Here is a 144,179-nt window from a genome sequence, read left to right on the forward strand (position 1 = left end):
ACCGGCTCAACGGGGGAGCACTCGCCTGGGCACCCCCAGTGCAGTGGTGGAAGGGGAATCGGCCTTTCCTTTCCTTTGATATCTTTCTCAACATTTCTGCTGCCCGATCGCAATGCGATCAGGCAGAAGAAATGCCACTAGACACCATGGAAATTGTTTCTTTTTTTTGTAATTGAATTAGGGGAGTGGCCCCTTGGGCAAGGGCCGCTCCCCAGGGAGGCAATTTATTTTTAGGACATTTCTGCCCCCCTTGGAGCAGATTGGCCTATTTTTATTAGACACCAGGGATTTTTTTTTTTAATTTATATATATTCATTTGAAGAGCGGCCCCTTGGGCAAGGGCCTCTCCCCAGGGCGTCAAAATATTTTTAGGCCTAGAAACCCCTAGACAGGCGAGATATATATATTTTTTTGTTTACTTTTTTTATATATGGGGAGCGACCCCTTAGGCAAGGGTCCCTTACCTGGGGGGCAAATTATATTTAGGCCGCAGATCAACCTATTAAACCACTAGACACCAGGGATTTTTTTTTTTTGCGTCAATTTCATGCAAGAGTAGCGACCACTTAGGCAAGGGTCGTTCCTCTGGGGGGCAAATTCATTTTAGGCCAAATTCTTATTAGACCGATCTGCCCCCAATGGGGGCAGAAGCCACCTAGGCACCAGGGATTGGTGTGTGTGTATGTGTGTGTTTTGTTTGGGGGGGCAGACCCTTGGGTAAGGGTCGCTCCCCATGGGGGCACATTACTGTTGCCCATATCTGCCCATTGGGGGCAGATCGGCCTATTTTTGGAAGGCCCATCTGCTCCCAAGGGGCGGGACAGAAAGCCCACCAGAGACCAGGGAAGATTTTTTTTTCAAAATAAGAAGGCGGGGTATGGCCATACCCCCACCCCAAATAAATGGGGCCAAAGTTGTTCTGTCCACTAGTGGGCAGATGGGGCAATTACCCCGGATCCACACTCCGGGGGGGGCAGAAAGTCTACTAGATGCCAGGGAATATTTAAAAAAAAAAAAAGGGTGGTGGTGGCTACCAACCAGTATGGGCATGGTTATGCCCACCCCAACTGAAGGGGGTAACGTCTTTCAGTTCTCCCCAGCACACTGAAACATCTTATCCCATGGCAAGCAAGAGGACATTTGATTATTTTGGGTTTTGGTTTCACATTTGGGCCATGAGAGCTTGGCTAACTCTCAACATCATCCCACTTGGAATGGTGAGGGCTGCACTTTTTGAACTTTGGGACGCTGCCATGTAGAAAAATCCACAAGACCTAGACACATTTGAAAACTAAACATCTGGGTGAGTCCAGGGTGGTGTGCTTCACATGCACCCCACACCATTTTCTTACCCACAATACCCTGCAAACCTCCAACTTTGCTGGAAATCACACATGTTTTCCACATTTTTGTGATGGAACCTTCCGGAATCTGCAGGAATCCACAAAATTCCTACCACCCAGCACTGTCTCATCTATACTGATAAAAAATTATGCCCCACTTGTCAGCCTAAAAATGATTTTTTTTCAAGCTGCCCTTTTGGACCCGCTTTGGTTCCCCCCTCAATTTCGACACACAGAAATGTGGGAAAAATGTGATTGTTTAGCTAAATTTGAGGTTTGCTGACGATTCTGAATAAGAAAACACTGCGGGATCTACGCAAGCCATACCTCCCTGGACTCCCTCGGGTGTCTAGTTTTCAGAAATGTCTGGGTTTGGTAGGCTTCCCTAGATGACTGCTGAGCACAGGACCCCCCACCCCAAAAACTTGTAGTTTTGTATTTGATAATTTTTATGTGTCCAGATAGTGTTTTGGGGCATTTCCTTTTGCGGGCACTAAGCCTACCCACACAAGTGAGGTACCATTTTTATCAGGAGACTTGGGGTAATGCTGGGTGGAAGGAAATTTGTGGTACCTCTCAGATTTCAGAACTTTCTGTCACCAAATGTTAGGAAAAAGTGGGTTTTTTTGGCCAAAGTTAGAGGTTTACAAAGGATTCTGGGTAACAGAGCCTGGTGAGAACCCCACATGTCATCCCATCCTGGATTCCCCTAGGTGTATAGTTTTCAAAAATGCACAGGTTTGGTAGGTTTCCCTTGGTGCCAGCTGAGCTAGAGGCCAAAATCTACAAAATCTACAAAACACGTCAGATTTCGATGTAAAAATATGATGTGTCCATGTTGCATTTCCTGTTGCGAGCATTAGGCCTACCCACGCAAGTGAGGTACCATTATTATTGGAAGACTTGGGGAACACAGAATAGCAAAAGAAGTGTTATTGCCCCTTGTCTTTCTCTAAATTTTTTCCTTCCAAATGTAAGACAGTGTATAAAAAAGACGTCTATTTGAGAAATGCCCTGTAATTCACATGCTAGTATGGGCACCCGGAATTCAGAGATGTGCAAATAACCACTGCTTCTCAACACCTTATCTTGTGCCCCTTTTTCAAATACAAAGGTTTTCTTGATACCTATTTTTCACTCTTTATATTTGAGCAAATGAATTGCTGTATACCCGGTATAGAATGAAAACCCATTGCAAGGTGCAGCTCATTTATTGGCTCTGGGTACCTAGGTTTCTTGATGAACCTACAAGCCCTATATATCCCCAAAACCAGAAGAGTCCAGCAGATGTAACGGTATATTGCTTTAAAAAATATGACATTGCAGGAAAGAGTTGCAGAGTAAAACGTGGAGAAAAATGGCAGTTTTTTTACCTCAATTTCAATATTTTTGTATTTCAGCTGTTATTTTCTGTAGGAAAACCTTGTAGGATCTACACAAATTACCCCTTGCTGAATTCAGAATTTTGTCTACTTTTCAGAAATGTTTAGCTGTCTGGGATCCAGCATTGGTTTTATGCCCATTTCTGTCACTAACTGGAAGGAGGCTGAAAGCACAAAAAATAGTAAAAATGGGCTATGTGACAGTAAAATGTCGAAATTGTGTTGAAAAATGGGGTTTTCTGATTCAAGTCTGCCTGTTCCTGAAAGTTGGGAAGATGGTTATTTTAGCACCACAAACCCTTTGTTGATGACATTTTCAGGGGAAAAACCACAAGCCTTCTTCTGCAGCCCTTTTTTCCCATTTTTATTTTTAAATGAAATTTTCGCTGTATTTTGGCTAATTTCTTGGTCTCCTTCAGGGAAACCCACAAACTCTGGGTACCTCTAGAATTCCTAGACTTTTTGGGAAAAAAGGACACAAATTTGGCATGGGTAGCTTATGTGGACAAAGAGTTATGAGGGCCTAAGCATGAACTGCCCCAGATAGCCAAAAAAAGGGCCTGACACTTGAGGGGGAAAAGGCCTGGCAGCAAAGGGGTTAACACATCACAGCAAGTTTGTTTTAATTACCATCCTCATGTGTCAATTTGAATGTGTGAATCAAGTGTAGAGCAACTGACATTAATGCACAGTTTAGTCCATTCATGTAAGCTCTAACAATTTCCCCCCTCTGATCAGTATGCCATCACTACAACCCCAAACTATTTACAATACAGTACGCATAATGTTCTGTTTCTTCGGTCTCGAATCTTCCAGCATATTAAATTAGTTATATTCCCATTTTCCGGCATCATTCTACTGCAAATCATTATACTTACTTTTGGACACCATCATCTCCTTTGCACCTGCTGTAAGAAAGTCCTCCTTTTTGCCCTGGTCATCCTCAAACATTTTGGACAGATACTGGGGTTTACCTGCTCTGAACGAGCACTGGGTACTGCTAACCAGTCCCAGGGCCAGTGTTCTGTGTAAACTGAATTATGAAAATTAGGCTAATTACAAATGGCTCTATCAACCTACCTATAAGTCCCTAGTATATGGTAGGGCATGTAGGTTTAGGCACCGTAGCATAGGGGGTGCACTCATAGGTGTCATTTTAAAGGCACACCTGCCTGGCTCGCTGTATGTAAGTTAAAGTTAACCTCAAATTCGACTTTGGAATTAAAAGTACTTCCAAAGTTCTAGGCTACCTTACCTTTGCTTATAAGTCACCCTAAGGTGTCGCCTAGGTGCCCCCAGGGTTGGGTTCAATATAACTATAAGCAGGGACTTTATAAAAGAAAAGATGTTTTATAAGCCCTGGAGAGGGAAAAATAGCTACATTTGTTTTTCCACATTGTAGTGAATGGGCTCCACAGGCTAACATGGAGATACTTTATTTTAAAATATTAAAGTCTTATTTCCATAGGAAGGAGCTAAATCTGGCATGTTTAGTATCAAATTAAAAGTTATGACAAATTTAACAACATGCCACTGTTGAATTTACTATAACATATTCCTAGAAAGAGTTTTACAACTCTTTCTAAAAGTTACCAGTTTCGGCTCTGTAGTGCCCTTCTCTGTTGGGTCAGCCTCTGGTAGCCTTAGCCAGGCTGCCTTGATGAGGTGTGAAGTGGTCTGGGATGGCACAAAGGAAAGCATCTGGTGGGAGGAGATCTGCCTCAGCAGGTGGAAGAACAGGATGGGGGATTTTTGGAGAATGTTGCTCCATGGGTTTGATTTTTGCTACACTTCCCAGGAAGTGGTCACTCAAGAGGGTGGTGGCCTGCAAGTGATTGGACAGACGCCCCCCTGCTTTCCACCCCCAGGAGCAAGTGTAAAACTGACAGAGCTGCACCCCACTTCAGATCCCTACAAGAAACAAGACAAGAAGAAAAGGACTGCCCTGCTGGACCTCTGACCTTGACCTGGACACTGCACTCTGAAGGACTGCACCAACTGCACACTTAGGCTTCACCACTAAAAGGACTTTGCCTGTCTTCTATTACTTCAATAAGGGACTCCCTGTTTCCTACAGGTAGAAAATAGCTGGCCAGAGTCCCCTGCATCAAGTGTTGAAGACGCTGAACAGCTGACCAGTGACCAGTAGTCATTTTCGGATTTGAGCCAGGTGCATTCTCGGAGATGGAGCCCTAATCCTAAAGGAGCAGCTCAGAGCTTCTGGAACCTTGGGGTGATCTGTAGACTCCTAAAGGACCTTCAAAAACCTTCTGGAAGAAGATCCAGAAGTTTGGAGAAGTTTGGAGCAACTTTGGAAAAAAGCTCCATGAATGGACCGACCTGACGTCGTGAGTCATGCTGGCTTTCGTCAACCTTCGACCCAGCCTGACTTGCAGGTTCATCCCGCTGAAAAGCTCTGGATCCCCAGACTTCCAGGATGTCACTGGGGGGTCGTGGAAAGGCAATCTGACGACGTCAACACGAAATCGGTTTGCTGTGGAGGGTTGTCTGATGTCGGAAAGAAAAAGCAGCAAAAAAGTTTCTATGTGTGAACGCAAAAAGTTGACCGAGGCTTCCCACACAGCGAATCCAAGGAGGGCTCCAGGGAAGTCAGCCTCAATTTCAAGATGGTTCCGGATGAACATTTCCATCACCAAAACTCATCTAAGTATGAACGTAGAATCCTTGACCGAGATCTCCTGCGACCCGTATCCGAAAAGGGCTCCAGGGAGGTTGGTTCGACTTGTGACTTCATCCCAATCCAGATTATCTTCAAGAAAAAGACCAAAGGCCATATTTACAAGAAAGTCCACATCACTAGTGATGCACCACTTTTCTTGCAACTCCTTTACATCCCCTAATGCCACCATTTACAATACGGCGCACCATGGTGAATGTTAGGGGCAATAACATTATATATTTTTTTATGATATTGTAACGCTATACTGGATTATCTTAAACAAAATGACGCTAATCCAGTATAGTGTTAAGAGGCCCATTGAAATCAATGGGAGTCTCATTTTAATGCCTGCTTCAAGCAAACGTTCAACATGTTGCCAGAAATGGCTCAATGGAATCTTGTAAATTCCATTGTGCCATTTTTAGCGACCCTCTAATGAGGGAACGCCCTTTTTGCATACATTATGCATATATTGTGCGTTTGTGTCCCTTAGCAGGGGGGGGACAGACACAGTGGGAGAGGACACAGGGGACACATGCGTGGTTGTTGTGGAGCCGTCTGCCAGAGAGGTGTGCGTTCTGCTTGGTGTGGTGATGCTGATAGTGGATTTAGATGTAGTTCATGCAGGTTTGAGTGTGGATGTGACTGGGAGGGAGGTGGAGGAGGAGGAGGAGGGGGAGACGTTGGAGGCAATGGATGTTGCTGTGTCTGCAACTCTATGGTGTTTGTGTGAGTGCCTGTAGGATGAAGTGTGGTGCTTGTGTTTGCCTGTGCCACTCTTGGCTGTTGCCTTGTGTGCATGCTCATCTGTATGTGTGCCTGGGATGGGTTGGGATTAGGGGAGAGAGACTGGGAAGTAGTAGTTGGAGGGGGGAAGGTAGAAACAGGGACAACGGCTGCCATCAGAGAGGACGCCAGAGCCTGAATCAATCTCTGTTGGGCTGTCAACCCACCGTGAATGCCCTCCATGAATGCATTGCATTGCTACATCTGTGATGCCAGCCACAGGATGGCATTCGAAATGGTTGACTGCCCTACAGAGATGGATCTCAGGAGGTCAATGGCCTACTCACTCAGGTCAGCAGGGCTCACTGGGGCAGGGCCTGAGGTGCCTGGGGGAAGGAGATGCCCACCCTCCTGGGTGAGCGGGTACAGGCAACTCACTGAGGGGCTACTGGGAGGGCGGTGCTGGTACGGGGTGGTGGCTGTACCTGCAGCTGGGCTGGTCACAGAGGTGTCCGCCACCACCAGGGAGCTCCCATCGAATGAGGTATCAGAGTCTGTGTTGTCCACTCGTCTCTGCCATGGTGCTCCCCTCTCCCTCCGTCCCACTGGTTCCCTCGGTGTGGGTGGACTCTGCCTCTAGGGTCATGAGGAATGCAGCCCCCTCTGTCGCCGGTGCCCCTGCTCCTCCACCAGATGATGCTGATGTGCACAAGGACAGAATGACAAAACAAGAAAGGGAGGGAGAGAGACAAAGGATACACTGGGTCAGTGACTGCACTAACACCACCGTTGGCATACACAGCACCCTCACACACAGGGAACAGGCGTACGTAATATGCATTGCACTACCAGTGATATGGCTAATCACCAAGGCATGATGAGGAGCCGCCAACTGCAGCACACCTGGGACCCACGATGCACTGCCTGGAAGTGACTACTAACAAGCTAGGTCATCTGTATTTGCACCGCAGCCATTACCCTTCAGAGGACCTACGCTGCAATGTCTGGCCTTGTCTCAGGGGCACCCACTAACACACAACCACCACCCGGATACCACCCACCAGTCAAAAATTGTTATGATACCCACTGTACTCACCCATGTGGCTGCTGTGATTCCCTCAATCGCCCATCCAGCTCTGAATACGGCACCGCCAGTATGCGGCCCATCGGGGGCTCAGGGTCCGATGGGTACCCCTTCTACATTGGGAAGCCATCCCCAGCTCGGCCTCCGCGGTCTTCTGTGCCCAGCGTCTCAGGTCCACCCACCGTTTCTGACAGTGGGTGCTCTGTCTGCCATAGACCCCCAGGGTCCGCACCTCCTTGGCGATGGCATGCCATATTCCCTTCTTTTGATGGGCACTGACCTGCAGAGGCAATAAAGACAGGAGAACAGCATTAAACTAACAGCCCAGGCTGTCACACACATGGCCCACCATACCCGTTTCCATCAACATTGGCACATACATTGCCTAGTGCACGACATGTACACCACCAACAGATAATCCCCCCTTACACAATGTCATCACACACATCTCCATGCATCCATGCCACATGCATTGTGCCCACAGTGTACTCACCTGTTGGTCTGAAGGCCCAAACACCAGTCCGCACTGGGGTAGGATCCCATCCACCAGTTGTTCCAACTCCTCCAAAGTAAAGGCTGGGGCCCTTTCCCCAGTCACACAGACACAGCTCACAGCAGCACATGCAGTGTAGGTCTTCTCCAGTTGAAGGTCAGGAAACAAGTGAGGAATGATTTAGAAAATGGCGGTCACGTCAGCATACATCCCCATTGGCCACTGTACTCCATAGGGCCCAATATTATCCAATGAGGAATTGCACGGCGGTTCACAACAGCCTACCGACACGACGCCCAACGTCGGCGGAATTACCTCACTTCCACCTGTCCCTCCAGACAGGACTGGCAGTCGCCATTTCAGGGTGGGGTGACCATACCTATCGATAATTGCCGCGTTACTGGATAAATAGGCACATACTTTGAAATTTACACTGTCCCAATACTTAATTGCACATTGTGGACTGCTGTTGTGATTTAGTTGTTCAAATTGTGACGGCCTACACACTCTTGTGTCCCTTAGATACCTGCCGCTGCGGATGAATAGGAGATGGAGACATACCCCCGTGTATAGACCCCTGGTGGACCTAGCTACACTGGAGGACAGGCACATTATACTCACCTATAGACTGGACAGGGCCACAATCACAGAGCTGTTTGCCCAGTTGGAGCCTGACCTGATATCAGCTATCTGTCATCCGACTGGGATCCCCCTCTTGTGCAAGTTCTATTAGTGCTCCATTTCCTGGCAACTGGTTCTTTCCAAGTGACAGTGGGCTTGGCAGCAGGAATGTCACAGACAATGTTCTCAATCGTGCTGGCAAGAGTCTTGTCTGCCCTGGTGAAACACACGTGCAGCTACATTGCTTTCCCCCAGGTGGAAGATTTGGCCACAGTGAAGGCTGGATTCTATGCAATGGGACATATCCCCAATATTATTGGTGCGATTAATGGTACACATATTGTGTTTGTCCCCCCGCCAGAATGAACAGTTGTACAAGAATCACAAACATTTCCACTCCATGAATGTGCAGATTGTGTGCCTGGCGGACCAGTACATCTCCCGTGTCAATGCTAAACATCCTGAGTCGGTGCATGACGCCTTCGTCCTGAGGAATAACAGCATCCCAAATGTGATGGGCCAACCACAGAGGCACAGGGTGTGGCTTATAGGTGAGCCCTGGTCCCAACCTGGTGTATGTTATTGTATGCCTCTGATGTTTACCTAATAGGATAGTGTGTGGCTAAATACTGTTCCTCAATGCCTGCAGGTGACTCTGGCTAACCAAACCCCTGTGAGGAATGCCAGGACAAGGGCTGAAGAACATTATAATGAGGCACACGGGAAACCAGAAGGATGATTGACAGGAGCTTTGGCCTCCTGAAGGCCAGGTTCAGGTGCCTCTCTCTGACAGGTCGATCCCTGTGCTACTCACCCGACAAGGTCTGCCAGATAGTAGTGGCATGCTGCATGTTGCACAACCTGGCCCTCGTAGTGGACCCTAAGGACAGTGAGGATGAGGAGGCTGAGGATGAGGATGTGGACAATAGAACATCAGTTATCCGTCATTACTTCCAATGACACACAGGTGAGACAGTGCAACTTCACATTTCTGTGGCTATTGGCGTATTCTGTGTGGCAGTGGCATGCTGGCACTACTCATTTGTTACCGCTACTTACTGTCACCTATGGATTATCATTTTACAGATGTTGGTGATCTGACAACAATGTCCTGATGTGATCACTACAGCCAGCTACAGGTCGTTCTTTCTATGCTCTCACTATGTACAGTTCATTTGCAATGGATATAGCTGTTTCAATCAATACAAATTTTCAATACATGAAATACTAGTAGTCAAGTTTTTTCCAAGGGTGCTTATTGTAGTGCTAAGAAATAGAGGGGAAGTGCAATGGAATGGGGTGATGATGGAGAAAAGTCCAGGGTAATGTTGCAGTCTGTTTGTAGCACAAGTGCAGTGTCTAAGGGGCCATTGGAAGGCCAGCAATGGCAGTTCAAGGTGGACAAGGTGACTGAGTGGAACATAAGGGAGACCATCAGGAGAGTCTCATTTCCTGGCAATGGTCTTGGGAAGTGTCTCTGGCTTCTGTCTTGGTCGCAGGGAACGTTTGTGGGGTGGTTCATCTTATGCAGGGGGAGGGGTGCTGGTGGCCTGTGGGTCCTGTGGCGGGGCCTCCTGCCAACTAGTGGCAGTGGAAGTGGAGGGCTGGTCAATGGAATGGCTAGTGGTAGGGGCCCCCTGGTGTGCTGTTTCCTCCCTCATGATGTTGGCCATGTCTGCCAGCACCCCTGTAATGGAGATAAGGGTGTTGTTAATGGCCTGCAATTCCTCCCAGATCCCTTGATACTGTCCCTCCTGCAGCTGCCTATTCTCCTGCACGCTGTCAAGGATCTGGCCCATTGTGTCCTGGGAATGTTGGTAGGCTCCCAGGATCTCAGAGAGTACCTCCTAGAGAGTCGGTTCCCTGGTCCTGTCCTCCCCCTGCCGCACAACAGTCCTCCCAGTTTCTCTGTTGGCCTGTGCCTCTGTCCCCTGAATGGTGTGCCCACTGCCATTTCCCCCAGGTCCTTGAATGTCTTGGGTGTGAGGTGTGGTCCCAGTACAGGTGGGCACACTGCTGATTGACGTCTTCTGGGGAACGAGGTTTGGGTACGTGGGGTTGGTGCTGTGGTGTTGGATCCTGAATTGGGAGGCTCTGTGGTGGTCTGTGAGTGGGCTTGGGTGACCGGCTGCCCAGTGGTCCCTGATGGGCCAGGTAAGTCATCCAGATCCAGAAGTCCAGAGTTACTGTCATCACTGGGGGCCTCCTCTGTTGGGGGACTGGATAGTGGTGGCACCTCCTCTCCACTGACATTGGCTGGGGTACCTGTTGGGATGTAAGTGATGTGTTATGCTTTAAGTGTATGACATATGTACTTCCCTGGCTTCCCCTCTATCGTTGGTGTTGCCCTGCCAGCTTTTGCTTGTGCATGGTGATGTATTGTGTGATTGTTAGTTTCCCTATGCTGTGCATGCTTTAGTGATGGGTGAACTTGCAGGGGTCTGAGGGGTGTCCATGCATTGGTTTGGCATGCAGGGCTTGGCATTGGGGTTAGTGTAATATGTAGGTGCAGAGTGTGGGATGGAGTGGAGTGATGGGGTGAGGGTGAGGGTGTGAGATGGCGTGCGGGTATTGGGGGGTGATAGAAAGTAAATATTGACTTACCGGTGTCGAGTCACTCAGGATACAATATTGCCACTACCTGCTCCTCCCATGCTGTGAGCTATGGGGGAGGAGGTGGGGGTCCACCACCAGTTCTCTGTATGGCGAGCTGGTGCCTTGCTGCTATGGAACGTACCTTCCCTCGTAGGCTGTTCCACCTCTTCCAGATGTCGTCCCTTGTTCTTGGGTGCTGTCCCACGGCGTTCACCCTGTCCACGATTCTCATCCATAGCTTCATCTTCCTTGCAATGGATATCTGCTGTACCTATGCTCCAAAAAGCTGTGGCTCTACCCTGACAATTTCCTCCACCATGACCCTTAACTCCTCCTCAGTGAGTGCCTTTGTGGTGCCATTGGTGTTGTGTGATGTGTGTTGGTGAGGGTGTGTTGAGTAATGTGGTGGGGTGTGTGATGTGAGGTGCATGAGGGGTGTATGGGTATAAGTAGTGTGTGTGTCTAGTTGTCTCTGTGCTGTTCTTCTCAGCCTCCTGGTGCCAATTGTTGTTCGTAAGGGGTTGTGGGTAATGTGGGTGGGTGTTTTATAGTGGTGTGGGTATGTGGGTATGGTGTGTGCATGGGTGTCAGGTGTGTGTATTTAGTATTGGCCAATGTAGTGTTGTTTTGTATGTGGGTGTCTCTTCTGTGCACAGCGGTGTGTACCGCCAATGGTTTTTCCGCCGTTGAATGCCCACTGTGGTGATTTGTGGGTCATAATGTGATGGGTGTTGTTTTGTTGGCGTAACGGAATGGGTTTTGGGACCTCCACTGTAACACTGACCTTTGGTCTGGCAGATTTGTGTATGTGGCAGTATTCTGTCAGATTGGTGTGTGTGTGTGTCATAATATGGTGGACGGATATCCTACTGCCAATGTCATAAGGAGGGCCTTAATCTTTAAAAATTCATATCTCCGGTTCCCTTTATTGAATTTTTGTTGTTTTCGTATTATTTTAAAGATAAACATATACTCTATTCTTATAAATTGGCATTGGAGTTTTATTGTGTTTTAGGTTCTACTTATTTACTGTTTTGTGACTTTTAAATGCTTTGCACACTTGTCTCCTAAATAAAGCATACTGCTTGTTGCCAAGCTACCAAGGGTTTGAGCTGAGATTAAGTTATGGGGACCTTGACCGGACCTAGTGGGGATTTGTGGCCTATTGCTAAGATTAGGTACATACCTGCCCTTACCAATAATCCACTTTCCAACACTTACAATTTAACCACGTTTTTTAAATGACTAGTTCAGAGAATTTGAACAAAAGGAATGGAACTATTACCCTAATTATACCTATGATTACAGGGGTTAATAATATACACTGCATGCCTACTCCCCCAAACCATTCATCAACTTTCCTAAAATCTTTTTCAACTCACCAAACCAGGAACTTACTGATTCCCACTCATCATACTCTTTCAAAGTTTTGACTTCACAAACTTTTTTAGTAATATTACTGAGATATGCATTAATAAGCTTACAGTTATCAGGAATGACGGTTCAGCACTCTCTCACCTCTGCAAACTCCACCCTCCTTCACAAGAATGACATGTAGTGCAAGGAGGTTCTTTATAATTATTGTCTATATTCCAAGTAATTCATCATACATGCAACAGCAGTATTAGAAGCAAGGTGATCTACAAGCCTAGATAATATTCTAATATTCACATAATTTGTAGCCATAGCAATAGATGGAATTATAGCATGTCATTCATCTAACACAACGTGCCCAAATTCATGTTTCGCTCTCTTTAAACCAACAGCATCATTCATCTCATTTATATGGTAACTATGGGTGAATACCAAAGCATTATAGCAGCTATCCACTCATTTATGAGGTAGATTAAAATAAGCAGTCTTATTCACACATGAAATTCCTCTAAATATTGGTGTTCCCCCAGTTAGAAATTCTCAGTTAACAACATAACTCCATTCACACTAACTCTCCACAACAAATTCCACTAATCTAGTTTTTTGTGACTTGTGACACACTAAACATAATTCACCCTTTCTATTATTCTCCATTCTCAAACTTGGATACAAATTTGAATTTCTAAGTTCCGCCTCAGCCTTAAGTTGTCCATTGTTTCACTCACATCTTTCGAACCGTTTAAAGTCTTCACTCTCCTGTCATAATATTCCTTAACAAACACTTGCTTACTTTCACTTAAACTACATTTGTGCCCGTTTTTTAACAAAAACAAAATCAATCTTTTTTCTTATTTAAAGTTGAGAAATATTAATTGAGTTTATATAGATTAAGGTAAAGATCAAACTTCAATTTCAGAACTCATGAGGATTTTAGCAAAACTTCAAGGTGACTTTTCTTCATCTGGTTTGTTTTCAAAGATGAATTGACAACATTTTGTTAAGTTCAAGATTTTAACATCTGTTTCTTCTTAAGACCAGAGGGCGTCCTTCAAGCAGCTTGAGGAGAGCTTTCTGAGCAGTCTGATTTTTCTTTTCTTACCATAATGAAGATCAGCACGCAGGGCACACTGACTCATTACAGTAAAAGTGAAAGTAAAATGAGCATATGGGCGCATCTTACTTTCACTGAATGAGAGAAGTATTGTTGGAAAGGAGAGAATTTCCCATTTCCAAAGGTACCCTTGCCTAAGTGGATCCCTGCTTCGGGATCACAACAGGAGAGCAATCCCCAAGCAGAAACCCACCCACTAGCCAACAGGGAGGGGAGAGCAGCCTCTTGCACAAGGACTTGTGCTCCCCTTGGCTATTATTATATAAACAAGTCTTTCTGCCCTCTGAGGGCCAGATGTGGTCACATACCCCTCATCAGCCTACTAGACACCAGGAATCATTTATTGCATTGAATTATAGTAGTGTAGCTGCCCATCATGGGCATGGAAATGACCCCACCCCAAATATATGTGGACCTAGTTTCTCTGCCCCCCTAAGGTAATTACCCCTGAACTACCCCCAGCGGGGACCAAATGCCCACTAGACACTAGGGATTTTTTGTAAGGAAGAGAGGTGGGGCTGTCTACCATGTACATGGCCATGCCCCAACCCAAATAAATGGGGACACAGTCTTGCCCCCCATGGGGCCAGAATGCCCAATAGATGCCAGGGGATTTTTTTTTAAACAGGAGAGGTAGAGGCTGCCAGCCATGAGCATGAAAATGGCCCCTACCCAAATAACTGAGGACACATAGTCCTTCTTCCCTTTCCGGGGGAAAAGATATGGGTGATTACTTCTGATCTGCCCTGGGGAAGAAAGCCCCCTAGATGGCAGGGAATATATATATATTTTTTTTTTAATGAGGGGTGGGGGCTGCCCACCATGGGCTTGACCATATTCCTTCCCCAAATAAATGAGGACACAGTCTTTCTGTTCCACCTGGGGGCAGATGGGGTAATTACCCCTGATCTGCCTCACAGAGGGTACAGAAAGCCACTAGAGCCAGGGACTTATTTTTTAAAAGAAAGAGGAGTGGGAGTTGCCCACCATGGGCATGGCCATGCCCCCACCCCAAATAATTGGGGACAGAGTCTCTTTGCCTCCAGGGGGCAGATTGGGGTAAGTATCCCCAATCTACCTCACTAGAGGGCAGAAAGCCCACTAGATGCCAGAGTTTTATTTACATATAGGAGTTGGGTTTGCCCATAATGGGCATGCCCCCCATGTAAATGGGGCAACAGTCTTTGAACAGATGGGGTAATTAGCCCCTAGCTTCCCCACCCCAGGAGACGAAAGACCACTGTATGGCAGCAATGTATATTTTTAATAACAGAATGTGGAGTGTCCTTCCCATCTTAACATGAGGCCCCACACTCACCCCTAAAACCTCAATAGACTTTCAGCTCCACTGCAGACTAAAGCATCCCATTCCAATGGCAAGCAAGAGGACATTTGATTTTTTGGGATGTTGATTTTACATATGGGCCAGGAGGGTTTGGCTAACTCCCAGTATATTCCCACTTGCAATGGTGAATGGTGGCACTTTTTGGGCTTGGGTAGGCTGCCACCTGGAAAAACCTACCAGATTTAGACAGTTCTGAAAACAAACTAGACTTCTGGGGGATACCAGGGTGGTGTGCTTCACACGCACCTTACACCATTTTCTTACCAACAGTACCCTACAAATCTCAAACATTGACTAAAACACACATTATCCTCACATTTAATTCTTCAGAGAGCCACAAATTTCCTACTATTAAGCATTCCCCCAAGTCTTCCAATAAAAATGGGTGACACAAAAGGGCTTAAAGTGCTACATGGAGTGATCAACAATAGGGGTAGCTGTGGGATTTTGGGGCCATGCTCGGCCGGCATCTATAGAAACCTGCAAACCACAGACATTTTTAAAAAGTGGACAACCAGGGGATTCCAGGGTGATGTGCCCTGTATGAATCCCATGAGGTTTTCTACCCACAATGTCCTGCAAACCTCAAATGTGCCTTAAATCATGCATTTTCTTATTTTTCTGTGATGGAAATTTCCAGAATCTGTAGGAATCCACTAAATTCCTACAACACAGCATTGCTTCACTTGTGCTGATAAAAACACGGTGCCACTTGTGTGGTGGGCCTAGGGCCAGTGACAGGAACAGATCAAACTGAAGTCAATAGGAGGCCCCAAGCAGGTGCTCACATTGACCTTGGTTTGATATGTTCCTGACGTATGCATTAGGCCCAGCCACACAAGTTAGGCAGCGTTGTTATTGACACAAGTGGGATAATCGTGGGTGGTAGGAATTTTGTGGATTTCTACAGATTTCGGAAGTTTCCATCAGAGAGATGCACAGAAAATGTGTGATTCCAGCCAGAGTTTGAAGTTTGTAGGGCATTGTGGGTGAAAAAAACCTCAAACAATTCACACAAGTCACCCCATCGTGGATTCCCCTGGGTGCCTAGGGTTTAAAATTGTGCAGGTTTGCTAAGTTTTCCTAGGTGCTGGCTGAGCTAGGGGCCAAAATCCACAGCTAACTATTTTGCAAGAAACAGGCCAGGTTTGAGGTGAAAAATGTGATGTATCCATATTGTGTTTTGGGCTGTTTTCTGTTACAGGCACTAGGCCTACCCACACAAGTGAAGTACTATTTTTATCGGAAGACTAAGGGAAATGATAGGTGGAAGGAACTTTGGGGGTCATTCCGACCCTGGCGGTCTTGGACCGCCAGGGCAAGAATGATGGAAGCACCGCCAACAGGCTGGCGGTGCTTCATTCCCTATTCTGACCGCGGCGGTAAAGCCGCGGTCGCACCGCCGGGGCCGGCGGTTTCCCGCCGATTTTCCCCTGGCAGTGATAATCCGCCAGTGCGACGCTGCAAGCAGCGCTGCCCTGGGGATTATGACCCCCTTACCGCCAGCCTGTTTCTGGCGGTTTACACCGCCAGCCTGTTTCTGGCGGTTTACACCGCCAGGAAGAGGCTGGCGGTAAGGGGTGTCCTGGGGCCCCTGGGGGCCCCTGCACTGCCCATGCCACTGGCATGGGCAGTGCAGGGGCCCACTAACAGGGTCCCGGCCTGCTTTTCACTGTCTGCATGGCAGACAGTGAAAAGCGCGACAGGTGCAACTGCACCCGTCGCACGGCCGCAACACCGCCGGCTCTACTAGGAGCTGGCTCCTGTGTTGCGGCCTCATTCCCGCTGGGCCGGAGGGCGCAAACTTGGTTAGCGCCCGCCGGCCCAGCGGGAATGTTGGAATGGGGGCTGCGTTAGTGCGGCCGCCTGGCGGGCGGCAGTAGCCGCCCGCCAAGGTTGGAATCACCCCCTTTGTGGCCCCCTGCAGATTACAGAGCTTTCCATCACACAAATATGATGATTTTTTTTTTTATAAAGGTTTGAGGTTTGCAAGGGATTCTGGGTACAACAACCTGGAGATAGCCATGCAAGTCAACCCATTCTGGATTTCCCCAGGTGTCTAGTTTGAAATAATATACAGGTTGGTTGTATTTCACTAGGTGCCGAATGAGTGAGAAACCAAAGTCACAGCTACCTACTTTGCAAAAAATGGGCCAGTTTTGAGAAGTAAAATGTGATATACCTATGCTGTTTTTTTTGTCCGTTTCCTACCGTGGGCACTAGGCATACCTGCACAAGTTTGATACCATTTTTATCGCAAGACTTAGGTGAATTCTGGGTTGAAGGAAGTTTGTGTCTCCTGCAGATTCCAGAACTTTACATCACAGAAATGTAAGAAAAATGTGTTTTTTTAGTCACAGTTTGGTTTGCAAGTGATTTGGGGTTAAACAACCTGGTGCATGCCACACAAGTCACCCCATCCCGGATTCATCATCTGAATCAACTTCGTCTGCACAGTCATCAACATTTGCTTAATGTTTTGTTTGCTTTTCATCAAAACAGTCACTGCAATACTTGGCATACTTTAATATCTCATTAATGCTCTTAGTCTGCCAACACACTACACTCTGCTGAATATGATAATTAAACTCAGACCACAAACATAAAACAAAGGCAGATACTAATCCACTAAGGTTTTTTCTTTCTGGTTGTTTGACTCCACTGTACTTGCTGTAGGCCTGCATGGGTCTCTCATAATAAGAATGTACTGACTCCTTAGACTCTTGTGTGGCTCCGATGTTTGCCCAGGTCACCTCTTTCTCTGGCACCTTCATTTTCAAATGCTCTCTTTTTGTCTTTCATTCTGCCCACAAATTCTTGGGAACAACCACTTCAAACAACATATTCAAATCAATCCAGAGTACTTTGGAAATTTTCAATATTCTGTGAACCTCCTTATATTGTTTATCAAGTTGCTTTCTCAGTTTCAGGAAATTTGTTGTAAAAGCTTAGAGATCACCCTTAGTCCCAGGAACACACACATAGGCCTTCATCATGACATTGGCGGTGGGTGATAAAGTGGCGGAAATACCGCCAACAAGCCAGCAGTAATTACTGCCAAATTATGACCTGGCGGTGAGAACTCCCATAGACAGCCAATGTACCACACCATCCACCAGGGCATTAACACCACGCACACCGGCGGTCGCCATCAACAGCCAGGCGGGAGACAAAGTACCACCCACCATATCGCGACACAGTACACCATCACGATTTCCAGGGCGGAACCACTGCCATCAAAAGCCTGGCGGAAACAGAACGCAGAAGATGAAAGACTCACCTACAGACACAGAGAAGACCAACGCCGCCATGGAACTGGAACTGCAAGTCTTCCTGATGCTCTTCCACGCCATTCTCTACCTGGAACAGCAACGCCAACGAAGACGATGATGGTGAGTACAGCTGCCTAGCACACAAGGGAGGAAGGGATGAAAAGGAGAGTGACACACACACGCACAACACACATCAGCCACACACACACCATACACACAACCAGCTGCAGATGAAAAACAATAGCACACGACACACCGCAGAATAATGGAAGGACAACAAGAAGGCAGTAATGAGAATGTATTGAATGGGAAGAGCCACCAAATTAACCAATTGGATAAAAAAGGGATATGTACAAATGTCCACAAAGGGCCAATGGCCAGTCCAAAGTACAAAGGGCCCACATGGCCACAGGGCACAGTCCAAGGCCCAACTTGTCTCCTGAAATTACAGAACTCTGCAGGGGCATCATTTTGCAAGTGTGCAGGCACCTCACGGGAATAGGGGTTCGGGGGCACCTCAGCCGAAGTTGGGAACTTGCCCACTGGTTCTGGAGGGGGCTCTGTTAGACTTTTCATCCTTGTTGTGGTCTCCCTTAAAATTTTTCCTCTGTTTCCCAGGTTCTTGTTGTGTGCCCGGACTCTTTTTTTGCTGTTTTTGTTACTGTGGGCACTTTACCACGTAAGCAGTGCTTAAGAGCAAGTGTTCCTTTACAAAATGTGTATGTAATTGGCCTATCCATGACTGGCATATTTGATTTACTAGAAGTCCCTAGTAAAGTGCCCTAGAGGTGCCCAGGGCCTGTAAATCAAATGGTACTAATGGGCCTGCAGCATTGGTTGTGCCACCCACATAAGTAGCTCTGTAATCAAGTCTTCCCTTTTCTTACATGTAAGGCACCCCTAAGGTAGGCCCTAAGTAGCCCCAAGGGCAGGGTGCAGTGTATGGTTAAGGTAGGACATATAGTAACGTGTTTTATATGTCCTGACAGTGAAATATTGCTAAATTCATTTTTCACTGTTGCAAGGCCTGTCCCTGTCATAGGTTAACATGGGGGCTACCTTTAAATATGATTAAAGTGTAGATTGCCTTTGGGAGCGGATAGACATGTGGAGTTTGGGGTCTCTGAGCTCACAATTTGAAAACACATCTTTTAGTAAAGTTGATTTTAAGATTGTGTGTTTGGAAATGCCACTTTTAGAAAGTAAGCATTTCTTGCTTAAACCATTTCTGTAACTCTGCCTGTTTGTGGATTCCCTCTCTGGGTCAGTTTGACAGTTGGGCTGGTTGCACCTCACACTAGACAGTGACAAAAAGGGAGCTGGGGTGTAGTCTGCATTGCCTGAAGAGCCATCTGTGCTAGGACGGAGGGGAGGAGTGGTCACTCACGCCTGAAAGGACTGTGCCTGCCCTCACACTATGCAGTCTCCAACCCCCTGGTGAGTGTCTGGGGCCTGGCCTGGGCAAGGCAGGATTTCACAATCAAGAGAGACTTTGCTTTGAAGTAGGCCTACTTCAAAGAAGAAAATGGGTATAAGAAGGGCACCCAAAACCACACACTTTAGAACACTTCTGGAAACCAAGAAGAACCTCTGCCTAGAGAAGAGCTGAAGAGCGGAGGAAGAAGAGGTGCCCTGCCTGTGACTGTGCTTTGTGGAGCAATCCTGCAGTTGCTGCTTCTGACTGTGCTAGAGGACAAAGACTGGACTTTGTGTTGCCTTCCTGCTTGTGAAGATCTTCAAGGGCTTGATTTCAAGCTTGCCTCTTGTTATTTGAAGTCACAGGGACAGCAAAGACTTCTCTCTGCCAGCATTGGAGTCTCTGGAGAGACTCCTACCCTGCCAATAGGTGCCCATCCAGTTCCTGGGGCCCTGAAAGGAGAAGCTGGCAGCCCACGATCGAAAAATCCACACACAGAATGCCTTGCAGGGAAAAGTTGACGTGACTCCGATCTGCAGCTGAAAATTCAACGAGCCGCCAGCTTCGCGGCAGAAAATCAACACTCCCCTGCAACATGACACGAAGATCGATGCCCGGGGCTGGAGTAATGAAGCAGAGCATCGCTGCCAGAGGCTGGTGAGATCGCAACCCGCGCTGTGTGGTTTTAAGACAATCATGTGGCTAGATTTCTGACACAAACACCGCTGGGCGTATAAAAACGACACAAGGCCTGCCCTGACCCGAGAGTGCTGACCGGATCGATGCATCGCTCTCCTGAGGAGAGAAGAAAGACGCACGCTAACCCGACTAAAGGAGGAACAACGCAAGGTCTCGCTCGTTAATGAAATCGATGCATCGCAAGCCCTTTTTGACGCACACTTGCCATGCGGGGTTATTTTTGATGCACCCGAGGTACATTTTCATGCCAACAGCGTTAGTGTGTGTTTAAAATTACATGAAGACTCTTTTTGCATTTTTAGTGATAACTTGACTTGTGTCTTGTGGATTTTTGTAGTTTTGGTCTTGTTTTGTTTAGATAAATATTTTCTATTTTTCTAAACCAGTGTTGTATCATTTTGTAGTGTTTTTGTTAAGTTACTATAGGTGTTGGTACAAATAATTTACACATAGCACTCTGAAGTTAAGCCTGCTGCTCGTGCCAAGCTACCAAGGGGTTGAGCGGAGGTTAGCTGAGGGTGAATCTCTTTTACCCTGACTAGAGTGAGGGTCCTTGCTCGGACAGGGGGTAACCTGACAGCCAACCAAAGACCCCATTTCTAACATTGGTGATCAGCGGTTGGGATTAGACTTGTATTTGTACTTGACACTCAGTGATTAAGTGTGCACTACTGTTTGAGTTCAGACCACTACGTGACTACATATTACTTGTCTTGTGATTTTTGCTTTTCTCTTTGAGACATCTTTTTGTTCTACTTCTTGCTGATCCCTGGATTGACTTTTTTTTAAAACTTCATTTGGGAACTTGTTTTTCTGCCTTTGGAACTTTGCATTTTTTTAAATCTTCAACATGTCTCAATCTGGAGATGCATCAGCTGGAGTTGCCTTTGAAATAGAGAAAGTGGAGAGCTACACAGTAGCTCATTTGAAACAATTCTGCAAGGATTTTACCTGTTCCATTAAGAGCTCATCCGAAAAGTAGGAGCTGCAAATGCACTGAGGGCCTGGATGACAGCCAAACAAGCTGAGGGACACACATGTTCATCAGGAAGGGGAGGAAGAGGTGCAAGTCACTCACAATGATGTAGTGGGTGGGCCTGATCTGTCTAGGGAGAGAGTCTCTAAGGCGGGTAGCAGTGTGTCCTCCCCGGGTCTGACACCTGAAGAGTTGCAGGACAGACAGGCAGAAGAGAGTACCAATTGGAGCTGAAGAAGCCCAGTCTAGAGATGGAAGAGAGAAGGATGGCCATTGAGGAAAGGAAGATACCGCTGGCTCATGAGCTTAGCTTGAAGGAGTTAGATCATAGGAACCAGGCCAGTAGAGATGGTGGCAGCAACAGTATAGTGCAGCCTGAAAGAAGGGTACACATCCCAAAATACCTAGTGAAGGATTACAAGAGGGAGGATAACATAAACTTGTGGTTCAAGGGGTATGAGTCTGCTCTCACATGAATCTGGTCCCTGAAGCTCATTTGGGGGCGGGTCTGTGGAAGTACTTTGAGGTAGAGGGGAGGGATACACTGACAGCCTTAGGAGATGCTCAGAATCTCACCTACACTATCATGAAGGATGCCCTCCTCACAAGATATGGTCTCACCCCTGAGCAGTGTAAGGATAAGTTTAGGTCCTACAAGAAGAAGGAATCCCAAACATGGTTGGAATGTGTTAATTCTTATTGCAGGTCACTGGATGGTTGGGTGAAGGGCAGTAAGGTAACTACGAATGAGGGGCTTTACAATCTGATTGCTTGGGAGCACTTGTACACTTTATGTTTTCTAGAGCTGCGCCAGCACCTGATTGACAGCAAGCTGACTGATCCCAGGAAGCTTGAGCAGGAAGCGGACCGCTGGGAGAGCACCAGGGTCCAGAAGAGGTATGAGGGAGATCACGCCAAGGGTGTGCAGGGTCCCTCGCACAATGCCCCTGCTTGAAGACCCAGGGATCTTACGGAGCCATCCGCTCCACTCGAGGTCGGAAGAAGAGGGAAAACCAGGAAGTCAGCAGTCCCGATCGGGGATGAAGAAAGCAGACTCCGGGAAGCAGAACGTGGCTACCCGCCACGCTTCAGGAGAAGCGTGGCAGTGTCAGGTACGTGGACGTGGCCTGAGCAGGGTTAGGGAGGACGAGAGGGGGACTTTGTTTTCTTAAATTAAGGGCTAGAAGGCACGTAATACTTAGGAGTAGCACACAAGGGACTGGAGGGCACGACTTATGGAGGGTAAAGGCACGAGGGAGGGTGCGTGGGATTGAAGGAAAGTAAATAATAGCAGCACACCAAGAACCACATTTTTGTGAATAAAAAGAGATAACGAGGTGCAAGTACTACAGGGACAGTACAGCCAAGAACAATACGAGAAAACCCAAAGATAAGGAACAGGAGAACAATCCAGCGAAGCCACCCCAGAACAGAAAAGGGAAGGAAAGCAGTAGTTTTCAGAGACAGAGAGACAGAGAGAGGGGACAAGAGTGAGTCCAAAGACCAGGAAGCAACAACAAGCAGAAAAGGGAAAGACAGAGGCAGGAACAGAAAACAAAAACCACGAACACTTACCAAGACTATTCTTCTTCTTCTTCCCATATGTGCTTCCCGAGAGACTTAAAGGAATAAAGAGAGAAGAGGAAGAGACCATGAACACTTGCTAGGAGTAGAGATTCGGAGAGTGGAAACAAGACAAGACAACCATCCACCACAATTGACAGCTATCTAAAAAAATCAATAAAATACCACTTACCTGTATATCCGACGATCCCTGCGTGATTACTAGCGCCAATCCTGCAACACCCTCTCAGAAGAAAGGGGGGGGTAAGGGTAAACAGGGGGAGTTCTCTAAAGAGCCCCAAACTGATTCCCAGGGTGAGGATTCCCAACCCCCCAGTGAGAAGAAGCCATGGTTCTCAAAGGGAAGCCAATGGCAGGTGGTCCCCTCTGTAAGGGATATGAATGTGACCAGGTGGGTCATGTGAGGGGAGACCCCAAATGCCCCAAAAGTACACCAGCACCCACTGGTGCGCCGTCCCAGGGTTTGGCCAGTATAGCACTTGGGGAGGAGTTGGTTCCAGGGGTGGGAGCCAGCTGAGATGACCCTTGTCTCACTGGAGGACAGTGAGATGGTCCAGAGAACCCTTGTGCCTGAGAATAATAAGAAGTACAGGCAGTAGGTGACCATCAATGGACAGAGGGTGTAGGCTCTGAGAGACACAGGAGCCAGTGTGATTACAGTGAGGAGTCAGCTGGTGTCTGAAGAGCAGATTGATCCCCGGGTACTTCACCAAGTAGTTGCAGTGGACAACTCAGAGCGCCTGTGCAGAGTGGCGCAGGTTCCCTTTGAATGGGGGGTCTCAGGTTCCTTGAAGGTAGCTGTGAGTCCAACCATGCCTGTAGATTGTTTGCTAGGCAATGACCTTGGAAGGAGTTGGAACACAGGTCTCACTTGGAGATGTTGGGTCTGCCTGGGTAGGTATGCGTATCCACCCGGTCAATGGCAGCCCGTCAGAGTGGTCAAGAGCCCCTGGAGCCTGAAATAGTGGATTAGGGTACTGCCAAGAAGAGGAAGGGCAGGGGGCATAGGAAACCGGCCCCAGAAGTTCCCACGGTCCGGGAGGAGGCAGAGCCTGAGGGTGACGCCCCAGAGCCTACAGTGGAACATGTGGCTGAACTGGGGGTGGTCCCTGAGCTGTCGCAGTGGCAGCAAGAAGGGGGACCCACCAGGGAGGCATTCTGTGAAGCATAGAAAACTTGCCCTACTCTAGAGGGACTGCGGCATCAGGCTGCCACCCAGGCGGCTGGCGAGGAGCCCAGTACTCACTTCATCTATTAGGAGGTTGGCGTCCTGTATAATGAGCCTAAGGTTCCTGAGCCTGGATCAGGTCATATTCTGGTGGTACCCTAGTTCTTCAGGGCCTTCCTACTGGGGTTGGCTCATGATGCCTTTGGCAGGACATCTGGGGCAGGACAAGACCTATAGGAGGCTTGTCTCCCGCTTCTATTGGCCCCAGATGAGCAAGCATTCTGCTGCACACTGTAGGTCTTGCCCAACTTGCCAGGCAAGTGGCAAGAATGGGGGGAAATGTAAGGCTCCGATCCAACCTTTACCTGTGGTTGGTACTCCCTTTGAGAGGGTATTGATTGATTTGATTGACATTGTGGGGCTTCTGGAACCAAGACAGCCTTGGGCAACAGGTTCATCCTGGTCTTGGTGGACCATGCCACCCGGTACCCAGAAGCCATTTCTCTGAGGTCAGTCACTTTCCCTGAGGTAGGTCGTGCACTGATGGGGGTTTTTACCCATATGGGGATCCCCAAGGAAGTGGTATCTGCTAGGGGTACCAACTTCATATCTACTTATATGAAGTCTCTGTGAAAAGTGTATGGGGTGACCTACAAGTTCACCACACCTTACCACCCACACTGTAATGGTCTGGTTGAGAGATTTAACCGCACCTTGAAAAGCATGATTACGGGCCTGTCAGAGCGCTTGACGCTGAAGTGGGATGTCCTCTTGCCATGCCTTCTGTTCGCTTACAAGGAGGCGCCTCAAAAGGGTCTTGGGTTTAGTCCCTTTGAGCTCATCTATGGCCACCCTGTGAGGAGACCTTTGAGTCTGGTGAAGGAAGCTTTGGAAAAAGCTCTGAGCAAACCCCCCCAGGATGTGTTTAGCTACATGCTGGCTTTGAGAAACCTGACTGCCCGCTTCAGGAGTCTCGCACAGGTGAACCTAGAAGCAAGCCAGGAGGATATTAAACGGTGGTATGACCAGAATGCCACTCTGGTCGAGTTTCAATCTGGTCAGAAAGAGTGGGTGATGGCGCCAGTGGAGCCTAGGGCACTCCAGGATAAGTGGACTGGGCCATTTGAGGTAGTGGAGCGTAAGAGTGAAGTCACCACCTGGTGGACTTGCAGTCTCCAAGGAACCCTTTAAGGGTCCTGCATGTCAACCGCCTCAAGCAGCACTTTGAGTGGATTGAACTGTCCATACTCCTTGCAACAGCTGATGGGGTGGAGGAGAGTGAGCCTCTTCCTAACCTCCTGTCTACAGAAGAAAAAGATGGTTTTATGGAGGGAGTGATCCTCTCCCCCTCCCTGACTGAGGAGCAGCAGGGTGACTGTTGCCATGTATTGGGACAGTTTGCCTCACTGTTTTCCCTGATCCCAGGAGTCACACACTTATGCACACATGATGTGGACACTGGGGACAGTACACCCATTAAACAAAAAGGTTTACAAGGTGACTGACAGGGTCAGGGATTGCATTAAGGATGAAGTATCCAAAATGTTAACCCCAGGGGTTATTGAGCACTGCAGCAGTCCTTGGGCCAGCCCAGTGGTACTGGTCCCAAAGGCTGCTGCACCTGGTGCCACTCCAGAACTCAGGCACTGTGTGGACTACCGGGGACTCAATGCGGTCAGCAAGCCTCACACACACCCCATCCCCCGAGCTGATGAGCTCATTGACCGATTGCGAGCTACTAAGTACCTCAGTACATTTGACTTAACATCTGGGTACTGGCAGATTGCCTTAACTGAGGGGGCCAAGGAGAGGTCAGCATTCTCTACCCCAAATGGACACTTTCAATTTAAAGTCATGCCATTTGGGATGAAGAATGCCCCGGCCACCTTTCAGAGGTTGGTCAACCATGTGTTGGCTGGGCTGGATGAGTTCAGTGCCGCCTACCTGGATGACATTGCGGTGTTTAGTTCCACATGGGAGGAACATCTGCAATACCTCCGGAGAGTGTTAGAGGCCCTGCAGAATGCAGGTCTCACTATTAAGGCAAGCAAGTGCCAAATAGGGCAGGGTTCTGTGGTGTACTTGGGACAACGGGTAGGGAATGGCCATAGTGGCACCCCTACAGCCAAACATTTACACCATTCTGGCTTGGGAGCCCCTCATGACCCAGACTGAAGTGAGAGCCTTCTGAGGTCTCACATGATACTACAGGAGGTTTGTCAAGGGGTATGGTACCATTGTTACCCCCTTGACTAAGTTGACTTCTAAGAAGCAACCCAGGAAAGTGATCTGGACAGAGGCTTGCCAGAACGCTTTTGATACCCTGAAGGCTGCCATGTGCACAGCACATGTGCTGAAGGAACCTGACTACTCTAAGGAGTTTGTTGTGCAAACAGATGCCTCAGAGCATGTCATTGGAAAAGTACTCTCACAGCGTAATGAAGATGGCCTAGTTCAACACATACCCCTCATTAGCAGGAGTTTACTCCCCATGGAACGCAGGTGGAGTGCCATAGAACGTAAAGCGTTTGCTGTGGTCTGGGTGCTGAACAAGCTAAGACCCTACTTGTTTAGGACTCACTTCTGAGTTCAGACAGACCACAGGACCCGCAGATGGTTAATGCAGATGAGGGGTGAGAATCTAAAACTGTTGAGGTGGTCCATTTCCCTACAGGCGATGGACTTTATGGTGGAACACCGTCCTGGTACAGAACACGTCAATGCTGATGGTCTGTCCAGGTTCTTCTGCCTTAACGATGAGAACTCCCATGAGGTTGGGTAGTTGCTCCCCACTTTCAGATGGGGGGGACACGTGTTAGACTTTTCATCTTTGGTGTTTTCTCCCTTAACGTTTTGCCTCTGTTTCCCAGGATGTTGATGTGTGCTGGACTGTTTTTGCTGTTTTTGTTACTCTGGGCTCTTTACCACAGCTAACCAGTGCTAAAGTGCAAGTGCTCCTTTACAAAATGTGTATGTAATTGGCTTATCCATGATTGACATATTTGATTTACTAGTTAGTCCCTAGTAAAGTGCCCTAGAGGTGCCCAGGGCCTGTAAATCAAATGCTACTAGTGGGCCTGCAGCACTGGTTGTGCCACCCACATAATTATCTCTGTAATCATGTCTCAGGCCTGCCACTGCAGTGTATGTGTGTGCAGTGTTAACTGTAAATTCGACTTGGCAAGTGTGCCCACATTCCAGGCCTAAACCTTCCCTTTTCTTATATGTAAGGCACCCCTAAGGTAAGCCCTAGGTAGCCCCAAGGGCAGGGTACATTTTATGGTTAAGGTAGGACATATAGGCCCTCATTCTGACCTTGGCGGTCGGCGGAGAGGCGGCGGTCGGACCGCGAACAGACCAGCGGTATTAAAAATGGCATTCTGACCGCGGCGGTCACCGCCGCGACCGACCGCCACTTCCCCACTCCGACAGCCACGGCGGTCATGACCGACGGGCTGGAGTCTGCGCACTCCGGTCCGGCGGTCGACCCAAGACCGCCAACGGTATCATGACCCTGCTTACCGCCGCGGTTTCTGGCGGTCGGGAACCGCCATGCGAACCATGGCGGTAGGCACTATCGGGGCCAGGGAATTCCTTCCCTGGCACTGATAGGGGTCTCCCCCACCCCCCACTGCCCCCCGAGTCCTCCCCCCACACCCTCCACCCCCCTGCCACCCCCCAGAGGTGGTACGAACCCCCTCCCCACCCCCACCCCGACATGCACATACACGCACCCCGACATGCACACACCCCCAACATGCACATATACACACCCCCTACACACACACATACACAACGGGGACACATACCCGCACACATACATGCCGACATGCGCACCCGCCGAACTACACACATTGCCCATAGGCACAGCAGCACTCCCCGCCCGCATGCACGCACTCACACACCCCCTCTACACACTCACACGCACACCCCCATGCACGCACACATCACACAACACCCCCCCACCCCCTCCCCTCACGGACGATCAACTTACCTTGTGCGTTGGTCCTCCGGGAGGCGACGGGAGCCATAGGGACGTGACCGCCAACAGAAGACCGCCAACAGAAGACCGCCACACAGAAATGTGGGTCGTAATTCTGGGGGCGGTGTTCTGCTGGCGTGGCGGTGGAGGTTGACCAGTCTCCACTTTCCCGCCGACCGCCAGTGTGGCTGCTGGCGGTATTCCGGCGGAACGCTCCCAGCGGTCGGAATACGCGCAGCGGCATACCGCCGCGGTCGGCGGTCTTTACCGCGGCGGTAACTCAGCGGTCTTGCGAAAAGACCGCCAAGGTCAGAATGAGGGCCATAGTAACGTGTTTTATATGTCCTAACAGGGAAATATTGCTAAGTTCGTTTTTCATTCTTGCAAGGCCTATCCCTCTCATAGGTTAACATGGGGGCTACCTTTAACTATGATTAAAGTGTAGATTCCGTCTGGGAGCGGATAGACATGTGGGGTTTGGGGTTTCTGAGCTCACAATTTGAAAATACATCTTTTAGTAAAGTTGATTTTAAGATTGTGTGTTTGAAAATGGCACTTTTAGAAAGTAAGCATTTTCTTGCTTAAACCATTTCTGTGACTCTGCCTGTTTGTGGATTCCCTCTCTGGGTCAGTTTGACAGTTGGGCTGGTTGCACCTCACACTAGACAGTGACACAAAGGGAGCTGGGGTGTAGTCTGCATTTCCTGATGAGCCATCTGTGCTAGGAGGGAGGGGAGGACTGGTCACTCACGCCTGAAAGGGTTGTGCATGCCTTCACTCAATGCAGTCTCCAACCCCCTGGTGGGTGTCTGGGGCCTGGCCTGGGCAAGGCAGGATTTCACAATCAAGAAAGACTTTGCTTTGAAGTAGGCCTACTTCAAAGGAGAAAATGGGTATAAGAAGGGCACCCAAAACCCCAGACTTTAGAACACTTCTGGAAACCAAGAGGAACCTCTGCCTGGAGAAGAGCTGAAGAGCTGAGGAAGAAGAGCTGCCCTGCCTGTGACTGTGCTTTGCAGTTGCTGCTTCTGCCTGTGCTAGAGGACAAAGACTGGACCTAATGTTGCCTTCCTTCTTGTGAAGATCTCCAAGGGCTTGATTTAGAGCTTGCTGCCTGTTATTTGAAGTCTCAGGGACAGCAAAGACTTCCCTCTACCAGGACCTGGAGTCTCTGGAGAGACTCCTACCCTGCCAAGTGGTGCCCATCCAGTTCCTGGGGCCCTGAAAGGAGAAGCTGGCAGCCCAAGAGTGAGAAATCCACGCACAGAACGCCGTGCGGGGAAAAGATCGCCGCAACTCCGATCTGTGGCTGAAAAATCGACACGCCGCCAAGTTTTGCGGCTGAAAATCGACGCTCGTCTGCAACCTGACCCGAAGATCGATACCCGTGGCTGGAGAAACGATGCACAGCATCGCTGCCGGAGGCTGGTGAGATCGCAACCCGCGTTGCGTGGTTTTCGGTTCATCGTGCAGCTGGATTTCCGACGCAAACACTGCTGGCCATGTAAAAACTATGCAAGGCCTGCCCGGACCCGAGAGTGCTGACGGGATCAACGCATCGCTCTCCTGCAGAGAGAAGAAATGACGTACGCTGACCCGACTAAAGGAGAATGACTCAAGGTCTCGCTCGTGAGCGAAATCAGTGCATCGCAAACCCTTTTTAATGCACATTCGCCCGTGCAGGTTTATTTTTGATGCACCCAAGGTACATTTTCATGCTAACAGCATTAGTGTGTGTTTAAAATTACATGAAGACTCTATTTGCATTTTTAGTGATAACTTGACTTGTGTATTGAGGATTTTTGTCGTTTTGGTCTTGTTTTCTTTAGCTAAATATTTTCTATTTCTCTAAACCTGTGTTGTGTAATTTTGTAGTGTTATCATGAAGTTACTGTGTGTGTTGGTACAAATACTTTACACCTAGCACTCTGAAGTTAAGCCTGCTGCTCGTGCCAAGCTAACAAGGGGGTGAGCAGGGGTTAGCTGAGGGTGATTCTCTTTTACCCTGACTAGAGTGAGGGTCCTTGCTTGGACAGGGGGTAACCTGACTGCCAACAAAAGACCCCATTTCTAACTGGCTCCATGCCCATTTCTCTGTTCTGGGGAGTGCAAGGTCACAGTCTCTCAGGTGGGTGACTTTCCCACTGCTTCTGGAGAGGGCTCCTTGTACAGCAGTTCCAGGAGGGTGGCCGATATGTCCTCTGCTAGAGGTGAGGGCTGCACTGTCTCATCTGGAGGCGAGGGCCGCACTGTGTTGGCAAGCGAAGGTGCCGCCAGGGCAGCCTCTGCTGGAAGTGAGGGCTGCATTGTTGCAGCATGTGAAGGTGCAGCCTCTGCAGGAGGAGTGGGCTGCAATGTCTCATCTGGAGGCAAGGGCTCCTTACCACTGGTGGTGTCATCCTGCCAGCCTCTGCTGGAGTCGAGGGCTTCTTCCCCTTCACAGCAGAAGTCGAGGGCTTCTTCTCCTTCATGGCAGGAGGTGCGGCCTCCTTCCCCTTCCTGGCAGGAGTGGAGGGATTCTTCCCCTTCATGGAAGGAGTCGAGGGCATCTTCCCCTTCATGGCAAGAGGTGTGGCCTCCTTCCCCTTCATGGAAGGAGTCAAGGGCTTCCTCCCCTTCATGGCAGTGGGTGTTGGATCCTTACCCTTTCTGGCTGGTGGAGTGGGATCCATCACTGTCTTGCCTCCACAATTAGGAGGTGCCTCCACTGTCCACATGAACTGTTTGGCTGAGGTGCTGGGCTGGGTCATTGGGACCCTGCTATTACAGGAAGGATGGGGGAGGGGGAGGGAAGAGATCAAGTTGGGCAAGGGAAAGCTTTTTAGGGACGGTGGGGTGGGAAGAGGGAGGAAGGATGGGAGTTGAGATTGAGTGAGTGGTTGTTGGAGGAGTATGTCTGGAGTGGACTTGGGTGCAGGTGCATGGGGAGTGTGCTGATTTGAGGTTGATGGCTGTTGGGTGCTTGTGTTTGTGACCTTTGGGGGGGCAGATAGGGTTGGAGAGGACACAGGGGACGCGTGCATAGATGTTGTGGAGGTGTCCGATAGTGAGGTGTGTGTGCTGCTTGGTGTGGTGATGCTGGTGGTGGATGTTGAAGCAGTGCATGCAGGTGTGAGTGTGGACGTGACTGTGAGGGAGGTGGAGGAGGAGGAGGAGGGGGAGACAGTGGTGGCAGTGGATGTGGTTGTGTCTGCAACTGGCAGGTATTTGCGTGAGTGCTTGTGGGCTGAAGTGTGGTGCCTGTGTTTGACTGTGCCACTCTTGTGTGCTGTCTTGTGTGCATGCTCATCTGTATGTGTCCATGGGATGGGTGGAGGTTGAGGAGACTGGGACTGGAAAGTGGTAGTTGGAGGAGGGACAGTATGAACAGGGACAATGGCTGCCATCAGAGAGGAGGCCAGAGCCTGAATCGATCACTGTTGGGCCACCAATCCACCGTGGATGCCCTCCAGGAATGCATTCCATTGCTGCTTCTCGGATGCCAGCCCCTGGATGGCATTCACAATGGTTGACTGCCCTACAGAGATATATCTCAGGAGGTCAATAGCCTCCTCACTCAGGGCAGCAGGGCTCACTGGGGCAGAGCCTGAGGTGCCTGGGGCGAAGGAGATGCCCACCCTTCACTGAGGGGCTAATGGGAGGGCAGTGCTGGTACAGGGGGTGGCGGCTGTACCTACAGCTGGGGTGGTCACAGAGGTATCCGCCACCACCAGGGAGCTTCCATTGGAGGAGGTATCTGAGTCTGTGTTGTCACCTCCTGTCTCCGCCATGGTGCTACCCTCGCCCTCCTTCCCACTGGTTCCCTTGGCGTCAGTGGATTCTGCCTCCTGGGTCCTGTGGGATGCAGCTCCCTCTGTCGCCGGTGCCTCTGCTCCTCCGCCAGATAATGGTAATGCACACATGGACAGGATGACAGAAGACAAAAGGGGGAGAGAGAGAAAGGGAGCACTAGGCTAATTACTGCTCCAACACCACAGAAGGCTCACACAGTATTGTCACACACAGGGATCAGGATTTACCACTATGCATTGCACTGTCAAACAATTGGCTAGATGCCACAGCAAGATGAGGGCCAACCACCACCAACTGCACCCCTCCTGGGACCAACTAAGCCCTGTCGACATGGAATGCAACCTAGCTAGTTTACCTTCTTTTCCCTTTCAACCATTACCCTGGAGCTGGATCACGCTGCCATTTCTGGCCTGGCATTGAGGGGCACCCACTAACTGACACCCACCACCTGGATCCAATGCCACCTACAAATTATTGTTGTAACGGCCAATGTACTCACCCCCTGGTGGCTGCAGTGATGCCCTCAAGCGCCCATCCAGCTCTGGGTAGGCCACCCCCAGTATGCAGGCCATCAGGGGGGTCAGGTTCCGACGGTCACCCATTCACTTTTGGGAGGCCATCCCCAACTGGGCCTCCCTGGTCTTCCGTGCCCAGCACCTCAGGTCCTCCCACCGTTTCCAACAGTGGGTGCTCGGCCTGCCATAGACCCTCCAGGGTCCGCACGTCCTTGACAATGGCACGTCATAATTCCTTCTTTTGATGGGTACTGACCTGTAGAGGCGATACAGACAGGAGGACACCATTACATTAGTTTCTTTCTATCAGCACAAGAAGTCCTTCATCCACAGGCTGGGATTCGGGTTGGGCTGTAAATTGTACCGGGTATGCCCACCTCGGAGTTCAGACCCACTCGAAGGCCTCAGGTTTGGGGAGCTGGCCCTCTCTGAATCCTGGTCATGTCCGACTCTGTCACTTCTTGAACCTTCACGCGGCAAGCAGAGTGAAAAGGCACCCTCCATCTCCAGCACTGTGCCTTCCTCGTCTGCGCCTCCCGCATCAGCAAGATCCTCACCAGCCACCACCTTCCTGAACCACAAGAAGTTCTGCGTCACCCGCTATCACCCTCTCATGGCGGTCACCACGGTCCCTTCCACTTTCTCCACTCTCCAGATGTCTAGTTTGAAGGGGGTACGGAATTTCCAGCCGGGATGGCGATCCTTCAGGATGACTGTCTCCCCACCTGCAAATTGGGATGTTTTGCCCTACACCTGTCGCTGGCTTTCGCATTGGACAGTGTTCTCTTTTCCTGTGTCTTTGTCACATCAAGATCCACTGCCTGCCAACAGCATTCACTTCCTTTGCATCTCAACTTACTGTCACCTATGGCTTCTCATTTTCCAGATGTTGGTGATATGACAACAATGTTCTGTTATGATCACTACAGACAGTTACAGTTCATTATTTGTGTACAGTGTTTAGATCATTTGCACTCGATGTGACTGTTCCCACAAATGCACATTTTCGAATCACAAAACAGTGTCACTCAAATTGTTTTCAAGGGTGTTTTTATTTTAGTGCAAATACGTGACTGAAAAGTGCAATGGAATGGGGTGATGGTGGAGGAAAGTCCATGGTATTGTTCCAGTCTGTTTGTAGCACAGGTCCAGTGCCCAAGGGGCCATTGGAAGGGGAACAAAGGCAGTTTAAAGTGAACAAGGTGACAGGGTGGGACACAAGGGGGACAATCAAGAGAGTCTCATTTCCTGGCAGTGGTCTTGGTCTTGGCAAGTGTCTCTGGCTTCTGTCTGGTTCGCAGGGAATGTTTGTGGGGTGGTTCAACTTCTAAATGGTGCAGGTGGCTTCTGGGTCCTGTGGCCTGGACTCCTGTCCACTAGCTTCAACGGATGTGGTGGACTGGTCAATAGACTGGCTAGTGGAAGGTGCCTGCAGCTGTGCAGTCCATTCCCTCATGATGTTGGCCATGTCTGCCAGCACCCCTGCTATGGAGATCATCAAATCAAATCAAATCAAATCATTAACATTTATAAAGCGCGCTACTCACCCCTGCGGGTCTCAAGGCGCTAGTGGAAAAAGGAGGGGTTATCGCTGCTCGAACAGCCAGGTCTTTAGGAGTCTCCGGAAAGCGGAGTGGTCCTGGGTGGTCCTGAGGCTGGTGGGGAGGGAGTTCCAGGTCTTGGCCGCCAGGAAGGAGAAAGATCTCCCACCCGCCGTGGAGCGGCGGATGCGAAGGACAGCAGCGAGTGCGAGGCCAGAGGAGCGGAGGAGGCGGGTGGGGACGTAGAAGCTGAGGCGTCTGTTGAGGTATTCCGGTCCCTTGTCGTGGAGGGCTTTGTGTGCGTGGGTGAGAAGTCGGAAGGTGATCCTTTTGCTGACTGGGAGCCAGTGCAGGTGTCTCAGGTGTGCGGAGATGTGGCTGCTGCAGGGTATGTCGAGGATGAGGCGGGCCGAGGCGTTTTGAATGCGTTGCAGGCGATTTTGGAGTTTGGCTGTGGTCCCGGCGTAGTGGGTGATGCCGCAGTCCAGGCGGCTCGTGACGAGGGCGTGGGTCACTGTTTTTCTGGTGTCAGCGGGGATCCAGCGGAAGATCTTGCGGAGCATGCGGAGGGTGAGGAAGCAGGTGGAGGACACGGCGTTGACTTGCTTGGTCATGGTGAGAAGAGGGTCCAAGATGAAGCCGAGGTTGCGGGCGTGGTCTGTGGGGGTCGGTGCGGTACCGAGGGCTGTGGGCCACCAGGAGTCGTTCCAGGCGGACGGGGTGTTGCCGAGGATGAGGACTTCCGTTTTTTCAGAGTTCAGCTTTAGGCGGCTGAGCCTCATCCAATCTGCGACGTCCTTCAGACCCTCTTGTAGGTTGGTCTTGGCGCTGGCGGGGTCCTTGGTGAGGGAGAGTATAAGTTGGGTGTCATCGGCGTAGGAGGTGATGATGATGTCGTGCTTGCGTACGATGTTGGCGAGGGGGCTCATGTAGACATTGAAGAGTGTCGGGCTGAGTGATGAGCCTTGGGGTACGCCGCAGATGATCTCGGTGGGTTCTGAGCGAAACGGAGGGAGGTAAACTCTTTGGGAACGGTTTGAGAGGAAGGAGGCGATCCAGTCCAGGGCCTGGCCTTGGATTCCGGTGGAGCGGAGGCGGGTGATTAGGGTGCGGTGACAGACTGTGTCAAAGGCAGCCGAGAGGTCGAGCAGAATGAGGGCGACTGTTTCACCGTTGTCCATCAGGGTTCTGATGTCGTCAGTGACTGAGATGAGGGCGGTTTCAGTGCTGTGGTTGGTTCGGAATCCGGTTTGTGAGGGGTCGAGCAGGTTGTTGTCTTCCAGGAAGGTGGTCAGCTGTTTGTTGACGGTCTTCTCTATTACTTTGGCTGGGAAAGGCAGAAGAGAGATGGGGCGGAGGTTTTTCAGGTCGCTCGGGTCAGCCGTAGGTTTCTTTAGTAGGGCGTTGACTTCGGCGTGTTTCCAGCATTCGGGGAAGGTAGCAGAAGAAAAAGAAGAGTTGATGACGGTCTGGAGGTGCGGGGCGATGATGTCGTCGGCTTTGTTAAAGATGAAGTGCGGGCAGGGGTCCGAAGGGGCGCCGGAGTGGATAGAGTTCATGATGGATTTGGTTTCTTCCGTGTTGATCATTGTGGTGTTGAGGGCCTACAAGTCTTCCCTGATCTCCTGATGGTGTTCCTCCTGCAGCTGCTTGTTCTCCTGCATGTTGGTCAGGATCTGGCCAATCGTGTCCTGGGATTGTTGGTAGGCAACCAGGACATTAGTGAGTGCCTCCTGGAGAGTCAGTTCCCTGTGCCCCTGTCCCCTGAATGGTGTGTCCACTGCCACTGACCCCAGGTCCCTGATTGTCTTGGGTTTGAGGTGTGGACTGGGGTTTCTGTACAGGTGGGCACACTGCTGATTGACATGTCCTGGGGTAAGAGGTGTGGGAACGCTGGGTGATTGCTGTGGTGTTGGTAACTGATGGGGGAGGCTCTGTGGTGAACTGTGTGTGAGCTGGGGTGACCAACTGACTAGTGGTCCCTTATGGGCCAGGTTGTTGATCCAGATGCTGAAGTCCAGAGTTACTGTCATCACTGGGAGCATCTTCTGTTGGGGGACTGGATAGTCATGGCACCTCATCTCCACTGAGATTGGCCGGGGCACCTGTGGGGATGTAAGTGATGTATTATGCTTCATGCCTGTGACATATTGTACATCCATATCTTCCCCTCTATTGTTGCTGTTGTGCTGCCACCCTTGAATGTGTGTGATGGTGTATTGTGTGTTTGTTAGTTCTCCATGCTGTGCATGCTTTGGTGATGGGTGTCCATGCAGGGCTGGGAGGGTTGTCCATTCATTGCTATCGCATGCTTGGCTTGGCACTGGGGTTAGTCATATGTGTAGGTGCAGTGTGTGGGATAGAGTGGAGTGATGGGAGTGAGGGTGATGGTGTGAGATGGCATGCAGGTATGGGGGGTGATAAATGGTAAATGTTGACTTATCAGTGTCCAGCCCCCATGGCTACTCCAGCGAGTCCCTCAGGATCCAGTAATGCCAAGACTTGCTCCTCCCATGCTGTGAGCTGTGGGGGAGAGGTGGGGGTCCACAGCCAGTCCTTTGCAAGGCGAGCTGGTGCCTTGCTGCCACGGAACATACCTTCCCCCATAGGTCGTTCCCCTCTTCCTGATGTTGTCCCTGGTTCTTGGATGCTGTCCCACGGCGTTCACCCTGTCCACAATTCTCCACCATAGCTCCATCTTCCTTGCAATGGATATCTGCTGTACCTGTGCTCCGAACAGCTGTGGCTCTACCATGACTATTTCCTCCACCATGACCCACAACTCCTCATCTGTGAAACAGGGGTGCCTTCGTGGGCCATGGGTGTTTTGTGGTATGTGTAAGCGTGTGGGAAGTGTGATTGGGTATGCGTGACGGAGTGTGTGAGGGATGTATGGGTGTGTGTGTAGTTGTCGCAGTGGTCTTGATGTCTGTCTGGTGGCAATGATTTGTATTTGTAAAGGGTTGTGGGTAATGTGTGTGTGAGTTTTATAGTGGTGTGAGCGGGTGGGTGTGGTGTGCCTCTGGGTGTCAGGTGTGTGTTGTTTGAATTGGCCAATGCTGTGTAGTTTAGTATTTGGGTGTCCATTCTGAGTGTGGTGGTGTGTACCTCCAATGGTTTACTGCTGTTGAAGGTCCGCTGTGGTGATTCATGGGTCGTGATTTGGTGGGTGTTGTTTTGTTGGCGTAACGGTATGGCTTTTGGTACTGACAGTTTACCACTGACCTTTGGGCTGGCGGATTTTTGTATGTGGCTGTATTCTGTCGGTTTGGTATGTGTGTGTCATGATATGCTGAATGGATATTTGCCACTGCGGCGGTATGTTGGCGGCCATCAGCGTGGCGGCAAGCGGGATTTACCGCCAATGTCATAATGAGGGCCATAATTCCCTTCATGCATTTCTTGTAAAAATGACTCTGTCACTGTTTTGGTTCAGGTTCGCCCTTGACTGCATTTGCTTTCTTTTCTGTGTCAATATTCTTCTTTTAAGAATTAACTTTTGTTTTCCACCTGCTCCTGTACTTTCTCACGGTTCTTCAGTCCTTTATATTCCCAACTAAATATTTGGTATGGTCTCACAGAATCAGTAGACCCATATTTGCTATTTCTACTTCCCTCAATTCCATCTTGTAATTCTTTCATAGACTACTAATTGTGTGTTTCGCCCTGAAACAGGGATATTGTTTTGCTAATTTTGTGTATATATACCCCAAGCTCTTCTGCTAAATCCTCAAGATTGTCATGAGCCTCAATTACACACCTTGCTGCTACTTGATAAATATTTTAATTCATCTGTATTATATACTATTATCATATTCATATCAGTTCTTCCCTGAAGAATTTCTTCAAATGCAGGGGCATATTTGCAAAGAATTGGCATAGGGCAGTGCTGCAAGTCTTTTTGCTGCTCTGCCCTACTCCAATTCGAAAGGACAGGAATGCACCATATTTATGATATATTGTGCATTCCTGTCATTTCTGCCAGCACGGCTCACAATTTGCTGCCTAGCGCCAATGCAGGCATCCTTGCACCATGGTACCATGGTGTCTGCACTGTTGGCAGGATTCTGTTTGTGCAGGAAGGGACACCTTCCAGCACAAAAACAATCCATGGAGGTTTTTTCTCTTTCTGTGTGTGCTGCAGAATGCAGTACCGTACATAGAAAGGGGAGAAAAAGAAGAGAAATAAAGATATTTCTTTTCGTTATGGCTTCCCTAGGGAGGCATACAGTTTGACGCATTCCCAGATTTACAGATCTTTGTAAACCTGGGAATGCGTCAAAACCCATGGATATTGTGTAGGAAAACCTACCACAACACCCATGGAACCCCCCTTGACGCAGCATAAGGCAACACAGTGACTTGTGCTGCTTTTCCTTAGACCATATCTACGAGGCCATGAAAAGACAGGCAAAGCGGCTTTGCATAACCTCATAGATATGGGTCTGCACTCTGCTCTGCTGGAGAGTCCAAAAAAAAGATGCACAAGAGGCACAAGGGGCTTGTAAATAAGCCCCTCAATTTTGAAATTGGCAATATTAACTTCTCTCCTTTTAGAAGGTGTAGTAACCACTTCTTTGACCACAGTAACTACTGTGTGCACAGCATCTGTACCTCCTCCAGTGCCAAGTAAAGCTGGCAAAGCATTCTCAGGTGGGCTTGTAAATAACCCACTCAATTTTGAAATTGGCAATATTAACTTCTCTCCTTTCAGAATGTGTAGTAACCACTTCTTTGACCATAGTAACTACTGTGTGCACAGCATCTGTACATCCTCTAGTGCCAGGTAAAGCTGGCAAAAACTCTCAGGTGGAGCAAGTGTTGTTATTCCTTGTGCACACGTACCCAGTTCACCACCCAAACTCATATCAGGCTGTCATTGTGTCTTTGCAACATCTATGTTAGGATGAAGAATAGAATCTAGCAGTTCAATTAGGAACCCATTCCCCTCATCCAAATTCACTTCCTCATTTCATATTTGATATTCGGATTTAGATTCATCAATATATATATTTTTTTATTTTTTTTGTCTGACCAATTAATTAGTGCACAGAATTCTCTCACACCCTGCATTGTTTTCTCTCTCCATGTCTGTAGTCCTCCATTTAATGCTAGACAATCTTTAAACTCCTTCATTTGTTTCTTTTTTTCTGTGGTCACCAATCACATTCATTTAAGATTTCAAACTGTGTAGTTCTCAGTTGTGGCTTTCTCTCACACATTGTATGTCTCCCCAAATTACGCTTTCTACTATGAAAGGTACCTTTCAAAGGAAATTGCACATCCTTGTTACCAGAAATATCCTCATGTCTTTTAACCACATGTATGTATAATACCCACCATCCACCATCATTTTGAATTTAGGAAAACCATAATGAGGAATGTTCTCACCCTCCATAACAGATACACCCAGATCTTTAGGCTTTCTCAAAACAGCACCCATTGTTTTCACTCAAACTAAATCCAAAATCTTACAAAATAAACAAACAAACTATCAAAAATCTCAGTGCTGCTATGGAAAAGGTCAACCAATCACAGTATGGCTATAACAGCAACCATCTAATGAAGAGGGTAGCTTGTGATAACGTCTCACCAATCTTAGCATGGCTCCCAGCATCAGTCAGTCAATTGTATTGCAATTCCTTCATGAACTGTAAATCAACACAAATACCTTTCACCGCTAACACACTCATCAAATAAACACATAAAATCTTGTCTGCCCAATCTAAGCAGAGAAAGGAAATCAATGGTCAATGAAACAATCACACACAATTTCTAAATAAAGAACATAATTTTAGCTCAGCATTTGCAAATCACTAAGGAAGATTCCTGTCCAGTGGTAATCCACATCCACTGCTGAGCAGTGCATTTATTCAGGTGCACAAAACAGAAAATTTGACCAATCCAGATGAGACCCACAAACCTTGAAGGAACGTTTTTTTTTTAATTCAAGAGAAATCCCTAACCAGTGTGAAAGCAGCACTTGGCAGGATATGCCTATCTACATTGGTGCTACACTGTATGCATTGGTTGGCTCTTCTGAAGGAATTTCTATCCCCCAAGCCGAAAATTAAATATCCTCAGCTTCTGGAGAAGTCCAGGCCCTTTGTTTTTCTGATTTGTGTTCCTTTGGACGGTGCTCAGTCAATAAGGCATGATCTCTGATTCACTGGAAACAATTATGAACAAACTGAATGAACAAAATCATCCTTGATCTATTCTCTCAGACTTCTGTGAAAGAGAGTTTCAATAGTTCTTTCAACCCACGTGGTCTTTCCAACCAACTTGCGATAGCGGGTTATGAATGACAAGACATTTTCATCTCCTTTCAGAATATGACAGAGTCTCATCAGCAAAAATTTTGAGATCTAGTCTGTCAAACATTTGGTTGAATTTATTCATGAAGATTCCATAGCTTTATGGACAAGTGTCTTCTGCAGTGACCAAAGAGGTCGCCCCGGTTAATGCTGGTTTTACAAGAACTGTGCTGGACAGAATGCGAGGAAGAATTTCATGGAATCCAAGAATCCCTTCAATTTATGCAGATCCCCAGAATAGCATGGAGTGGCCGGAGAAATTATTAGAACATCAGAAGCCCTGGAGGTTAAGGCTTGTCTTAGTGCTAGATTCTGCTCATGGAACTGTTGTAGCTCCTATGTCTGTCGGTGGATGTTGTGAACCAAGGCCTGAGCCTGACCCATTGGGACATTCTGGGCTAAAGCTTGGGCATGATCCATTGGAGTTGTTGATGCTCTGGCATGTGCCAGGTCCATGTCTTCCAGATTGGAGTGAAAATTTGGGTGTCGCAACCTATCATTATCACTGGACTTATGTCTTACGAGGGGTCTCAGGGTGCATGTAGTTCTAGAGGGTTCGGTCTGCCAGAGATATAGTCAACTCCTTGCAGTTGCCACATTGCAGCCAACACTTGATAGCACCTAATCAGGAAAGTACCCTCAGAAAGAGTCGCAAGGAGGAAAAAGCCAGGGGGCAAAAAACCTCTGAGGTGGCTCATGGCTGGAATAATGAACTTGATGAGTGGAAGGATGAGGGGACTTGTAGATGGCAAGGTCGAGTCTGCAGATCTGAGGAGTTTTGAAGAAATGCAGGATCACCTGGAAAAAACAAGGAAAACCGATGATGCAGGAAGAAAGGAAGAAAGGAAGAAAAACTGATTAACTTGGAATAAATTAGGGAAGCCATGAGAGAGGAAAGATGATGACTGACCTGCTCGAAGCGTTGCAACGCAATAAGCAGGAGGATTCCTCTTCCTTATTTAGTAAAACAAGCAGGTACTCACCTCACAAAAAATCGGCAATATATTGGATAGGGACGATTCCTATAGACATAAATAGAAGGCTGGACATCTTGGATTAGTCTTTATGCCATCCCAAAAATCCTCCCTAGAGGATTCTGGGAAGAAGAAAAAGAAGAGGAACAGAGGTGGCGAAGGTGCCTTATTGCAGGAATCCCACAGGGAGAAGAATGAAGGAACCAGGAAAAGCTCCAATGGGCTGGATGCCATAAGATAAGTATCAAGAAATGCAGCAGTTCTCCAGCTGCGTGGTCCAAAAGGCTGATGTTAACGCAGGAGCTGACTCTGTGCAGGACATCACTAGTGGTGCAACACTCTGCCTCATTTGTCTAATTCAATTAAACCTTTTTTTACCAAATGTTAGTGTGCTCAGGTGCCACGACGGGCATCTCCACATGCCTTTTGCCCTCTTTACCCCCTCTCTGTAAGTAGCCTCTTTGCGCCTAGATGACAGCTCCCCCAAGTGTCACTGTAAGCGAGCTTTCCTTCAGTTCCAGTACCACATGTAACCTCTTTCAGTATCACCACACCAAATTGTTAATTTTGGGGGTCACCGTGTGGTGCATGAATGAAATATTAGGGTGCAGGCCAAAAAAGTTTCAACATCACGATCGATCCTTCTAATCCTCGAAGAACCCCTTTAGCAGTGTCAATTGCATCACCCATTTTCAGTGTCTATTTGGGGGAAGAACAATAAACTTGTTGCGCTTCTCAAAGAGTTCTCTTCTTTCAGTACCTCATACTACTGCTTTGAAATTGACCATCTCAAGAAACATTTTTACATGCACCGTAGACGGCAATAAAATCATGGGGAACCCTGCCAATCCCAAGAACCCTACCACATGTCCCTTGTCACCCTTTTTGATTCAGAACTACAATTGGTCCGTGTGATGCCCTCTTGTGGCGGTCAATAAAAGCAGCCTGAAGCCAGTCAACCAAACCTCACCCTTGTGCCCCTATTTTTTTGAAGTACAATAAAAATCTAAGGGGTACATCCTAAAATAAACCCACATGCTGCAACATTCTGTGCCTCTTATCACCCCCTCAACATGCCCTTCCCCCAGCATCCCTTCTAATACCACTCTCCCAAATTTGAATGTCTCCCTCCTCAAACTGGGTGAAGGGGGTACCAGTTACAAATGTTCCCCACCATAAATGTCATCCCAACTGTGTTCATGGGGCTATTACTTCATTGCCGCGCTCTGCAGTAGCCCCAGGCACAGTTCGTAGATGTGCACTTGGCTCACCTACTGTCCCTACTCCCCCTTCCTCAGTTGCTCAGTCCCCTAGACTCCACCACAGATGCCTGGCTCTTCTCATTGTCTCTTTGTGGCTTCTCTCTGTGACTCAACTAAGTCTAGCTCTCAACCCCTTCTCCTCCTTTGGATCCCCGATCCTCCTACACCCACTTGTCCCTGTCTTCTCTCTATAAAACAAGTCAGCCACACTCACTCTGCACCTTTCTCCCCTGCTATCTTCTAATTCCGTGGTTCTGCCTTGCTGCTGTGCCTCCACCCAACAAGCATCAACGGACATTATTTGCATAGGACAGCCCTTTCCTCAATTCCATTGTTATGCTGCAGTTGGTTGGCTTGTAGTTTTACAGGAGAGCAGCGGCTTAAGTATAATGGTAGGGAGAGGTTTTAAATATGCTTGTTGATGTACTTCTTGTTCATGTTAAGTTTGCTGGGTCTATAGGGTACAGGACTCCTATGGAAGAATGTATGAGTAATAAGGAATGATTGATTTGTATTTTTGGCAAGGTGTGACATTTGGAAGGGAAACAGCAGGGTGATAAGGCCAAAGTATAGAAGCTTCCTAAATGATTAACTGAGCGTTCTTTAAATGCATATGTGAGAGATGAACAGCAGCTTGGAGGTACTGAGGTGCAAGGAAAAGAACAGAGGAACTTTTCCTCCAAAATAAAAAGAACTTGCCCATCTCACACTTTCAAGTGTGAGGTGATGCTTTTCAGGTTGAAGGATTTGTCATGTTTGGTGTACCAATGAGCAAATGTAGGGCCTCATTTACAAGAATCTGACGCATCGGCTCCAACGCGTCAGATTTCTTGTGCTGCCCTGCGCCCACCTAACAATACCATGGATGTGCTGTTTTTACAATACAGAGCTCCATGGTGCATGTTTTCACAGATGGGTCAGAAATTCTGTGGTGCTAAAGTCATGCATTGCTGGATAGCGTCACAAAATTACGCTGCTCCAGCAAAGCAAAAAAGGGCTCTAATGTCAAAAAGCCATGCGTCAGTTTAATTCCTGCTCTGAGCAGTCGTTAAAATTCTGATGCAGTGAAGTCACAGAACAAGACAGTGAAATGTAGTAAATTTCACTGCACCAGCTCTGCTTTGCTTTTAATGTGGTTATGCCTACCTTGCGTACATTATACCTGGTGCAGGTATAATGTGGCGCAAGGCTTTATAAACTAGCACAATGGTCCCATTGCACCAGTTTGTAAATGTTGCACACTGTAGGGGACTGCTTAGTGTCACCCCTGCATCAAAAACAAATAACACAACGGTGGTTCAAAAGGCTTGTAAATAAGCCCCTTAGTGTGGCTTATTGTCACCTATCAGTAGCATATCCTTTATAGGAATACCCATAGACCAGAAACGTCAGGCACTCCTTCGATGGGGATGAGGCCACAAACAAATTTGGAAATTTTGCTCTAGTCATCAGCGGGACAGATAGACCCTGGAATAAAAATAGAGAAGAGGCCAGGCAACAGCAAAGATTGTCACTGTGATTCAGCTACTACCAGCCTGGATTTTTTGCTCTCACCCTCTGGTAAAAGTTGCTCCATACCTATGTGACATTGACACCTTTTCAAACTTCTTATACCTTTTTGGACCTGTCCCTTGTGGCAGGTTCATCCCCTGGCTTTTTGCCTAATTCCTCCTATTGTTTCTGACCTCTCGCTGTTGGCTCTAGGACTTTGAGCACTTTATCACTGCTGACCAGTGCTAAAGTGTAGGTGCTCTCCCATCTAAAGTTGGTATGATTGGCTTATACCTAATTGGCATATTTAATTTACCTTTAGTGGTATCTCTATACCCAGGGCCTGTAAATTGAATGCTACTAATGGGCCTGCAGCGCTGCTTGTACCACCCACTGAAGTAGCCTTTCAAACCTGTCTCAGGCTTGCTAGCACAGGGCCTGTGTGCGCATTTTTCTGCCACAGGGACCTGGCATCTAAATTTACTTGCCAGGCCCAGAACTCCCCTTTTACTACATGTAAGTCACCCCTAAGGTAGGCCCTAGCTAGCCCTATGGGCAGGGTGCCATGTATGTAGAAGGCAGGACATGTGCCAGGTTGTGTGGCCTGTTCTGGTAGTGACAAACAGCCTAACTTGGTGTCTCACCGATGTGAGTGCTGCCTTCTCACAGGATTGCATTAGAAATGCACTGCCTTATGTGTAAGGGGTATTGTCTGATTTATGAGGGGTAGCTTAGGCATGTTTGGTATGGTTGTAATGGTGATAATAAATGCTGCTTACTGGTGTAGGTGTATTTTTATTACTATTACAGAAATGCCACTTCTAGAAAGTGCACATTTCTCTGTGCTTATGACTCTGGTGTTTTGCAGCTTGACTCCAATCCACGTCTGGGCAGAGTGACAGTTGGGGCTTTGTGCATACTTTCCAGACAGCCTGTACACATGGAGGGTGGAGGTGTCACAGAGGTGCATCTGCATACTTAATAGTCTTCCTGGGCTGAGAGAAGGGAGAGGCGGGGCACACCTACATTTGTAAAGGCTGTGCCCTGGCCGCACAAAATAGGGTTGTAAAGCACTGTAAAGACTAAGGATAAGTACACAGGAGTTTTCCCCACAATTTGGAGACTCTTGGAGACATTTTGGAACTGGACACAAAAGGCTGGAACGACTCACCAGGAACCACCATGGACTGCTGCTGCTGTGCTGACCTGTGACCTGCTTGGTCACTGTAAGGACTTGCCACCTGCTTGCATCCTCTTTGTGCTGGTCTGTTGCTGGGCCCCTTCACCTGTGGACCTGCTTCTTAAATCCTGCACTCCAGGGGAAGGGTGCTTTGGCCCCTGAACCTTGCAACCTTGTGAGGCCTGAGGAGTGCTTCACGTCTTGACAGAACGAGCGCTTGGGGAAGCGTTTCATCTTGTATTTTCTTAGCGCTTTAAGCGCTTCTCCTTTGGTTCGCTAGCGCTTTAAAAATCGCTCTACAGCTGTGCTGAGGCTTCACCACCGCGACCCGGGGTCACAAGTCACCGCCGCAGCCCAGGTGTCTTAAATAGAGGAAGCGCGATTGCTGCGCACTCCCCAGGGCCCCAGGGGGCACAACGAAAAGGAAACCGGAGCATGGTGCCCCCCTCCTTTCTGATCCATTTGTTGACCTTAGCCCCCTTTGTGAGGGATGGTGGAGGCCCAGGGGCCCCCAGTGATCGTGGGCCCCAGGAGGGGCCTGTCCTTAAAGCAGAGGGGGGGTGTGGCGCCCCCCTTCTTTCTAAAATCAATTGCTGACCTTGGCCCCCTCTGGTGAAGGCCGGTGGAGGCCCGGGGGCCCCTAGCCTTCGCAGGCCCCAGGAGAGGTCTGTTAGTAATGCAGAGGGGGTGCGTGCCACCCCCCTCTAACCCAGAACCCTCAGGAGGCCCCCACGTTGCGCACAGGAGCACCGGGGGCCCCTTCTTCCTTCTTTTGGCACTGGAGGTCCCTTCATCTCAAACCAGGTACTACTAAAAGACAATGGGCCTAATTACAACTTTGGCGGAGGGGGTTAATCCGTCCCAAATGTGACAGATATCCCACCCACCGTATTATGAGTTCCATAGGATATAATGGACTTGTAATACGGCGGGCGGGATATCCGTCACATGTGGGACGGATTAACCCCCTCTGCCAAAGTTGTAATCAGGTCCAATATGTACAATATAAGTTCTTCTTAGAGACTTTTATTGATTTATATGTTGCCTACCTGTTTGATTATGTTTTTCATAGGTGTGTGAAAATGTTCCTTTTATGGGCATAACATGCTAATATGTTTTCTGACTTGCCATACATTTTAAAATGTTCCTAATATGGGCGTTTATGATATTCTTATGACAAGTGCTTTTGTGTAATAACATGTTTCCAGACTACTGCTTATGTTGTAGAATACTGAGTAACCTGTGTGTTATATGAGACTACTGCTAGTTTGCAGAATAACTAATGTGTAACGTTCTGACAACTGCTAAGGTAGCAGGATATTACTGATATGTGATATTTAGTCTAATAATTCCGTTGTGTACAATACAGTATATTCTCATATAACTTGGTGTTGTGTTTCCTTTGTGGTGGGGATAGTGTGTCACGTGTGTTGTGTGTGTTGTGCAAATGCTTTACACATTGCCTCTGGGATAGGCCTGACTGCTCGTGCCAAGCTACCAAGGGGGTGAGCAGGGGTTATCTTGGACGTGTAACTCCCTAGTCCTGACTAGAGTGGGTGGGTTCTGCCTGCCATAGGTGCATACCCTAGCCAACCAGAAACCCCATTTCTAACATATCCTATTTCTCTGTCCTTTCAAGTGATCCACCCTAGTGCTCCATCTTTTGTTCTGCACCAACCCTTGTTCAATTCTCTCAGTGACCACAGACACCCTTCTCTCTGCATTCAATTCCTATCTTCTCAGTAACTCTGGTGCTTCTGCCTCTCGTCAGTCTCCACTACTCATTTTTAGTCACATACAATGCTGTAGAAGCCCACTCAGCACACCCAGACTACCCTTCTTAAATGGGAACATCCATTATTTTCCTCACAGTAACCCTTGACATTCTCTCTGTGGGTCATATAGCTAGTCCTGTGGAGCAGAAATTGCTTGGCCAAAGCCCAAATTTTCTACATATTCTGACAATCCATGTTCTGCTGTCTAATTAAAGACAATGACTAATCTCTTTCATATTTATCAAATGTTAGGGTTCTCAGGTGCTGTGGTGGTCATCTGCATGCTTTTCACCCTCTTTATCCTATCATAATGTCAGCAGCTCCGCTGTGTTCAGATGCCCACTTCCCCAAGTGTCACCATGAACAGACTTCATTCTCTTTCTGTACCTCAGAAACCCTTCTTTAGTGTCACCACTGTAATTATCAGCTTAGAATGCCCCCTTGTTGAGAGTCATTAAAAAATGAGGGTACTGCTCATGAAATGGGTGCAACTCACCTGATTCTTATGATCCTCATGGTAACCCTATGAGCAGTATTAATTTCATCACCATTTATTGGATGTCCCCTTGAGATGGCAATAAACAAAGTATTGGGGTACGCTTCTCAAAGCACCCCATTCATTTAGTACAGCATACAACTGCTTCCAATTCAACTTTCCAAGAGACTTTTCTTTAATGCCCACAGGGGGCAATACATGCATGGGGAGCCGTGCGTCCCCATGAAAACCCCTACATGCTGCTTATTGTCCCTTTCAATACCAGAACAGCAGTTGACCTGTGTGGTGCCACCTTGTGGTGGGCAATAAAAAAAAACAGGAGCCAGTCAATTAAACTCTCCCTCTTGACAAAGGCAATTTTGGGTTACCTCATTGTGAGGTTAAAACTGTAAACTGTAAACTTCGCACTTGTATAGCGCACTACTCACCCGTTAGGGTCTCAAGGTGCTGTACGCATACCTCTGTGGAACCCCTCCTGGCTTTTCCCTGCGAGGAATCCACTCTTGGACAGCCCCAGGGTGAAGCCAGGCATCCAAGCGCTGTGAGGGAAGTTGTGGAGATTAAGCAAGCTATTGCCCAGAGTTACAGAGTGGGACCCATTAATTAGATTAGGCACCAAGGCAAGAATTATCTGGTCCAAGGGAATTGAGCCCAAGACCCCTGAGGTGGGAATTGAACCCTGGTCAGATCTCTGCATCAGGGTCAGACGCTCTAACCATTGTGCCACACTTCTCCACCAGGTTATATGGTACACTCCCCCAATGAACAACCCACATATGGCATTATTCTCTGCCTCCTTTCACCCCTTTTAAAACATGCTTCTCAAACACCTATTCTCACCAGGAGCCAGTCAGTTAAACTCTCCCTCTTGACCCTGCCAATTTTGGGGTACCTCATTGTGAGGTTCTATGGTACACGACCCCCACCAAAAGAACAACCCACATGTGGCATCATTCTGTGCCTCCTTTTACCCCTTTTAATATGTGTCTCCCACACATCTCTTCTATTTCTTCTCCCCAAACCGGGGAGTGGAAAGTGCACCAAAAAAACATTAGGGTTCCCTGCAATAAGTGCTGTCCTATTGGTATGCTAGGGGCCACTGCTTCATTGCCACCATCTACCCTCTGCAGGAGCCCAAGGTACAACTTATCAAACTGCACTAGGCTCCTCCCTCTGCCACCCCACATGTGCTCAGTCCCCCCAACATCTTCTCCACCTACCTCATCTCTGTGCGGCAAGCTATCTTTGCTCTCCCACTCAGCACTCCCCGGCTCTTCCTATCCTGCCTCCTCTCTTCTCCTCTAAGAGCCAGGCCACCTTTGATCACCCTCTACACCCCCACCCTTCGGAGCTGCTTCCTCTCTGTCACTTGACCCTTCCAGCTTTCCTTGGCTCCTTCTACACTGCCTCTTCTGTACCCCAGCTCTGCCTTCTCTGTGCTACCTGACCCAGCCTACCAAACTTGCTCCCCCGAAACTCCCTCTACACCTGTGCCCTCAGCTATCTTTTTGGTCTCTAGTGCTGTCTTCCCACTACACCTCTACCTATATTTGTTCTCTTTGCCAGACAACACTCCCCTTCACTTACCAAGCAATCTGCACTTATCATTCATCAGCCAAGTCTAGCTCTGACTTCACTAACCTGGAAGAGTTAGAAGAAACTTCTTTGTTTCCGCCATCACCTTTGCACCAACTCCGTGACTCGAAACCTGAAAGTCAGGAAATAACACACTACACCACACTGACTTCCATGTCAGTAGTGTGTCAAAACTTCCCTATATCATGGCTATCCTTTTTCATGGGCAATGCAAACCATGGGTACCATCATTAAGGCCTCTTTGTCACTGTTAGGGTCTCTTGCACAGCACTACAACAGCCAGGAGCTATATCCCTGGGGCAAGGGCTTGTGCAAATAATGCCACCATTCCCTCTAATGTAAGAATTTGAATACCACAATTGGCCACAAAGTGTCAGAGCTTTGGATTCAAAATTTCTAGCAATTTAATATGTATTTGAAAAAACAGGAGAAATTTGCTTCATTCTTATTTTGCAGTACTGCTCCAAACCTACTTTTGTTTCCACTCTTGAACTCTCTCCGGGGGGAGTCTAAGACACAACCACAGGACCACGCTGGCCTCCATGTCAGTAGTGTGCTGTAGCTTCCCTATATCACTGCCACCCTCATTAGGCCTCAGAAGAATTATAATTCCACTTTGGGAGTTGGCAGGATTTGGTAACTCTACACTCCATGTGTAAGGTGGAGTGTCTGCCAAATTCTGCCAATTGTTGTGTGGTGGAATTATTCTCCCATTGGCACCATAGTATGTTCACCTGTACAATGTGAGGCTCTGTAATATGCACTTGCAAGCATGAGTGAGATCTGTCGGCTTCTGGCTCAATATCTTTTCCCACAGACCCTTTCGGGTCATTTTGTGATGCCAGTGATTGTGAGTGGCCATGGCTGCTTCTCAAGTAGATTTTCTACTTGAGAAGCAGCTAAGTCAATTTGAAGTACCTTTTTGAGTCCATATTCTACTCAAATTGATGGTTCAGGTTGTTTTTTAGTGCAAAAAGCATTTTTCATTTTTCAACAGGAAGGAAGTGCCACAGAGACTCCAACTTCCTTTCCAGTCCTAGAGGCTCCTCCCAGTGCTTTGTCTATTCCCTGGTCACTTTCCATTTGGATTTTGAGGTGAAAGGGTCACTCAGTTTGTCTGCAATTCCTAATGCATATATACTATTGAATTTTAATGACTTTGTTTTTGTGACATCGCAAGTAAGTAAAACAACTTTTGGATGAGGGTGTTGTTTGATAGAGGGCATGCACCAATATATTTGTACTTTTTTAAGTTTTCAAATGTGATTATGGCCTAGAGTTGCAGTAGGGGCCTAGTATTTTTTGCATTTCATATTTTAGTTTTTTATAAGGGAAAAAGTTGCACAGTTGAGTACATTTTCTTGATGTTTGTTAAACTTGCACTATTCATTCATTTTACCCAGTTGCCTAGTTTTCCCACAGGCCATCCAGCCAGTAATATTCATTGAGTTTATGAAATAATTGTTTTTGTGGTATATTTTGTTTTCAAACATCTATGATTTAAGCCAGGGATGGCACTGGATTAAATACAAAATGTGTTTTTGTATTTCATATTATTTCCTGCTAAAAGTATATTATTTTGGTGGGGTGATTTATGTTGATGCCTTGGGAGGATGTGTGTTGTTGAGCAATTTTCATAGCTGACTTTATTTTCATTTTTTGCTTTGCTAAATGAATTAACTGTAGGGTTTTCTTCATTGTTGGCCATGCCTCCTTTGTCTGCCCAGTGAATGTGTGCGTGTTTGACTTAGACCACCATTTTGTCATTGTTGTCCAGGCCATGTGGCCGGCAGCGTTTTGTGTAGTCAGTATACATAGGCCTGCATGTGTTCTTTGTTGCCCAGGCCTCCTTGCTTGTCGTTGTTTGACTATGTGTCCGGTGGCCATTTTGTGTAGTCAGCCAGTGTGCTTTTGCTATAGGCCTGCATGTGTTCTTTGTTGTCTATGCCTCCTTGCTTGTTGGTGTTTGAACATATGTCCAACGGTCATTTTGTGTAGCCAGGTAGTGTGTTCATCCTTTTTTCTAGTTTTCAAAGCTATTTAATAGTAACATTGATTGATGAAGGCTTTGTCGCATTTGGAGCCTCTCTTACTAACCTTGATGAACTGGGACAAATCTGGCTTCGGTTCTTGAAGGTCCTGGTCTGTCCAAGGTTAGGGCAAACCTTTCTGGTAGCCACGGTGCTGCTGACAATGTGACACCAAAGCAGACTGTGCCCTTCAGAAGGAGACCCAAAGAGGAAAGGGAAAAACCTCTTACAGAAGGTGTAACTCCAGAATGAAAAGAGGCGAAAGGAAGGCCAATAAGCAGACCGGCAGATGGGCAACAGAGGCAACAGACTTCAAGAACCCCGGAGGTAGAAACAGGAACAAAATAGCACCCAACTGGAGGATACACCACCAACAGGAGCAAGTACACAACAGCAGGAGCTGGAAGTGCTGCAACGAAGGAAGGAAAGAATTCAGCCCCTTATATACCTACAAGCAGGATGTGATACAACGGGAAAAGGGATACCCCCATCTTGGGTAAGGAAACAACAATGAAAAAGATATAGAGAGACACCATTTTGGATTGGTACCAACAAAACCATCCCTAAGCATGCTCGGAACAGGGCAGAGGAGGATGGGAGGAAGAAGAGCAAGAACATGGCCCCCTGATGCAGGAATCAAGAATTACATGGAAAGCTGCAGTTCCAAAACTGTAACCACAACTGCATTTATACATTTTTAATAACCTTAAGCAACTGCAGAGATCTGCGGTGTGCCCAAGAAAGAAAATAAATTGGTGTTGCAGAAAGTATCCATGACGTCGAAACAGTCACAGCAGTCTGCCACATTGGATTGTGGAGTGCCTGAAGGGTGAAGGAAGCCACTGCGGAATCTGCTTCCATCCGGTGCAGTGATGATGGTTGCGCTGTGGGTTGACCCATGTCCCACATTGTAACAGTTTGTCCCTCTCCCAAGGCCCCGGGCTTATCAGGAAAAAGCAGCAGACAAGAATGGGAGTACAATCAGAAACATCATCTTCCCAGGATCTATCACTGGGAGGGTACTCTTTCCAATGAATGAGGAACTGTAGACAGTTCCTGAAGAACCGAAAGTCATATATTTCCTTTACTTCATATTCAGGAACCCTGTTAACCAAACCCAGGGGAGGATGAGAAAAACCCATTCTAAAGGGGTCAGGGACAAATGGTTTCAATTGGGAAGTATGAAATACAGGATGCACTTTCCAGGAACGTGGCAATTGTAAATGAAAAGACACTGTATTTTCTACTTGAATTACCTTGAAAAGACCATAAACGCATGGTTTGAATTTGTTCATAGACAAACAATGTGGCAAAAACTTTGAGGAAAGCCAAACCTTATCATTCACCTGATGTATAGGAGACAATCACAGACAGACATTGGCAGCAGTATTTTCTTTTTGACTTCCTGCAAATTGGAAGGTATCTTTTGTCTAATAGCTCGGAGACGTTGGATAAAGGGAATTACAGCTGGAACAGAGAATAAGTCCTATAAAATAGAAGGCCCTGGGTTGGTAACTATAGAGACAGAAAAAGGAGGCAGCTTTCGATGCACTTTGAACTGCATTGTTGTAAGGAAACTCTGCTACTGGTAAATAGGTAGACCAATCGTTTTGGGTTGAGTTACAAAAACAACGGAGGCATTGCTCCAATCCTTGGCTTAAGTGTTCGGTCTGGCCTTTGGTCTGAGGATGAAATCCAGATGATAAGGCTACCTCTATGTTAGAGATTTGCAAAAAATGTTTCCTGAACCGAGATACATACTGGGGATCTCGATCAGATATAATTATCTGTGGGAGACCATGGAGGTGAAAGATTTCCTGGAAAAATATATCCCCTAACTTTTTAGCAGTGGGTAACTTTTTTAAGGCCATGAAATGAGAGATTTTTGGAAAAAGAGTCTACTGTTACCGCAATGACTCAATTTCCAGAAGAGGGAGGCAAAGAACTCAGGAAATCGGTAGACACCATATGCCATGGTGCCAGTGGAATAGGCAAAGGCTGGAGCAACCCTACGCGTTTACCATGAGAAGTCTTGGCCTGAGCACAAACTGTATACTAGGTCACATAAATATCAGTATCATCTTTGACCGCTGGCCACCAGAAAGAATGAAATATCAATTCTAAGGTAGCCTTGAGACCACGGTGACCGGGAATAGGAGAGTTATGACACATTTGTAAGGCTTCCAACTGAACCTTCCTGGTAGGAAAGAATAATGCCTTCCCATGATAATAATGTCTTTCATGTTTACGAAGCTGACAATTCAAGTTTTCACATTCTAGTCTGGTATGAAAGCATACTCTGACAGGATACTGTCAAAAATTATTGTACCATGCCAATTATTCCTTGTGGTTCTGTGATGTATTGTGGAGGAAGAATAGAACTCTCCCGATAATGACGAGACAGGGCGTCGGCCAGATTGTTCTGAGACCCGGTATGTAAGTAGTAGTAAAGTGATATTGGCTGAAAAAGTAGGCCCACTGGGCCCGGCAGCTGTTCTGACACTGAATGCTAAAGGGGCACTGTATATTCCAGTGGTCTCCAAGAGAATCGAAAAACAACTTTGAGATAATCATATGTATTATTACGGTCAAGCAATGAAACGTCTGATCCACGTTTTTAAATTGAGTGCATTTATTGTTCCCATCCACAGTGGTAATTTCAGAGAGTACAAGAAGAGACAGCCGACACATGTTTCGCCCCCTTGTGGTGTGTTCACAGTTTTGGAAGCTGTGTAATGAGGTGAGATGCTTGATACAGAAAGTCGGGTGGTGTATATTAGCATACGCATTGGAGCTTTGATATCCAGAGTGGGAGAATGACTATCTGCACTAAGAAATTAATCTGCTTTGAAGAACAATGCAAATGCCTTGAAAAAGCCCCAGGTGAACACACCACAAGGGGGCGAAACACGTGTCGGCTGTCTCAACAGATCTGATGATGATGTGCTGATGATGAATATCACACCATTCTCCAACTCCCCATTTCTATCCATTCATCAAACCCCTAACCCTCTTTCTCCAGGCTATGTGATATATTGAGGTGTGATTTACGAATTTTACACCATAAATGGATTACACACTTGGTGGGGCGGATGTAGTGAAAGCAATGCCAGCTCACAGCAGGATCAAGTTCTTACCTGAATAATAGTCCACACCAGCTCCACGTACACCCCCTAGTCACCCCCTAGGCATGAAAGGGATAACACATCATCATAGTTCGGAGTAAAGGCAATGTCTTTTCCAGTGTTCCATGATAGGTAGTAGTACTAGGATGTACTATCTGGCCTTTTTCACAAAGCTAAAGTTGCACTTTTGCTGTAAGTTCAATCAGTTTAACTGAACAACCAGAAGTGTACCATTACAAGTAGTAACCTTATGAGTAGTAATTAACCAGTCATAGTAATTCCTTTTAAAGTGATAGGGATTACTTTCTACTTACAAAGTTACTACTCATAAAGTCTCTGATAGGAAAGTTAGAAGTTGTAAATTCCCACTGAAAAAGTTAGTAAACTAACATCAAGTGTAACTTTATCTTTGTGAATCAGGCCCTCCCCGTGTTACTTACAAAATCTATGCAACATGGAATAACCAAACCTTCTCTTCTGAGTCTTGACTCAAGGATTTTGCACTTTTAGTTTTATTCATTTTTATAACTTAGAACCTGGATTGCTTGGAAGCTACTATTGCTGGTTTTTGTAATGAGGGTTTTTTGTCATGGTGGTCTGGTCTCAGTCTTTCATAACCAACGAACTATCTGTTTTCTTTGAGCCTAGTTGCCTGTGATGAATAATCTTTCTGAATAATCTGACAGTTGGAGTCCATCTTATTTGGAATTGGTGGGAGTTGGGACTCACTTTTGAGCAGCCCTGCAATACGTTTGGGAAGATTGTGAGTGATACCACTGCTTAATCTATACAGGGAAGAACATGAAGAACTAGATAATAAATTAATATTGAAGTTGTCCTTTGGAAGGAGAGATAATAATATTACGTCTTTATGTATGTTGGCAGTCCACTTACTGGGCAAATAGCTACAGACAGCAGGGCAAAAACAGTTTCTACACTAACTACTATACTATACTGTATAATTGACTGGTGGCTGACTACTGTAAAACCTCACCAAGTGAAACAGAATTAAATTAATGGCTGTTCTATTCTCGGACTTTGCCACTCTGTTAGTGGGGTATAATTAATTACTGGACTGCAGGAAGAGATAATTAGCATATTGAAAAATACATACATGGCAAGAGACTTCAGGTAGGGAAATATTAGGGAGAAAAGTTGATTTATAATATCTGACAATTTCAGAGGGCAGCTCCGTTTAGCGCTCTTATGTCAACAGTACACTATACAATGCTATACTACACAAACTAGCAATGGAAAGACAGATAATGATGACCAAGACAAATATAATGCCTGTTTATTTGTAGTAAGACCCACCCTCTCCACCCACAACAGGTCCACCCCCTGCACCTCAAGCAAATAAAGTCCCAACACTTAAAAGTTCAATGTCCAAAAGCCTTTAACGGAATTTCTGTCCTTCCCACCCTCTCCACCCATTATATATCCTGCCATCAAAACAAATAAATCAATAAAAAAGGGCCTTGGGGGCCCCATTTCCCTGGTCAAGTTCTCCTGCCCATGCCGTAGCAACACCATTTAGCGCCTCAGCTGGGCTGTCTCACGAATGGGGTATGCCAGCTCTTGTAGGAGGGGGTTGGAGAGGCATGGTGGTGAGTCTGAGGAGGGGAGTCTGGCAGTGTTACTGCCAGTTGTGGACCCCAGCTACAGTGGCAGTGATGTGGCCGAGCTGGAGGTGGTCCTGCCTGGTGCCCAAAAGGAACTTTAGGCCTGTGTCTCCTCCTCTTCTTCCTCAGGGCCACGAGCCAGCAATACATCACAGCCACTGGTTCCAACTTCAGCTGCTGCAGCTAGGTGGCTATCTCCTGCTGAGTTGGGGCCAGGGCTGGTTGCTGCTCTGCCCCAGCTCCAACATCAGGAGTAGCTATATTAAGAAAGTAAGAAAAACAAAATAAAAAATAGAAAAACACATACTGTCATGCTCAGCTCACACACTTATTCATATTGTCTATAGAGGCACAGTACAGTAGCAGAGCATTGCTTTTCCCCTTGTGCCATTAGAATTTAATTTAGATGTGATGATTCATGATATTGAGTAGTACTAGTAACACAGCCTGGGCCACGTTTTTCCCACCACTGCATCACATCATAGCTAGGCAATCAATCATAGCACTGACTACAAGGAATAATTGAGCCAGAACACCAACACAATCAAAACATGATTTTTGAAAAGGATTTATTAGTGAAACTGAACACACACTTTATGTGTGCTAATAATGAATTATCTGTCGTTAATGAACAAAGCATATATAGATATCATTATATCTCATGTGCTGCACAATTAATACCTGACTACGCAACATTAACGGAGCCATGGGGGGTGTCTGCTTACTTTCCTTACTGCTTACTTAATACATGTCACATTCCTGCCCTCCTGTTTTGATGCAGCATAGCAAGTTGCCTTTATGACCTGCATGACATTTTGATAACCCTGGGCCCTGGCCACTGGTGCACTCACCAATGTATTGATAAACCCTTGTGTATTATTATATCATGGCCACTCTCACTTTGGAGCAAAGACAGTGGATGCAACTGCAAGTACTCTCTGATGCTAAATGTGCATTTATTTATATACGTGAACAAGGAAAATGTCCTTGGCTTTGCACCAAAAAATTATATATTTAGTAACTGTAACTCATGTCCAAAGGTAACTATAACTTGCGCCTTCACCATGCACAGCTAATTACTCCACATATTATGTCTTGTCATTTAAGAGGTCTTGTATAGCATCTTTGATATCACTTCAACGTTTGCAATAAAATTATTGATAAGAAAACTGTGAATGGCAAGGGCGCATGTTATAGTTACCTTAGGACGCGAGCTATGATTACATGAAAGAACTTTATCTATAACTGCTAAATTTCTATGGTTTTGTATGAGTAAATTCAGAGCCTAACAATATCGTCCCTGTTATCTTCGTTTTTTTCAGTGACTATACATATATGTGTATATATTTATACATACATATAAATAGAAATTCACCTCTTATAGATAGAGATATTCCAAGTAACTATAACTCGTGTCCCAAGGGTAACTATAACTCGAGCACCAGCCATGCACAGTCTTATCGTCAAAAAGTTTACTTCAAATATCACATTGATACTATCAATGACATCATGAGTGCCATAATTTGTGGGGTAATTAGCAGTGCATGGTGCGAGTTATAGTTACCTTAGGGCACGAGTTATAATTATTTAGGATAGCTCTACCTGTAACAGGTGAATTTCTATGGTTTGGTATGTTTAAAATGTGAGCCTAGCTATAACAGCACTGTAACCTTTGCATTTTTAAGTGAATTTCTACGTTTTTTAATTCTATTTCCTAACTATAACGTCCCTGTAACCTTTGTTTTTTTCTGTGAATTTCTAGCTGTGCACTGCAGCAGTTGGCTGCAGGACCTGGCTAGGCCCTGCAAACAAACCCCTATAACAGCCCGACACTGTGCTGCGCACGTCCTTCAGCCACACACAGCAGGAGTTGGCTGCAGAGCCTGGCCTGTTTGACAGCTCTCCCTTACTGAGAGCAGAGTGGTTGCTGTGACTTGCCAGCAGCTGTCAAAGCTGCCACCAAGCCACAGCAAACAGCTATGTTTTTGGGGTGGGCACCCCAGGACATAGCAGGAGCCGGCCCTGAGGGGTCAAGGTCACCGGGGCCATCAGTGGCTCCACAAGGGGGGCCTAATGCCCCTTCCAACAAGCAAGGGCATGGGGAGGTGGTGGTCCCCGAAGCAATAGGCATCTGAAACAGACCCCCTTTCATTCTTTTTATTATATCCCTGGGATAGTGGTGTGCCCCCTGCACTCTATTTAAATAGAGCCCCAGGCATGTGGTGGTCTTCAGGGATGCGGGACGACTGCATGCCCCCCCTGCACACTATTTAGCAATAGTCCTGGGAGGTGTCATCCCCAGGGCTGCAGGGGGTTGGGTATCCCCGTATCCATTTTGATTATAGCCCCAGGGAGGTGGCAGTCCCTGGGGCTGCGGGGGGCTGTGTTACCCCCTATATTGCATTGCGTTTAAGCCTCACGGAGGGGGTGGTCCACAGTGCTATAGGGGGGTCGGGCACACCCCTACATCCATGACATGTTAATCCCCAGGGAGATGGAGGTCTCCGGGACAGCGGAGGGGCCGGTTGGCACTTGGCACACATCATTTTGTTGCCTCTGGGAGGTGGCAGTCCTTGGGGTAGCGGGGGGATCTGGGCGCCCCCGCATTGAAATATGAATGCCCCCAGGATAAACAAGCGTGGCAGCCCGCGCTTGTGTTTTTAAAAATTTTTCACTGGATCCGTGGATCCGCCCCGAATCTTTGCGAAAATTAAAACAAAAATGTTTTTAGCTCTCGGGGAGGGGAGGAGGGTCCTTTGGGACCTTAGCACCAGAGCTAACGGGTCAGGGTGACTCTACCCTGCCCCCTATTGGGTTTTTTACACTTTTTTCTGGGACTGAAGCTGAGTCCTTGATGAAGTTTGACAGCCAGTCAGATCTCAGCAGAAGATCAGTAGAGGTCTTGAATCCTCCTCGTCCCTATAGATACACATTTGGATTTTCTATCATACTTCAAAAACTTCTGAATGGATTTACACCAAATACCAAAAAATCTCTTTCTGGACCAAGAGCTACATTTCTGCCAAATTTAGTGTAATTCTGTCCATTTCTGTTGCTATCGCTGTTAAAAATCTTAATAGGAATTAACCTTGGAAACACTCCTTTTTTGACACCCCCTTTTACTTTGCCCCCACTTAATGGATCACCACAAAACTTCCCAGAGAGCAGCTGACGTGACTGCTGAATTTTTTGCAAAGATTTCACGAAGATTTGTCAAGGAGCGCCAAAGATATAGCCAAGTAAAAAAACTGCTTTTTCTATACAAAATAGGTCATAACTATAACTACCTAGTGGTGACCGCCACTAGATAATATATCATATTATCAACATTATATATAAATAAAATGCACACTTGATTTAATACACGCATGTAATTTACATTTTATAATAAATTAACACAGTGACATTACATATAAATATAGTGATCATATTTACACATACTTGTATTATTTGTGAATGATAAATATGCACACTATTATTAACCAGGGTAAAATATATTTATTTTTTATAAATAGAAAAACATAATATACATAAGTAGTCAATGTGTTTAATATATGCATATATATATATATATATATATATATATCTACAAAAAAATCAACAAATAATGCCCGGAATGCAGAAGCCTCGGCACAGCGGTCCTGGTCGGGCTCCGAGACGCCCAAAATCTTGACAACAACAATCCTCTCAATCCAAGGATGACCAGGACACCTCCGTAGTGTAGATATTGCGATTTAATTCAGAAACTTAGTAACTCCAATGCGTTTTGGCTGTAGCCTTGGTCACGGATGGAGTGTGTGTGTATCATACAGATTTAAAAAGCCAGTGAAATAAAAAACAGACAAACATACATCTCCATAGAATGTTAACTCAATAGCGGCGGCCATCTTAGAGTGTTTAAATCATAGTAGCTGGGCACAGGATTTCTAATAATACCATTGTACAGGGTGCTATATTCAATTAACACTTCGCCTTTCTGGTGGTTCATGTCAAACATTTAAATGGTATCAATGCCATTTACAAAAAATATAATACAAATTGAATTATTAAATTATCAACCATCAAAGCTATAATAGTAATTGAATACCTCTTCTGAAAGCCCCAGTAGGCATAATCCATGATTCAATGTTTGAATTACACAACACAACTAAGTACAATATATAAAACCCTGCAAGAGTTCTCTATGACTTAAACCCTATGTCCAATCAACTGCCTACATATTTTACCTCAATAGAGATTGTTCCTCAGCCGCTAATGTCGTTACATGCAATAACCCAAAAGAAAAAGAAAAAAACGCCCACACTCACAAAAAACATGAAAAAGGAACAAAAAATCCTTTCTCTCTACAGCTCACATTGCGATAATCCATTTAATTATCCCAAATGTATACTCATCTCCTCACTTGAGTTCAACCCTACAGGATCTAGTGTCTCAAAGTCTGTTATGTATTTTGATTCCAAAATTCTTAAAATTTGTTCCCTGTTTTCGCCTCAATTGTTCAATTACCCCAGGTCAATCACTACAAACCTTAGTAAATTCTCATTACCAAAATGCACATTGTGGAAATGTCTGGCTACTGGATAGCTCCTATCATGATTTTTAACTGCTCGTCTGTGTTCAAGCACCGTCTTTTTAGCGCAGTGAATCGTACTCCCTATGTATATCTTATCACAGGGGCATATTAGGCGGTAAACGCAATACACTGTATTGCAGTTAAAATTGCCTTTGATGGTAAACTCTTCCTGTCTGCCTGGTATTTTCAACTTCCTACAATTACTGCTGTTCTTGCAGGCTTTACACTTCATACAGCAGTGGAATCCAAGTTCTACCACACTCTTCATACTCTTCTCGTGTGTTATATAATTATGGCAGAGGTCGTCCTTAAGTGATCTACTCCTTCTGAACGTTACTTGTGGTCTTTCACTGATGCATTTGCACAAAACTGGCCTGTCTGCAATATATGCCAACTACTATTCAAGATGCTATGCACATTGAATGATTGGTCACTGTAGGTTGTAACAAATCTGATTGTTTCTTTCCCTTCTTCCTGATCCTTGTTCGCCTTATATAGTAGATCATCCCTGCTCATTTTCTCCACCTTTTCTTTGGCTTGTCTGATGGTTTCAAAGCTAGAACCTCTTTCTTTGAATCTTTTACACATAACCTCCCATTCCCAGTGGTAATCTAACAAATTGCTGCAGATTCTTCGCGCTCTTAACAGTTCCCTGTATGGAATACTCTGTATTAAACTTACAGGATGTGCACTGCGAGCATAGAGCAAGCTATTACCAGCCGTTCCCTTCCTATGTAACTTAGAAATCAAATATTATTGTTTACTGTCACTACAACATCCAGGAACTCAATACTCTTAGTACTATGATGTTCGGAAAACCTTAAATTAAATGCATTGGTGTTCAAATTTTGGACATATTCCATAGCCGACCCCTCATCACCTTTCCAAATTAAAAATATATCATCAATAAACCAACACCATAGAATCACATTGTCCTCAAATTCTTTTATTGTTTCAGATAATTTCTCCTCCCACCAGAACAGATTCGCATAACTAGGAGCAAAGCACGCACCCATGGCAGTCCCCTGTAGTTGTCTATATACTTGATTGTCAAAGATAAACATATTATTTTTCAAACAAAAATGTATCATATCACACAACATCTCCATATGGAATAATAGCGAAATTGACCTTGATCTCAAATAGTGCCTAATCGCTCTTAATCCCAAATCATGATCAATGCTGGTGTACAGGCTAGTAACATCCAAATTTAATAGTAAAAAGTCCTCTTCCCACAGAATTCCCTCAATGATTTAAAAAAAATGTGTAGTATCCTTCACATATGAGGGGACTGTTTCAACAAAGGGACTTAAAAAATAATCAATATATTTTGATGTGTTCTCATGAAGGGAGTTCATAGATGAAACAATATATATATAAGTTATGCAAATTAACTACTTGTATTATATTTTTATATTTTTTGTATTTATATATTTTATATATATGTGTTTGTTTGTATGTACGTATATATACATTAACATATTAACCATCTTGTAAACCTACCTTATCTGTGATCATGTTGCTTGAAAAAAAAAATTGCATTTTTAGAACACAAAAATATTTTCTTACTGGGCCCCACAACCTTGATGTGCAGCAGGCCAGGCAGGTATTGCTCCCCGTCAGTGATGTCTGCCCAGCCCTGTGTCAGCTGCTGCTGAGTGCAAGTGATCTGAGTGCAGTGGGACAGTCACCCTGATCTCACCCACAGAATACCTCATGCTCCCGGGCTGCACCCCAGCACGTCTATGTCGCCCACATGAGCTGCAAATGATGTTCATTTTGCCTGCTTCTGCCATCAGGTAGAGTAGGACTTGATTCAGTAGGGGAAGTAAAAGCAGGAAGAGGACAGGGAAAGTGAGACAATAACAAAATAAGTACCAAAAATTTGGGATTGGGAATAGGGAAGGATAGGTAGGATTGGATTGAGTTGGATAGAGGAAAAAGGCAGGCATCAAGGAGACAGGAACAGAAGGAGGCAAAACAAAGTGGCCATGCCCTTGCGCACCACGATTTGTCATTTGTGCTGATTTTTCAATGTGGAATGTAATATTGGCCTAAAATTGCAGCAAGAATGGCCAGCCAGGCATTTTTTCACCTGAATTCTGCAGAATCTCGCAGAGTTTTTTTGTAACTCCAATGAACTTAGAGGAGTAAAAGTCTGCAAGTTTTGCCACGGCCTAATCTTCATTCATCGGCAATGGACCCAATAGGCAATGACACGAAAGCTGGTATGTTGCTGTTAGTCTCTCTTGCATATCAGTAGCCTAATCATGTTTTGTATTTCTGAGGAAAGAGCTTCTGTATTTAGTATCGAAGGACTCTCTAGGGCAAGGGATCAAGTCCCATCAGTGATGACAAAGTCTTATTTTAAAGCCATAATCTATAGCAATTGTTTGTTTGTTTTTAATTTAGTGAAATGATTTTGATTTGGAAAAATATAGCAGGAATTAAAGCCATTTTCATTTTTGCACTAGAGGCTCAAACCTCCAAATGCTGCCCTGTCGGAAAGCAGTAACATACCCACTGGACCATGTTGGCTTCCTCATCAGCAGGTTTTCATATCTTCCCTAATATCCTCTTTTATGAACAATGGAAGCCATGGACACTGACGCGTTTATGTTAGTGATAGTGTCTCTTTAAGAGCATTATAGCACCAGGTCAGAGGCAAGATCAAGTGGAATTGGTGCCACAGGCCCCCTTTTTAGAAAGGGTCCAAATCCCACCATCAATATCAAAGGTCACGCTTTAGATTCACAATCTCTAGCAATTTCTCCTTTGGCAAATGTAGTAATTATTTATTTGAAAAAACAGTTGTAATTTGCTCCATTCCTATTTTGCACTAGTGGCCCAAACCTACAATTGCGTTCTCTCTTGATCCCCCTCCAGTGCAGGGTCTGAGACATAACCACTGGACCAAACTGACATCCATGTCAATAGTGACTTATAACGTCCCTATATCACCGCCATCCTAATTCAAGGACAATGGAACCCATGGGCAATGACACTGAACCGGTAAGTTGCTGATAGTCTCATTTGCACAAAAGTAACATAACCAGGAGCAATAGCTCAGAGGCAAGGACTTCTGATTTTGTCACAGGTTCCGCTAAGGAAAGGTTTCAAGTTTGCGTGCTGGTAAGGTAATAAATTACCATCAAAATATATAGAAATTTTGTTTTTTAAAAGGTGACATTTTTTTTCTTTGGAAAAATTACGAAGGAATTTGAGCCATTCTCATTTTTGCACAAGCGGCCCAAACCTCTAAATACTGCCCATCTTGAGCAACCTCCGGATGGAAGTCAGGAGTTTACCCACTGGACTACACTGGTTTCCATGTAGGTAGTCTTACAAAACTATTTCATGGCCAATGGAAAACAAGGAACAAGGAGCTATTCCTTAGTGGCATTGTGCATTTGAAGTCACATGTCTGCTTACTGCAAGGGTTCGAATACCATCAGTAGTATAATAAGTTGTAAGGTCATCTTTTAGTGACAGAATCTATAGCAATTTTTCAAATTTGCTCATATAGGTATAATAGGATACCATATCTCTCTGCCATTTTAAAGATTCCTTCCAAGTGCTGCACGTGTGGTACTGCACTAGACCATTTTCAACCATCTAAGTGACCACAGAGACCCTTGTTTCTGCCTTCCATTTCCATCCTCTCAGTAACTCTGGTGTGTTTGTCTTTCTCCAGTCTCCAGTGGCATTTTGGATGTCCATTGATCAATGTTAGTCACTTACCACTCTGTAGAAGCCCCCTCAGAACACCCTTCTTCAATGGTCACATACATGATCTTCCTAACAGTAACCCCTAACTTTATCTCTGTGGATCATATAGCTAATCTAGTGGAACAGAAATCACTTGGTCAACACCCAAGCCCTCTACAGATGATGACAATCCACATTCTGCTGACTATTTGCATGCCATGATTAATCTCTAGGCACCACCGGTTATTTGCCACAAGTACCATCTCCCTGCCTCACTTGTCAACTCCCTCGCCCTTTGTGTTTAGCAAATGGTGTGGCTCCTAGGTGTAAAGGCAGTCATCTCTGCATGCTTTTCACCCTCCACATTTTCTCCCTCTGTGAGTAGTCCCTCTGTTCCCAGATGACCACAATCTCAAGTGTCACTCTGAACGAGCCTTACTTCTCTTTCTGCATCTCATATAGCCCCTTTCAGTAACACCACACCAATTTTTCTTTTTGGGTGCACCCTTGTATTTTGTCAAAAAAAAATGAGGGTACCACTAGACAAATGGATCCCACACATCCAGTTTGTCTAATCCTCATATTAATCCTGAGAGAAGCATCAATTGCATTGCCCTCTTTTTGGTGTCCCAATTGGGGATGGGCAATAAACAAACTATGGGCGAACACTTCTCAAAGCAGGCCCTTCCTTTAATACTGCATAAAATTGTTTCCAATTCAACCATCCCAATGGACTCTTTTACATGCTCTGTGGCTGGCGATAAAGTCACGGGGAGGCCTGCCCCTACATAAAAACCACCACATGGTGCTTATTCCCCCTTTCAATATGGGAACCACAGTTTGACTGTGTGGTGCCTCCTTGTGGTGGGCAATAAATATAGCTGTAGCCAGTTAAACTCTCTTTCTTGACACTGCCCATTTTGGGGTAACCCATTGTGAAGTTATGTGGAAATCACCCCCCCAAAAAGAACAAGGAACTACTCACATGTTACATCATTCTGTGCCTCCAGTCACCCTTTTAATGCACACCTTCCCAGACACCCCTTCTATTACTGCTTCCCCAAACTGGAGGAGGATCACCTAAAAATGTTTGGATTCCCACCCAATAAGTACCATTGCATTGGTGTGCAGGTGGCACCGTTTCACTGTCCCCAATTACTCTCTACAGTAGCCCTAGGCACAACTTCTCAAGCTGTACTAGGCTCCTTCCACTTCCCCGCCACAGTTACTTAGTCCCCCCTGACACCTTCTTAAACTACTTCCTCTCTGTGACCCAACCCACCTTGCTGTCCGTCAACATCCCCACCCTTTGGCTCTGTCTCCTCTCTGTCACTTCACCCTCCAACACTGCCTCCTCTCCCCTCTGGTCCTGCCCCTCTGTGACCTAAACCACCTTGGCTCTCCCTCTACAACCCACCCTTCTGCCCTCTCTGTCACTCCACCCTCCTAGCTCCTTCTACACTGCCCTCTCCACCCCTGTCCCTTCTTCTCTGTTAGCCAAGATACCCTTGTTTACCTCCCTAACCCTCCCCTGTTGAATCTGTTTCTTGTCTGTCACCTTCCTGCACATAAACAATCACACCCCTTAACTCAGCTACACTTGCATTATGGTGCTAGGATACCTGCGCTGGCACAGGCTGATTAATTTAGCGCAGGTGGAAACGCAGGAGAGCGCTGTATTCTTGTAAACACTGCGCATCCCTGTGTTTTCAAAACTGGTGCTGTGCTGCTAATTTTAGCACTGCACCTCACTGTGCTAGTTTCTGGCCCTAAATTTGCAACTCCTTGCCTTTAATTTATAACTCTTGGCTGTGTCTGGACGCTACCAGCAACATACAGGCCTCAGTGCCTTTGCCCATGATTATTCTATTGCCAATGATAGAGGTTGTCCATGATACCTCTCTGGCCCAATGGGTAAGTCCCTGAAATTCCAACCAGAGGTTGCTCAAGATTGTTCAGCATTTGAGGGTTTGGGCCTTAAGTGCAGAAATAAATGTGGCTTGAATTTATTTGTTTTTCCAAGTCAAAATAATTTCACTAAATTAAAAAAAAAAAATTCTATAGATTTTGAGCATAAAAGAAGATCTTGCCACTACTTGAACCCTTGCCTGAGATATCAAATGCAGAGGCCCGTGCCTCGGAGCTACAGCTCATTGATATCATGTCTCTGTGCAGGAGACACAATTAGCACCATGTAGACCTCAAAGTAATTTCCCCTAGGTCCCACCGTCCATGAATAAGGATGACAGTCATATAGGGAAGCTACTCAGCACTACTGACATGGAGGCCAGTGTGCTCCAGTGGTTACATCTCAGACCCCCCTCCCACCAGAGAGGTTCAAGAGGGGCAGCAATTCTAGGTTTGGGCCACAAGTGAAAAAAAGAATGGAGCAAATTTCACTTGTTTTTTCAAATAAACATTACAAAAGTAAAAGAAAATGACATTGCAAGAGATTTTGAACCCAAAGGGTGTCAGTCTGACACTTTGGCACCAGTAGGGGACTTTGAACACTTGTCTAAGAGGGGCATGGGGCATGAATTTCACTGAACCTTGCCTCTGAGCTATAGCTCCTAGTGGAGCCCATGATGTGCAAGAGGCCCTATCAGTAAAATACAGGCCTCAGTGTCTTTGCCCGTGGATTCCAATGACCAGTGAAGAGGATGGCAAGATATAGGGAAGTTTTGAAAGCTAGCTGACAGTTAAGCCAGTATGGTCCAGTGGGTAGGTTCCTGACTTCCAAACAAATAACCAGAGTTCTAATCCTTTGGTTGGTGTGAAAATGATGGGGGAAGCCAAGCAGTTCCTTTGGACTCTTCCAGGTAAGCATAATCAGAGCTGGACTTGGCTGATGAATGGTAAGTGCACAGCACTTGGTAAGTAAAGTGGAGCTGTGCCTGGTAAAGAGAGCAAAAGTGGGTAGAGTGAAAGTGAAAAGGCAGGAGCAGGGAACAAGAGGATAGCTGCAGGTGTAGAGGGGGTTTCAAGGGAAGAACTGTTGGGTGGGGTGGTAGGGAGGAGGCAAGGCTGGGGGAGAGAAGAATAGGAGTCTGGCTCTCTTCTTAGTGTGCAAAGCTAGGCATATTGTGCATTGGTTTACAGAGATAAAAATTAGACCACCTAATCCTCTATTTTTTATGGTAGCTTGGTTGAACAGTTCGGCCAGTATTGGAGAAGTGCAGAGCTTTTGTTGTACTCACAGTGTCAATAAATGAGTAAAAGAATAACTTGAGACCAATTTACAAAACTTTAAGAACAAGATCATCAAAATCGGGTAAGTACTTTTTAAGTTATGAATTTTTTAACTTTTAATAAAAAATGGATTTTTGTTCATAGTTGTGCACCATAGGAATCAATAGAGAAAATACTTTGAAAATGCATATTCATAAAATCAGGCAGTGAGTTTACCAATGTCTTTTTTTGCATGTATGTTGTGGTCATTGGTGGGCACTATGGACCAGCTGAGGAAGTTTGGGCGGCTCCTGGTTCCATCGGGAGCAGGTGCAGAAACGTGTTCGAGCTGGTGTCAGGCTCCTGCAGGGGACCACTTTGAAAAGCGCTGCACAGGTGGACTTAAAGGTAAGTCCGGTGGGTCTCTTTAGCGTGTCAAGGTTGCAAGGGGTGGGGGACCCATAGGGCAAAGCTGGATCTTCGGTGCAGGGCACAGGGCAGCCGGTTGCAGAGCGAAACGGTGAGCCTGGAGCTCAGTGCAAAGGTGCGCATGGAAGCAAGAGGTAGGTCTGGTTGAGGGTCCCTCGTAGGTCAGCAGGGGCACTCTGGTGAGAGATCCAGCTGGCCCCTGAAATCCCGTGACTGGGGCTTCCTCCTGGTCCTTTTTCAGTCCAGAATGGACTGTCCTTCTGGGTGTCTGACGTGAGGTGACCAGTACTTAGGGTTATTGCATGGTCTGGCCACTGGAGGGCACAGTGCCACCAATCTTGGCACACTGGCAGGACTTGTTATCATGGTCTGATGGAGGAAGATTGCCCTGGCTGTGCTGTACAGTTCCTTGGTCAACAGCCTGTCAGTGAAATGGCCATTACTGGGTCTTTGGTTTCTTGAGGTTATAGAGTGATGACTTCACTCTGGAGGGAGATCGTCAGCAATTTGTGAAAAGTGGAGATTCTCTTGGGGTTTACAGAGTCCGTCCAATGTCCAAGCAACACCTCAGCAGTGATTGTTGAGTCATGGGTGCGGCAGGCAGTGTTTGGCAACTTTTCCTGGTGCAGCAGGTCTTCCGTTCTCGAGCCCCAGGTCTTCTTTGTTGCTAGTCTTCTTTTGTCCTTATAATCTGATTTCTTGGTCTAGGGATGCCCACTAAATGTTGTATTTAGTTGGCATTTTAGGGGGTACCTACTAATGGCCAATGGGTCATCTAGCTTAGGATGGCTACACACACTAGCGACCCCTTCCCGTTGGCAGAAGTCACTTCCTTACACCAAATTAGCTATTTTCCTTTGATGCAAGATGGAGGAAAGTGAAATGGAGACACCTTATGGGTGGTGAAAGCCATGATTGACCATTCCTCCTGTCCGTTGTCTGGTTTTCTGCCATTACTCCCACCAAAAGTGGGGGTATGCAACAGGGTTGGCCATCTGCTGATAGCAGCAGGCCCTGGGGTTGAGTTTCAAGGGCGGTAAATCCTTTTAAGCTAGCTAGCAGGGCAGTGCACATTCCTGATGGAGGAGGTGTTAGCACCTCCATCCAGGAAGGACTTTGTTTAGAGTCCCAGAGAGTAGGATCTCTCACCTCAGGGGCTCAGAACGTTGTCTGGTGCTGCCAGGCTGGTTGTGACTGGCCAGCAACCATGCCAGGGTAGTCAGCTTTTGCAGGGGGCACCTCTGAGGTAACTCCTGAGTACATTTTGTATTAAATCCAATACTGGTTCCAGTTTGAATTTATCATTCTGAGATGTTTGATTCTGTGAGAAAGTAGCCTCTTTCTAGCATGGTTACCCCCATTTTTGGCCTGTTTGTCAGTGTGTTTTTACTGTCTCACTGGGATCCTGCTAGTGTGCACTACATATAGGTCAATACATATATGTAGATTCACAATGGTAACCCCGAATATGGCCATGTGAGGTGTCTAGGATTGAGAAATTGTACCCCCAATCTGATTCTGGTGCGGTGGGCAATTCCATGCACCCTGGGGGCTCCACCATGGACCCCCTAGTACTGCCATACCAGTCATCTGAGTTTTTCACTGCAGCCCCAGCCCCAGCTGCAGCCACCTCACAGACAGGCTTCTGCCCTCCTGTGGCTTGAGCAGCTCAATCCCAGGAAGGCAGAACAAAGCATTTCCTTTAGGACAGGGGTGTTACACCGTCTCCCTTTGGAAATAAGTGTTACAGGCAAGGGAGATGTATCCTCTCAGAGCCTCTGGAAATACTTTGAAGGGCACAAACAGTGCCCTCCTTGCATAATCCAGTCTACATCAGTTCAGGGACCCCCAGTCCCTGCTCTGGCGCAAAAAGGAGAAAGGAAAGGAGAGGGACTACTTCCCTGTCCATCACCTCCCCAGGGGTGGTGCCCAGAGCTCCTCCAGAGTGTCCCTGGGTTCTGCCATCTTGTTTTCAGGATGCTCACGGAACTCTGGGAGCATCTAAGTCGCCAGTGCCAGTGAGGTCAGAGACCTCTCCTGATAGGTGCTTACCTGGTTAGGTGACCAATCCCCCTCTTAGGGCTATTTAGGGTCTCTTCTCTGGGTGTTTACGCAGATATGGCTTTGCAAGACTGCAGCTAGGATCCTCTGCAACCTCTGCTTCACCTTCTAGCGTCGGATCAACCGCAGAACTGCTCCAGGAACTCTACAACTGCAACAAAGTATCTAAGAAGGCTACTGCAACTGTGTAACTTCAGCTCCTGCCAGCAACTGCAACACTTTCCAGGTTGTGCACGCTTTGTGGACTGCCTGTCTTCATCCTGCTCCAGAAGGACCAAAGGAATCTCCTGTGGAGTGACAGAGTCACTTCCCTGCTTCTGCAGGCACCTCTCTGCAGCGATGACCAGTACTCTGGGTCCCCTTTACTGACGACGAGTGTGGATCCTGGAACACAGTTTGTGGACCCGGAGTGACCCAGACTGTCCAAAGGTGCAACTGTCCAAATTTGGTGGAAGTAAGAGCTTGCCTCCCCTAAACTAGACAGTACCTCTGTGTACTGCATGTTTTGCAACTCCTAGGGCTTCTGCGCACTTCTCCAAGGAATCCTTTGTGCACAGCATAGCCCAGGTCCCAAGCACTTTATCCTGCAATGCTCAGCTCCATGACCAGTTCTCTGGCGGTGTGGGATTCCTTTGTGTAGTGCAGCGACAACGCGATTTGCAAATCCTTTGTCCCCCTGTCCTGGGACTCCTGTGGGTGCTGCCTGGTCTTCTGAGGGCTCTCTGAAGTGCTGAGAGCCCTCTCTGTCTCCTCAGTCCAAGTTGAGACCCTCAGGTCCCTCCTGGGTCCAGGTAGCCCCTTTTCCCACCAAAGCGTCTTTTGCGTGAGCCAGGGCTTGTTGGCGGAATCCAAAAAAAAAAAACAGCCTGCATTCTTCTACTCGACTTGTGACGTCTCTTGCACCAAGCAGGAACCCGCAGCTGTCTTCTTTGGTGCATCTCTGACTTTTTATTCTAACCGGGTTAGCAGGAGCTCCTGTTACTCCTGGACTCTTCAGCTGGTCTTGAACTTGGTCTCTTCTCTCCGCAGGTCTTCAGGTCCAGGAATCCATGGTTAGTGTCTTGCAGTCTTGCTGGGTTTTTGCATAATTCTTTATCACGACTTCTAGTGTGTTCTGAGTAAACTTGCTGTACTTTACTCCTGTTTTCCTGGGCTCTGGGGTGGGGTATTTTACTTACCTTAGGTGGGAAACCGCTATTTGCATTGCAATATTTTAGTATATGGTTTGTGTTCCCCCTAGGTCCATTGCAACCTGTGGTGTTTTTCACTGTTTGTACAATTTTATGACTGTTTACTTATCTGATTTTGGTTACTAGTGTATAGTTTGTGTATAACACTTATCTCCTAAGGAAGTATCGCCTCTAAGATATTTTTGGCTTTGTGTCACTAAAATGAAGTACCTTTATTTTTTGTTAACACTCAGTATTGTCTTTCTTGTGTGTAAGTACTGTGTGACTACAGTGGTATTGCAAGATCTTTGCATATCTCCTAGTTCAGCCTTGACTGCTCTGCCTACAGCTAGCTCTGACAGCCTGGCTTCTAGACACTGCCTACATTTCACTAATAAGTGATAACTGGACCTGGTATAAGGTGTACGTACCTTAGGTACCTACTACAAACCAGGCCAGCCTCCTACAGATACCAAACAACCCAGCATTGAGGGAAGCCAGCATGTAGCTGTGAAATTCACACTGACCAGCGTCCAGCACATGCATTAATATGGCTGCCCTTATCACTTACTATGCCCCAGGTTTGGCAAGGACACAGTAGGGACATATTGCTGATGCATCTATACCTACACATACCATATATTTCAACCTGCCTTAGGGCTAAAAGGCCTGCCAGAGGGGTTACGTACCCATAGTGTATGCAGTGTATAGTGGGCAGGGCACACAGTCTATGTGCCATGTTAAGTTTGTCTTTTAGAATTGCATCAGAACACACAGCCTGCAATGGTAGTGCTGGGTGATTCTGGATGCATGACCCTAGAGGGTGGCACAATCTGCTGGTGTGCTGCTGTCTTCAGGGGCCTACCCTTAGTAACCCATGCCCAGGTACCTAAGTACCATTTACTAGGGACTTATAGTGGCAACTAAAGGTGTTGCTAATTGTGCCAATGTGTCACAACAGTTTTAGGGAAGGAGATCTGGCCCAGAGTACCTGGTTAGCAGGGGCCCTGGGCACTAACAACTTTGAGACTACATCAAATACCAGGCAAAAAGTAGGAGCTAACCATGACAAAAGAGGCCTTTTCTCACAGCAGGAGGAGCTAGAGTGGCGGAGTGTTGTAGAGGGCAGAAAGGTGGGCTGTAGAGGGGGGCAATGGTGGCTGGATGACAGAGAGGCAGGGCCAGGGGTAGAGAGGAGGAAGTGTAGTAGGAGCTAGGAGAATGGAGTGACACAGAGGGCAGACTGGTGGGTTGTAGAGGGAAATCCAAGGTGGCTTATATCACAGAGGGGCAGGGCACGGTTAGAGAGTAGGCAGTGTAGGATGAGCTAGGAAGGTGGAGTGACAGAGAAGAAGCTGAGCCACAGGTTGGGTTTGTTAAAGAAAAGCAAAGGTGGCTTGGGTCGCAGAGAGGAAGTAGGGGGAGAAGGTTTTGAAGGGGGCTAATCAACTGTGGCAGGGCAGTGCGAGGAGCCTTGTGCAGCTAGAGAAGTTGTGCCTACAGCTACTGCAAAGGGTAATTGGGGGCAATGAAGAAGTGGCCTCCAACACTAGGATGGAACTTACTATGGGGAACCCTAACATTTTTCTGGGCCACTTCCCCGCCCTCCAGTTTGGGGAGCACTAATAGAAGGGGTGTCTGTGGAGGTGTGCATTAAAAGGGGTGACAGGAGGCACAGAATAATGTCACATGTGGGTAGATTTTTTGGGGGGAGAGGGGAAATAACCACATAACCTCACAATGGGTTGCCAAAAAATGTGTAGTGACAAGAAGGAGAGTTTAATTAAATAGCTCCTGCCTGTATTTATTGTCCACCACAGGGGGGCACCACATGGGCAACCTGTGGTTTGGATATTGAAAGGGGCAATAAGCAGCATGTGGTGGTTTTCATGTTGCGTCAGGCCTCCCATGACTTAATTGCCATCTGCAGGGCATGTAAAAGAGTCTCTTGGGATGACTGAATTGTAAGCAGTTGTATGCAGTATTAAAGGAAGGGGCTACTTTGAGGAGTGTCCCCTGATAGTTTGTTTATTTCCCCCCCTAATGGGGACATCCAAAAGAGGGGGATGCAATTGAAGCTTCTCATAGGGTTAGTATGAGGATTAGAAGAATCAAGTATGTGGAAGCAGGTACTCATGGAGAGAGAGAATGATGAGTGTGAAAAGCATGCAGAGATGCCTGCCAAGGCACCAAGAAGCCATACCATTTGATGGAAAGGGTGGGGGAGTTGACAAATGAGGAAGAGAGAGGGTACCTGTGGCAAATGACTGGTGGGGCCTAGAGATTAATCATGGCATTCCACTAGGCATCACAATGTGGATTGTCTGCATTTCTGGAAAGTGTGGGGTGTTGGCCAAGTGATTCCTGTTCCACTAGATTAGTTATATGATCCACAGAGAGAAAGTCAGGAGTTAATGTGAGGAAGATCATGAATGCGACCATTGAAGAAGGGCAGTCTGGGTGTGCTGAAGGGACTTCTAAACAGTGGTAAGTGACTAGCAATGGGCATCCAGCGTTCTACTAGAGTCTGAAGAGAGGCAGAAGCACCAGAGTTACTGAGAGGATGGAAATAGAAGGCAGAGACAAGGGTGTATTTGGACAATGACAGTGCTGAAAATGGGCTGGTTGCAGAACCAAAGTTGCATCACTAGGACGAGACACTTGAAGTGGCAGAGAGATAGGGTATCAAGAGGTGAAAAAAGGTGTCAGAGTCAAAATGTATGAGGCAGCTAGATCCAGAGTGTGAGGGTGAAAACTCAAGACTGGTGTCAGTTTCAGCACCCTGACCATCTTTTGTGTTGCCTGGCCCCCCGTGTATTCTTTGTTCTGTATTCTGTAAGCTCTTATCCAACAGGTCTGCGGCCAAACGATTTGTGCACCACCTTTACAGTGCCCGCCATCTCTTCAACAACAACTTCCAGAAGTCTGACAAGACACAAGTGTGCACAGACAAAGGCCACAGATTTTTTGGAGTGTTTTTTACTGACACTGTTCTACAAACTGACTTACCAAAGCAAAGACACCCCTGGTACCAAAGCACTTGGCCAGAACAAAGACACCCCGATCGCCAGAAGACCACAGATGTTTCTCCAGAAAATCATTCCAAGACCCGCAAAAATCTAAAAGTTATGTATTCTTGCACTATTGTATACCCTCTGTTTGTTATGGGTGTGGCTGCGTCCATCCATAGCCAGAAATCTACCAGTCACACTAGCCTACCTCGACATTACTACAGCGCTTGCGTAGGGGCCGTTCCCCGATCTCTTACAATTACACTGAAACTGTTAGTATTTCACAACCTAATACAGAGCGCATTCTTACGCAACACATGGGATCAGCACATGACTGCCGTGGGCACCCAGACATCTGCCAGGCTGTGCTACGTCTGTTCACTAATACCACATGCCAAAGGTGCAGATAGGCTTTATTTATCCCAGGAGGTAGCCCAAATAAAGCAAAGTGTCTCATCCACCTGTACCTTTGTTGAACCAGGGCCAAGATGCGACCCAGTAGGTAGAACCCTACAGAGTAGTAGTAAATGTCACTTGATATGAGTCCAATCTCACCACACTGTACCTTTACATCAAGCCTGAGCTAGACAGGATGTGCTGTCGAGGCACTGTACGGAAGGACACTTGTTGGCCCCAAGACTTTCCAGAAAAGAGTTTCTTGGAGGTAGCAAAACCACTGCATCAGTGCACAAACACATCCACTCCCACCTCTGTCTATGGTCCCAGGCAGCACTTAGTGTGTCTGGGGCAGTCTTCCTTTATTACAACAAGTGGAACCCCGACATGAAGTTCCTATGTAGGGTCATCCACCTCAATGATACAAGGAGAAATGAGTCTCATAGGAAAGGATTAGAAACCAGCATAGATACCCCATATCAGGAAATCTGGGATACGGAAATAGATAGGTACACATGGTTGGAAGGAAAGTGGCAACCCATAGTTCTATGGAAATTTACACTGAATTCATTGTGTTTCAGAGACAAAGAGAAGATCCCTCTCAACACTAATGAAAATTGTAGAACAATACTGCACGTACCAGTCATGCACTGGGGAACCTCCGTGCTGATGGACTTCTACAGGCAGTGTGGAGAATTTGCCTACGCTTAGCTTGTCCCTGGATGGCAGGACCTCTGCTCCCTCATGACTGTGCATACCCCGACCCTGGTCACCCCTGGAGAAGACCTGTCTGAGTTGTTCCAACTTCCACTACAGAAGAAAACAACTCTGTTACATCAGGCTCATGAGAAAATAACTGCTAATTATTTTGGCTGTGCTTAGTACAAGGACATTCCAGAAGAATTCAGACTATTCACTGACACTCGAGTAAATGCGGAAGGGTCCATACCCTTCTTCACCCTACAGACAAAGGCGAACACCTACGAGGTGGGAAATGCTGAAAATGATCAACCTTACTGAGCTCGGCCTGAACGCTATCAAGGAGGAACTAAGGGCCTCATTTACAAGAAACAGATGCATTGTGATCGATGCACCAGCTTTCTTGCACTGCCCTGCCCCCCCTACGGATGCCATGGTAATGCTGTATTTACAATACATTTCTCCATGGCGCAGTGTCCATAGCTATGTCAGAAATTCTGCTTTGCTAGACTAGCGTCAAAATTATAACTCTAGTCCAGCAATTCTAGAGAAGCCCCGCCCCACTGAAAACAGCAGAGCGTCACTTTAACGCATGCTCTGAGCAGGTGTTAAAAAAAGATGCTGTGAAAGCGCAGAAAGGTGCAGTATTATCTTGTAGAACTTACTGCACCATTTCTGTGTCCCTTTTTGCAGGAGAATGCCTATCTTGCATACATAATACCTGGCGCAAGTATAATGTGGTTTCAAGGGTTTACAAACCTTTGCAATGCCGCCGTTGTGCCATTGCATAAATGTAGTGCTGTGTGGGGGACTGTTTGCGCTGCTGTAGCGTAAACAAAATGACGCTACGGCAACGCAAGCAGCTTGTGAATGAGCCCCTAAAAGCCATCCGCCTCATGGTGATGCAACATTGGTATGTTTTGGACTTGATGGCCACAATGGAGGCCGGGTTATATGTTGTACATTTGTGCCTTGTAACGACCTGGACAATGGGACACTGACTTTCCCCATCCAAGCACTGCATCATCTACCCGACGCGAAGAAGGAAGGCGGTGCCCCTGAGCAGGAGTGGCTATTTGACTGGTTTTCCTATCTCCCCCGATGGGTGACCAGACTGTGCATGTCATTGTTGGCAATTCAGTTCCTGTATTGCTTTTGTGTTGTTTCCTACAGGTAGGGGTTTCCTGCTGTAAAATGCAGTCCTCAAATTAGGTAGAATGCAAGTAGCTAGGAAAATAGTAGAGGATACAACAGGAACGCGTCAAACCTCAAACAATGTGACTAGTATGTAGTATGAGGAGGATAAAGTCATTGAAGATTCAACTACAGGGGGAATATTAATATGCATAAAATTAATAACAATATACACCATGATGTGGCAGCATGACAACGAACTCGCATCACTGTTGTCGAAACCACCCTACAAGACCGCCCCATTAACCCTGAGTCAGAAATAGGTGGTCAGATAAGCCTGTGATCTAGGTCTGAAGCAACTTATTGACAGATCACAGGTGGGGAAACCCGAAGCCCGTAGGCAAATGCCCAAAACAAGGAAAACCCAGATCAATTCCCCAGATAGGCAGCAATATCACAAAGGTCCTATGAGATTGGCCCCCAATAAAACACATTTGGCCAGAGGGATGCAGATTCTCAAAACACCATAAAAGTCAGATGCCACATGAAGTTAGGAACATTTAACCATTTAGAACACAACACACACAAAACAGGCAGTGATCACGTGCTCCCCATGCTGGACATCTGGACATGTTACATACTGGCCTGCATTTTGTCCAAGCAAGGTCGAGACCCACCTGAGCACTTTATGGTCAGATTTACGACTCCACCACAGGGCTCGGATTCCTTTCAGCAAAGAATGTATAGAATTGTTTCATTACCCTTCAAGAATTGTATAAAAGGATGTTGCGAACTCTATAACTTTGAAAGACAGTCATCAGACCCCGACCCTGTACTGTGCTCTCCCGGCCGCTGCTTTTAATTAAACTGTTCCTGCTTTGCCAAATGCCGCCTCTTGTCTTACATTTCTTTAACGTAAATCTGCATTCGAGCAACAGTAGTATTAGGGTTAGGGAGAAGTTTTATGTTAAGTTTAGTGTTAGGTAAGGGTGATTTGTTTGAAGAGGGATATGTCGGGTAGGGGCTGATCCAGATATTTGTCAGATGAGCAATTTGGTGGCTTCCTGTGGCTCCTAACACACTACCTGCCCACAATGGTTACCACTGGGGGTAAGGTGAGCAAGGCTTACCTTACCTAGCAGAGGAAGCAATGGAAGAAGGTGGGCCTCCACAGGGGCCTTGTCTTTGGTGTTGAAAGGACAGTCCATCAATTGAAGTACAAATGGACAGGTGTGGTCAGCCACAAGGCTGATCTCATTGATCATATTGGACTGAAAGTTGGTGAGCCTGTTGGTGAGTACATACATATATACCATGAGCTTGTAGCTGTGTCTCCTTAGCAAAAATCTGTTATTACCATTATGACTCGAAGGCTCATATATGTTTTTGGGTTAGTATACCATGTTACAGGCTAACTGTGTTAAGAAAAAGATCCATGCCACAAAGGCACGTTCACAGTGGTCTAGCGCTAGCCCAAACAGACCATGCATTGCAGGGGAGGCCCAGAGATGCTTGGGAATCCATCTGGCGCTGTGCAGGAAATGTTGTGACATGGCCTGCTAGGTCATTACTGACTCCAAACTGTGGGGGCCACCCTTTATGTATGTTGAAAGGGAGCACACTCACATGTCATCATGCCACAGGTTGGACAGGCTGTTTGGTGCACACCTAACAATTTAAAAAACATGCCATATTGAAACTGATCGCAATTCCTTAATGAGCCTGTTCAGGGCATGAATAGACAATTTTTGTTTCCTATGCAATAGTAAAATTTAATGAGCTTCTTAAAGCCAAAAAACAAGCATGGGGCTGTCTGATTTGTGTAGCATTGTTATGAACACGTATTGATTTGTGAAAGTACCAGCAAAATTGATAGCTTGCAGTATGTGGTCTGTCGATTCATTCTGTTCACATAGCCATCAAAGAAAGGCACCCTTGCCCCATGTATCAAGGTGTGATGGTTTTGAAATTTGTCTGCACTCAGTGCACCTGAGACATGATTTTCCTGGTATTATCCAAACACACTGCAACATGGCATAATTGTGTTCATTATTAAGCTTCCAACTTTGCCATATGCTACATGTCCAACGTGCAATCTTTAATAGATATTTGTAAAAGTCAATGTACTGTGCTTCATATGCGCACTGTGTACATGTTCCAAATTCACAGAGCAATGTACCATATTTTTTTCTTGTAGGAGGACCGGAACCGTACAAAACTGCTGGATACCCTCCGGGATCCCACGACTACCAGTGAGTGTCAGCTGATTGTTTACTGTGCTCCGTAAGGATTGTGTGTGATTGTCCATAGCAATCATTTTCTAGATTTTACCTCTTAGACTACATTTATCATGATATGTGGGCACATTCAGTCAGCATCATGGGTACATAAGCATCCATCAGATTGCTGCATATCAGTGACATGTGAGAAGGGGTGGCAGAAGAGCAATTTCCAACATGCATGGAGTTTTAAGGGTGTTGGAGAGAAAGTCTATGTGAATATGTCTTTGGACATGTCAACGTCATTATGCCTGTCTGATGCATGTTGCTATGTAGTTGTACACATGGCAACATATGGTCTTTTTGTATGACAGTTACACACAGGATGTAAGGATTTCTACCTCAGTGCAGACAGATTAGGTATGACTAGATATGGCACATGTCACCAGTTCACACATGGTAATACATCTAAAGGCCTGACTCATACCGTCACATATCCAATGTATAATCAACACGTGATCATACCTTCTCAGTATTTTGTGAAATAAATGGCCAATGCATAAGGTAACATATTCATGTATGCACTGTGTTGCCAGCATAAAGGTCATTACACAGTCCCACTACTAGTGGAGTTACCCATACTGCCCCCCTACAAAATGTCACCCTTGATTAATTTAGGGCAAAAAAATGCTAGGTACAGCACAAGATGATTATACATATGAGAACTACAGAATTCATGTACATACTCCTCACATGAATGTGGTCTGAGTTTACGTGTATCAAGGTAACATTCCAAAATGACATGTATGAGCAAACACTAGGATATGTATAGGGCCACATGATATTGCTTGAATTTCATTAACTGGACCATGTAACACAGTTTCGTGTATTTCAAGAGTCAATATTGGAGGTGTGGCCAACAGGCCAGAATAAATGGAGGATAGCTAGCCACCCTCCATCTATGTTTCAAACATCTTGCATGATGATTGAAACACCCCAAGAAGTAACTAGGTGGCCCAAGTGTACCATTTCATGTGATCACAACATCACACTTCACAATCAGTCTTAGGTGGTCATTATGAACATGGCGGTAAACACTGCACCACCGGCGGTGGCGGTAACTACCGCCAACTGGCTGGCAATCCGGTCCGCCAAATAGTGAAGCACATGAGAAACAAGCAGAGGGCCATCCACCCACCGCCATTTTGGTAGTCCTGCTTACGACAGGGGAGGTCACCCTCAGCCCGGTGGAAAGGCCCTACCCGCCCACCAAATTATGAAATACCACACTGCTATCAGTCCCAGGGTGGGAACCACCGCCAGGCAAAGCGTGGCAGAAACCACCCATATAAAGAGAAACACTCACGGTAGGCATACAGAACACGCCGACACAGACATGGAGCAAGAGTTGGAAATAATCCCAGTGCTTCTCTCTACTTACCATATTTCTCCAGGACCGTGACCGACGACGAAGATGATGACGGTAAGTACCGCAGCCTAGTACACATGGGAGGAAAGGGCACAGTCACAAACCCACACCGCAACACACTCCCAACCCCTCCCACCATCCCAAGCCATACATACCATAACAAGATGCACTTACTAGACACATGCCAACAAATACCCGCACCAATGCACACACCTGTGCACACCACACCCCCACAGTGAAACGCTGCACAACGGCTCAATTTAGCACCAATAGCTCTGCTGGGCACTGAAATTCAATAATTAGAAATATTATAAAATGTCTGAACAAGGCCATAGGCCAGTCCATAAACAAGTCCAGAAAGGGCAAATATATAGTTTACAATTGACTCCTACAATGGCAAAGGAAACTCCACTGAGAAGGGGCATCAATGAGGCAGACAGGCACCATAGGGAACAGGGGCAGGGGGTGAGTCAGGTCTTGAAGTCGGGGTCTTGGTCTTAGGTTTAGGAGGTGGAGGTGGAGACAGTTTGGGCTTGTCCTTGGAAGGAGGGGGAGTCGGCCTGGACTGGGGGTGGCAGAGGGACCTGGGGCAACACGGGGCTTCGGTCTCCCTGGGGAATGGGCACGGGAATGGGAAGGGTGGACTGGCGAGGACTCTGACGAGGAAGGAGTGGACTGGGCTAGGGCATGGGAACGTCTAGGGACAAGACGGGGTGTGCCTGTGGGTTCAAACAGGTCAACACAGGAGAGGAAAAGCTTCTTAGGTGCAAATAGAGGGGATTTGGGGCCAGGTCTGGGAGTGGTGGGAGGAGGTGTAGGTGTGCTGGACATGGATGCAGGTACCTGTTTAGTCTGCTTATGTATTGTGTATGTGTGTGGTGTGGATGAGTGTGAGCGTTTGAGTTTTTTGGGAGGAGGCGGGGTGGACGCAGTGGGAGAAAACAGGCTGCCAGTCTATATGGATGTTGTGTGGGTGTCTGCAGGTCTGGTGAGTGTGCTGCAACTGTATGTGAATGTAGTCATGGTGAGTTCAGGTGTGGTGTCTGGAGTGCATGACTGGATGTCAGCTGTTGTGATGACTACAAGAATAGGGGCAGCAGCCGTGACTGAGGGTGCAGTGCATGTGGGTGTGCATGGTGAGGTGACAGACAGGGAGGCAGGGAGGCTGACACAGTGGGGGAGGTGGATGTTGTTATGTGTGCTTTAGTATGTTGGGTGTGTGCCTGCCTGTGTTGGGAAGTGTGGTGCTTGTGTTTCTCAGTGTCCTTCTTGTGTGTTGATCTGTGTGCATGGCTGTCTGTATGTGTGCTTGAGAAGGGTGAAGGGAGTGGGGTGCTGGAAGGAGTGGAGGTGGTGGGAGGGGGGACGGAAAAACCAGGGACACTGGCTTCCGTCAAAGAGGAGGCCAGAACCTGAGAAGATGTCTGTAGGTCAGACATGGCACGTGAATGCCTTCCAGGTATGCATTGCATTGCTGCATCTGGGTTGCTAGCCCCTGGATGCCATTCACAATGGTTGTCTGCCCTACAGAGATGGTTCTCAGGAGGTCAATAGCCTCCTCCATGAGGGAAGCAGGGCTGACTGGGGCAGGGGATGAGGTGCCTGGGGTGAAGGAGACACCCACCCTCCTGGGTGAGAGGGCACGGGCAACTTGGTGGGGAGCAACCAGGAGGTCAGTGATGGTATGGGGGTGGCAGAAGGTGACAAAGAATGGGTGGGCCTAGTAGGGTCCCCCACCACCAAGGAGCTGCCATCAGAGGAGGTATCGGAGTCATTACCTCCAGTGTTAGTTGCCTCCCCGTGTTGCTCCCCTCGCTCTCCAACCTACTAGTCCCCTTGGCGCCAGTGGACTCTGCCTTCTGAGAACCATGGGCTGCAGCATCCCCACTCGCCAGTGCCACAGCTCCCTCGCCAGATGATGCTAATGTACACAGGGACACAAGAGCACAGGGGTGGGGAAACAAAACAAGAAAGAAGTATGTCAATTCCAGGAAATATGTACATGTTGGGAAACATACACTACCACCCAGCTCAGGCACAAACCCTCAACAGACACAACACATGTTATGAATGTGCCCCTGACTGATAGGCATGACCCCACAGTACACTACATTCCATCCTGACCCACTACTCTGACACACTTTGTGATGTGAACCAATGAGAGACAATGCCAAGCCAAAACATCTGCAAGTTCATGAGGCTACATTGAATACAATGGGCCAAACAGGGGGCCCCTCACAGGCCTACAGGCCCTGCCAAAACTAGCTATGACACTATCCCACAGACGTGGAGGAGGGCAGGTGACTGACCTACCGCCGGGCCAGCCACGTCGGCCCCATTCCGACTGCCCTAATATGAGTCAGTTTTCAGCATAGTGGAACATGCACGTGGTAAACCAACATCAGTCTGCACTGCCTCTGTACTAAAAGGCACTGCCAATAGTAGCCAACACCACATTGGACAGTTCGAATTCCCCACACCTGAAACACATACACACATCACGCACACCTGCTCACAGTATGTGACACCCCCACCCGCCCACATAATCTCTTGTGACTACCATGACCATCCACAGAGACACGAGCCACGAAGCGCACTCCATACCCGACAAACACTTGCACATGGCACACTTTACACACACCACCACCATAACCCACAAGCACCCACATCCAAACTCCCACACCACCAATCACCCCGCACTGCACCCTACCTGCACAGCACACACACCCACAACATGTCACCCCAAAAGCACCCACACTTCACAGACAATGAGTTGCGGGTCATGGTGGACGAGAGCGTCAGAGCAGAGCCACAACTGATGGGAGTACAGATATCAGTGTCCAGGAAAACAGAGTTGTGGCAGAGGATCATCAGCCGGGTCAATTCAGTCGGCTCCTATCCACGCACAACGGAGGATATCAGGAAGAGGTGGAACAACCTCAGGGGAAAGGTCCATTCCATGGTGTCAGGATACCAGATCATCCTCAACAAGACTGGCAGTGGGCCCTCCCCTCTTCCCTTTGACTTAACACCCTAGGAGGTGAAGGTCTTGGAAATCATGCATCCGGAGGGCCTCATTGGTATCAACGAAGGTCTTGACACTGGTAAGTCAACACCACTCCCCCAGGCACCAACCATTCTTACCAGGCATGCCTACCAACCACCCACCATTCGCCTATCCCCCCATCCAACACTACTGCAACCCCACAATCACCCCACACCCCTCCTCTGCATGCCACACCACCCCTCTTCCATCATCCACACACACTCCCCCACTGCACGGATAACAATCACAATGTGAAGAACCACAACTCCCACAATGTATCACACTCCACACAGCCAAAATTCACTGTACCACTTCACAGTGGAATACCTGCCTGGACAACCTGTCACAGCCCACACCTACTGGTTGCTACAAATGCCTCCCAACACATGGCAATGACAGCAATGCCAATCACCATCCACAACCCACCATGGCACATAGAAACCATGGCACAAACCCCATACCCAAATCAATGTCTGCAGTGCTGCAGCTGTCATTTCTATTATTGGGAAGCAAATCAAGCCACTGCATGCACCACACCATGAAAATAGCGACTACACATCCACATACACACTGTCCCTTTTTCCATCCACAGGTATCCCTGCCACTGCCACCCAGCAGAGTATGCCAGGATCAGACAGCCCTCCCAGGATGAAGGCCCCAGTGGATGTCTGGATGGGCACGAATTGCCTAGTCCATCTGGGGTGACTGGTCACTACACTCCCAGCAGCCCCACCGTGGATGCACTGAACTCCCCCTCCCATGTGGCTACAACACCTCAGCCAGCCCCTTCTACCCAAACCTGTGCCCCAGGGACCTCACAATCAGAAGTGTGCCCCACAGTAAAGGGGCCAGAGTTAAGGGCACACACCCCAGACAATGAAGGGCCTGGTGCTAGTGGGAATGGGTGCACTGTGCCTGGAGCACAGGCACAGGGGGCTAGGGGCAGTAGGAGGAGTGGTCCAAGGGTTAGGGCAGCCACAACAACTGACTGTCTAGGAGGCCCTCACCCAAATCCTGGGTGCTTACCTCCAAACCCAGAACACCAAGGGCCAGATCCTCACCACTGTGAAGGAAACCCAGAGGCTGCAAAGTGAATACCATCAGGAGGCCATGCAGCAGTGGCAGACCCATAATGCCACCATGGCCTCCATGGCAAGGGTGCTGAAGGAACTCACTACCATCCTGCATGAATCCATCTCCTACCATCAGGCCCCTTCCATTAGCCACATCCCATCTGAGCCCTCCACGTCAGCGGCAGCTAGTGGAATGGAGGCCCTGGCACAGGACCCACAGGACACCAGCATCCCTACCCCTGTAGCCGACGAGTCCAGACCCAAATGAAGATGTCCAACCAGACATCCTGCCGGTACTGATGCCAACACCAAGACCACCGCCAGGAAGTGACCCTCTCCTGAACATTCTCCTTTGTGTGTCAGTGAGGCACCCTGTTGACTGTCCACTGTCATCTCTCAATTCTCCTATGGCCACTATACTGGACCTCGACTGCCCACAGGTGGGCCAAGTACTCCGATGATCCCAACCGCCATGACACCACTCATCACTCCTTGCACTTGTATCTCCCAAATAAACACCATTGAGCACAGTTACTGCTTACGTCTTTATTGTCATGAGTATGACAGATGCTACTATCACATGTGCAACAGTTATTCCAATGTCATGCAAATGTATGTGTGAGTGATAGAGGGGGAGCAACATGTGGCAAGGACAACAGTGGAGCAGGCATTGGCTGGAGAGATGGGAGGCAACAGGTGAGTCAGGGACCAGAGTGCACCACAACAATGTCCTGAAAGTAGAACAAAACAGGGACATCAATGACTATAGCCGTCACATATGCCATATCAACACACATGCACTGTAACTCCAGGAAACCGAGGCTGAGATAGCAAGGCAAGTACAAAAACATATGACCATAACAAACCCACATTCCCAAGACAGACCACACAAATGGTCCCTCCCTCACAGCAAACAGAGCTACACATTAGGCAGTGCAAACAGCCATGAGCAGTGATGTTGCACTGCCACCCAATCTCGAATCCCAGGACAGAATGCAATAAAGAGGAAACCACCTAGTGTAGCACACATATTGCTCTGGATCTGGCAGTTCAGGGAACAATGGTCCTGCACATAGATATCTCATGTGCAGCAACACAACAACTGGATGAGAATAGCACTGACCTGTGCACAGTAAGAACCCAAGTTATGGGCACATATAACCCCCCATCCCACCCAGAGTCAGAGCTCCAATATCTCTTGTTATTACAGACAGCAGGTGGTAGCATGGCACAAGGCAGAAGGTGGAACAGGACACATACCGTACATATCACACATACCTGTATCTCAGTGGAAATATTGTCTTATCAGTTCTGCTCTGGAGGTAGATGCATTTTCATCATCTTCCTCATCATCACTCCCCATGTCCCCTTCATCAGGCACTGTTACAGCTGCCACCTCCTCTGCATCCAGCAATGGGATGTGATGGCTTAGGGCCAGATTGTGTAGCATGCAGCAAGCAACAATGATCTAGCACACTTTCTGTGGTGTGTAGAGTAGGGCACCACCGGAGATAAGCAGACACCGGAATCTGGCCTTCAGCAAGCCAAGTGTCCACTCAACCACCCGTCTTGTCCTACTGTGGGCCTCATTGTAACTGTATTCCGCAGCTGTAGTCAGATTCCTCATGGGTGTCAGTAGCCAGGGAAGGTTGGGATAGCCAGAGTCACCTGTGTGTACAGAGGTAAGACCCATGTCAGGACTAGGAGGGTGTAGTACAGCTTGTGAAGAGTGTTGAAAGCAGAGGAGCACACATATGTGGGGACACATACAGATGAGCCAGATCTGCTCCCTCTGTAGTGGAGCCATCGTGTGTGGGACAGTGCTGTTCCGCAGAATGTAGGAGTTATGCACAGACCCAGGGAACCTGGCTGTCACTTGTGTCATATATTGGTCAGCCAGACACACCACCTGAACATTAGTAGAATAGAAGTTCTTGCTGTTTCTATATACTTGTTCACTCCTCCTGGGTGGCACCAGGGCAATGTGGGTGCCATCTATGGCCCCCATCACGAGGAACATGTACCAGATCACAGAAGGCAGTTTTTTACAGTGGCCAAATCAGCATGATGTGGAAACCTGATGTAGCTGCGCATATGTTGTAGCAGGGCACATAGGACATCCCTCAGGATGTTGCTGAACATTGGCTGTGACATCCCTCCTGCTAAACACACTATCATCTGGAAGGACCCTGAGGCAAGTAAGTCAAGGACTGACAACACTTGTACTGTGGGAGGGATGACATTGGGCTGTGCACAGTACACAAAATGTCATCCATGACGCACCTTACATGCACCCTCAATACACATTAGACATGTAAAAACATCTGTCACTGGACAGATGGAAGTGAGCTCACCCCGCTGGTTTAACACGTCATGGTGGTAGGTGGTCTAAACTGCCATGCAACTCCTCTTTGGTTAACATGGTTGCCTGTGGGAGACAGGAGCCAATGGTGATCGCCCCCGGCGTTGACAATGATGTCCGGGGTGGGCGTGACCCCCATTTCATGTGCTCTTGTTCATTTGACTTCTGACAATTGTGCACAGAAGACCTCCAATCTGTGTGCTGCTGTGTTCTGACTCTGGTAGCCAAGATGTCACGGCCTGCAGGAGACAGGGGCCCAGCCTTCACCCAGGAGGAATTGGAGAAGCTTGTGGAGGGAGTCCTACCCTTGTATGGACAGTTGTATGGGGTACCCTGGCAGGAGTTGAGGCCTATGTCACTGTCCTGTCTGTGAGAGGTACATATGGGGATGGGGGCCTTGGGACGAGGCAGAGTGACTGGAGTTTGGACATGGATGCAGAGTCTGAGCCTACATGGATTGATGACATGTGAGTGTGGTTGTGAGATGTGTGCTGTCCACTGCTGTCCCTGTGATGCCACTCTACATTACTTTCCCTTGTGTCTGTGTCACCCATGCAGGTCAGCGCCCATCAGACGAAGGGGATATGGCATGCCATCGCCAAGCAACTGCAGACCTTGGGGGTCCATGCCCAGCAGAGCACCCACTGCAGAAAGAGGTGGGAAGACCTGAGACGCTGGGCCCGGAAGACCGGGGAGACCCAGCTGGGGATGTCCTCCCAATGTGAGAGGGGTGCCCATCTCACCTTGACTCCCATGATGGCCCGCATTTTGGTGGTGGCCTACCCTGAGGTGCATGGGAGCTTGAGGGCAGCACAGCAGCCACGAGGAGCTGAGTACACACTCTTACTTATGATATGTGTTGCCATAGTGGCTCTGGGTGGGTACTAGGTGGATTCATGTCCACTATGGGTATTAGACAGCCCAGCAGGATTGGCATCATAGATGTGTGGCCATGCAGTCAGTGAATGGAGGGGCAGTTAGTTCCAATGCTGGATTCTGTTGGTTCTGTAGTTCAGGAATAGCATCTCTCTATGGGCATGTGAAGAGGCCCCTTTGTACATAGTTTTATTGCTATTTTAACTTTTATAATATATCTGGACCACTGCACCATTGGTGTCGATGGTAACAACCTTGTTGTGTCTTTCATTCAATGTGTATGTGTGGTGAATGTGCGCTTTTGCGTTTGTGTGTGTTATGTGTGTGTTCTAATGTCCTTCCCTTCAGTGTGTGCTAGGCTGGTATACTTACGGTTGGTGTCTTGGTTGGCATCACTGGTCATGGAGGTCAATGGCCAGCAGGAGCATTGGGAAGACTTGCAATTCATGTGCCATGGCGCCTGCAGATGTGCCTGTGTTCCTGAAGGTGGGTCTTCCCTTTCATGTTGTTCGTTTCTGCCATGCTTTTGATGGCGGTGAGACTGTACTGGAAATCCTGGTGGTGTGCAGTCTCGTAATGCCCTCATGGGAAACTGCCTGACCACTGGCCTGGAGATGCCTGCCGCCGGGTGTGGCGGTCCGTCCAAAATCTTGGCTGTGTCCTGCAGTTGCCTTCCCCCTACTCGTAATGTGGCGGTCTTCCCCACCGGGGACCCTGACGATGCGACCACCACCTCCACAGCGGCAGTCTACAGACTACCATACTAATAATGAGACCCTCAGTGTTTAGTTAGTTTGTGTATAGGTATAGTTTATATTTGGTTTGTGTGAACTTGTGTATTAAAGGGGTGGAGGGTTGATGTTTAACATGTCTGTTGCGGTATATGTGTAGAGCAGTATAAGTTAAGGTTAGGTAGGTTAATGTAGATATTAGTTCAGTTAGTGTAGGTTAGTTAGTATAGGTATAGTTTAGTAATAGTTTAGATGGGATAGTTAAGGTAGGGTAGTGTATTTAGTTTTAGATTTCATAAGTTTTATCTAGATATTAATAAACCATGTTTTCTACTTTCACAACTGCTTCATGATTTACTGGGTAGGAGTTGACATATATTGTTTAATTGTGTTAGGCACATGCTGTGGGATTTCCATGCAGTGTTTGCTATGTGTGACTAGGTGAAACATCTATGGAGAAGATCCTGTCAAGTTTGCAATGGGGTCACTTAAAGGATCTTCAAACATGATTGTACAATGTAAGTGGCACTCTTGCTGTGAATGGGCACACAGCCAAAAAATGGTATTCCCATACTGTTGGACTGTGTGTGTGAGTTGTGCTACATTTATTATGTGGATGATCATGTCAAACAATTGTCAGTAATCGAGGAGGTTTTGGGTCACACACTGATGCCAGCCACTTATATACTGGCCCTTCTACCATTTGATTGTCACAGCAGTGTTGTTTGCTGGCTAGTATCAATGGAGGTGTACCCCACCTGAGCTGTAACTTATCATTGACTGATTACTGATTGTTCCACATCATACTTGTGACCTTTGGTAATTACTTGTTAGTTTAGATGTGCATAGGGTTCACAGAAACTATTCCCCTTGGCCTGTGCAGATGTGTCCATGCCTCTATGAAACACAATTTCCTTTAGGTAGTAGGTAGTGTCTTTACGGTCCAAACACCCACCAAGGTCTGCTTAGTCCAATCATAAACAGACATACAATACACAAGTTGAAGATAGTATATTTATTCACATGTGTGTATAAATGTAGGATCACAGTCACAGCTATTTCAGCAACAACCTCAACCTTGTTTTAGAGCTAACGGATGTCCAGACAAAGTCCATGGGGAATTCATATCATGAGATGTGTAGGAGAGGAGTATTCCAGTGAGAAGGAGATCCAAATTGCCATTAGAGAAGGGAGGCCATATTGACAGTGCACAAATGGATAAGAGCAACAAATAGGCAATCACAAAGTAGACAGTGCCAGATGACAAGGGTGATGGGTGATGGCATGTTACTCAACACAGGTCCAATGGGAAACTGGCCAAGTGGCACAGACAAATGTTACTGGGAAGTTCCTGCCTGAAAGTGGGGAAATCTACTTCTTACTGTGATGCGTGGTGTTCCCACCCTATCATGGTGTTTGTGCAGGGGACATCTGAGACACACACACATCAGGGATGGAAGATGTGGATCCCTTGCCCCAGCAGCATTTTACAGTGCCGACAAGGAAGGCAGCACAGCGCTGAGAAGGGCCTGCTGGCTTGTCAGCACAGCAACAACGTCACGGTGGAAGGCACCCATTGTAGTAATAAAGGAGTCCTGCTTCCAGTCCATGTATTGAAGGATGTTACATATAACCCCCAGCTGGGTGGCAACTTCACTGGTGTCATATTGGTAGGGCTGTTGTTGTTGTTGCCTCTGCCTCATGACACCAGCAATGTCAGCCAAGGACTGTTCCAGTCTCTGGAGAAGAGTGTAAGTGCCTCTAATTGCATCAGAGGTGTCCTTATTGGGACTGAGGCACCTACAGATTCCCTCTAGGGTACCTGCAATGGTCTCTATCCCCACCCACATCTCATCCAACATTTGTCACTGGACTTCTACCGCTTGGTGTTGAAATAAAATCTCTGGACCTTTGGAGTACAGAGGTGGCCTAGGACTTGCTGATGGGGTAAGTTGGGTTGTCGGCAGTTCTGCTGAAGACCAAATGATGTTGTCTACCACTCCCACTCCTGGAGAAGATGAGACAATGTAATCCAGGTTTTGCTGGAAAGCATCATCGGCCATGCCTTTCAGATGGCAGTACCTGTGTATTGTTCACATGCCACTGTAAGACAAGGGTGTTTGCGTGTGTCATATCACACATTACAACAGAGTTACACAGCCTGCTGGCCTGCCCTGCCAATGCGGATTTGATAAGTTTAGGTACACAACCAGCTTGGTGATTGCCACTTCTTTTCATGCTGGCTATGTCTAATATTTTTTTCAAATGTTCAAACACTACTGTGCACATTGCACCAACATTGTTCCAAGTCACCAGTGTACCTAGCATTACCTGTGGTCACTACTCAGGCCACAGCTCCTGTAAAAGTGAACAGTGTTTGATGATGTATTCAGTTGGAGCCTGCTGTCAGCCTTACACACAGTACATCATGGCATCTGTCGTGTTGTGCTGTCTGGCATGTTGTGCATTCATGGGGCCAAGGTTCATATTAGTCATGCATGCACACTACTCTACATAGCTAGCAACCTGCAACACTGTGAGAATGTGTAAGTGCATATCCTTACCAAGGGTGTGCTATCTGTCTAAAAAGTGGCCAGTTTGTGCAAACTCTGAGGGGATATAAACAGTAAAGCTAGGTAGATAGCTAGCACTGATGCTCATCTACTTTATCATTGCCAGAGTTGATTATCTGCTGAGTATTGTTAGACTCATCCCCAATTACTTGAACACGTGCATGACTCCTCTGGGAATTCTCATTTAGACTCAGTGACTCCACTTACTGTCACACACAGCCTGATTATACATTGCCTCACATGTGACTCCAAAGCCTACATTTACATTCATCACTTCCAATTGCCTAACATAGCTGGGTGTATTTGCGAGTTATGTATCAGGCTGGACACACACATTCTGGTATTTTTGATAATCCATGACGTGTAAACATCCTGGTTTGTCAAACAACTTCACCAATAGCCTGGAACCATCGCAGAGTCATGCCCATAGTTATGGCAACCTAGTTCATGTTCTCATTTCTGAATTCCCTGTTTGTCATCCTCCTGGTCTGACATATGCATCATGGTACGATTTTGCGGCTTCCATCCACTTCTGGCAAGTGCTACATCTTCCTCTGGTGAACATCACATGTTGGATGTAGTATGCCTCTTCTAGGTTCTCCTTTTCCAGCTGCAACAGATGTGTGACACTATCAAACACAGCAATGAGTGTGTATAGTTCAGGTTACCTTGCAGTATGCATGTCACTTCTCACCTCCTTGCTATGCAATGTGCCCCCAGTCAAACACAGTGACAGTTCAATGTGCCCAGCTACACTTACAATAAACAGCACTACCAGGGAACAACCTGTCTCACACTCCATTTATTTTTCAGCAAAATGCAAAGCCCACTATTTTAGCACCCCTGAGATTTTTTACATACCAGGATTTAGGGTATTGACGACCATGGCAGGTTACACCTGTATGCTTACACCCCACACATCAGTGCAGCTGTGTGCAATATAGTTTAATACTAGGGAATAAGGGGAATATTTCCAAGCAGTATGCACCCCCAGAGCAACACTTGTGTTTACGCATGAGCCGCGCAGATGGCGGACCCATATGTATGAGGCCACTCAAATGCTATTTGTGTGCTTTTGGATAGCCTCAGAGATATGGAGTAAGGCAAGTCATTGCAAAATGACTGTTTTGCATTAGCCTGCATAGAGGGTCATTCCATGGGCATCGTGGTGGATTTTCCAATGCAATCCCCATGGCTTTTGACTCATTCCAAGATTTTAAAAAACAGATAAACCTAGACATGAGTAATAACCATATGCCTACCCAAGGCAGGCATAACAAGGAGGAATAACTTACTTTCTCCTCCGTTTTGCCTCTTTTCACGTGTGTTGCATTCTGCTGCACAGATGGGAAGAGGTAAATGCATCCATGGATTGTTATTGTGCAGGAAGGTATGCCTTCTTACTCAAAGACAATCATCCATGCAATGCAGGCTGCCTTGTAACACGTTGCAAGGCAGCCTGCAATGATGCTAGGGTGCCAGCAGTAGGGTAATGAACTGGAGTGCAGGAATTTTTGGGATAAACTTTGCATTTCTACCCCTTTCCCTGTGACACAGAGCAGTACAGCATGGTTTCTTGCTGTGCTGCCCTGGACCACTATTGTTGTACTTATGTCCCTCTGGACATGGCTATGCACATGGTCCTATGTGGTGGTACTTCACATGCCCAACACCTGACTCCCCTCTCAGGTGAGGAATTGATCCTCTGACACCTGCATAGCATTCCAGTGCTTGGCCGTGCAGGTGTGGCTGCATGGCCCCATGAATAACCCACTAGCCTCATGGTGCAAGCGGGCATCCATTTTCCAAGTCAGGGTGCTCAGAGTTCCAGTGTCCTGAACATGCTGTGCTATTTCATTCCGGAACCTTTGCTTGGAATCGTGGGACTTGTAATCCTGGACACTGGACACTGATGTTATACATCGGTCAAAAAATCCCAAGAGCCAATGGTGAATCTGAACTGTTGCAGGACATCACACATGGACTAAGCACACATGACGGATGTGGACTGGGCTGTGCAACATGTGAGTGATTTTGTTAAGTTACATTTCTCTGATGTGTGTCTGGACATGTGGCCATTTCCATCTCTTTCACGTACGCTCAGTGCAGTGAAGCACAGAAAGATAGCATGGTGCGCTGTAGAGCCTGACATATTTGTTGATATTGTCCCTTGATGCCACTTACCCTCTATGTGTTGTTGGTGCTCATGGGCTGCACGGTCATGTCCTTCCACTTCTGCCACCAATTTGTCTGGGATGACTGATGCCACCTTCTCCTTCAAGGACATCAGCTTGTCCTAGACCTCAGGTCTTCCTCCTCTGGTGCACACAGCTACCTTCAATTTGCAATCTGTCACTGTCCTCTTGACTTGCCCTATGCTGTTTATTTTGTCCACTATGGACTTCTATATGGCCTCTTTCTTCCCTAATAGCGATGTTGAGGTGACAAAGAGTTGATGTTCATGCATTGTCACCTCTGTTACTAGTAATTGATTCTCCTCCTCACTAAAATTCACCATCTTCCTCCTCTTCCTGTTCACCTGGGACTCTACCTGGACATCCTTGCTAGTGCTGGGGTTGCTGGGGTTGTTACCATAGCTGCTGCTGCCTGCTCCATGTTCTTCTTTCTGTGAATGGGGAAAACTTTTTTTGAATGCATCACTTTTAGAATGATGTCTGACGTATTATGCACTCAAAAGTGACGCATAGCTGAATCGTCTTGCTTTACATGCCGCAAATTAGCTAATTTGTCAATTTTGCAGCACATCAGTCAGTTTTCCATGCAACACTTCTCCCACAGATGAATAATTTTTTCATGCACCACAGGACCTTACGACATGGCGCACCGAGTTGTAAACATGACACATCCATGGTCTAAAAAAATGTCGTACAGAAGAGAAAGTTATTTTGATGCATCGCTGTCGCAACTCAGTAATGCACCACTTCTTGTAAAGATGCCCCAAAATTGATAAATTAATACATAAAGATACTGCCTTGCTCCTCTTTCACCTACCTGAGCGAAAAGGGGAGGAGTAACAAAAGGGCCAGCATTTGTAGCATTGGGCGCACTAGAATAAGAATTCAGTGGCTTAATGTTTTTCCTTTATTTTTTCAAGTGAAAAAAAATCTGAAGAGATTCTGAAACTAGAGGACAAGCTTACAACTCCGTGTCTCCACTGCTGGTAGTTGAACTTATTATGTAGGCAGGCCTGTGACTTGAAATGCACAAAACCTTGCCTCTAAGCTATAGCTCCTGACTACAATCAAGCTGCACAAGGGACACTGTCAGCAACGTAAAGGACTTAGGCCCTCATTATAACATTGGCGCTAAATCCCACTTACCGCCACGCTGACGGGCGCCAACATACAGCGTTCACCATATTATGACACACACACACACCAATCCGACAGAATACTGCCACATACACAAATCCACCAGACCAAAGGTCAGTGCTAAAGTGGTGGTCCCATAACCCATACAGTTATGCCAACAAAACAGCGCCCATCACATTATGACCCACGAATCACCACGGCGGACATTCAACGGCGGTAAACCAGTGGCGGTACATGTCACCTCGTTCAGAATGGACACCCATAAGCAAAACAACACTAGATTGGTCAATACTAAAGACGCACACCTGACACTCATACACACACCACTATAAAACACACACCCACATTACCCACAACCCCTTACGAACAACAATTGCCACCAGGAGACTGAGAAGAAGAGCACAGAGACAACTAGACACACACACCACTTACACCCATACACACCTCACGCACTCTACATCACACACCCTACCACATTACCCAACACACCCTCACCAACACACATCACTCAACACCCATGGCATCACAAAGGCACCCCCACTTCACTGAGGAGGAGTTAAGGGTCATGGTGGAGGAAATTGTCAAGGTAGAGCCACAGCTCTTTGGAGCAGAGGTACAGCAGATATCTATAGCAAGGAAGATGGAGCTATGGCGGAAAATCGTGTACAGAGTCAACGCCGTGGGACAGCACCCAAGAACAAGGGACGACATCAGGAAGAGGTGGAACGGCCTACGGGGGAAGGTACGTTTCATAGCAGCAAGACACCAGCTCGCCATACAGAGGACTGGCGGTGGAACCCCACCTCCTCCCCCACAGCTCACAGCATGGAAGGGGCAAGTACTGGCAATACTGCATCCTGAGGGACTCGCTGGAGTAGCCGGAGGACTGGACACTGGTAAGTCAACATTTACTTCCTATCACCCCCCAATACCTGCATGCCATCCCACACCCACACCCTCACTCCCATCACTCCACTCCATCCCACACACTGCACCTACACATCTCACTGGCCCCAATGCCAAGCCATGCATGCCAAACCAATGCATGGACTCCACTCCCAGCCCTGCAGGGTCACCCATCACTAAAGCATGCACAGCATAGGGGAACTAACAACCCCACAATACATCACCATACACAAGCAAAAGCTGGCAGGGCAACACCAATCATAGAGGGGAAGATAGGGAAGTACAAATGTCATACATTTGAAGCATAATACATCACTTACGTCCCCACAGGTACCCCAGCCAATGTCACCGAAGAGGAGGTGCCACCGCTATCCAGTCCTCCAACAGAAGACGCCCCCAGTGATGACAGTAACTCTGGATTTCTGGATCTAGAGGACCTACCTGGCCCATCAGGGACCACTGGACAGCCGGTCAACCAGGCCCACTCACAGACCACCACAGAGCCTCCCCATCAGGAACCAACATCACAGCACCCACCCAGCATACCCAAAACTCAATCAGCAGTGTACCTGTACAGGGACCCCAGGCCACACCATGCCCCCAAGACAATCAGGGACCTGGGGTCAGTGGCAGTGGGCATACTGTTCAGGGGACAGGAGCACAGGCCAACAGGGAAACTGGGAGGACTGCTGTGTGCCAGTGGAAGGACAGGAGCAAGGAAGCAACTCTCCAAAAGGCACTCTCAGATCCTGGGAGCCTACCAACATTCCCAGGATACGATGGGCCAGATCCTAGACAACATGCAGGAGAACAGGCGGCTGCAGGAGGGACAGTATCAGGGGATCAGGGAGGACTTGCAAGCCATTAACAACATCATGATCTCCACAGCTGGGGTGCTTGCAGACATGACCAACATCATGAGGGAGGCAGCAGCACATCAGCGGGCCCCTACCACTAGCCAGTCAACTGAACAGCCCTCCACTTCCGCTGCCGCTAGTGGCCAGAAGGCCCCACCTCAGGACCCACAGGCCACCAGCATCCCTCCTCCTGCAGAAGGTGAACCACCCAGCAAACATTCCCTGCGACCCAGACAGAAGCCGGAGACACTTGCCAAGACCACCGCCAGGAAAGGAGACTCTCCTGATTGTCCCCCTTGTGTCCCACTCAGTCACCTTGTCCACCTTGAACTGCCATTGCTCCCCTTCCTATGTCCCCGTGGACACTGTACCTGTGCTACAAACAGACTGGAACAATACCCTGGACTTTCCTCCATCATCAACCCATTCCATTGCACTTTCCCCTCTATTTCATAGCACTACAATAAACACCCTTGGAAAAAACTTGACTACTAGTATTTTATGTATTGAAAATTTGTATTGATTGAAAAAGCTACATCCATTCCAAATGAACTGTACATAGTGAGAGAATAGAAAGAGTGACCTGTTGCTGACTGTAGTAATCACATCAGGACATTGTTGTCATATCACCAAGATCTGCAAAATGATAATCCATAGGTGACAGACAGTAGAGGTAACAAGTGGGTAATGCCAGCATGCCACTGCCACACATAAACACCAATAGTCATAGAAATGTGAAGTTACACTGTCTCACCTGTGTGTCATTGAAAGTACTGACAGATAACTGATGTTTTGTTGTCCACATCCTCATCCTCTGCCTCCTCAGCCTCACTGTCCTCAGGGTCCACTGCTGCCACAGGGTCATCTCCAGTCACCGCCTCCTGCAGAAAAGGTACATGGCGCCTGAAGGCCAGGTTGTTCAACAAGCAGCATGCCACTACTATCTGGCAGACCTTCTCGGGTGAGTAGCACAGGGATCCACATGTCAGATAGAGGCACCTGAACCTGGCCTTCAGGAGGCCAAAGGTCCTCTCAATGATCCTTCTGGTTTACCCATGTGCCTCATTATAACGTTCGTCAACCCTTGTCCTGGCATTCCTCACAGGGGTCAGCAGCCACAATAGGTTTGGGTAGCCAGAGTCACCTGCAAGTATTGAGGGACAACATTTAACCACACACTATCCTATTAGGTTAACATCAGAGGCATACACTAACATATACCGGGTGAGGACCAAGGCTCACCTATTAGCCTCACCCTGTGCCTCTGTGGTTGGCTCATCACATTTGGGATGCTGCTATTCCGCAGGACAAAGACATCATGCCCTGACCCAAGATATTTAGCATTGACGTGGGAGATGTACTGTTCCTCAAGGCACACCATCTACACATTCATGGAGTGGAAACTCTTACGATTCCTGTACACCTGTTCATTCTGGCCGGGGGGGACAAACGCAATATGTGTTCCGTCAATCGCACTAATAATATTGAGGATATGTCCCATTGCATAGAATCCGGCCTTCACAGTGGCCAAATCTTCCACCTGGGGTAAAGCGATGTAGCTGCACGTTTTACCAGGGCAGACAACACTCTTGCCAGCACGATTGAGAACATTGGCTGAGACATTCCTGCTGCCAAGCCCACTCTCACTTGGAACGAACCAGTTGCCAGGAAATGGAGCACTGATAGAGCTTACACAAGAGGGGGGATCTTAATGGGATGACAGATAGCTGAGATCAGGTCAGGCTCCAACTGGGCACACAGCTCTGTGATTGTGACCCTGTCCAGTCTATATGTGAGTATAATGTGCCTGTCCTCGAGTGTAGCTAAGTCCACCAGGGGTCTGTACACAGGGGTATATCTCTATCTCCTATTAATCCGCAGTGGTAGGTATCTAAGGGACACAAGAGTGAGTAGGCTGTCACAATTGGAACAACTAAACCACAACAGCAGTCCACATTGTGCAATTATGTATTGGGACAGTGTAAATTTCAAAGTATGTGCCTATATATCCTGTGATGCAGCAATTCTCGATAGGCCTGTTTGGAGGGACAGGTGGAAGTTAGGTAATTCTGCCGACGTTGGGCGTCATGGCGTGAGGTGGTTGTGAACTGCGGTGCAACTCCTCAATGGCTAATATTAGGCCCTATGGAGTACAATGGCCAATGGGGATGTACGCCGGCGGTGACGGTGTACACCGCCGCAGATATGACCATAATTGTTTTAATCATTCAGCACTTGTTTCCTGACCTTCAACAGGAGAAGACCTACATTGCATGTGCTGCTGTGACCTGAGTCTGGAACCTACCATGGCCCGTGTAACCGGGGGAAGGGCCCCAGCCTTCACTTTGGAGGAGTTGGAGCAACTGGTAGATGGGGTCCTACCCCAGTACGGACTGCTGTATGGGCATCCAAACCAACAGGTGAGTACACTGTGGGAACGATGCATGTGGCAGGGATGCATGGAGATGTGTGTGAAGGCATTGTGTGAGGAGGAGAGGGGATTATCTGTTGGTGGTGTACGTGTCGTGCGCTGGACAATGTGTGTGCCAACGGTGACGGTAACGGGTATGTTGGGCCATATGTGTGACAGCCTGGACTGTTAGTTTAATGGTGTTCTCCTGTCTTTATGGCTTCTGCAGGTCAGCAAAAGAAGGGAAAATGGCATGCCATCGCCAAAGAGGTGTGGATCCTGGAGTCTATGGCAGGCGGAGAACCCACTGTCGGAAACAGTGGGAGGACCTGAGATGCTGGGCATGGAAGACCACGGAGGCCCAGCTAGGCATGGCCTCCCAATGAGGAAGGGGTGCCCCCCCTCAGACCCTGACCCCCCTGATGGCTCGCATACTGGCGGTGGCCTATCCTGAGCTGGATGGGCGCTTGAGGGAATCACAGCGCCCACAAGGGGGTGAGTACAGTGGGTCTCATTCCAGATTTTAGCTGCTGGGGTCATATCCGGGTGGTGGTTGTGTATTAGTGGGTGCTCCTAAGGCCAGGCCAGACATTGTAGCATGGGTCCCCTGAAGGTTAATGGTTGCATGGCAAATACAGGTAACCTAGCTTGTCAGTAGTAATTTTTAGGCATGGCATTGTGGGTCCCAGGTGTGCTGCAGTTGGCGGTGTTTGCACCTCATCATGCCTTGGTGACTAGCCATATCACTGGTAGTGCACAGCATATTGCGTAGGCCTGTTCCCTGTGTGTGAGGGTGCTGTGTATGCCAGCGGTGGTGTTGGTGCAGTCATTGACCCAGTGTATCCTTTGTCTTTCTACCCCCATTCTTGTTTTGTCATCCTGTCCTTGTGTGATTTAGCATCATCTGGTGGAGGAGCAGGGGCACCAGCAACAGAGGGAGCTGCATCCCACATGACCCTGGAGGCAGAGTCCACCGATGCCGAGGGAACCAGTGGGACGGAGGGCGAGGGGAACACCACAGCGGAGACTGGGGGGGACAACACAGACTCTGATACCTCCTCTGATGGGAGCTCCCTTGATGGTGGTGAACACCTCTGTGATCACCCCAGCTGCAGGTACAGCCGCCACCCACATACCAGCACTCCCCTCCCAGTAGACCCTCAGCAAGAGGGTGGGCATCTCCTTCACCCAGGCACCTCAGACCCTGCCCCAGTGAGCCGTGCTGCCCTGAGTGAGGAGGCTATTGACCTCCTGAGATCCATCTCTGTAGGGCAGTCAACCATTGTGATGCCATCCAAGGGCTGGCATCCCAGATGCAGCAATGTAATGCATTCCTGGAGGGCATTCACGTTGGATTGGCAGCCCAACAGAGATCGATTCAGGCTCTGGCCTCCTCTGTGATGGCAGCCATTGTCCCTGTTTCAACCTTCCCCCCTCCAACTACCACTTCCCAGTCCCACTCCCCTCAACCCCAACTCATCCCAGGCACACATACAGACGAGCATGCATACAAGGCAACACACAAGAGTGGCACAGGCAAACACAAGCACCACACTTCATCCCACAGACACTCAAACAAACACCACACAGTTGCAGACATGACAACATCCACTGTCTCCACTGTCCCCCCTCCTCCTCCTCTCTCCCAGTCACGTCCACACTCACACCTGCATGCACTACATCTACATCCGCTATCAGCAGCACCACACCAAGCAGAACACACACCTCACTGGCAGACACCTCCACAACAACCATGCACACGTCCCCTGTGTCCTCTCCCATCGTGTCTATCCCCCGCTCCTAAGGGACACAAACACAAGCACTCAGACACCCAGCAGCCATCCACCTCACATCAGCATACAGCCCATGCACCTGCACCCAAACCCAGCACACATACACCTCCAACAACCACTCCCTCACCCTCCACTCCCATTACTCCTCCCTCCTCCCACCCCAAAGTCCCAAAAAAGCTTTTCCTTTCCCAAATTGACTTCTTCCCTACTCCTCAATTAACCCCATCCTGCACATATGGGCAGGGTAACAAGGACACAGCCCAGCACCTCAGCCAAACAGTCCACGGGAACAGTGGCAGCCCCACCTACTCGTGGTGGTAAGGATACCAGATCTACAACACAGAAGGGGAAAGAGGCAGCACAACCAGGGAAGAAAGGGAAGATTCCTGCAACTCCAGGAAAGAGTGGGACAGAGTCCTGCGCCAGCTGTGAATAAGGGAAAGGAGCCTACACCAGCTGTGAAGAAGGGGAAGGAGCCTGCACCATCTGTGAAGAAGGGGAAGGAGCCTGCACCACCAGACAGAGAGGGGAAGAGCCCATCCACCCCTGCCAGGAAGGGTAAGGGATCCACGACCCATGGATAGGAGGAGACAAGGCACTCTAAGTCAGCGGAAGCTGTTAGGCTAACACCACCACCATCTGTCACGGGGCCCCCACCACCAGCTGTGGAAGTGCAGCCATCAGTGAGTGCAGTGGCTGCCCTGGAGGCTCCTCCAACCACCACCACAGTGCAGCCATCACCGCTGGCAGACGCCATGTAGGCCACCCTCCAGGGGCTCCTGTGCATTCTTCCCCCTCCAGGAGCAGTGGGCAAGTCACCCACTCCAGAGACTGTGGCCTTGCACTCCCCAGGACAGAGCAATGGGCAAGTTGTCCCCTCCAGAGCCAGTGGGCAAGTCACCCACTCCAAAGACTGTGGACTTGCACTCCCCAGGAGAAAGCAATGGGGATGTTGCCCCCTCCAGAACCAGTGGGCAAGTCACCCACTTGAGAGTCTTTACCTTGCACTCCACAGGACAGAGTAATGGGCATGTTGCCCCCTCCAGGACCAGTGGGCAAGTCACCCACTCCAGAGACTGTGGCCTTGCACTCCCCAGGACAAAGCAATGGGCATGTTGCCCCCTCCAGAACCAGTGGGCAAGACACCCACTTGAGAGACTGTGGCCTTGCACTTTCCAGGACACCGCAATGGGCATGTTGCCCCCTCCAGGACCAGTGGGCAAGTCACCCACTTGAGAGACTGTGGCCTTGCACTCCCCAGGACAGAGCAATGGGCATTTTGCCCTCTTCAGAACCAGTGGGGACGTTCCCGTATTCGGCTAAGGTGCCCCCATCCCCCTGAGGTACCTTCCCACTTGCAAAATGATATCCCAGCAGTGTTCTCTCCCACTGTGTCAGGATGCAGGTTGGGCGTCGGACTGTGCCCTGTAGCCTAGCATGCCCTCATGACTTTGGACTGTGCGTTGGCCCTTTATGGACAGTTGTATATATTTGGTTCATGTGGTGGATTTTGCTATTCTAATACATTGTCGTTACTCCAGCATTATGGTCTGTGTTTTATTATGCTGTGTGTTGTTTACGATTGGTTCATGTGTGCAGATGGTTGTGTGTATGGTGTGTGTGTGTCGGGTGTGTGTTGTGCGTGTGTCACTGTTGTTTTCCTCCCACCCTCCTTTGTGTTCTAGGCGGCTGTACTTACCGTTGTCATCTTCGTCGGCATTGGTGTTCTAGGTGGAGCACGACGTAGAAGATCATCGGGAAGACTTGCAGTTCGGGTTCCATGGTGGCGTGGTTCCTCCCTGTGTCTCCAATGGTGAGTCCTTTCACTTCTGAGCTGTTTCTGCCAGGCTTTTGTTGGCGTTGGTACTGCCCCAGAAAAGGTGGCGGTTTGCAGTGTCTTGATAAGGTGGGCAGTACTTTGTCTCCCGCCTGGCTGTTGACGGCTACCGCTGTGGTGACTGTTGCTTCTGCCGTGGAGGTTGGTGTGGTACATTGGCTGTCTATGGGAGTTATCATTGCCATGGTCATAATTTGGCGGTAGTTACCGCCAGCCTGTTGGCGGTATTAACGCCACTTTATCACTCACCGCTAGAGTCGTAATGAGGGCTTTAGTGTCATTGCCTATAGGTTCCATTGCCCAAGAAAGAGGTTGGCCATTATATAGGGAAGCTTTGGCAGGATACTGTCACAGAAGCCAGTCTGCTCCAGTTGGTAAGTCCCTGACTTCCAACCAGAGGTTGCTAAAGATGGTTCAGTATTTGGAGGTTTGGGCCGGTAGTGCAAAAATGATAATAGCTCTAATTTCTTCTTTGCTTTTCCAAACCAACCACATTTCACTAAACTAAAAAAAGTACTTCTATAGATTTTTACTATAAAAATCGACTTTACCATCTTTGCTGGGACTTGATCCCTTTGCCAGAGAGAAACCTATGAGACCAACTGCAGACATCCTTGCCTCTGAGCTACAGCTGCTCTCTATGGTCTGGCTAAACAAGAGAGCCTATCAGCACTATACCAGCCTCTGTTTCATTGCCTCTGGGTTTCATTGCCTATGAATGAGGATGGCAGTGATATAGGCAAGCTATGCAACACTACTGACATTGAAGTCAGTGTGACCCAGTGGTTATATCTCAGACCCCCCAACAGGGGTGGTTCAAGAGGGACAGCAATTGTAGGTTTGAGTCACTAATGCAAAGTAAGAATGGAGCAAATTCCAAGAACACATTACTAAATTAAAAAAGAAGAAATTGCTTGAGATTTTGAATCTAAAGGATGCTCTTCTGACACTTGCTGTCAGTGGTATGGTTTGAACCTTTTTCTTAGAGGAGTTATAGATGACAGAGTGCATAAGACCTTGCTGCTGCTGCTGGCTGCTGCAGTAGTGTGCAAGAACCCCTATCAGTACCATTCATGCCTTAGTGTCATTGCTCATGGATTCCATTGACCAGGAAAGAGGATGGCCTTGATATAGGGGAGTTTTGAATGGCTACTGACATGGAAGCCAGTGAGTAAATTCCTGACAGACAACCAGGGTTCAAATCCTGTGTTTGGTGCAAAGGTGATGACAGAAGCCAAAAGGTTCCTTTGGGCTCTTACAAGTAAGATGAAGAAGGGTAAGTGCAGAGCTCTTGGAAAGTAAAGAGGAACTGTGCCTGGTAGAGAGATCAAAGGTGGGTGGAGACATAGTGGGAAGGCAGGACCAGGGAACAAGAGGATAGCTGGAGGCACAGGTGTAGACGGAACAAATATGGTAAGGTGGGGTTGCATAGAGATCAGGAGGGGGTAGAGAGGAGGCACTGTAAGAGGAAAGCTGCTAGGGTCAAGAAAGGGGAAGCAGGTTCAAAAAGTAGGTGTAGAGAGAACGCAGGGGGCTTGGCTCACAGAGGCAAAAGGGTGAATAATAGGCAGTATAGGAGGAGTGGCTGGGAAGGTGGAGTGAGAGAGAGAAAGGAAGGAGTGGTGGTGTTGTAGAGGGAGAACAAAGATGGCCTGAGTCACAGAGGAAAATAGAGTATGTTGGACTGGGCTCTCTTACCAGTCCCTCCACCCCTTGACTTTTCTGAATTAGCTCCTTTCAGCATTAAGACCAGTACTAATGTGTTTGTGTTCTCTCCCTAAGAATGTGGTACAAATGGCTTACACCTGATCAGCATATTTAATTTACTTACATTTCCCTATGTCTCTATGGTGCTTCATTTACACAGGGCATTTACACAGGGCCTATAAATTAAATTATACCAGTGGGCAGCAGCCCTCATTGTTCCACCCACTTAAGTAGCAGTTTAAAAAATGTCTTAGACCTCCATTGCAGCCTGAAGTGTAGTTTAAAACTGTTAGTTTGACCTGACAAAATACATCTGTTGTCAGGCCTAAACATTCCTTCTTAATACATATAATCCATTCCTAAAATATGCCCTGAGCAACCTATAAGGTAGAGCGCACTGTATTTAAAAAGTAAGATGTGCTTTTAAGTTTTACATGTCCTGGAAGTGAAAAGGTCAAAGATTTGTTTTCACTACTGCTAAGTCTATTTCTCTCCCATTTGATAACATTGGGTTATCTAATTACATTCAATAAAGCGCTAATTTTTGATTTGGAACAGATAAGGTCAATTTGTGACTCAAATTAATTGTAAATCATAATCCTCTTTAACCCTTTCACTGCGGGCGTCGGCCACTGGCCGACGCCTGCACTACCTCCCTGGTGCGGGTCACGACCAGTGGCCGACACCAGGGAGGGGGTTAATAAATCCTCGGGTGCGTCGCACCTGAGGATTTTTTTTTTTTTTTTTATATCCCAGGGAGACACAGAAGCTTCTGTGTCCCCCCCTCCCCTTTGTGACGTCAGCGCGCGTTACAAAGTTGATTTCCCCATCGGAACAGGAAGCAGCCTTGCAGCCGCTTCCTGCTCCGATGGGGAAAAATGCCTTCCCCACGTTCGGGAAGGCCTCATAAGAAAGGGGAGAGTTTCCCCTTTCTCACGAGGCCTTCCTGAAAGTGTTTCCTGGCCCCCGATCGCAGTTTCCCCTTTCTTACGAGGCCTTCTGAAACTGTTTCCTGGCCCCCTGATCGCAGCACAGCTGCGATCGGGGGCCAGGAAACACCACTAGACGCCAGGGATTTCACTTGGGGGGGGCGGGCCCCTCTGAAAATGGGCCCCCCCCCCCCCCCGGGGGCATATATTTGTTTTTTTTAAAGGTAGGCGAAACCCCCCCCCCCCCGGGGAAACATTTCTTTTTTTTATAAAAAATTAATAAAATTGAGAGGGGGTCGCCCGTGGGCAGGGCGACCCCCTGTGGGGGCAATATTTTTTTTAGTTGTTGTAGGGTTTCCCTGGTGGCCATTTTGGCCCCCAAGGAAACCATACAACAACAAAAAAAAATAGATCTATATATATATATATATATATATATATATATATATATAGATCTATATCTATAGATAGATATATCTATGTAGATATATCTATGTACATGGATATATTTATAGATAGATCTATATATATATATATATATATATATATATATAGATCTATCTGTAGATATATCTATGTAGATAGATAGATATATAGAGATAGATCTATCTATATATATATATATATATATATATATATATATATATATATATATATATATATATCACTTTTGTCAATATGTGTGTGGTTTCCCTGGGGGCTGCGATCGGCCCCCAGGAAAACCAGACCCACATATAAAAGTGATATATATATATATATATATATATATATATATATATATATATATATATATATATATATATAGATTTGCCGCCAGTTGTCTTGCAGTTGCAGCTTGCGTCTTCAAAGCAATGCACATACTTCAACTGACGCTTTTCAACTGTAGCTTTTAGGCAGCAATAAAAAAGTCAAGTAAGTATTGTGACTATGTTTCTGCTACAAAAGGGTCAGACTTGTCTAGTGGCAGTTTTAGTGCCATAAAGAAGCGCAGAAGGTTTATATGCCTACTGCAAAGAGCAAATCTGTATTTTATGTAAATAGCTGAGTACATTAGTAAAGTCAGCCATTACCTGCGCTATAATACAAATGAAATGTATGTGCGGGGTGGAGGGCGGCTATGGAGAGATGAAGGGCACTTTTTCTGGGTGGTAATAAGGGAATCCGAGGAGGAGGAGTGGGAGCGGGAGCACCAATAATGACAGGTAAGGTGGCCTCTACTGTTGCACGTATCTCACACACACCATCAATTTTGTGACTGTCTACATTGGCTAGTGTTTTAGAGCAACAGTTTAGCCAATAGCAGAGATGGCATCTTGATGGATGACTGCTGCCGGCACTCGGATTATAGAGGACAGCTCTGACATAGGATCAGAGACTGAGACATCAGATACTGAGACAGCATCTGAGGTATAGGACAATGGCGCAGACTCTGGGAGTGATTTTTCAGTCGGAGGAGTCCCATTCGATAACTCCTCTTCCAGTACATTATGAGGGAGGTGATGAGGACAGTCCTGCTGTCCCTTCGCAAGCAGTTTGTGCAACTGGGTAATAGTGGGTTAGCCCAACCCAGAGCAGGTGAATGCGGTGGCAAGCAGAGAGAGTGCTCTCTTGGGAGCTCCCCAATTTAGTTCAGCCCCAAATTCCACCGCCCAAATCGTATTGTGGAAACATCAAAATTGTCTATGGCAAAACAAACTGGTTTTGTAAGGCAGGCACCTGTGTTTTTGGTCCTGGGTTCGGCGGCCATATAGAGAAACACACTAAACCCAAACATTTCTGGAAACTAGACATTCGGGGGAGTCCACAGAGGTGTGACTTGTGTGGATTCCCCAAAGTTTTCTCACCCAGAATACCCTGCAAAGCTGAAATGTTGAATAAAAACTCTATTTTTCTCGCATTTCTGTCACACAAACTACAGGAATATGCTGGGATCCACAAAATTCCTACCACCCAGTGACTCCTCACCTGTCCTGATAAAACACTACCCCACTTGAGTGCCTACACCTAGTGCCTGCGTCAGGAATGGATCACCCCAGGGTCAACAGCTGCCTCATGTAAGGACCAACATTGACTATTCCTGTCGCGGGCACCAGGCCTACCCACACAAGTGAGTTTAATGGGAGACTTGGGGGAATGCTGGGTGGAAGGAAATTTGTGGCTCCTCTCAGATTCCAGAACTTTCTGTCACCGAAATGAAAGGAAAAAGAGTTTTTTTGGCCAACTTTTGATGTTTGCAAAGGATTCTGGATAACAGAACCTGGTCAGAGCCCCACAAGTCACCCCATCTTGGATTCCCCTGGGTTTCTAGTTTTCAAAAATGCGCTGGTTTGCTAGGTTTCCCCTGGTGCCGGCTGAGCTAGAGGCCAAAATCCACAGGTAGGCACTGTTTTCTATGAAAAAATGTGATGTGTCCACGTTGTGTTTTGGGGCACTTCCTGTCACGGGCACTAGGCCTACCCACACAAGTGAGGTATCATTTTTATCGGGAGACTTGGGGGAACGCTGGGTGGAAGGAAATTTGTGGCTCCTCTCAGATTCCAGAACTTTCTGTCACCGAAATGTGAGGAAAACGTGTTATTTTAGCCACATTATGAGGTTTGCAACGGATTCTGGGTAACAGAACCTGGCCAGAGCCCCACAAGTCACCCCATCTTGGATTCCCCTAGGTCTCTAGTTTTCAAAAATGCACAGGTTTGGTAGGTTTCCCTAGGTGCTGGCTGAGCTAGAGGCCAAAATCTACAGGTAGGCACTTTCCAAAAAACAGCTCTGTTTTCTGTCAAAAAATGGGATGTGTCCATGTTGTGTTTTGGGGCATTTCCTGTCGCGGGCGCTAGGCCTACCCACACAAGTGAGGTATAATTTTTATCGGGAGACTTGGGGGAACGCTGGGTGGAAGGAAATTTGTGGCTCCTCTCAGATTTCAGAACTTTCTGTCACTGAAATGTGAGGAAAACGTGTTTTTTTAGCCACGTTTTGAGGTTTGCAAAGGATTCTGGGTAACAGAACCTGGTCAGAGCCCCACAAGTCGCCCCATCTTGGATTTCCCTAGGTCTCTAGTTTTCAAAAATGCACAGGATTGGTAGGTTTCCCTAGTTGCCGGCTGAGCTAGAGGCCAAAATCCACAGCTAGGCACTTTGCAAAAAACAGCTCTGTTTTCTGTCAAAAAAATGTGATGAGTCAACGTTGTGTTTTGGGGCATTTCCTGTCGCGGGCGCTAGGCCTACCCACACAAGTGAGGTATCATTTTTATCGGGAGACTTGGGGGAACATAGAAAAGCAAAAGAAGTGTTATTGACCCTTATCTTTCTCTACATTTTTTCCTTCCAAATATAAGAGAGTGTGTAAAAAAGACGTCTATTTGAGAAATGCCCTGCAATTCACATGCTAGTATGGGCACCCCGGAATTCAGAGATGTGCAAATAACCACTGCTCCTCAAAACCTTATCTTGAGCCCATTTTGGAAATGCAAAGGTTTTCTTGATACCTATTTTTCACTCTTCATATTTCAGCAAATGAATTGCTGTATACCCAGTATAGAATGAAAACCAACTGCAGGGTGCAGCTCATTTATTGGCTCTGGGTACCTAGGGTTCTTGATGAACCTACAAGCCCTTTATATCCCCACAACCAGAAGAGTCCAGCAGACAAAATGGTATATTGCTTTCAGAAATCTGACATCGCAGGAAAAAGTTACAGAGTAAAACATAAAGAAAAATGTCTGTTGTTTTCAGCTCAATTTCAATATTTTTTAATTTCAGCTGTTATTTTCTGTAGGAAAACCTTGTAGGATCTACACAAATGACCCCTTGCTGAATTCAGAATTTTGTCTAGTTTTCAGAAATGTTTAGCTTTCCGGGATCCTGCATTGGTTTCACACCCATTCCTGTCACTAACTGGAAGGAGGCTGAAAGCACCAAAAATAGTAAAAATGGGGTATATACCAGTAAAATGCCAAATTTGTGTTGAAAAATGTGGTTTTCTGATTCAAGTCTGCCTGTTCCTGAAAGGTGGGAAGATGGTGATTTTCAGGGAAAAAAACACAAGCCTTCTTCGGCAGCCCTTTTTTCCAATTTTTTTGGAAAAAACAAAATTTTCACTGTATTTTGGCTAATTTCTTGGTCTCCTCCAGGGGAAACCACAAACTCTGGGTACCATTAGAATCCCTAGGATGTTGGACAAAAAGGACACAAATTTGGCGTGGATAGCTTATGTGGACCAAAAGTTATGAAGGCCTAAGCGCAAACTACCCCAAATAGCCAAAAATGGGCTCAGCACTGGGGGGGGGGGAAGGCCCAGCAGCTAAGAGGTTAATGGTGAAGTTGGATTTTAAATCACAGTTCTGCCTTTGTGTATTCCTTCCAGGCACAAACAAGGACTAGGAATTTGGCAGGATGGCTATTTTCTTGTCCTAGCCATTTGTTGCCTGTACCCTGAATCACATGACTGTGAGTAGCTTGGCATTGTGCTTTTGCATAGTCCTCCCAGACAGTGAGACAAAAGGGGATTAGGTGTTAGCAGGATGGGCCAATATCCCAAGCTAACCTGAGTGACTCCAAAGGTCAGTAGGCTGACATCCTTTTTTGAGCTACAGGGACACAACAAGCTCCAGAAACCTCCCTCCAACTGCCTAGCTGGCCTGCTGCAACTGGACCTCCCTGGACCTGGAACTGGACCTGCCTGAGCCCCCTGGCCTCTACTGGAGTGAGTCTCTGATCTTGAAGAGGTGACTTACCAGGTTCCTGGACCTTTGGCTGGCATCAGAGTGCACTCCTCTGTGAGAAAAGGAGAAATCCTGAAGTTTTGGCCTCTTCTCAACCATGAATGGGATCGTTTGTGCCAAGATTCTTCCATCAGCAATGCGAGTTTGCAATTTTTCTTGTGTTGTGGTTTCACTTTATTACTGTTTGTGTGCTGCATACATACTATGCTCTTCACCTCTAATTTAAACCTGATTGCTTTTGTGTCAAGCTACCAGAGAGTTAAGCACAGGTTAATTTATTGACTTTTATGGTTCACCCTGACAAAGACTCTCGTTGCTGCTTGAGTATGGTTTTCATCCCACTCAATCAAAAACCCAATTTCTTACAGCACCAACACCAATATGAAACTATTCCCTGAACGGGTTTTTGAGTCCTGGGGCTTGACACTGTCAGTCCCCACCCTCTCAAAAGGCATCTCTACCACAGGTAGTGGGATCAGGGAAGCTTTGGGTTGTTTGCCTATCTTCCATTGGCTTGACATGTGGTGCAGGGCCAGTAAAAGTAGTTGACTGACCTGTCCCAGGTTTTGGTCTGCCCCAAATGGCCAGCCAATTAAATATTGTGGGCTAAGTTCAGGATGCAAGCCCTGTATTGCTGGGTGACCACCAATCTCTTGGCTGCCCAAGGTTTTGGGTTGCTAGCCTCACTATATAAGACACCCTCTTCCCAGTAGACCTTCTGGGCTCCACTGGTATCTCCTTGTCCCTGGACTTCAGCCTGGTGCTGAAGGCCTTCAGGACTTGGGCTCTCTCTCTGCACTTGCCAAAAGTCCTCCATGGAGAGTTCATCTGCCCAATGCAACTCAAAGAGTTCTAGCAGGTTAGGCTCCTCTTCCCTTTAGGCTTCAGATCCTTCTTCTGGTGGTCAGATTCGTTCTGGGCCTTGGGAAGTTTTAAGGCTGGTTTCCAACATCTTTTGCCCTTCCTGTTGTTTGTTGGAACATGGGATATTGTTCAAGACTTCAGGCTTCCTTGACGTCTCTGATTGTCATCTGGGTCTTTGTGGCCACACAGTCCCATTTCAGCAGACCCAAGATTCCTGCATGAGTTTTCCTTTCTGCCTCAGACCAAGCAGAGGTTTCTAGGTCAGTTCCCCGCCACTGGAATTGCAGAGCTCAGACTTACCTTCTTCCAGACAGTAACCCCTCCCCTATCAAAGGTAACCATTCCTATGGGATAAAACTTCACCTTATTGTCAACGCTGACTAACTTATGGAGAACATCTGGGATAATCTGCTTTAGGGAAAACAGCGTGTGCACCACTGTGGTCATGCTGGCTCTTGTACCCCTTAGCGCTTTTGCCTTGGTCCCGTTGATGATTAGTCAGTGCCAGAACTTTGGGAGGTAAAGCGACCAGGGCTTCAACATTCACCCCACCCAAGGAGCCCAAGGTAGCATCAGCCCAACCTTTGGTTTCCCCAGTGCAAACATCCAACCCAATTCCTACACTTTTAATCTCTGGGGACTTCCCCCTGTTGAGGGGTTCTTGGAAGATGCTGAGTCTCCTTTTTTATGTCCTGGCATGTGACAGTCCAGGCAATGCCAACCTTCATGGGTTCAAAAGGTTTTGCCCCCTTGTATCCTTCTCCCTTAGATTTGGAAAAGGCATTGGTCTCCCTCTCTTGGGTAGACTTGTGGAGATCTTGTGAGAACTCTTTTTTTTTATCCTTGCTGTTCCTCTCTTTCTCCTGAGGGCGAGAAGAAACCCCTTTCTTGGAATCACCCCCTCTGAGGCATTTTAAAAACCCTAGTGCACACCCACACATCAGCTGCCTTACCAAGCTGTCTGGGGATCAGACAACTTGGAACCCACCAGATGCTGGTGTAACTCCAAATGACAATTAGTCAGGATAGGCTTCATCATGATCAGATTATACAGCTCAACACAAGTAGCGACTATATTGCCTTTTTATCCAGCCCTCCAGTGCTTTTATTGAGATATCTAAAAGGTTAACCCAGGATTGTTGTGCGGCTTTGTGTGTGTGTCCCAGAGCTTCTGCTCATACTCTTTAGGTGTGAAACCAAACCTCTGCACAAGGGCCTCCTTCATGTGGGTGTAGGAGTCAGCTACCCTCTCTTCAGTAGTCAGGTGTGTATCTCTCCCCGGCGTGGGTTCTAATACCTAAAGTAAGACTTTCCAGTGCCGTTGACCCACCCTGCACATTCTTAATGCTCTTTCATAAGTGGCAAAATAGTTATCAAGCTATCCTCTACCGTAAAGCTAGGCACAATGCCCTTGGGCAAGAGAGGGGTGTGTGGCGCCCCTGTAGACACTTCAAAAACTGCTGCTACCATCTTTACGGGACATCAAGCCTAGACTGACCCTTTCCTCCAAGGCCAACTTATTTTCTTCCAATGCCAGTTTCTTCTGCTCCAGGGCTATTATCGCTGGTGTGCCCTGAAAATCCCTTGCTGATTTCCTGCCACTGAGCGCCAAGTGGAAGATGGCCAGTGAAGAAGGTGTGTGGCTTGGTTCCTCCCTATTTCAAAATAATGATGGCTAAGATTGATTCAAGTATTCCATACATAACTTTTTGTATACTTTATTATGTCGTCTAAAAGGGATGGGTATGCCCAGACATTGGTCCCGTGCACACTGCATCACTGGAATCAAGTTGTTGCTGCGTGGTGAGCCCTAGCCAGTTTTAGCGTGCTTGTGTTCTGGTTCAGAAAGCACCTGGACTGGCAGTTCGGGCTGGACTGTTCCGATTGGAGCAGAGTCAAGGATGATTTGGATATGGGTGGGTCCAAACTGAGGTGACAGGGTGTGGAAAATAATGATGGACTGGAATGTGGCCTAATATTAATTCAAGCATTCCATCAATCACTTTTTTGTTTTAGGTCCAGTAGGTTCCAAAGTAATGTAAACGTGAGCTCAACCAATGGCAGCTATAGTCCAGAGCAGACAGCTTTAACTTATGAAAATGTGCAAAGAATTTAGATGTACCAGAGCAGTTAAGATGTTGAAAACACAACCAAGTAATCCCACTCCAGCTTGTTAAAAATTCAAAATATTTTAATGAACAAAATGAAACCAAAGCAACAAAAATCCAATAAGGGGAACAAGAGACATGAATTTTTAAACTTTTAATTAAAATAGTACCAAAAAATTGCAAAGCGCCAGTTCTGGGCAACTGATTGCTCTAGACCAGGAAAAGGCTAAGGTTTCAGGCTGACCTTGATGGAGCTTGGGTGAAACACACACATTGGATTAGTAGCGGTCGGCAACTAACCTTGAAACTTAGAACGAAGATGAGGGGATGTAGCCAGAGCACAGGCCTGCAAGATGTGTCCGGTCCAAGCTCCACAACTGAGCTTCCATCCATGTAAACACTGGTGAATCTTCAATGACGATGCACCAGCACACACCCCTACGAGTCCCTTGGACCTCCCCAGCCTACCGAAATGCCAGCAGGATCAACCGCAGCAAACAGTGATTTGTGGCAGCTAAGATGATGGCCGCATCAGATAGCGTGCCTTGAGGACATCCAAAGATGAGAAAGTGACGGAATTGTCACCACTAAGGAGTCTGGCCATTGCACATGCCATTGGTGGGCCCCGACGGTGGCCCATAGCAAGAAGGGCATCATGGCCTATATAACCGGGGGATGCAGAGGGCCCTCGTAAGACACAGTAGCTGCAGTTGGAAGGCAACTGGGCCTGGAAGCCCTACAGAGGTGAGGAGTACATGCTTTGCCAGCACTCCGATATGGAGTTAGATCTGATGAAACAGCAGCTGGTGGCCTCCTCGTTGCCTCACATGCATCCATTGCATGAATAACTTTGTGCTCCACTTATGGAGGACATTTGTGGGCCCCACTCTGAATTCCTGGTGGACCTCCTAGAGCAAAATATTAGCTCTGGTCTGCCTCCACTTTCCTGTCCTGGTGGGGATCCTCATGCTTCACACAAGATCGCTGGATTTCGCCTTCACTTACTTCTCAAGAAGGGGCTGCATAGCTCCCCCAGCACAATCTTCCTGCCGTCAAATGAAGAACCTTGGGGCCTCAAATGGCTACATCCCCAATGAAGTGGCTCTAAAGAGGCACGTCCTCACACTTGGAAGGTGAAACATGGTGCTGCCTCTTGCTCCAGCCTATCCACCTCAAGGACTGGACCTAGTATGCTGGGTGCCACGACCAACACCGCCTCTTCAAAATCCAAGGCCATAGAGAAATCCACCATTATAGAAATGCTCCATGGAAGAGAATGAAGAAGGTCCAAGGGCACGAGACTGCAGGCATACCCCTTTATGGCAACCCTACATCCCTACATGATCCCGGCATGCAATTGCCTGCAACTAAACAGACATTCTTGTGCTGCTACAAGACGTCTGGAAAGATATAATTGCCTGGTGTCAAGATACCAGAACTAGAACACTCCATACAAAAGGCAATAACCCACATTGATCAAGTGGAGAATGACCTGGTAATCACAGCTCATGAAAAGCAGACATTTCCCAGTGAAGGGCCATCCTGGATTTTCACCATCAGGAGCTCGTGGAAAAAACAGAAGACCTTGAAATTTGTTCACAGTAAAATAACATACAGATTAGGGTTGTCCAAAGGAAATTTCCTTTAAGGACCTAGAGGACTATGGGGGTCATTCTGACCCTGGCGGTCGCGAATGACGGAAGCACCGCCAACAGGCTGGCGGTGCTTCCAAGCCCATTTTGACCGCGGCGGTAAAGCCGCGGTCAGAAAACCGGGACCAGCGGTTTCCTGCCGGTTTTCCCCCGGCTGGGCGAATCCGCCAGGGCAGCGCTGCAAGCAGCGCTGCCATGGGGATTCTGACCCCCTTCCCGCCAGCCTGTTTCTGGCTGTTGTCACCGCCAGGAAGAGGCTGCCGGGAACGGGTGTCTTGGGGCCCCTGGGGGCCCCTGCACTGGCATGGGCAGTGCAGGGGCCCCCTAACAGGGCCCCATGAAGCTTTTCACTGTCTGCCTAGCAGACAGTGAAAAGCGCGACGGGTGCAACTGCACCCGTCGCACCGCCGCCGGCTCCATTCTTAGCCGGCTCCTGTGTTGCGGCCCCCATTCCCGCTGGGCCGGCCGGCGCTAACTTGGTTAGCGCCCGCCGGCCCAGCGGGAATGTCCAAATGCGGGAAGCGGTATTTTGGCCGCATGGCGGCCAAATGCCGGTTCCCGCCTGCCGGGCGGCTACCGCCGCCCACCAGAGTCGGAATGAGGGCCTATGTCTAAGCTTTATTCTAGCATCTCCTACGGGACTCAAACACTGGTCCAATACACCTGGACTGCACTCACAGGGTTCCAACAAAGATGGAGCCTAACCCCTGAGGACTTTACCTGAGTGCACTTTTTAAGGGCAAGGAAGCAGTTCTCCTGGCGGCATTTTATCAGGAATCCATCACCTCTTCTGGGACTCTGTACTGAGGCTATTCCAAGGTGTCTGTCCAATCACTCTACTGTGTCACAGGGAATTCAGTCCAATCACCATGCACCTTTGTCATGAAAAGATCCCTTACAGGTGGGGACTCCTCTTCTGCCTCCAGTTCACACACAAATGTATGCCATACGAGATCTGGGTGATGGCAGAGGCTCACACTTTCCTGAGATTGAAGACTGCGACAGAGAACCTAACATCCACATCATCCTCTGAAAGGGTTCCCCGGGGGCCTGGTCTATGTCGAACACAAGTAAAGCTTACAGGGAGCAGAGGCATAGAGGAAGGCAGAAAGACAGAATTGACTGTATGGCTACCTTGTGGATAACTAGCTGATGCTGCTGAGTGGCACCCACCAACATGCTGATGAACTACGGTCTGAAGTGCCCCATATTTTGGAGTAGTGGGAGAACTCCCCACTACACCACCACACACAATTACCCTCCCCAGCCTTGATGATCCATTGATGAAACCTTGCTTGCCATTAGGCAGCCTAATAAACTGGGCCTGGCATCGACACAGAGATTACTGAAGGTATTCAAGAAAAACGGGTGGGGGGGCCTGTCGAGTCCAGCTAGAGTTAGCCTCTCATGATTTTACCAGTCGAACTGCTGGCACAGACCACAGTTTTGGACTATGAAATGCTTTTTTCTGTTTCCTTTCTTAGGTATTCTTTTTTTGATTCTTGCTAGATTAAGTTCTGATTTCACTTCATATTGGGTGAGTATACACCCACACTTTAGATGCTGGCTCATGAGTCACACTTCGCCACAACCCACACAGTATTCTCAAACAATGATTAAACTTCACGCAGGCCAGAGAGGAGGGAGGGTCTTTCCTGATGGTGACCTGACCCCGTTGATTCTTAAGAGTCCCAGTAGACAGCTATGATGGACGTCACAGTTGCATACTCAAATGTCCAAGGAGTAACTCCCTGATTAAATGAAAGGTACTGATCCAATGCCTCAAACATAAAAACACAGAAATAGGCCTTTCTTAGCAGACTCACCTCCTCACCTTAATTTTGAGGCAATTTAAAGGATTCACGATCAAGGCAAAAGCATTACATTTACTATTCAACTGTGCACTGATCCTACACCTGCACAGATTTCTTCCTCATCGCAGAACCCTGCATACGCAGATAATCAGCTCCAAAACTGACTCAAAAATATAATCAGACTACGTCTAGGTATGTGTGCCTCTAGACATAGTAGACCCATATCAACAGAAGCATAGCACATGGATTGTGAGCAAGGTAGTCCTGAGGAACACTGCAGTAAGGGAACACATTTGCAAAGCCCTAGACCAGTATTTCCATTAAAACAACACTAGTAAGATATTCAATTTCATGCTATGGGAAGCTTCCAAGGTAGTGATGGAAGGGGAATTCATCTCCCACAAAGTCACATTTGAAAGACTGGAAAAACAGAAGAGGCAGGAATTGGAGGAACTAACACAGGTTAGAAACCTTTCACAACCGCAATACCTCACTTCATACACATCAGCCCCTCCATAAACCACTGGGTGAATTAGAACATCTGTTACTAAGGAAACAGCCAAAACAATACTATATTTGAACAAAATTATCATGGAAAAAGGGACAAGGCAGATTGACTACTAGCCTATAAGCTTCGTGAAGCCAGCACATGAAATCACATCGACAAATCAAACACATGCAAGGCACTCCCCATTCCACAACACCATACATTCTAAAATGGTTCACTATTAACTACGAAACTCTTCTCAAGGAGGAAGCACTGCCGCCAAAATCATAATCATTCACTTTGTCTATACAGCTTTACAGTGCTAGTATTATGACATTTGATGTAAAAGAGCAAGCGTATGCTGGTACTTAACACAGTTGTCTTCTGTAAAATACCTTGTTAGAAAAACAAAATAAAGTAGTTAAAAAAAAAGAAAGATCATAGAGTCCTCAGCAGCAAGGCTGCAGGCTGAATCCAAAGATGGACTTGTTGATGACAGGTTGACAAAGGACGAAGTCTTAGTGAAGCCATCCATAAAGGTAGGACATGCTCAGAGCAGGAAAAGACCATGGTTTGCACAAGGAAGTCGTTGATGTTAATTGGACGCAGCTTGGGTACACAGGCCCTGTGAAGATTTCTGCTTCCGACTTAGACTCTTTTCTGTAAATCAGATTTCTTTAGCGGGACAAGGCTGCAGGTTGTAGCCAGAGGAGAATCAATGTTGTCTTTTGCCAGTCAGCACTGGGCCCATAGAAATGGATTTGCTTCTGCAGAGAAAAGCGTAGCAGGAAGTGCGGAGAAGTCAGAACCACCAGTGATGTATCCTCTGCAAATTGGCCAGCAGGTTGGTCCCAGTTCCATGAAGGTTCTCCAGGCAGAAATTTTGCAAAACATTTCTAAGTCCCAGATTATAGATGTGGGAGGGAGGAGTATACTCTGTCATCAGCCAAGGATTCCAAGACTTCAGGAACAGGACTTGAATCAGATTATCCAAAAGAAGAAACTAACAGAGCCCAGGGAAGGTCCAACTGTAGCTGATAATCTGGGCTTTTGCATGAAAGGGGGCTTTTTGCATCTTTTATGTCCCTGTAGCTGTACAGGAGGTCAGCCAACTGGCCTTTGAAATCCAGTTCTAGGTTCTGGGTACACATGGTAGCAGCTACAGCCCTTTCAATTCTCTTTGCAGGTCTCAACAGCAGGTGCAGTCCTTTTTTCATCTTCCACATGTCCAGTAGTGTTCTTAAGAGGGTGCTCATGGGTGCCACATTTACATCTATTATTAGCCTGTCAATGGAGATGACTTCTGGCCCCTCCCAAACCAATATGGAAATAGTTTCCACTTTTGCAGTAGGTCCTGTGTGTCCTTTGGCAAACAATTATGCAGTGCCACTTTCTACCTAAAACTAAGATGTCAGAATCTTTCCTTGTACGGAGCTCCTATGCCCACCCTAAAGGTGTGACTATGAAAATGAGCAAACCCTCCTAGTCAATCAAAACCAGTTCTGAGGGCAGCTCCTCTCCACTGGCCTGGCTGGCTAGCAGGACACAAGAAGGAGCCATACCAGATGTTAGTAACCCCTGCTGTAACAAGGTAGGCCTATTTGAAAATAATTAAGTTCTTGCAAACTGCCCAGATAGTCATCCTGTCAGAGGAACAGAATGCCTCCCCACACCTAAGGCCTTTTCTTAGCTCTGAGAGACAGTTCACATCATCAAGGAGCTATTTTGCTCCTGTGTGGAGTGGCAGATGGAAGAACATGCAAATGGGCTTCTGGAGGTTTAGGCTGGCAAAAAGGTACGTTTTTATGTACCTCTTGAAAAATAGTTAGCACAAATCTGGCTTTACAAATGAATTGGAGTTGTAAAGGTTATGTTAAAAAGTCCAAGAATGGGTCTTTAGCTGGTTCTTAGGCGGAGATAACATTATTGCACTTTAATATTAACACACATTCCTTTCCTATGGAACGGATAATCCTGATACAATAAAACTTGCTTTTGGGACCTTGTCACTGAAAGGACATATTTTACATAAAACATTTACAAGTCCTTCCTTTAAATACCATAAACCCTGACTTATTGGGCATTAAGGCCTACTCAGGGGTGACTTATTAATATTTAAAAGGGTCGTTTTGACAAGTTGAATTTACAGTTTAAGCCTGTACAACAAGGTTACTAGTGGCAGGCCTGTAGTCATGTTTTGCATTATCACTTTCGTGTTAAAATAATATGTACTGTTGTCCTCAAGCAACATTTAACTTGCAAGCCCTTGGTAAACATTGTTCCATTTACTAGGGATGTATAGGTAAGTTAAACATGCCAATTAGTAGTACAACCAATTTTGCAGCAGCTTCCCAGTGCACATAGTAAAAAACATCAACAGCAGCATCAGTCCAAAACATTGAGGTGTGCAAGCAAAAAGAGACATTGTCCTTCATCATGCTAACCAGGAGTAAAGTGTCTATGCTCCCCCTTTAAACATGGTTAAATTGGCTTATTCCTGATTAGCGCATTTACCTTGTCTGTAAGTCCATAGCATATGGTATAGAAAGTGCTCTCAGTGCCTAGAAGTTATATGACACTTGTCTGCAGCGCATGTTGTGTCATCCAACACAGTGGAAGCCCAAACATGGCTAAGGGTCTGCACTGTGTAGACTGACTGCCACAGTATAAAACATGCAGTCTGACCTGCCATGAGAGCCATTTTATGCACATAAAGACCTTCCCTTTAAATATTAGAAGGTTACCCTTATGTAGGCATTGAGGTCCCCAAAAGGCAGAGTACATGTTATTTAAAAGTGGAACAAGTAGAAAATTAATGAGACTAAGGGCCTGTTTTAGATCTTGACAGGAGTTCAGTCGTCCCTCTGTAGCGTCGGTTTTCAAGTACTCCGTCAAGGTGACAGAATCTTAATCACCATATTTAGATGTATAGAGGCTGAACCTCCAACCACATCGACAGAGTGTCGTCCGTCACATAAGCGGTATCCAGCTGTGGACGTGGCAGACTCCTATGCTGGCTAAAGCTACTCTGTCGCCATAGGAGGCAGGATTGTGTGAAGCATATTTAGATTTCGCCGCTGTGCTGGTGTTGTTCTAGCGGCAGATTCCTGAGAGCGGGAGTGGAGTCTGTGGTGGAACCCACTCAACACTGTACTATGTCTGTGGCTATTGTCTGGATGCTAGCAGCACACACCTGATGTTGTTTGGCAAATTGAGTACATCTGCATACCACACAATAAAACGTACTCCATTTCATAACATGATCCTTTGCCATTCCACTGCACAACACCATTTTGAGGCTGAATTTGCCAGACAGAAGTCAGGTTATTTTTTTTTTTCTCCCTCTGATAATTTTTCAGTTGTTTAATTATTTTTTCCTTAACTTGTAGGTCCTCTATTGCATTCAATTGTATTTACTCATAATGGCAAGGAGGAGAAATCTCTGTTTTAAAGAAGGAGAATTGTCATTTATGGTGGATGAAATCATCAGGGTAGACTCACAGTTATTTGGAGCCCAAGTACAAAATATAACCGTAGCTCGGAAAAGGCAAATGTGGTCCAGAACAGTTGGCAGAGTAAATGCTGCAGCAAACAACCTGCCACACAGGCAGAAATTAGGAAGAGGTGCAACAGCCTGCAGGGGAGAATGAGTTTACTGGCCTCCAAGCATCACCTAGCGGCCCAGAGGACTGGTGGTGGTTCTCACAGCCTCCCCCTTACAACTTTTTTCCCGGGAGGAGAAGGTCTTGCAGATCCTACATCCTGAAGGCTTGACAGTAATCCCTGGTAGAGTGGAGACTGGTAAGTTACACTTTTGAATGGCTGATTAAACATAAATGTAATTCTTGCTCTTAAGTTAGGTGTTGATAGTTTGTTTTCCACCTTTGTAAAACATATAAACTCAATCTGAAATGTTAACATCTATTGTTATAATCAAATTAGCAGCATTATGGTACTACCTCTTGTTTTACTACTGGCCAATATGTGGTCAATGTGTGTGCTATTCTTCACTGACCATTTCCTGCTTTTGCCTGTGTGTCTGTTTACTTGAATGTATGTAGTTGTAGGTAATATGACAGGTTCAGTACTCCATCTATTGTACCATGAAGTTATAGTGCATGTAAATGTTTTCTCATATATCAACATATTTCACATGTATAATTATTTACGAAATGTGTGTACATCTTCACTTTAGATAGTGTACTAGGAATGTCCAACTTACACTTTTGCAAGTGTTGTTAATGTCACATTGAAATGACTACAACTACCATGATGCCTTGTTTTTTTAATCTGGAAAACAATTTTAAAATGTGATGTCGGTCCTTCTCTCTTTTCTTCCATATATGCACGTATGTTAAAGTGGTATGCATTTGTCAATCCCCATTTTATGCTATGTATGAAAATGACATTATTTTTATGGGTGAGCGCAAAGTGCTCCTTGCCATGCTGTAATCTCTCTTTGTTTATTTTCCACGCAGCGTGATCACAGCTGCATTTTACATAGCACGATCGCACTGCATTTTTTTTCTTTTAATTTGTGTGGCAAGAAAAGTCTGGTTAGGAGTTTACAATGCTAATAGCTCTAAATGCAAGGCCCGTTGCATTGAAAATGCTTGTTTTAGTAAGTTGTCACTTTCTTGTCATTTCATTGAACTGATGTAATTTGTTTCACAATCATAGTATGCTGACTGAAAGAATTTCCTCTGTGTTATGTTGTATGCTGAATACACGTTATAATGATATTTAATGTACTTTCCAATGTGTATATGATGACATGCTATAAATCCTACTACATTGTATAATAGTCTGACTCTTAGCCTGCAAGATCTTGGAATGGTTTACTTCTCGTTTCTCCTGTCTACTGTGTTGAATTGAATGTGTGGTATTTTTTTATGTACACTTCCTAATTAATCTGTTTCTTTTCAGGAAATCTCTTCACCTGCTTTTTTTTGTTTGCATGTGTGCAGTTTTAACAGTTTGTGTAATTACCAAAAAGCCACTGAAAGGCCAAATCATACTATTAATTATTTTCTCACTCTTAGGTTGTGTCATATGTAGCTCAAAACACATATCATGTATGATCCAGACTTTTACATTTTGGTTTTCATTTAATCCATATTAAGTCTAACACACAGAGTACGTGGTCAACCATCTGCCACTGAGGATACCTCCACTCCAGACCAGGATCAAGCCTTCACTGAGGACTCCACTCCTGCAAGTTCAGATGATGCTCACTGGCCCACACCTACACTTACTACCCAAGCTGTTACCACACCTCAGCCTGTGTCCAAAGAAACATCACCTGAATATTGTGCCCTCAAGTCATGGATGCTTTTGAGCCACCACCACCTCCAGTTCATCAAGGACCCAGTGGAATGGGAAACACTGGCTCAATGGCACAGTGTAGTGGGGGTAGTGATTATTGGAGGGAATCGGAGGGCCAGCAAAGTAAGGCCACTGGGTTCACAGTCACCCTGGCCACCATTGACCAAGTGTTAGGATTCCTACATCAGCCCCAAGAAATGATGGCCCAAGTCCTTACAGAGTGCTGGGACATAAAACAGATGCAGAGGGAGCACAATGTAGAGATGCAGAATCTAAATTCTAATATGAGCTCCCTGACTGGGGTGCTGTTTGACATTTAACACCATATGTGCATGGCCTTCCCAGCAACATCTTTCTGTGGCCCTACAACATCTGGGCCCACTACACTTCCTCTGCCACAGGAAGGGAGACCCTGCCACAAGAAGAAACACATGCAACCACCTCAGTCCCTGCAACTGTGGATCCCCCCCAAGGAGGGGACGTTCATCCCTATCACCGAGAGACTATGGCAAGACCCCCACCAGTAAGAGACGCAGATCCCAATTTCCTCCACTGTGTGACTACCACTCACTGTGTGGACTATTTTCTGGACGCATTTACATTTTCTAAGCTAGTTGCATTTTGTGCCTTGGAGTTTGAAAAATGTCGAGTTTACAATAATAGTTTCATTTACCATGATTGACTGTTTAATCTGTTTCAGTTTATTTGTGTCTGTAAAATAATTCAAAATCAACAAAGTCAAAGAATGGTGTTGTATTTCTTGTACTAACCTTTTTTTTTGTTTTCTTTCTAGCATTATATCTTAAATGCAAATAATAAAGCATAATGTTTTGAAACAATAAATTCCATGTAGGTAATCTTCCTCATATTTACAAAAATATAAAAATACAACAAACACGGCAAATCTAAAAGTCATATTTTCATACAACTGTAATAAAGATTTGTTTGTGAAACTTTAAAAAAATATTTATAACCCAAGCAGAACCCAATACTCTGTGCCATTTTTATATGTACCTTTCCAGACCTTGACACCATGGAAGAATTAGATATAATTTAAAAAAAAGGATTCAATAGGCAAAGTATTCTTGAATCATGTCATCAGCTGGAGCCCGACCTCCTACTTCACAATGGGAGTCCTGCATCAATAACACTCATGGTCAAAACATTGTAGCTCTACAGATTATGGCCACTGGATCATACCAATACACACTGTGGCAGTATCTGGTAGAATGTCACAGCCAGCTTGAAGTGGTCTGCTGCCAACATTTCTTTCTACAATAATGAGAACCATCAACAGACTCATAAACTTAACAAAAAATGAGGATTTTACCAATTTGAAGGTAGATGAGAATTCTTTGAGTCAACTTACACATGTGGTTAAAGCAATCTAAACAACACATATTGGCTTGTTGGCAAAATTCAACAGAAAACAAGTCGAATGCAATCTTAAAAACTTCAATTCAATCACTGTGCAAGTAGATATGGCACAAGATATGTACATACAAAGTGGGTGTGACTCTTGCAGGATCAACCCATGTTCCCTTTGTACTTTTCAACAGCAGCATATAACTGCAAATGCCACAACTTTGAAATGTCCAAATGAAGATGTCATGATGAAGGAACCTAAACAAAACATAACAACAAAAAACTATTAGTACTACATGACAAAACAGACACATTACAAGTGATTACTTATGAGGACATATTTACTAAGAACATTCAAAGATGAACAATATAAATGAACACAGTTTTCAATGTGTCAAAACTTTGATCAACAAATATCTTTGGCCTGAAATTTCCTTAACTTCCCATTCCACAAAAATGTCCAACACAGGCTTATATACTCCTTATATTAAAAGTTTTTTTTGACATTTGATGTAACATCATGGAAAGCTCTGCTTAAAATCATGTGAAGAAGGTTTCAAAAACATCTTGATGCATGTAAATTCCTTCCTCTTCACCACTGTCACCGTCATTTGGCATTTCAACATCCTCACCAGGTGGTTCATCATCATCTCCATCCCCTGCAATGTTCAGGATGTTCTGTTGCAGGGCAATGTTGTGCAACATGCAGCAGGTGATGGTGGTTGGCACAAATTATCGGGTGAGTAGAGGAGGCTCCATTAGTCTTACCAGACATCTAAATCTGCCCTTTGGGAGCCCAAAAGCCTGCTCCACTAGCCTCCTTGTCCTTTTATGGGCCTCATTGAAGCAGACTTCCCCTGACATTGTTGACTCCTCAATGGTGCTAACAATCATGATCATTTGGGATAACCTCACTCCCCATATATTAATGAAAAAAAATAAAAAGAACCAAAATATATAATCCCATACTAGATCCTTAAACTAGAAATTAACCAAACAATTATAATGACAGGTTGTACTTACAACCAAGCCAGGCCCTCTCAGGACCAAGTAGTGATATTTGCAGGGTTATGCTGCTGTTCTGTAGTACAAAGGAACCATATGTTGATCCTTGGAAATGCACACAACAATTGTGATGTACAAATCAGACAAGCAGACAACTTCCACATTGACTGATTGGAAGTTCTTCCAATTGCGGTATAGCAGTTCTCTGTTGTGTGGTGGCACTAAGGCAATATGTGTGCTATCGATTGCTCCAACCACATGTGGTAAGCCACCCAAAGCATACAAATCTCTCTTCATATTGGCAAAATCCTCATTTCATGGAAACTGGATAAAGCTTTTGATGTGTCTTATCACTGAAGAAAGAACTTCTTGTAGCACACCACTGAATGTTGGCTGGGACATTCCACCAGATACTGCCAGTGTATTGGAATTATCTTGTGGCCACAATATAGAGCACTGCCATGATTTTGACAATTGGTGTAATTGATGTGGGATTCCTATGTGAAGCAAAATATATGGCTAAGCTAATGATATATACCCAGAAAAGTTTGCCTAGTCAATCTGAATTTTTTAATAATATCCCTTTCTTCCATGGTGGCAAGGTCTGGAAATGGGCTACAACTTGAGGCTGTCATCTCCTACCTCTCCCTGGGTTTATAGGCATTTATTAAAAAAGAAAAATATCACTTTAAATGTGCAAACATTTCTTTGAGAGTCAACACTAATGTATTTGTAAAATTCTATATGTTTTCGAACATATCTGTACACAACATTTTTAGGGATGTTGGAAAATAATATAACTATTTTTTACATATCTGGTAATTTAAAAAAGTGTGCAAATAATACATATTAAATGAATTTTTTCTACATTTTTTTTTTTTCCTCAAACAATGTGTCACTGGAAGTATAAACTAAACCACACAACTATTGCATTTAAATACAGTAGTACACTACTTAATATTGTTTTAATTTTAAAAAATGTGTAGCATTCGCATTTTGTGTATATAATTATACAAGCTAGCCACCATTTAGAGTGGTGGTGACACACTTAACATTAAAAAATGCACTGTTTCAGAATCTAAAAGGCTAGTGGCCGTCTGATCTTGCAGTCAGGCAAACATATGGCCGTCGACAGAAGTTGACCAAGTAGTGGGTGTAAATTTGTGACAGACACAGCCATAGGCTAACGTGTGTGATAGCAATGTATGTCAGCCAATGGATTTGTCCATCTCCATGGATGACCACGTACATCATGTACATGTATGCAACATTTGTAAAAAAGCTCACCTTCCTTCTATCACTGCAGCTAACAACCCCTCCTCCAATTTTGCTGCTGTTTTGTACGTCTGGGAGTCATGATGCCAGGAAGAGCATGTGACAGGGCCCCTAACGTCTTAGCTGAGGAGCTGGATCTGCTGACCATGGAGGTCCTATCCCTGTACAGCTAGCTTTATGCCTCACCATAGGAACAGGTACACGTTTAAAATGAAAATTTAATTTTCACTAACTTGCTTTTTATTGAAACTCAGACTAGAATGTCACTTTTAGTTTCAGAGTGAAGTGTAGTGAATGAAGTGTAGTTAACTCAATATTGGAGCTAAACAAAATGGTATTTCTGAATGCTTTTGAATGTCAGGAAATTTGAATGAAAAGTTACCTTGAAGATTGAGGTAACCCTTCATTTCAGTTCATTCACATATAAAAGTGTTGCATTATGAACCGCAGGCCCCTTACTCCCAGTGGCAAGTAGACACTGTGCCATAAGTATCAGTGAAAAATACAGCCATATATTGAAATGAGAGAATTATCAATTGCAGAAAAGTAATTCATGTTGTGAACTCGTCTGGGTAAATATTTTCTGCTCTTTAAATATTTCCCTTTTTAAATGTAATGAGCGCCTGTGTTATACATGTAACAGTCCCACATATGGTTAAAGCAATGTCCTGTGCTGCAAGTACATACGACACAGGCTCTCAGTCACCCATACAAATATATCCTATTCCTATACACACGTTAATACATCACCAAAGGTCATGCTTTCACTGACACACATGACGGTCCTTTCATAGTGCCCTTAGTCATAGTATGTGTTTCTAACCACAGTATCTGGCTCTATCGAAATTAGGCATTAGGCCAATAGAGCTGAGCATGGCGGTGTGGTAACAATGCACAAGTTATTTAGCATTCATTAACTCACAATGGTTTGCACTGAACAGAAGTGGCTCTCTCTACAGGAAATGTTTGAGACCCCAGGCCTAGATGATATTAGTGGCCTGGATTTGTAAAATAAGGACCTGAAAAGAGGTACTCAACAGGTCACTACAAATGTAGTTTCAAGTAAAAAAAGGTTTTTAGAAAATATGCTGCACTAACTCATTAGAAATTCCAGTGATAGACTTATCAACATTGTGTTACATCAAAACAAATAATCAAAAGCTTACAAAATATTTTTTTCTTTCTTTTTTTGTATCCCTGCAGGTCAACACCCATTGCAAAAAAGGAGCTGACCCTGGGGATCTACAAGCGACGTAGCATTCACTGCAGAAAGAGGTGGGAGGACTTATGACAATGGACCAAGAAGTCATCAGAAGTCCAACACAGCCAGTCCCCCCAACATGGGAAGCACATGCGCCACACCCTGACCTGCATACTTGCGGTGGCCTGTCCCGAACTTGATGGGCAGTTGAGAGCCAAACAACAGCAACAAGGGAGTAAGTTTTTGTTTGAGTCCTTATTGTTAGATAACTTTTCTATGCATACAGCAACAAATTATGGCATCAACATAAAGGCTGACATATCTCCAATGCACAAGAAGAGTTCTGGAAAGTGTAAGTTTTGCATAAGGCATATGATGATGTGTTTTGTGTACTGATTTACTGAAAATTTTACCACTAAATTTCTGGTCACTACCAAAGGATTGTTTTGAGCAGACACATACCTACCTAAGAAAAAAGATGTACCTGGATTTTGTTTATGTTATGAAGGACAATTGTATCACACAGGCCACAATTCATGATTGTGTCAGGTGTGATCACAATTCTGAGGAAGCTATATGGCCCTATTACAGATGACGTAGCATGAAATACGCTTATGATACAGTGGATGTTCCAAACTTCACATTGGTGAGTTGGTATAATAAACAAACAATAGTGAGCATGTGATCCAAAATGACCAGGAACATGAGAACAACTGTAACATTTTTTAGCAAAAATATATAAAAAATATGTTGTCACTTCGAAATTCAAGTCAGTTTATGTTCAAAGTTGCTGATCGGCATGAAGCTTGTCTTCTTCACAAATGTGCATGTAAGCCAGTGTGTTTTTAAAAACATGAATTTGGTAGGCAAATATTATTCAATGAAACAGACAGGATTGTGTACACATTGGTGACACAGTAACACATAACCAAAAACAACATTTTTGTGCCCACTGTTATGTTGAGATGATAAATCAATGTTGAAGAAAAATAATTATTGAAAAGGACTTTGGCAGATGGATAATGTACACGGTACAAAGGTTTTTTGCTACATATTTATTTTTGCGACATGAGTTTAAATCTGTACAGTTCAGAGGTGTTAAACAATTCTAGGAGAAGTGTGACATATTTAAGAGAAATGATCAAAACTTCAATGGGAGTAATGACGATCAAGTACAAAACTGTGAGCAAATTGGTCTTTAAGATGTTCCCTATATGCATTGGGGTAATGGTAAAGTATACCTAAGTTTGAAAGACTTGAAGCAGGTGAAATATGAAAATTAGGAAATGGTATGTTAAAAAGCCTCATGATCATTTTTCTTTGCAGAGATCCAATAAAAATGATGTATCTGTCATTTCAAACAACAATAGATATCTATGCTGATAATTATTTTGTCTTTTGAACTTGACCAATATTTTAATTTGCATGACCTCATAGTTATTTAGTTAAACCTTTAGTTATACCCTTATTTTAAACAACACATTTATACACTTTCCATATTCCTGAGACAAACACCTCACTTTTGACAATATTTTAAACCCACAAACTCAAAAAACAAAGGACACAAATCATATATCATACATCAAATTAATAACAAAACACAATGCTATACGCACAACTACATTATTCCAGTCATTGATTCAAGAAATGAATTGAATTGTCCTATCCTGCCTATTTTTAAGTGCACTCCTTATTTATACACATTTAGAGAAGTTGTACCAACATTTTTTTTGGACAGAGCAAGGCATTCAATGTTTTTTTTTGTTGGATTGCCTTTGTGTGGTTATTATTATTGCCAACCAAGTCAACATGTTTCAAATTCCCCTTAGTATGGATTATAGACCAATGCCGGTGTTGAACTACAAAGAAAATAAATAAAAACATTTTTGTAAACTATGGGGGTGATTCTTACCTTGGCGGGCGGCGGAGGCCGCCCGCCAAAGTACCCCCGCCAGAACACCGCACCGCGGTCGTCAGACCGCTGCGGTGATTCTGGGTTTTCCACTGGGCTGGCGGGCGACCGCCAAAAGGCCGCCCGCCAGCCCAGTGGAAAACAACCTTCCCACGAGGACACCGGCTCTGAATGGAGCTTGCGGAGTGGGAAGGTGCGATGGGTGCAGTGGCACCCGTCGCGTATTTCAGTGTCTGCAAAGCAGACACTGAAATACAAAGTGGGGCCCTCTTACGGGGGCCCCTGCAGTGCCCATGCCATTGGCATGGGCACTGCAGGGGCCCCCAGGGTCCCCACGACACCCCATACCGCCATCCTGTTCCTGGCAGGCGAACCGCCAGGAACAGGATGGCGGTATGGGGTGTCAGAATCCTCCATGGCGGCGCAGCGAGCTGCGCCGCCATGGAGGATTCATTTGGGCAGCGGAAAACCGGCAGGAGACCGCCGGTTTTCCACATCTGACCGCGGCCAGAATGACCCCCTATGTTATTTCAAAGATGAGGCTATGTGTTATCTTTGACACTTAATTTGTGACATCTACCCCTCTTTTTCCTTTTTTGAAAGGGGTTTGATGTCCAAAGATTGCATTGTGTACTTTAAGCCTTTTTTCTTTGTTTCCTTACTTTAGTTTTGTATTTTGGTTTGCAGCCACCGTTCTTTACATGAAGAGAAAGAGTGATAAAAATGGAATCCCATCTTATTCTAAGATTGTTCACATCATGTTTTAAATATTCAGTTTGTCACTCATATGTATTCTTGAAAAAATCAGCTTACTTTACTGTCTTCTCAGCATCTTCAGGAGCAGGCAAAGAGGACATTGGCCACGAAGACAGGGAAGCAGCTGGCCACTGTGTGTCGGGTGGTGAGACTTCAGACACCGATGGACAAAGTGGCTTGGAGGGTTAGGGGACTGAAACCAAGGCCACCAGCTCATCATCTTCTTCAGAGACCTGCTCAAGCGACTAGACCCTAGTGGAGGCGGACCCTACAGAACCTTTACCATCTACATCCTTGTTCATTCCCCAGACTCCTATCTCCATCCTCCTTCTTGCTCTCCCCAGTTGGCCAAACTCACCCCCCCCCCAAAAAAAGGCTGAGGTCTCCTTTGCCACAGGCACCTCCCCTATCACTGTCTTCTGGCTGCGCTCAGTGAAGAGGCTATAGACTGGTTACACAGCATCTCTGTAGGTCAGAAAGGGATGGTGAATGGCCTCCAGGGCCTTAGTTGACAAATGCAACCAATGGTTGAATTTCTGGAAGCCATTACAGTTCAATGTCTGGAATGCAGAGATCACTTGTGAAAACAGCCTCTGCACTGACAGCAGCCCCAAACCAGCCCAGCCTTGTACCCCTACTCCAGTCCCTTCCTCATCCCAAATCCCAACTCCCATGCCAATCCCAAGCACACTTACTTCTTTACATGTAGTACCAACTCCAACAGACACAAGCAGCACACACATACACCCACACATAAACACAAACACATAAAGAACCACAGATATAAACCCATACAATATACACACATGACAGACCCTATAACCACAGGCACCACAACCACCACCACCATGCCCACCACCACACCCACAAACACCACCACCACTCCCACAACATCCACCACCACAGACACAAACATCACCACCACCTCACAGACAACCACCAGCCCACCCATCATCACCACAATGACCCGCGCACCCACAACCGTCACCACACCCACATGCACTACAACATCCACCTTAAGAGCACACTCAACACCCACCAAACCTAAACGTACACACTCACCTGAACACCAAGCACTTTCCAAGAAACATATACCCAAACATACATCAGACACCCAAGCATCTGCAAAACACACAGACACATGCACCACCACCACACCAACCACATCAACAGCACACTCATCCAAACAGACACACTCACATAAGAGCACACACACAACACCAGCCAAACAGAAACGCCCACACTCTGAACACCAAACATACACCACGTACACCAGACCCACATGCACCTGCAAAACAGAAAGACAAACACACATCACTCACTCCAGCTCCTTCAACCTCCCAAAGCAATCCTCTCCCATCCCTTCTACCCTTCTCTTCCACCCGATTTCACTTCGTTCCTGTCTATGACCCCTGTGATAGCCAAACCCACCCCTCCCAAGGAGAATCCTTGAGGTTCCTGCTCTATGCCCACTACATAGCCTTTCCTGAGAAGGTTGCCCCTTGGTAGTGTAATTAGGAGGCAAGTTCTTGGGCAAAAACCTAAACATTGATGAAGTGCATCCTGTGTTTTTGGACATTTATGTCTTATTTATTCTAAAAGTTTTTCAGAGACGGATCTCATTTGAAAATAAAAAAAATTCTTAAGTTTGACTTGACATTATTTTTTAATTAAAAGTAATTGGCTGATGACAATGTTATTTATGAAAATGTGAATAACATGAACTTAATTTAATGTATGACAGGTGAACCAACAAGTGAACAAAGCAGATTTTATTTCTGACATATTTGTACATTGCATACATTTGCAATAGACATGGTAATTTTGGTGCAAGCATTTATCATGATAATGGACACTTACTCCAAAATTAAACATGTTTATATTTGTTTACTTATTAATCGAGGTGTGTTTATTGAAAATGTTAATAATAAACACACAAACATTACACATAAAAACTTTAGAGTTAAATGAAATGTAATGATATACAGAAAATGCACTAGACAAGAGGAAATGTGAAATTATAAATATATACAATATGTTTTAAGTTTAGAAGTGACATCGGATGTACATTTCTTATAAACCCACTTGTTGCAGTGTAGTGCAATTAGTGCATTTTATTAGATTGATGCTGTCAAAATAATGTGTAACACCTAGGTATCTGATTCAATAGTTTAGGAAAAATGATTAAACAGACCAGTATAGATAGATTTTGAATTTGGGATCATTGTGACTTTTTGTGCAGGTGTCCATTAGCATGAAGGCAGCTTGGACTTGACATGTACCATGTCCAACCTGCATTGTCAGATGGCATTCTGGAAAACATTACCATTGACGGTCATGGGCAGGGTGGCCCTTGTTAAAATGCTAGCACTACCTCGACTATTATATTTCTTTGTCCATCAACCTCTATATATTCCAACCTCTTTTTTCCGGTCCATAGAACGAGAAGTGCGTAGATTGATTTGGAGCACGTCCCGCTGCAGAGTGGCCCTCTTTAAGCTTTATCGCCCATTGAAACAGGGTGGTTTAGAGCTGCTGAATCCAGAACACTACTATATAGCTACACATTTGCAATGGGTGCCCGTTGGCTCTCATCGAAGCAGTTGGCGGACATGGTAATAGATCTTCCAGCATGACCACAAAGTGAGTTGCTAGGCTTCTTTCATCCCTGTGCTAAATCCACAGCGTCAGCTTCTATATTACTGAATCTAGCATACCGTTGTTTCAGCAGATGCTGTTACCTCACCAAAGACACAGTGTCCTATGCACCAGCCATACCATCGTTGGGAACACAGCGTGGCACATGTGACACGTCGGCTGTGGAGCTAGCAGCTTGGCATGTGGTAGGTATATACACACTAGGAGACCTATACACTGATGGCAATCTCAACACTCATGGCACACTGATGGAGGCCACAGGACTACATCTAGGTACCTTTATGTTGTACAACTCCCTTAGATAAACCTTGCAACAAGAGTGGGGTGACCTCACAGAAGAATGAATCTCATATGCACTACACACTACAGCACCTACATGTCTTTGGGGAAGGAGTGCATTTAATACACTGGATAGCAGATTCCTTATGTCTCCATATGACTGGCCTGCTTGTGCCCCTCCGAAAGAAGTGGGAGGAAGACAGGGGGAACCTTTCACAGACAGGGAATGGGTGACAATACTAGAGACCCCCACATATGTACCTTGCAACATGCGATTTCAGCTTATTCAATATTATGTCACACAAAGGGCATACGTTACCCCAGATAAGATCAATAGATATTTTTACCGTATGGATGTGGCTTGTCAGTGGTGTCAGTGCCTAGGAGCGGACTTTCTATACATGATGTGGTCATGTCCCACCCTGAGTCACTATTGGACCTCAGTCCATGCACGCTTGATGCATTGTGTATGCCGGCCCATACTATTGACATGGGAGGCATGTGTCCTGGGATTGATTCTCAGGGGTAAAAAATTGAAAGCAACACTTTTTGGATGTGGGGTTGTTGGTGGCCAAACGCCTTATAACTCGTAGATGACAATACTCTGAGCCACCAGCCTATGAAGCATGGATAAGTTCAAGCATGGATAAGTTCACTGGCTATCTGGGCAAGGGCAAAATGCACGTCCCTCCAGCGCGAGGAAGCATTGGGACTGCGAAAATATTCCCTTGAGGCGCAGTGGGAGCTAATATTGACAGACCTGTGCACGCCGCTGACACCGGCGCTTACTTCACTTTGATTCCACAGAAATTGGTGATGGAGTATTGGCAGCATCCACAATCAGTTCAACATACTATAGAACTGTATATGTGACAAAAATAAATACACACTCCCTTTAGGTGTGGGGATTCTGGGCTGATTGAGGGCTACATGGCATAGATGTGGGGGGGTGATATGCTGAATGCTTATAAACTGTACAACAATTTTACTGAATTCACAATGTGGGTGCTCAGATTCATGTTGCAAGCGATCCCACCCATGAACGTTGTTACGACGTGTATTAATTATGGACAGATGGGTCAAATGTATTATTATTATGCAATATGATGTGTTAACATATAAAAGCAATAATAAAATATATATTTTTTTTAAATTAAGGCAGCTTGGGCCAAGTTGATAAATGTAAATAAAATGTACAGGTGTGTCTCTTTAAATTTCTCACACTACCACATTGCACACATATGTATTGGACATTATTATACTATTGCTTGTAAGTATTTATAAAAAATGCACAAGTACAGAGCCAATGTAAATAGGCAATTCAGATGGTAACAGTTTAAAAAGTCAATTACCTTTAATTTTGGCGACAATGGGGTTAATTTGCATTGTGGCCAAGTAGCAGCAGCAAAGGAAGGGCTTGTATGACATGGTTCATGGTGGCAAGGGATGTAATAAGAAGTAGAAAAAAGGTTGGTTTCAACCTTATATGCTTTTGAATCTGCCAACTCAGGTGTGGAGGTTTAGCCGCCACAGTTACGTCGGCGGGAAGGCACATCGTGATTTGCCTGGTGATAAAACTGGCTGTGGTCCCGCTGCCAGCTGCTTTTGCCTATGGTGCTGTTGATGCAAGTATAAAATTCTGGCGGTGTCGACGGTTCGACGACAGACTTTCTTCTATGGCCCGCCATCATCTAAATACAGCAGGTGGACCATCTAGTCTGCGGATGGATTATCTGATGGAAAAACAATGGCAGAACCTGATCTGCCACGATCTAAATTAGGCCCTAGGTCCCTACAGTGACAAGTTCCTAAACATTATCTTCACTTCAGGCAGGCCTTGCTGTCCTAGACAGAAAATTAGAGTACAAATTAAAAAAATATATCTCTGGAATATGACCAGCTTGAAAAATAATCAAACATCTATTTTAATAGTTATTAAAAATCCAAGTCAATGATGAAGTTGGATTTTAAATAAAAATTAAGGAAAGGTCATTTTTAAAAATCTGCTTTTCCCTGCCTACATTTTCTGGAGGCTAATTTGCATTAACTCTCCAAGCAACTTCCAGCCTGTGCTCAGCCTGGGTAGAGGTGTGAAAGAGTGTGAAATTACTCCCAGGAACACACAGAAGGCTGACCTGATTGGGCAGAGATGGTGTCTCTGAACTCAATGGAGTGGGTAGGATTGCCCTTGCAAACTTTCACCCCATTGGTTAGGAAATACCAAGGAGTCATCCAACTCACTAGCTGATGACAGGCATAAATGTGGCATCCAAAGGCACCTTGATAAAACACCTTCTCAACCCGCGGAAAAACAGAAGAGGACTGGACCTGATGTCTATGACCTGTGAGGAGCTCTGAACCACATGAATTGCTCCCTTTTGTAACCTGAACAAAGAAGTGGAGTCCATGGGCCAGTTGAGTGACCTCCTGGGACACAGAAAGCTGCAGGAGGCCTTTCTCCACTGATTTCTAGCTGATCAGCGGCAACTAGAACTTGGATTGAACTTTGCTGGTGTTCTCCCCTGGAACCTTAAAAGTCTCTAAGTGCTCCCCTCACCTGAGGTTCTGGAGGCTTACAAATGTACTCCTGTGGTTGCTTGGGCACAAGGAAAAAGTTTGAAACTTCTGAAAAACATTTCCTTCAGAGCCTCAGTGGTACCCACAGTGAAAGGTATTCGATGGGCAGTTCCAAGGTGTCAAATTGAATTTCCCACATGAAGAACTCTGAAAAAATGCTAATATTCCTTTCTGCATTGAGATTTAGAAGATTTTTTGACCAAAAACTGAAAAACTCGAGGGCATGAATGGGACCCTCCTGCTTCTGATATCTGACCTGCAGTTCCACAGTGGTGACTGCAGTTTCAGCTTCAACCTAAGTGGAGAGTTTTTTTAGGTCAAAAGTTGACAACATTCATTTTCAAATTAAGATTTAAACATTTTCTCAAACTTTGATTTTTATATTTTTCATGGGGACTAATTCACTTATTGTATCCCACCTGGGCCCCATCGCTTTTGGCCTCAAATTGTGCCTAGATCCCAATCTACTGCTACCAATGATAACCTTTGGTGCTTCGTGCTTTTTGGCACTATTTTCACTTAGATCTTTAAAACTTCATATCTCAAGTTCTCCTTATTGTTTTTTTTCCATTTTGTTGCTTTAGTGTGCATTAAAACATATCTCTGTTGTTTTAATTCAGTTTGGGATTTCTTTGTTTGCTTTTGCTACTTTATTACTGGTTTGGTATGCACAAATACTTTAAGACTGTTCTAAGTTAAGTTGGTCTGCTCTGTGCAATAGCTACCAGGTGTTTGAGCCAGCGACATAAAGAACCTTTCGGGGGCTCCCTCCACAGTACATGAAGGGCACCCCCCTCGGGACTCAGTCAGAGGCTCTCAGGCCAGAGTACTCTGCTGAGGGGGCCCGCTGGATCTCGGGCCCCATCGGCACCGTGGGAGTTGTGAGGGCCTTTGTTACATCACTGGTTTCAGCTCAAGTTACCTTGACACGAGGTGGGTAGTCATCCACTCCAGATAATCTGATTTCTTACAAATATGCCAATCATATATAGCGCACACATTAGCAGCCATATTGGAATGATCATAAAACGTTTTAAGATGGCTGCACATCATTGAATGGAAACAAAGAAAATAAAAATATCAAGGGGCTGAATCAGGCAAGAGGATACTGGTAAGGAGGCTAGAAAGGGGGGACCTGAGTGGGAGATGGAAGAGAAAATAGTTCCTAGATCCTCCCAAGGACTTTCAACAAGGTCTGACAATGGTGGTCGAAGGATGTACATTCAAGTCAAAACACCTTAAAACTGAAATGCTCCTGAGCTGAATAATCACAGTAATTGGGAAGCAAGTCATTGAATCAGGAGTAGGAAAGTGAGATAAACAACAAAGCAATCTAACCATGAGCCAGTGAGTGGCCTAGAGTCCTCTCTAAGTATATGTTATGTATTGGCAACAATAGACCTGCCTACTGACAATTAGAGCTGTCTGTTGCCAATATCTGCAATCTAGGCTGATGGGGAGAAGTGTGATTGACACCCAAGAAAGAACACAATAGAGGCCTGCCTTTAGAAGATGTTACCTCCTCCTGGCAGGAAGCCACATAGGGTGTGAGCCCAAAAGGTGAGCTTTAAAGAAGAAGCTGTCTTTGAAAGGCAAATGGTGTACAAACACCAGAGGGCTGCTCTTTTGTAAAGTTAGACAGGTTGACACTAGGGACAGAGAGGAGAAAACAGAGGAGAAACAGTTCCAAGGGTTTGTAGCTCCCAGGTAGCGACCAAGGGCAGTTCTTTTGCTATGGCGAAGGAGTGTCACCAACCGCCAAGAGTCAGGAGATTAAAAATAAAACAACAATTGCACTATCATTTTATGTTTCATCTGCTGACACAGCCAGCAGTGCAGGGAGGGGTGGGGCTAGGCTACAGGAGGTGGGAGGGGGGAGAGGGGAGGAGGGCAGAATGCAGTAAAGTGTGCTTGTGTGTTTGGCCGGCCATCTCAGGATGGCAACACACATGCGCACTTAGGTTTCTCCCGCCCAGCTGTGTTTTAACGGCCGGGCTGGAGAAACTGCACAGAACCCAGGGCTGTGTCTGAGCAGCAGTCACTGCTGCTCAGACCAATTCTGGCACTGCTTTCATGCTAGCTCTAGCATGAGAGCAGCACCAGGATTGCTGGGGAGCCTGTGCTGGTGTCCCAGAGAAAGCTGGGACACCACATGGAGGGAAGAGGAGCACGAGGCAGCAGGAGACGGAGACAGCAGTAAGGTAAGCTTATTTTATTTGTTGTTCCCCCCAATTTCTCTGTGTTCTCCGCCACCACCCTTCCCCTTGAAATTTGCAAAAGCCGCTGGTAGCCTCACTACTAGGGCCAGCTACACACCGAGTGAGGGATTTGTCTTCTTGGAATGGGCATAATGTTGCACTCGGGGATAGCTACATTCCACACACTATGGGAAGTTATCATGAGGCGGGAGGGGACCCGGTAGCTCATTAGCTAGTAGTCAACACATCCCCTGAAGGCAAGTTATGGGCATAAAATTTCCATCCCTGGCACAAAGATCATGTCTGGACTGGAAAGAGAGGAGCAAAGAAGGACTGCCCTGTTGCTCGCTGGACCTAGCAAAGAGAGGCTGCACCCAAAATGTAACTGGTCTACTGCTCCTGTACTATTAATGAAAGGACTGTGCCTGCGGTGCCCTGCTCGAGGAAAAGTCATCCAAAGACCCAGGCAGAAGTGTCTTGCACTCACGTGGATCCAACTGAGGGGGCAAACGTGGGCCTACAATCCCAACTGGGGTCTAGTTCTACAGCATGCCCCCAGATGGGAAAGAGGAATGGGATAAAACAAGACAAAATGAACCCATGTTGCTGCAGTAACTGCTTGGCTTCCTTGTGCACTGCCTCAAAGGGTAGGGACTCCCTGGACCTCGATATCCTCAATTCAGATGTGATACACTAAAAACAACAAAAGACAATGTTACCCATAGGTTCCCTACTTATAATATCTGTCAATAGTTTACACAACTGGTACACCTGCAGACATTATCATAAACATTGCATGAAAGAGAGCAGAAATTGATTCAAGAATAACTGGTGATCTTCTGGAACTCCTGAACCCACAGGATTCCAATTCTACACAAATACAACCTCAGTCTCTAGGAACATGTCCAAAGTTCCTAGATTCAAAGTGTCATGAAACGCGATGACAAACTTTCAGTTCATGTATAAAGAGTTCAGAGCGCTACAATGAAAGAATCTAGAGTGATGGACCTCAGGGGGAGGATTCAATACTCCAGCGATGTTCAAAATCTAATACGCGCTCATGCTTTCAAGGAATAAGTCTTGAAATATTGCTAGTCTACGGTTTAGTGCACACTAACCTGAGAATACTTAGCCTTGACATGAGTTGAACTGAAATTCAAAGCTGGCAGGAAAGTCAATGCAAGAAGCTCAATCATGAAGACACTGGAAGCGCTGCAGACACCAGAATCACTGAATTATGGGAAAAGGCTCAGAAGACTACAACGCTGGAAACTCTCGGCGATTCAGTAGATGCCCATGCTAGGTGAGTCCAGGAATGATGCTTGTGCATCCTTGGAATAGGTTTGAGGCCAAGCACTGATGCAAATTCATAGAGGGTATTTAGACAGGAAGCCAAGAGTGTCAAAAAGGGCACATGTCCCATGTGAAAGCTTGGAATACTCCAATGAACCTGGGGAAATCACGTGTTACATACAATGGATATGAGGTGCAAACAGTAAGTGACAACAATAACAAGTACAACGGAATCCCAAGTGCATGATGGTGCAATTCAATGGTTCACAATGGAAACATGACTATCCCAAGTAGACGTAATCTCTGCAGGTGCAAACTAGATGAAACTTGCATAGCAACAAAACAGGTTAGTCAATTGTTCAGGCTTTCTAGGGGTGGGGGAAATCCAAAAAGAGCTTGGGCCTGGAAGGCACCACAATGGAAGTATGACTCGGAGTACTCGGGCAGGGAGGCGCCACAAAGGAAGGATGATATGAGCCTGCAGAGTAAAGGCCACAATACATAGGGCACAAGATGGAGTCATGACAGAAGGTCACCTCCAAGAATCAGTTGGCTGACTTCCTGCTACAGCTCCAGGGCCACAAAAGCTGAAGAACTTGCCTTGGCCAAGTAGGTAATCACAATGGCTTCATTGCCACCAACTTGCGAAGAGCAGCCCGGGAGACCAAGCCCTGACACACAAAGGTTGCATCCGAGTCTGTTCGATCTGGGTGAGTTGTCAAAGTACAGTTTGGTTACCCAGGACAGACACTAGCCACATTTAAAGGGAACAGCTTGTGTCGCTGTGACCAGAGGCCAGTAGACCAGACGCAACTGTTTTTTTTTGCTGGACTTCATATAAAGTTCAAGGTACATCAACATCTGTGGCCTAAATCACCCCACTATGTTTGTGGAGTGAAGGGTGGTCTCAGGAAGAACCTCCCTCAACCGAATCAGCATTCACAGGATCCTTAGCATTCTGTATCCATTGCATCAGGAGCACTCCACTAATGCCTATGGTGATTCACCCATAGAACCTGGAGCTGGACTGGAGACTGCTTTGACTGCAAGGTAACTGTCCTGCCAAGCCTTACCAGTCCCTGTGATTTGCTCCCTGTTGGAGGTTGTCACCCAAAGTGACCCAGAGCACCCGAACGCAACTTTATAAAAAGTTTTCAAATGTTTCCAAATAACAGCTAACTAGAGTAGCTGCCAATGCTTGTTTGCATTTTGAGTGAAAAGCTATGATTTACAATTTACTTACAAATTCATAACTCCCGAACCTTTTGGTGGATTTTGTTTGTTTTGGTGTCTAAAAATTCATAAAAGTAAGATCTAATTTTGGAAATTGGGTCAGGTTTCTTTTGTTTCCTGCATCTTTCTTATCCAACTGTTTTTTTACTTCCAAATGTTTTACACTTGTTCCTCCTATAAGGCCTGACTGCTAGAAGCCAGAGCTACCCAGGGCTGAGCTAAAGTTTTATATAGGAGCCTGTACCAAAGACAGGGTTGTGAGTTCATTATATGGTGAAATCACACAACTACACCATATCATTAAATGCACTTTCTCACACACAGCAACAGTGAACCTTTTCATTGGTCCTTTGAATCTGGTCCTCATCCTGTAGGAACACAGCTAAATTCCCAGCCTCTTGTTCAATCTTTCCTTTATCTGGTGAACAGAGCTTTAACTTGAAGTTAACAAAGAAGATAAATATCTGTGTCACAGTTATACTTACATTCACAAAGTGTAACTGTTGGAGTGAGCCTTAGAAGCCATTCAGAACTGGTGTATTTCTTGGAACTACTAAGGTTTGCAGCATTTCAGATTCTATGCCGAAGGTAGACATTTCACAACACCACTAGAGAAAACTATTTAATCTGTCTTCAGTCAATCATGGGCTGCTTATTTTCTTTCATTGACAGGTATAATTACAATGGGAGAGTATGGGCACTCAGTACATCTCCTTTGCTCATGTAATAGCAGAGGTGCTGCCCTTGGTTGCAGTGTTTGTAAGATGTTGAGTGTTTCCTCGCCTCAGGATTCCACTGTCCAAACTACTAAAAAGGCATTGCACTCAAGGAGAGCTCCTTCCTGTTTCAATGACTTGTATAAGGCGAAATAAGAGTGAGTAGTGCAGGGACATGGAGGGGTAGAGGGAAGACAGCTACCTCAAAGCTGATGCTGTCTAATATGGCAACACATGTTCTATGGCTACACATACACAGGGGAATCCTCATTCTGGAGCAAACGAATGCCTGATGTAGATCACAACATGGCACCTGATTCACAAAGATAAACTTATGATTTAAGTCTAAGCTGAAAAGTAGTATTGTTAAGACTGCTGAGTCTCTACACTCAGAACGGAGTGGACTCTTTGCACACGGGGCAGAATCTCAGCAGTCAGGGCAGTGTACACAACAATGAAATTCTAGGACAGATGAAGGTGCAAGTCTCTGCACATAGGTTCAAAATCAGATACTATATCATGTGTACATATTCTTCTACTACAAACAGTGCTCAAAAATGAAAAACCACAACAAATTTCAGTCTCAAGCCGCTGCCTGTCCCATAGATATATGTGTGAAGGTCATGTAGGAAACAGCAGAGTGTGGCAACATGTAACTAACCATTGGAGTACACAATGAGCAAGGGACAGATGTAACATGGGGGGAAAAAAGCCAGACTCCAGGGATAAAATGTAAGGGGACTACATAGGGGCTATTAGCTATATTGATTGGGGGTCATTGAAGGGTTAGTGTAAAGAAATGGCTCCCTGTTGCAGTTACCCCCCACTTTTTGCCTGATACTGATGCTGACTGGACTGAGAAGTGTGCTGGGACCCTGCTGACCAGGCCCCAGCACCAGTGTTCTTTCACCTAAAATGTACCATTGATTCCACAATTGGCACACCCTGGCACCCAGATAAGTCCCTTGTAACTGGTACCTCTGGTACCAAGGGCTCTGATGCCAGGGAAGGTCTCTAAGGGCTGCAGCATGTATTATGCCACCCTAGAGACCCCTCACCCAGCACAGACACACTGCTTACCAGCTTGTGTGTGCTAGTGAGAACAAAATGAGTAAGTCGACATGGCACTCCCCTCAGGGTGCCATGCCAGCCTCTCACTGCCTATGCAGTATAGGTAAGACACCCCTCTAGCAGGCCTTACAGCCCTAAGACAGGGTGCACTATACCATAGGTAAGGGTACCAGTGCATGAGCACTGTGCCCCTACAGTGTCTAAGCAAAACCTTAGACATTGTAAGTGCAGGGTAGCCATAAGAGTATATGGTCTGGGAGTCTGGTTTACACGAACTCCACAGCACCATAATGGCTACACTGAAAACTGGGAAGTTTGGTATCAAACTTCTCAGCACAATAAATGCACACTGATGCCAGTGTACATTTTATTGTAAAGTACACCACAGAGGGCACCTTAGAGGTGCCCCCTGAAACTTAACCGACTATCTGTGTAGGCTGACTGGTTCCAGCAGCCTGCCACACTAGAGACATGTTGCTGGCCCCATGGGGAGAGTGCCTTTGTCACTCTGAGGCCAGTAACAAAGCCTGCACTGGGTGGAGATGCTAACACCTCCCCCAGGCAGGAGCTGTAACACCTGGCGGTGAGCCTCAAAGGCTCACCCCTTTGTCACAGCACCGCAGGACACTCCAGCTAGTGGAGTTGCCCGCCCCCTCCGGCCCCCGCCCCCACTTTTGGCGGCAAGGCCGGAGAAAATAATGAGAATAACAAGGAGGAGTCACTGGCCAGTCAGGACAGCCCCTAAGGTGTCCTGAGCTGAGGTGACTCTAACCTTTAGAAATCCTCCATCTTGCAGATGGAGGATTCCCCCAATAGGATTAGGGATGTGACCCCCTCCCCTTGGGAGGAGGCACAAAGAGGGTGTACCCACCCTCAGGGCTAGTAGCCATTGGCTACTAACCCCCCAGACCTAAACACGCCCTTAAATTTAGTATTTAAGGGCTCTCCCTGAACCTAGAAACTAGATTCCTGCAACAACAAGAAGAAGGACTGCCTAGCTGAAAACCCCTGCAGAGGAAGACCAGAAGACAACAACTGCCTTGGCTCCAGAAACTCACCGGCCTGTCTCCTGCCTTCCAAAGAACTCTGCTCCAGCGACGCCTTCCAAAGGGACCAGCGACCTCTGAATCCTCTGAGGACTGCCCTGCTTCGACGACGACAAGAAACTCCAGAGGACAGCGGACCTGCTCCAAAAAGACTGCAACTTTATCCAAAGGAGCAGCTTTAAAGAACCCTGCAATCTCCCCGCAAGAAGCGTGAGACTTGCAACCCTGCACCCGGCGACCCCGACTCGGCTGGTGGAGAACCAACACCTCAGGGAGGACCCCCGGACTACTCTACGACTGTGAGTACCAAAACCTGTCCCCCCTGAGCCCCCACAGCGCCGCCTGCAGAGGGAATCCCGAGGCTTCCCCGGACCGCGACTCTCTGAAACCTAAGTCCCGACGCCTGGAAAAGACCCTGCACCCGCAGCCCCCAGGACCTGAAGGACCGGACTTTCACTGCAGAAGTGACCCTCAGGAGTCCCTCGCCCTTGCCCAAGTGGAGGTTTCCCCGAGGAAGCCCCCCCTTGCCTGCCTGCAGCGCTGAAGAGATCCCTGGATCTCTCATTGACTTCCATTGCGAACCCGACGCTTGTTCTAACACTGCACCCGGCCGCCCCCGTGCCGCTGAGGGGGAAATTTCTGTGTGGGCTTGTGTCCCCCCCCGGTGCCCTACAAAACCCCCCTGGTCTGCCCTCCGAAGACGCGGGTACTTACCTGCTGGCAGACTGGAACCGGGGCACCCCCTTCTCTCCATTGAAGCCTATGCGTTTTGGGCACCACTTTGAACTCTGCACCTGACCGGCCCTGAGCTGCTGGTGTGGTAACTTTGGGGTTGCTCTGAACCCCCAACGGTGGGATACCTTGGACCAAGAACTGAACCCTGTAAGTGTCGTACTTACCTGGTAAAACTAACAAAAACTTACCTCCCCCAGGAACTGTGAAAATTGCACTGTGTCCACTTTTAAAATAGCTATTTGTGAATAACTTGAAAAGTATACATGCAATTGAAATGATTCAAAGTTCCTAATGTACTTACCTGCAATACCTTTCAAAAGAGCTATTACATGTAAAATTTGAACCTGTGGTTCTTAAAAATAAACTAAGAAAATATTTTTTTCTATAACAAAACCTATTGGCTAGATTTGTCTCTGAGTGTGTGTACCTCATTTATTGTCTATGTGTATGTACAACAAATGCTTAACACTACTCCTTGGATAAGCCTACTGCTCGACCACACTACCACAAAATAGAGCATTAGTATTATCTCTTTTTACCACTATTTTACCTCTAAGGGGAACCCTTGGACTCTGTGCATGCTATTCCTTACTTTGAAATAGCACATACAGAGCCAACTTCCTACAGTTAGTAAGACAGGAAACACCCAAAACAAAACAGAATCAAAATATTAATTACAATACATTCACAGTGATATAAACCTATTGTCCTATGTGTCAACATTAAAACGTTATTTGTTTTTGTAACTTCATTGAAAATGTGTGTTGATATCAAAATTATATCTGTCCTGTATTTGCTCTAAGAATATGTGTGAATGAGAATGCTAGTCTCAAATCAAAACCACAACCCAAAGCCCACTCTTCCAACAGTGTAACAAACACTTCACACACCAGTGAATGTGTTTACCATTTCCCACCCTTCTCCACCAGAATATTGTTAGCCCAAAAACCAACCACAGCCAGGCTGAATACATAAAAAAGAGCAACTAGAAACAGACACCTTCAAACCTTTCAACATGTCACTGAATGTGTTTGTGGGTTTGCCTTTGATCATGAGGATGGCTGATTTGAGTGGAAGGATGAGGAGGAGAAGAGCTGAGAGTATTTTCTGGCAAAGAATCAACATCTTTGGGACGCTGAACCGAGATGTGCTTTCCGAATTCCGCTTGCCACCTGATGTCATCTTAGACACAGTTTCTGAGTGGGAATAGGATTTTGATTCTGCTACATGCGGCTTCCAGCGTATCACAGCCTGTAGGGAGATTTTAGCAGCTCTACACTTCCTTGTCTCTGGATCCTTTCAAAGGGTGTCCAATGACATAGTTGGCGTTTCACAGGCAAGCCAGTTCCGATACTTGCGTCAGGTTCTGAAAAGCAGAGTCTCTGCCCCATGTGCAGAGTCCCTGCTGCGCATGCGAAGACCACACACTCGGTGTAGAGATCAACACAAAGATGCAGCAAATGACCATCAGCATGTGACATACAGGAATTTGAGTTCAGTGGTTTTGTGATCAATCTGCGCCATCTGCACCTCAGAGAAGCATTCTCCTCCATCTTATTGCTCTGTTTATCTATCCACCCCCATCTAGATGAGAAGGCACTACCCTTCACGGATAGTGAATTGAAAATCATTATTGAGGGGGTGCTTATTAAGTGCCCTAAGTTTTATCGAGCCCTGAAACACAGTTGGACAATGATGCACATGCCCAGTTCTGGTGGGACATTGCCACACACTGCAGTGCAATAGGGGTGTACAACCGGCGGGGTAAAATGTACAGAAAATGCTGGGAGGACCTGTGACACTGGGCATGGATAAAGGCCCAGGACATCATGGGTGTGTCCCCCCAAGCCCATTCACAGTTGCCCTGCATGACCCCAATGTGCCGGGGGTCCT

Source organism: Pleurodeles waltl, chromosome 3_1 (assembly GCF_031143425.1).
Source record: "Pleurodeles waltl isolate 20211129_DDA chromosome 3_1, aPleWal1.hap1.20221129, whole genome shotgun sequence".
Lineage (NCBI taxonomy): Eukaryota > Metazoa > Chordata > Amphibia > Caudata > Salamandridae > Pleurodeles > Pleurodeles waltl.